Source organism: Fundulus heteroclitus, chromosome 13, assembly GCF_011125445.2.
Source record: "Fundulus heteroclitus isolate FHET01 chromosome 13, MU-UCD_Fhet_4.1, whole genome shotgun sequence".
Lineage (NCBI taxonomy): Eukaryota > Metazoa > Chordata > Actinopteri > Cyprinodontiformes > Fundulidae > Fundulus > Fundulus heteroclitus.
Window position 1 is genome coordinate 24,014,940 of NC_046373.1, and position 142,654 is coordinate 24,157,593.

Below are 142,654 nucleotides of genomic sequence, written 5' to 3' on the forward strand. Positions count from 1 at the left end.
GAAATATTGACATTTTGTTTATTGCTCCTTTAATTCATTCCTTGTGCTTCACATTAATATACTTTAAGTTTCTTTAATCTTGCTGACATAGAGCTCCACTCCTAAATTGAACTCCAGGGGCTGTATTCACAAAGATCCTCAGAGTCCTCTCAGAGCTCCTAACATAGCCTAAAACTTCCTATCTAGGAGTCTGAGCGATTCAGATAGTCGTTTAGAGCAACTCTGAGTAAGGGGACAACAGAAATGTTTCTTGGTGAGGAGGTCTGGTTGAGCCGTTTGCTAGGTGTGACGCTGCCCTTTAAGAGCTATGACTGGTTAATACAAGAAACTGACGAGCTACTACTAATCAATGGAGAGGAATTAACTGATTAGATTAAGAAATGTGTCATGATAATAAAACTTTGCTAAATTAAATCATTTTCACACAGCACCAAAATGTTTGGCCCTCGCCTTATTTACATCATTGTTTTGATTTGCTTATTGATATGTTTATTCGCCTTACCGGTCATATTCCTACTTCATCTACTTGATCTAATGCGCACTCACCTGTGAGCATTTTACTGTGATAACCTGCTTATTTAAAACGGCTGTATTTGGCTAAATGACTGCCATAAAATAGGAGAAAAGAGCTAAGATAACCGAACTGGACAGAGGCGCGGCATCTCTGTCAGCACAGCTCTGGGAGAATAGAGCAGTGTCGAAAGGTAAACTGGTCCCCAGATCATGGTGCGAAGAGCCAGACTTCTTTGCGCATTTCCGATCATATCAGTGCGTCTCATTCTCTGCTGTTACGCCCCAACTTGGAAAGTGAGAAGCGCTCAGTGCAGCAATCAAAAGCCAGACAGGAAATGACATCACACTAGGGATTTTCTAGCTGATCAGGGATACTGACATCACGTATAATATGGGAAATATGCTCTCAGCTTTTACATCTTCCCTGTATGTATATAGAGCGTATATTATTGTACTTTCTTGTCTAGAGTGTTATGTATAATTTTTTCTACAACTGTTTCCAATTGTTTGAAAATGTTTGTAAAAATGCTCTCATTAGGTCTTTAAATAATGACACTGAAATTTCTCCAGGGCGTGAGGCAACAGAACATGAAAAATGCCGATAAGGGTGAATGAATACTTTTGCAAGACACTAATCTGAATTTTCACAGCTTTATTGAACACTTCCAGTAACAATCGTATTCGCCATTACTTCCGTTAACAGGGCGCTGCTGCATGACGTTGTCTTGTATCGCCTTTCGTTTGTGTCTGAACCGTTCAGACACAAGTCTGAATTAGTAGCATGAATGACCCCCCCCAACAATTTATATATATATATATATCAGATTTCAGAAACAACAAAAAAAAAATCTGATTTGAGCATCAAGACCTGCAGAGTGAACGTAGCCTAAGAGCCACTTGTGGCCTTAGGATTCTTTGTTAATACGGACCCTGGTCTTCAGTACTGGTATCCTTCTCCTTTACAATCGCATGCTACCTCCAGTTGGTCTGTTCTGTGGAGTACATGGTGATTGTCACATGACAAAACAGAATTAAATAATTAGAAACATTTTTTCAAGGCACTATAGCAGTCACAATATACAAAAAAACAACAAAATCACAACCTTAAAAAATAATAAATAAATCAGACAATTCTGAAGTGACTGAAGCGAATATTTTTGGTTCACATCTCCATCCCTGACAGTTAATTTACTCATTCTGATTTATTGTAACAATCCAACCCATCATGATGGTAAATCAGAGCTTCATCGTCACAAAGATGAATTCAGACAAAATAATGAATGTATTGTAAAAAAAAAAAAAAATTAAGGATAATCCATGTAATTGCGCAGCGTTTTGCACAAACACTAAAATCTGTCTGCTAAAGGCGATATGATTCATTTTCAATTGTTTTATTTATGCTAAAAGATAAATAAACTCATACGTCTAAAATGTATTGATTTTTTTGCAGATTCCCGACGACAAAGAGTGAAATCTCCTTAATTGGGGGCTGCTGAGAAGATTTAAGGCAGAAATGTAATTAAAAACAGGCAAATTTTAGATTAACTTTAAATTAAAAGAAACACATTTTAAAAAAAAACAATCAGATAAAATTGTTGGAGGGCAGTCAGCAGGTCAGAACTTTACAGAAACTGCACTTGGTTTACAAAACCATGATTGGTGTATCTGTAAAGCCCCTAAAAAAAGCAAAAACAACGGCACCTAAACGGCTCATCCTGGCGTTGGATCATAAGCCGGAGCTCTGCAGGGACCGCTCTCTGGTGTGTCGCCGTATGTGCCGCTTGTAGTTGGAGTTGTCGCTGAAGCTGCGGCCGCACACGTGGCAGCTGTACGGCTTCTCGCCCGTGTGGACCCGCAGGTGCTTCTGGTAGCCATCGGACCGCGTCAGTCTCTTCCCGCAAATGTCGCACGTGAACGACTTGTCCGCCTTGCCGTCGACCTTTCGGTGGACGCGCATGTGTTTGGCCCACTGGCCACGCTCGTAGAACGCCTGGCCGCAGATGGCGCAGACGTAAGAGTCCAATGCAGCAGGAAGTCCCCCGCACTCGTCCCTGCTGTTTCCCGAAGCCGCCTCGCCATCTCCAGGCGCATCCTCGCCGAGCTCGGAGCCGGTCCGTCGCAGGGAGGTGCCCGGCTGCGAGTCCTCCGGGTCCTGGCTCTGGAGATTTGGGGCCGGGGACCCGGTGGAATCGTTGTCGTGCTGCGTTCCTGCGCTCCTGCTCTGGAACGACACAAAAGCGACGCGGCTCTGCTCCGGCCTCTCTGGCATCCCGCCTGGCTGGTCGCTCCACATGTCTTGCTCCTGATCCTCCTCCTTGATGTGTGCAGGAGACTCCTCTTCGTTGAGATCTGGACTGGGGCTCCAGTCCCGATGCTCAGAGATGGCTGTGGAGCACAAAACAGAACAGAGTCAGCGTGGAAAAGACCAGAAGTTTTCCTGCCTGTGCATTAAAAGCTGCCCTGCTCCATCATTGGCTGGAGTACCGACCAATCAAAATTAAATAAATAATAAAACCCCAATTTTCTGGGACTTTCCGAAGTAGCAGCACAGACTTTTTAGTTGTTTAAGTTACCATATTTTTCGGACTATAAGCCGCATCAGTCAAAAAAATGTGTTATGAAGAGGAAAAACAACATATATAAGTCGCATTAATTTAGAAATTACATACCAAAAACTGGGTAATGGTGCCACGTGCTAAGCTAACAGTACGACACGGATGTTTCAGAGCGACATAAAGCTCACGTGCATCAGCAACGTTGTAAAACACCCGGACAACAGAGCTGTAAGCTAGCGCTAGCTGTTGTTAGCTTCACGAACAGCCCAATAACAGGGTTCTGTCGCGGTCTGTTTTATTTGAGCAGCACCACGCAACGCTCCGCTGCATAAATGCAGACTGAAACAGGGAAACAACATACAAACGTGTGTTTCAGTCTTTTATGAATTAAAAGTTATTGTTTTAATTCACTTTTAAGAGCCGCAAGAGCAGCATATAGTTTTCACGGGCCTAGAGTGCCCTCTTGTGGCTACAGATGGTACTGTTTACTACTCGGTACATGCTGGTCAGTATGATTTACCATATACAATCGATATACAAGTTACCTGACTATAAGTCGCAGGATCGGCCAAACTATGAAAAAAAAAGTGTGACTTATAGTCCGAAAAATACGGTTTTCATGACAGCTAACTGTAAGTAAATACCATTTAAAGTTAGTTGGATTGAAATGACTGATGACTAAGTTCAGTTGTATTTAGTTAATGCATCATAGGGTATTGCATGTTAGCATGACAAATATTAAAGGAAGTTAATGTTGTGTTTATATAAAGTTGTCTATTTTGCATACAGATGTATAATATCTGCTTTATTCAAGATATTGAAGTTATCTTGCTGTCTAGGAAGTAGTTCACCATTTATTATCTATTTGGAAGTATTTCTAAGTTAATGACAAGGGTTTGATTAATAATTTGCACAGACTTTGTGACCAATATCCTAATTGGGGATTTTTATTTCTCTGTGTACTTTATAGAACCATACACAAAGGAATTGTGAGGTGGACTAAACTGAAAACAGCATCTGTTTTAGTCTGTGCGCCATAAAAAAGCCTGTCTCCATCCATCTCTGAAAAAAGCAGCTCAGTGAGACAGGAATATGTCAAGCTAACCAGACAGGACCGACAGTACAAAAAGAGTTTTAAAAACAGGAATGGTTTGTCCAAAGCCCGGCCTGTAAAAATCACGGGCGTCACTCCTGACTCGTCCAAAGACTGTGGTGGCGTGGAGGGTTATTTAAAACATAATAAAGCAAATTAATTAAAATCATGATATGAATGGAAACAAATTTGCAGATGAAGCAAGGTTTTTCCAAAACTACTGAATTTAATTTCTTTGAACTCAGATATTTCACCCATTCAGGTGCACAAAACAAGCTGAACATATGAACACAGAGTAAACCTATCAGCCAAGAGAACCCATCAGCCCCATAGCCTTTAGCCAGGGACCTGTACAACACATGAGGGGCAGAGTTTTACTGTGTGTTGCACATATACTTTTTGCACTTGATGCATATATATTGTGTTTTTCTGTCCATCTTCCACACTTTGCACTGCTTCTTCTTGTGGCTGGTGTTTACAACCCAGAATAATGAAAAGATCAGGACTTTTGCTAACACCCCTCTCTCTCGCAAGACACGAGTGCCAGACATGTAGTGCAACAGCATCACACACTTACTTCAGGCCCTGCAGATTCTGGTTGTGTAGGTTGGGTGGATAGGGCAGCAGCATTCTCCTCTTGAATCCTCCTCATTTGGCACATAGGGTACCAGGGTTGTGTCACCCGTGTATGCAAACTTGGTCCATTTCCTCCAAAAATACATCTTCATTCTAAATTGGTGCAGTCAAGAATAATTTTCCGGATGGAATCTGGGATGAAAAGCTCAAAAGAAGACTTCATGTCCTGTGTGTGAGTAACTGTAATTTGTGTTGGTCCTGGTTGCAGCCTTATCACATTGGCAGCCTTGCAGGGTGGCTCTTTTCTTGGACGAGACCGTTCAATTTCAACATTTTTGCCTTCCATATTTCATCACTTGCTCCACACTGACTGCCTTGTTCTTGTTCTGTTTGGTTCTTGGCCCTGTGACTGGCTGCTGACAGCCTGGTCTGGTGACTTGTCTTCGGTTTTGGAACTGGCGGATGCTCAATCCCATCATTCTTCAGAGTCACTGTCAGATTCTGAATTTTCAGAAATGGGATCCTCAAATTCTGAAACCTCTTCTTCTGAATCCTATCCCTCTAAGCTATCATCAAAAACTTCTCTCTCTTCCAAAATGAATTCCAGGGTCCTCTACGCATAGTACCTCCTGGCCGTCTTGATCGGTTGTTATGAGCAACCACACTTTATATTTATACTCTACTCCATTTGTAGCAGAAAGAGAGTGAGAAAAGAAAGATTACTGCAAAACAGAGAGTCAAATGTGCCCAGACAGGAGGAGGGGGGGTGGGGGGTACGGCGTGTAGTCATTAAAATCGTATTCTGATATATGTTCTTCACAGAGAATTTTGTGAATCTGAGTTTCAAAAATTAATTAATTGTATAATTTTTCTTTCAGTGCCCCTATGAATCCACGGTGCCAGAGAAAAAGAGTAACTTACCTACCAAGGTATTAAAGAGTTACCTAACAATCTGTATTTAAAGTCTTTTTATTGATCTTTTGTAATATAATTTCCTGAGGAAACCAAATTTGGGGATTTCATTGGCTGTAAGCCACCTACAGAAATACAAACAATAAATACAAATATAAAGCACTCTAGGTTATGACACTATATTATTTTGAATTAAATTACTAAAATGTATTTTTTTTTATTACACTACATGAATGACACTGAAGTTGATCATGACTTAGACTTAGACAACTTTATTTGTCATTCTGTATGCACAGAGTGCGTACAGAACGAAATTTCGTTTACATACAGCTTGAAAATTTCAGTGAATTGCAGTAGATTTCAGAATAAAGTAAATTACAGGATAAAATTACAGGATAAAGTGCAGCAGTGATTTCACAGTACAGCAATTGAAATGTAAACAATGCAGGACAAAGAGACAGCGTGCGATCACAGTGTACATATGAGTATATCTTATGTACACTGTATGTGCAGAAATGATTTGTGCAAGAATGGATTTTAAAGACTGAGAGTTCGGCAGCAGTTGTAATGCTGGATAAGGATGCAATGATGCAAATGTGCAGATATGCGAATGTGGAACAGAGTCCAGTTATAGCTTCAGCAGCTGTGAGGGGTCCCTGATGATGTTACGGGCTCGGGCCACGCAGCGCTGAGATGAAATGTCCTTAATAGAGGCAAGAGGAGCCCCGATGATCCCTTCTGCTGTCCTCACCACTCTCCTCACATTCTTCCAGTCGGAGGCACTGCAGCCTCCAGATCACATAGAGAGACAGCTGATCAGAATGCTCTCTATGGTGCTTCTGTAGAAGGTCTTGAGGATGGGCGGGGGCAGATGAGCTCTCCTCATCCTCCACAGGAAGTACAGTCGCTTCTGTGCCTTCTTCACCAGTGACGTGGTGTTCAAAGACCAGGTTAGGTTGTTCGTGATGTGCACCCCCAGGAACTTGGTGCTGCTGACCACCTCCACAGCTGAGCTGTTGATGAGCAGTGGAGCGTGGTGAGGCCGGTTCTTCCTGAAGTCGACGATGATCTTCTCCACGTTCAGGATCAGGCTGTTGTCTCTGCACCAGCCCACCAGCTGCTTCACCTCCTCTCTGTAGTCCTGGTCGTTGTCGTCTCTGATCAGGCCCACCGCCGTTGTGTCATCAGCAAACTTCACGATGTGATTGGTGGTGGATCATCAGTATTCAGCTAGGTTTTTATTTTATTATTATTTTATTTAGTTAAACGAAAAGCCATTTATTTATATGCCCCTGACTCTCAAAAAAAAAAAGTCTTCAGGCTCTTTACAAAACTTTTCTTTATCTGGTGATATACTGTCAATTTAATCTAATCATAGACACGTTCAAGGTAAATGCTATGCACTCAGATTCCATCTAGATAGAAAACAGAGCAAGTACGCAACTGAAGTACGAGAACTGACCATTAAAGCAGCGAAAAATGTATTTGGTTCTCAAAGGTAACAGATACAAAAACAAAACACATTTCTGAATAAGTAAAAGCTGAAGGAGCTTAATTATTATTGTCAGTAAAGGTGCATTTTCTGCTTGATTGTTTCTTTATGGTGAAAGAATGCCACCTGAATGACAGTCAAGCAAATAACCATAAAAAACAACTATTATGAAGTTTGAAAAATGAATAAGGGACGATTTTGTATGTATCACCTTTTTTTCTTTAAGATTAAAACCGACCCACACTTTCTTAGTGTTTCTGAGAAAGTGTGACCCCAGGGAATGGGGAAAGTTTTTTTAAAGGGATATAAATACTAAATATTTTCTTTAAAAACAGCTGAGGATGATTAAGATGAAGGGCTGAGTTGTAAGATTATCGTTTTAAAGAGAAATGCCCAAATTAAAATTATAAAAAAAAAGTAAACTATAATTTCAAATGTTTTTTGTGTTATTTTACATAGAAAGGTGGACCCCTCACACCCCCACCATAGACTATTCTCCCTGCTGCCCTCTGGAAAGAGGTTCCGCAGCATCCGCTGCAGGTCCACTAGGTTCTGCAAAAGCTTTTTCCCTGCTGCCATCAGACTGTTGAACTGCTGAACTGCTGAAGTATAAAAACGGACTGTGTACCACACTCGACTCGCTGATTTGCACATTTGCACATTTGTATCGTATCCTGCAAAATTGCTGCTGCACCTTACCCGGAAACGTACTGCAAAACTGTTTACAATGCAACTGTACCTTACTGCATATTTGTTTACATTTGTTTTACATTGTTTACATTTCAACTGCCTACTGTTCACTGCTGCACTTTATCCGGAAGTCAATTGAAACTTATCCTGTAAGTGACTGCGATTTATCACTGCACTTTATCCTGTACTGTAATTCACTGCAAGGTATCCTGTAGAGTTACTGCAATCTTTCTGAGCTGTGTGAAAACGAAATTTCGTTCTGTATGCACTCTGTGTATACAAAATGACAATAAAGAAAGTCTAAGTCTAAGTCTAACTGATAGGTGAAGTTGAAGTGATCACACTATCAGGGGTATCGTACCTAGGGATGTCGCCTGTGTCAGCGTTCACAGATGGAGCCGCTTTGTTTACCGGCAGAACCGCTGAAACCAGGGGAACCGAACCGTCTCCCTACCTGAGCTGTCGGCCTGCAGGGAGACCTGCGGCTTCCTGGAGAGCTCCAGCAGCCGGCGCTGACGGTCAATCTCCAGCTTGGAGCGGGAGATCTCCTCCTCGTATTCCGCTATGGCTCTCCCAAATACACCGAAAATCTCTTCTGCTGCCGCGGTGAGCCGCTGGTTGATCAGGAGCCGCAACATCTCGATTTTAGACATTTCGGCGGTGACTCGGGAGGCTGGTAGCCGACAGAAAGCTAATCTAACGCCAGATAAAAACTGTGGCGATCCGGTGACTTGTGCAGGAGCGTCAGTTCCAGGTTAACTTCTGCGAGAGGTGCGAAGAAATCTTAGGAAAGCCCTCCACCGCCCCCTGCTGGCCAGGAAGCATCGATACACCTTTCTCTTCTTCTTTTTTTAATGGCGGTTAGCAAACAACAGTTTGGTCCATTACTGCCACCAACCGGTAGGTTGTGTGACACCACACAAGCGAGCACAAAAAATATTTTAATACACATCTCTCTCTCTCTCTCTCTCTCTCTCTCTCTTCTTGTTCTTGTTCAATCACTGTCCTTTCTCTCTGAAATGTCCTAGTTATACATACATTGCTTCACTTTCTCCACATAATTCACATATTCCTGTTTCATGCTTATTCATTTTGTGTAATGTTAAAAGTAAAGTGTCCAAACATGTATTATTATTCTTTCCTGTATTGTTTTTTTCCTCCAAAACTTCTATTTTCTCATTTTTTTCCTTCAAATTGTATAAAACAATCTTACTTTAATTTTTTATTTGAACAACTTTTATTAGTTTGTTTCATAGTTCTATTGTTTTAGTCGTTGCTTACAGATTTATTGTATTTATGCCTCCTAGAACTGGTTTAGTTTTTAATCAGTGCACAGCCCTTCTGTCAACTTTTTAAAGTGTTTTATAAATGAGGTTGTATAAAGTTGTATTATAAATACACATTTTAGATCCCTCAGGATACAAAATATTCCTGTAACCTGCAATTATGTAGTCCAAAATAACATGTTTTTTTTATCGTATAACTTTATTTTATTAAAACATTTTAACACAAAAACGTCGGGGTTTTTTTTTGTTTACTTTTTTGTATTTACACTTATTTCTTACATATATCCATTCAATTGTTTAAAATTGTCTGTTTTCCATATTTTGTATAAAAATGTTCTCAAGTAAGTTAAAGATAAAGATTGTATTATTTACTTAATAGTTTTCTTTTTTGGTAAAATATATTTTCAGCTTTATGCTAGAGGTTGTAAAGCATTCTGTCTTTTTTATTTACTTTAAACTCACTTTTGAAAAATTCCTGGTTGAATTTTTAGCAATTTGTTTTATTTGCATATATAAACCTTACTTTTTCTTTTCACTTTTAAACAAGACGACCTGAAAAAATTTGGAGAAAAACTTTGACCCATTTTTTTTTTACGGCCTATAATTAGACGACAAAAGAGGACAAGTCTATTTATTTATTTATTTATTTTTTAGAAAATATTGGCTTTATTTCCACAAAAAAAAAGAAAAAAAAAAGAAAAGAATTGCATTTATTGTAGTTTGTAACTCAACAAAGGTATCAATAGCTTTTATCCAGAAAAACTGTGTTGATTTATTCATTGGTATAATAAAATGGGACAAAAGATGAAAAACCAGCATCTAAAAGAGGAAACATTTTAGTCATGGGAATTGCAAATGTCAATGTTTGTTACATTTCTTGCAGGCTGAAATTAAAGATGGAAATCTTGAGAAAAATTACATCATAAATTGAGGCTTGTACCAATTATTTTTACATGGTCCCATGTTTTCATAAAACCTTGCTCTCAGCTTCCTAAATTTACAAATAGTACATTTCAACCTTTAGAAAAAATAAACTGAGCAGTGACTACTAAACAGGTGTCGAAGCCCCTTAAAGGGCATACAAAACTCTGTAGAAATTACAGTATTTTAAGAGTTAAACCATTGAGACCATCAACGTTGTACAGATTTATGACATACATTCTGTACAACACAACTAAAAACACAAAAATCGATCAGGGGAAACAATATACACTCCTGATCAAAATCTGAAGACCATTTAAAACATTTATTTACATTTTCCACTGTTGGATCTTAAGATGTTTTAGGTAGACCTTTAAAAATGCCAAAAGAAGAAATAAGAATAAGAGACCAAAAGTTGTGAGCAGCCAATTTATTGAAAACAACAATTTAACTGAAGTAAGGCCGTTCATCAGCTGATCAAAAGTTTAAGACCACAGCTAAAAAACAAACAAACCCTAAAACAGAAATTAAAGCCTCAAAAATTGACTCAGTAATGAGTAGATCCACCATTATTTCAAAAATGTATTTTGGCATGCTCGACGCATTTCCAAAATGTTGCTCCAGGTGGTTTCATGAAGGGCATCCACTGTCTGGAACTCATGTTCTCAATTGGATTAAGATCAGAGGAACACACAGGATGATCCAAAAGACTGATGTTCTTCTCCTGGAAAAAAAGCCTTGGTCATATTGTAGTGTTGTCCTGCTGAAAATCCCAGTCATTAACACAGAGACGAGGGCCGGCGGTCATGAGGGACGCCCGCTGCAACATCTCCACAGAGCCACCAGCTTTTTGACGGCCCTGCACCACCTGGAGCTCCATTGTTCCATTGAAGGAAAAAGCACCCCAGACCACGATGGCGCCCCCTCCACTGTGCCGCGTTGAAAACATCTCAGGTGGCTTCTCCTTCTCGTGCCAGTAATGTTGGAAGCCATCAGGACCATCAGGGTTGAGTTTTTCTCTTCAGAGAATAAAACTTTTAATGTCCATGTTTGGTGCGCTCTTGCAAAGTCCAAACGGGCGATTTTGTGTGGCGTTTGAAGACGTTTCTTGTTTGTGAATTCCTTCCTTTGTAGATGCTGTCTGATTGTTATTGAGCTACAGTCAACACCAGTAATGGCCTTAATTTGAAACGAGGATCGTCCTGCGTCTTGACTCAGCCATACGAATCCACCGGCTCAGCGCAGGTGAGACTTGTTTGGGTGTACAACTTTATTTTTGTTCCACAACCCTGAGGATCTTTTAAGAAATGACTGTCTTACTGTGTCCAACCTCAGCAGCGATGCCACGTTGTCAGAGGCCTTGTTTATGCAGCTCAACAATCCTACCACCTTCAAAGACGGTTAGCTTTTTCTGCCTTTCCCATTAACAGATCTTCACAGTGTGATTGCTTGACAGGAAAAGACATGGAATCCACCTTTATGCACAGATTTTGGCTTTTAAAGGATGTGGTCTTAAACTTTTAATCAACTGATGAACAGCCCATTTGAGTTAAATTGTTGTTTTCAATAAATTGGCTGTTCACAACTGTTGGCCTCTTGTTCCCATTCCTTATTTTTTTTCCATTTTGAAGCTCTACCTAGAAACTTCTTAAGATCCAAAAGTGCAAAATCATGCAATTTCTTTAAACTGGTCTTCAGATTTTGATCAGGAGTGTATACAAAATGTAAAAAGGTGCAATAGCCCAGTTGCACAAGTTTTCAGACACGGAGGTCCTGCTTTTGAGAATCACCTTTTGATTTGATTGAAGCATTGGCTTCGCACCGGCCATTGACTGTGGGAACACCTGAAGGAGGATGTGGACAAGAGATGCACTCTCAATATGATAGATTTAAATTTTTTTTGCAAAGCAAAAACTCCAACATTCAACACTTATATAGGAAATTTTGGACCGATCTGTATAATATGATTGAATTTGACTTTTTAAAGTGCCTTGAGATGACATGTTTCCTGTATTGGTGCTATATAAATAAAATTGAATTGAATACGACCAAGCCATGGTTTGTTATGCAGATTAACTCCCAACAAAGAAAACTAAATGCTGTAATTAAATAAAAAGGTTGTTGAACAAAGTATTAGTTTAAGAGTGTGCAGAGGTAAACACATTGTGTATCAACCCTTAGGACAAATAGGCCGGGTTGGTAATATTTTCCGTAGTGAAAAACAGGCAAACTAAACTAAACTAAACTTAAAACTGTTGTGCAGCTGTAGTTGGTACGCAGCAGCCGACTGCAGGCTGGCTACCTGAGCAGATAGCCCAACTAATTAACATCAGTGTGTTTATTTTATGCTGCATTATGCTTATGCTGCTGTGGCAAAAAATGATAAGAGTAAACGAAAACACAGCAATACCATGAAGCCGTGTTTAGCGCCTTGACTAGCTTACCTTGTTGTGGTGTCTCATGACGTCTGCTGCTTACATTTTAATTTGATGCTGTGATTGGCTAAAACCAACCTTTGGTAGGCGGGCACTACGCATCGCTTGGCCCAAGCAGCTCTGCTGAATGTTCCTCCTTTGCCTAACAGATTCAATGGGAGCGGTCCCAGATTGATAATGTGCAAAACGGAGAATGTTATATATTATCAATCTGGCTGGCCCGGTTACCAGGTAATCAGTTGTTAGGAAACTCACTGAGCCTAGTCTACTTTCCAAAATAAGTTGTCTGTTACTGAAAAAAAGCAAAAAAAAAATGAAAGAAAATAAAATAAACCTGCTCTAGAAGTAAAACGGCGGAAGTCTTTTTGCTGAAACAGGAAAGAATAACAATTGTTCTAGTCAGCAATAAAAAGTAATACAATGTTACTTTGGAAAAAAAAAAAAAACAAGTGTACATCACAGGGAACCCTGTTCTCCAGCCACTCAAGTGCTGCAGCTGTCAGGTGGCGGTGATGGCGGCGCAGACCAGGCCTTTCTTCTGACACGGATGTTTGTAGAAGCTGGACAGCTGGCTGAAGCTGCGGGCGCACATGGAGCAGCTGTACGGCCTCTCGCCTGTGTGCGTCCGCAGGTGGACCGTCAGGTTGCCCTTCTCCGTGAAGCTGTGGCCGCAGTACACGCAGGCGAACGGCTTCTCGCCCGTGTGGCTGCGCACGTGGCGCACCAGCGACGCCCGCCTGCCGAAGCTCTTGCCGCAGATGCTGCAGCTGTGCGGCCGCTCGCCCGAGTGGATCCTCATGTGGATGCGGAGGTTCCCCCGCAGCGTGAAGCTCTGCCCGCAGACGCCGCAGCGGAACGACGTCTCTCTGTGGACCTTCAGGTGAAGCTTGAGGCTTTCGGTTTGTTCCAGGCGCTTTCCGCAAACCCCGCAGTTTTCCTGGTGCACGGAAGCGTGGGTGATCAGGTAACCCATCTTCTGGAAGGAAATGCCACAAACATGGCAGCTAAACTGGCACGGGTCAGCGGAGCCCTGTAGCTCGGAACTGGAACTCTGATCTTTGTTTTCAGCCATCTCCTCTGACTTCCAGAGGTTGCCGTCATCTCGCCAACCGTCTTCGCTGTTCTCTGTGTCAGAATCCTCACAGATGACTCGGTCATCACTCGCTGCCTCCAGATTGTGCGTTAAATTAAAGTGATCGGGTGTTTCCGGCTGTCCGCAGTCCTCGTCGACGCCTTCTGACTTAATTGGAGCAGCAGAGGCGTCGAGATCTTTCTCCAGAACACAGTCGGTCTGAAACAGCGGCACGTCAAGGCTTTGGTGCTCAGGACACTTTTTTATCCAGGATGAGTCCTGCAGAGGCTCTAAAACGAGAAAAAAACACAAAAACCTAACTTCCAGCCACATGGATCTGACTTCAGATCAATAACGATGAATGTATTCAGCCAGTGTCTAGATGTCAGATATGGCATTTCTCACAACACATTGTATTTTATATCTATACGAAAAATTTCTAGTACATTTGTCCTTGATTGAAGCATTGAAGTTTAAATGATCTGTCAATGGAATAGGATGTTTGCACTTAAAACTAGGAACAACTCATCTCCATCATCTTATTTCAAGTGCTGTATATTGAAGTATCCTATTTTAGGGGTATAAATACTCATTCCATTGTCAGATAATCTTGTTTATCTGCTCAAATCAAGGACAAATACACTTATTTCAAAACGATTTTACTTTACCCAGCCGATTGGTACACGATTGCCAGCGCCTGCTGGAGCTACGGCCATGTAGTACTTACTTTTAGTTCCCTTTTGCAGTGTATTTAGACAATATTACCTATTAACTTGTTAGTTTGGCTGCATCGAGTCCCAGGTAGCAGGTTTTTCATATTTTCACATTTTATTTCAACATTTTGCAAAGGTTTTTCTTTCATCCATCCTTCCTTTTTCTAACACGCCTATCCCTTGTGGGGTCGCGGAGGGTGCTGGTGCCTATCTCCAGCTGTCAATGGGCGAGAGGCGGGGTGTTTTTGTTTCAATGAACTTTAAAAGTATTGAACGCCTCTTTTTCCTATTTTGTCACATAACAATGTGTTTTATTCAGATTTTTTTAAGTTATATTTATGTTAATATATGACCAGTGGTGTCAAACTCAAGGCCTGCGAGCCAAATCCAGCCCGTCAAGGCAATTTATCCCACCCTCAAGAGCCAAAAAAAGGCATATCAGATCATAAAGTAGAAGCATATATCCTTTTAAATTATATAAAGTGAGAAAAACTGTGCCTCCTGTAGCGAATGTTGTTTTAACTGTGTAGTAGCAGAATCCTGCCACTAGATGTCATATATCCCACCGCACATTAAAACAACTGAGAAATGTCCAAAAAGAGAAAAAGTGATGCAGAATGGTGAGAGTTTAAAGGGTAACTGAGCCCAATATCCCATTTTTATCGAGATAAACTAAATAAACAGGGCCTAAGGGTGCAAATTTTATGTTGCCGTGTATGTTTTTAGACTTCTATGTGAACTGAAAATAAATTATGAAATCAAAAGTATCATCTATACAAGTGCAACTGGCCATTTCGATGACTTCATGATGCCAAAGTGGCCCAATATAGAAATGAGTTTGAGACCCCTGTGTTAGACATCTAAAGTAGTGGATAAATGAGAAGTGGAAGTGTTGTTATGTATAAAAATCTATGAGCTTTGAAATGCTTTTGTTTTCTATGCCGCTTAATTCTTTAACCTCTACATAAATGATAAGCAACTAATTGCATTGAAAAGCCACCTCAAAAATAAATCGAGTGCAGCTGTGTGTAATTTGACTTTACTACGAATACAGATGTTCTGCTCAGGTTTGTTAAAAAACATTAGCAAACAAACGGCATCATGAAGGCCATGGAACACACCAGACAGGTCAGCGATAAAGCCGTGGAGACATTTAAAGCAAAGTTTGGTTCCAAAATAACAAGCCTTGAAGATCTCAGAGAGCCTTGTTCAAAGCATCATTTGAAAATAGAAAGAGAACGTTGCAGCTTCTAAACAGGACATGACTGTCTGCCTAAAGTGACCGTGATAAAAGGAGCAAACAAGAGGCCTATGGTAACTCTGGAGGCGCTGCAGAGATCCTTATCTTAGAAGAGTAACTGTCAGCAGACTAACTATTAGATGTGTATTTAGATATGAAACCCTCTATGGTAGAGTGGCAGGAAGAAAACCAAAAAAAAAAGAGTAGATTTACTGAAAAAGAATGAATAAAATCTGTCATGCCATGTAACGGAAACAGCAAATATGCATTCAAAAGAGCAGCCGAGACTAAAATTGGACTTTTTGGCCTACATGCAGAATGCAGTGAGTGGTGAAAAACTAATCCTGCACATCTGTGGCTCTACGCTTCCCCAGGAGTGAATGCTGCTTGTCGGGACTTTGATGCAATCAACTGGTTTCCTTATATAGGACATTTTTGACCAATCTATATAATCTGACCCAATCTGTATAATATGATTGAACTTGACTTTGTAAAGTGCCTTGAGATGACATGTTTCATGATTTGGCGCTATATAAATAAAAATGAATTGAATTGAATTATCACCTCTGTGGTGAAACATGATGGCGGCATAATCACGCTGCAGGGATACTTTCAGCGGGGACAAGGAAGCGGGTCAAAGTTGGTGCGAAGATGAAGGGAACCATATAAGGCAATCAGAACCACAATGGAATGGTTCGGATTGAAAAATAACCTTGTGTTGGAATGGCCTAGTCAAAGTCCAGACCCCAGTCCAATAGAGTACATGTGGCGAGACTTGAAAATTGTTGATCACGGATGCTTTATGTCCAATCTGATGGAGCATGAGGTCATTTACAAAATAAATTGTCAACAATAAACAAAAACGAAGAAATAAATAAATCAGCTATTGCTTCCACTCCACAATTATGTCCTACTTTATGCTGGTCTAGCACACAAAACCACAATAGAAACATAAAGGTTTGTGGTTATAAGGTGATAGGATGGAAACAATTATACCATATAACACATCATGTTTGTTTTTTTTATTAATTTGTTGTTTATTAATCACATAACTTTCTTTATTTGTGGTGGCAGCAGCATAATGTCCACAAAATGAAACCAAAATATGCTCATTAAGCAAGAAGTATCTTTTTAATGCTGTTTAATGCTTTTTCTACTTTTAGACGCGATAAAAGCAGCGACTATTTGCTCAGGTGACACAAACCAACCTGTAGCACGGCTCCAGTCGCCCTCCCCGGACCGCAGGTTGTCCAGCTCCCGCTGCTGAAAGTCTATCTGCTCCTGGTACCGGGCCACTGTCTTCCCGAACACGCTCAGAATGTCCTCCACAGCTGCCGTCAGCCGCTCGTTCAGGAACACCCTGAACGTTTCCACGTCTGACACGGGTTTGCTCACCGGCTCCCCGGTTCCGGCGGCAGCGAAAGGCGGCGGAGAGTAAAGCGACGGCAACGTTGGTCTCTCGGTGGACATGACTTTCCGTTCTGTCTCCCGTCAGCGCTAGTTTGCTTAAAAAATAAAAATAAAAACAAATATTCGCAAGTAAACAGATGGACTTGAGTAAAAACAGAGCAAAGGAAGAAAAAAAAAAACAGCACAAACTGAGTGTTTTGAATTGTTTCTGATCAGAAATCTGGTGGTAGAGTTGAGGCTGTAAAATAAAAAGTAAACAAACCAGCACCCGGGTGCATCCACCAAATAGGTCCGGTGGAATCTGTGTGTAAACGTTGGCAAAAGTTCCGCTGTCCTGCGGAGATATATGCACGACGCCGCCCCCTTGTGTCGGGAGTGCAAACGTGTGTTTGAGTTAGTTGGAAACGGGTTTTCAATAAATTAGAGTGAAATCGTTATTTTATCAGTGAAACCAGATTTTTTTTTTTTAAATCATCAGCAAAGCTTCGCTTGGTTACTTGAGCATGTACATATTTCAACAGAGTTCTGCTAGAAGGGGAAAAAAAAAACCAAAACAACATCACCTGGGTCTGTTGCTTGAATACAAATGCTGCTGTATTATGTTATGGGAGCGTAAAGGATGACCACAGATTTAGAAATTATAAATGTAAAATACAGCCTTTACAGCAGGCCGGTTTACGCCATAAAGCCAATTTAATTTGGCTTACATTGCAGCACAGTTTGAAGCTGATTTGGACCTATGCTTTGTTAAACGTAACCTTTCATATGCACAGTGCAAATTCTCAGTTACCCTGGTCATGGCAACAGCAAACAGGGTTGAATCGGAGGCTTCCAGACATTCGCAAAGTTTTTCTGTAAACATTTTGACACATTTTGTTTGCTATAACTTTTCATACGGTCCAGATTATTCAAAAACACCCACAGAAGGCCAGATATGCGGCTTCTGACATTCCACAGATGTTGATGTGTGGAATGTCAGAAGATGTTGAAGGCAATTTTGCTAAGATGAAACAAAAAAGACTGATGTACAACCATTCTCTGCTCATGGACAATCTCAAACTTGTGAACAGAAAACAGCTGCTCCATATGTATAGCCAAGTAACAACATTAACCCATTTAAACAGCATGTTTTATCACATTTCAGTGCCAGAAAACCTGTAAGTCTTACTGGCATATGCTACAAAGTGCTTCTGTTACCGTAAAAAAAAAAAATCATACGTTGCTAGGATTTTTTTTATGATGTGGCTTTCTCCATGACGTACCACACCACAAGAGGGCACCATGAGTCAAAAAATGTGTGTTGCTCTCTAAACTTGTTTCTTTGCGTGCCCAGTCATTTGCTTAAGTAGGCACTCTCTCTTTAAAGATGAACCCAGTAAAAAATATTCTGTGAACCATGGGGTGCAGAAGCCACCGTAGTGACAGTAGATCAGTTAACAGATCAATATTTATTTTCTTCCTCTGCTACATGACAAAAAAGGTTTCTATGCAGAGCTGCAGAAGGTGTGAGCTTTGTCAGGGGAGTAAGATGTCTGGATTTATGTAAGCAGCAGAAGGAGCAGGATGCCAGACATGAAAAAAAGAAAACACATCTGTGTTGCCAGGTCCTTTCTACATCACTGAACACGAGTTATTGTCCATTGCATCTTAACACCTATGAAACTACCTGATCCAACCCACAATCTGTTCATAAGTCCTTATGACTAAGTGAAATGTCTACTGAAATATTGGGTTCATGAATTACTCTCTTACAATCTGATGGCACTCAGACCCTAACCCTAAAAACACGATATTCCGACATCGGGTGTTTCAATTTATACAACTTTCAATTAGTTTGTTCAATTTAATTTGTGTGTGTGTGTGTGTGTGTTACTGTACTTGCAGCAGAGTGAGAACCTTTTTGCTAATTTTACTCATAAAATGAGGACTTTGATGTGAAGTGAAGTCCTGCTTTTTGTCCTCACTTTTTTCGGGGCTATGGTGAGATTTAGGACTAAGGTGTCGCTTAGGTTTAGGTTAAGGTTATGTATATACTGAAGGTTAGGGTTATGGGTAGGTTCAGAATTAGGCCATAGAATGGCTTTAAAAGAAATGGATGTCTACGGTAATCAAGAAACGGTCTTCACTTTAAACTTTAAACAAGGATGTGTGTGTGTGTGAGTGAAAAAAAAAAAAAAAAAAAAAGCTGCACATGAAGTTGCTGGTTGAAAAATGCAGTGTTTCACTTCTTTCTTTGGACTTCTTGGCCATAGTAACAGACATGCATCACTAATGAACTGTACCAACAGACAGGTTAAAGGAAAGATAAAAGTTTCACACTTTGTGGCCTCACATAGCCCACCTTCCTAGGGTGCTGTTCCAGCTATAGAGTCCATCATTCTGCAGCACCCTTTGCCTTAAAGGCAAAAAAAAGTATTTTTTTGCCTTTAAGGCCACTAAATAATCCAAATTTATTCTCAAACTGAATCCATACAAGATGAAGAGATTATATTTTCTTAGACTGTACAGTTGTTTAGTTTTTATTCAATAAAATGTTTCAATAACATGCCGTTATGGAAATCCTTCTCACAGTCACACTTCAACACAACAAATAATCTTTAAAGGAATTTATTAATTTCAATTAGAGCATTTTTAAGGTATTTACAATGTTTTTTAGTGATAATAATTTAGGTTACATAGTGTTCTAGTTCTGTGAAAGGACTGAAAGTCTTATGTGCATTACAGTTAAGTTATTGACAGTCACCAGTTTAATGCACTGAAAAAAATAACAGCAAAGTTGATGTTGTACTATGTTTGCTTTCATAACTATAACTGACCTAAAAAAAAAAAAAAAGTTATATTTATCGTTCATTTTGTTCCTCCATTGGACATGTGATACAAACTTATTGAGTTATCATGCCAAATCCCCTACTGCATGCTGACAAAAAAAAAACATACTGTTTTAAATTACAATTGTTTTTTTTCTTAAATTAACTATTGTTTGTTTTTGCAAATATATATTTAGAATTATTATGGGGATAAGATTTTTTTTTTTTTTTTTATTATTATTTTTGTGAAACCCTCTTTTTTCAGAGGGGGTCACAAACAAGATGGAAAGAAATTCTGCTCAGTGAGGCCCAATAAGAGTCTTGTATGGTAGACATAGTTTTAGTAAACAGACAAGAAAAATATTTCTGGATTTCTTGATAAGCAGAATCCTGAGAATTATCCCACTTCCTGCTGCAGTCAGTCAGAGCATTTCCATAGAGAGGCACTTTGCATCAGCAGCACCATGCTCCAGTGCTCTGGGAGAGTTTATAGTCCTGAGAGTTGAACACTGGAGGACTGACAGCTGTCCTTCATCACAACAGAAGACACAGAAATCCTCCTCATCAAAAACATGACTTTGATCTGCGTCCTCATCTGGACTCTCCTCTGCTTCACTCAGGGTGAGGAAAATCATTTTTCTGTCAGGTGAAAATCATCTGGAGTGTAGCTGAGTTTCTCCTCACCATCTCATGTCCAGTGTTTCTTCTCTCTCCTCAGGGTCTGAGGGACAAAATGTTGTTGTGACTCAACCAGCAGCCAAATCAGTGCAGCTCAGTCAGACTGTTACTATTGACTGTAAGGCCAGTAGAACAGTACCTTGTAGCCCTCCCTGCCTGTCCTGGTACCATCAGAGACCTGGAGAAGCTCCTAAAGCTCTGATCTACTACACATCATCCAGATTCTCAGGAATCTCCTCCAGATTCAGTGGAAATGGAGCAGGGAATGGATTAGACTTCACTCTGACCATCAGTGGAGTCCAGGCTGAAGATGCTGGAGTTTATTACTGTCAGAGTGTTCACAGTGGCGTGTTCACACAGTGAAAAATCATCATACAAAAACCTCCCTCAGTCTGACTGAACAGAAACTGAACTTTGTTCTGCAGCTGGAATCTGCAGCAGAGACTGATACAGTTCACTGAACACACACATAGGAAACACGGCATTTCATTTTTTATTAGCCATTATTAAAAGTCAAACTCTATAAGAAAAAAAGTTAATATTTGATGAAGCTCTCATTTTCTTCAAAGCTAGAATATATTTTCCAGTTATCACATTTCTAAAAGTTACAACAGCTCTAACAAAACAATCAGTACCAGCAGTGAAGTATATTTAAGTCCATCCAAAACAAGTAACACAATTTAATTTCAAATAATAACAAAATAACAAAAATCTCCTAATTTTCAACTGAAGTCATTGAGTTTCTTTAACTTTTTTTTTAACACTAAGATAATGAATTCATCAATCTGCTAATTTTTTTTACACATTGTAAAAAATTCTATATCAAGATAGTTTTGTCTAAACTTCAATGACTTTTAGAGCTGGATAAATACCAACTTTTTTTTTGTTTTGTTATAAAATTAAAATTAGATATTCATAATAGAGAGAAATGTGAAGTCAATCTTGTGCCTCAGAGATGAAATAATGAAAGAAATGACTGACTAATTAGCAAAGAGAGTCTTGAACTTGATCAAATAAAGTTAGGAACCATTTTCTCTGAAATTATCAAATGACAGAAAGGAATCAGACTTAGACAGACTTTACTGTCATTCAGCTTCACATTAAACATTCATGATGTACATTTAAGTGAAATTTTGTTTGTAAGGCTCAGAGTTAAAACAGAAGACAAAAGAGAAACACTATAAATATTGGACATTTATTAGTAATGTAGCAGCAAACCAAAAAAGATATTTTATATGTATAGAAAGTTATTGTTAAGACAATACGAATGCAAGTATTTGTAGCAGCAGGATGTATTGCAACAATGAACAGACCATATGATGGAGCTGATAGAACATAAAGAAAAATAAACTAATAACAATATAATTGACCTTATTGAGGGCTTCCAGCTGAACAAACTCTCTCTGACAGCAGTATGTTTGGTTTCTTTGTCAATTTAAGGGAGAGACAGATTTTACAAACATCAGAGCTATAACCATTAATAATAAATGACAGAATGAAGAATGGGAGAAACAATACAGAACAAAACACAGAGAAAGAGCCTCAATAGGAGAGATGAGATTTTCCTGTCAAATATTTTTTCTGTGATTCTTTGTATGATAGAGTTTAACAAAAGTCTAAAAATACAGAATCTCAGAAATTGTTTCCAGTTTAATTTAAAGATAATCGAGAACTTTTTCAAAGTTCCTCTTTCAGACTTTCTCCTTAGACTGGTCTGTTTGAGGAGGAAAGCTGCTGCTAGCTGAGCTCCATGTGACTGACTCTGTGTGTTTGCATATGTGTCCTGCCTCTCTGCTCCCAGCTGTTAAGAGGTCAGTGTTGATCAGTGGCTGTCCAGGCCTTTCAGAGCCACTGACACACCAGCAGCACAATGATGATGTTACTGACTCTACTGCTGACCACCCTGGGGCTCCTGCTTCACGGTGAGACTCTCTGCTCAGAACTGCTTCTAGGAAGAAATCAGCTTCAGGACAATTAGAATTCTGCCATCATGGAGAAATACTGAAACAGGATGCTGATGCTTTCTTGAATCTGTTCACAGAGTAATAATCATTTACAATCAAACATAATTTGTCTCAATTGCTGTTTTTCATGTTTCCCAGGTTCATCAGGAGACATCATCCTGACTCAGAGTCCTGGATCTCAGTCTGTCGTTTTAGGTCAGACTGTCTCCATCAGATGTAAAACCAGTTCTTATGTTTCAACTGGCTACCTCCACTGGTACCTTCAGAAACCATCAGAAGCTCCTAAACTCCTGATTTATGAAGCTACAACTCGTCAGTCTGGAGTTCCAGCTCGTTTCAGTGGAAGTAGATCTGATTCTGACTTCACTCTGACCATCAGTGGAGTTCAGGCTGAAGATTCAGGAGTTTATTATTGTCAGCAGGGTAGCAGCAGACCGTTCACACAGTGATAGAACGTCGTACAAAAACCTCCCTCAGCTGGAGAGGAACTGATCTGACTCCACAGCTGCTCTGAAACTGAAACACTAAAGTTTCCCCAAAATGTTTGTTTACAAATACATTTTTATTAGTAATTAGGTATTTTATTGTTTTTTTCTGTTTAGGTAAAAAATAAAAAAAATATTTTTTTTTCCAATTGTCGAACCACTAATTATCCAAAAAAATGTTAAGTATTTCTTTGTTGAATTATCCATCTGCAATATTCAGTTTTTTTTTTCCTTTTTGTTAGATCGTATTATTTCAAAATTAGAAAGTATGATGTGTTAGGAACGATTTTAAAGAATTACAAATATGTAAAACAAAATCCATGTGGTAATTTGTTGCAGTCAACAAATGTTCAACTGTTCAGGCCTTTCAGTACTACTGACATATCAATAAGATTATTAAAACTGATTTATTTTGACTAATGCTTTCATTATTTAAATTAACCATGACCATTTATTTTTAACTTTTACTTCTATTGATAGCAGCATGGCCGCAATTCTATGTTGTGTTTTTACATCTATAAGTTACCAAAGTAATGTGATTGATTCAAGAAAGATAATTACTGAATAACCATGAGAAAGATGTCAATCCTAGTCTCTGGATGGATAATAAAATAATGATTTATGACATGAAAATAAAAACCAGTGACTTCAAACAAACTTTTAAGCTCATTAATAAAGGAGGTGGAGACCAGGAGTTGATGAGTAAATCTTTATTACTGAATAGTGACCAACACGACAAAGCAAAGATGACTGAGTGAAACTAGAGAATAATCAGGAGAGAAAAAGTGAGAGCAGTCACAGATTAAAGCCAATATCAGTGTCTCAGAGAGTGGGGTCAGGACTGGGAACACTGGTCTCTCCTCAGCGTCTGTGTGACTGCAGTCTGGGAGCCCTGGGTGGCCTCACAGGTCACAGAGCCCACCTTCCTCCACTGGTCTGCAGGGAGCCTCAGGGTGCTGCTCCAGCTGTAGAGGCCGTCCTTCTGCAGCACCCCGGGGCTCCTGCTCTGCTCCCAGCTGCTGCTGCTGCTGCTGCTGTCGTCCACCTTCCAGGACAGACTCCAGTCTGAGGGGAAGCCCTTGTTGGCCAGACACATGAGGGTGGCCTTCCCCTGCTGCAGCTCCTCACTGGAGGGGGGCAGCACCGTCAGGGTGGGACGGGCATCACCTAGGAAACACCAATCAGGTTAGAGGACAGGAACTAGAATCTAACAACAGTCATTTTCAACTTTTGTCTTGTTAGAGTTAATTTTCTCCATAAAGAAGTTTCTGACAGATGTCTTTCTGCTCTAACAGCCACTCAGCTCACGCTATGTTTCACTTCCCTTTCAAAATTGTTCATGCATATAAGCTCAGGAAGACTCAGAATACAGTTTGAACTAAAATGTATCAGTACTGACTCACAACCAGTAAATTGTGTTTTTACCTAATATTCAAAATAACTTTGGTTTTAATTTTCTTTAAAAATGGAATAAATATTTGTTTACAGTTCTATTTATCACTTAGTAAAACATCTTAGAAATTTAAACTGTTCAGAAGCTCTGATCAATATCAGAAGTTTTCTCATGTCTGTTATCAGTACTTTAAGATTATGCTTCAAATAACTCAGTAACAAAAATTTTATTCTTGGACAACTGATCCTTATTGTCATAATGATTACTCTTCAAATTGTTGACGTTTTACTTCCAGTGTTGCTTTAAACTTTAACCTCTGTTTTATGGTCGTATTTAAAACACAGTATAAGAAAATAACGAAAACAAAAATATAGTTTCTACTTTAAACAGGGCACAGAACTATAACTAAAAACATCCAAACATTCACAGAGGCTGATTCCACGACCCAAAGTCCTCCACAGACACACAAACTGATTGAGCTGCTGTACAGAAACCTTTGACTGCAGAAAGATACAGTTTTCATACATTTTCAGACTAAACTAAACCGTCAACCTCAGATTATCCACCAAAATTATCACAATTTAGTCTCACCCTTTATCAAAGTGAGATATAGTCAATTATTACTGAATAAAAGCTTTTATTGTGACTTACTTCCAAACTCCAGTCTGGTTCCTCCACCAAACGTGTACCACAGTGATACAAACTGATGGAGCCGCCGTACAAAAACCTCTGACTGTTAGAGACACGGCTCTCTGACTTTAGACTAAACTAAACCTACAATTTAGATAAAACATCTATAAATTCTGTCTTTGTTTCACCCTTAAGCAGAACCTAATTGTCTACAAATTTAGATTTCAGATTTTAGTTCACAGAATGACTTCTTTATTTTTCTGAATGTTCTGTTTGTTTGAAACAGAAAATATACATACTTTTTCCAGGTTTTATTTGAAAACAATATATCCAAAGCAAGAAAGTTGCTTATAAAAGAGTAGCTTTAAATTTGACTTACTTCCAAACTCCAGTCTGGTTCCTCCACCAAACGTGTACCACAGTGATACAAACTGATGGAGCCGTCGTACAAAAACCTCTGACTGTAGAGACACGGCTCTCTGACTCTGAATACAACAAACTCTACATGAAGTTTGTCTGCACACCTCAGCTGGTGGACACATTTTCATTGATTATATTTTTTTCCTGACATGAAGACCAACTCATTCTGTTTCTACTATTTAAACAGTTAAAACCTTGTTTTTTCCTAAAAAGTCATCAGTATAAAAGGAACTTAAAATAAAAGGTACATTTTTTAGAATGTACAAAAGAAAACAGTCATAGAGACAACATATTCCTTAGCAATACATAATCAATTTATTTAAAAAAATGTGTGAACAAATCATCAAATCCAAGTCCAGACAGAGGAGCGTGGCCTTCCCATCCTGCAGCTCCTCAAAGGAGGGGGGCAGCAGCATCAGGGGTGGGAGGACTGGACCCACTGAGGGAGGAGACAGGTGAGCATCATGAATGAACTTTGGTGACATCCAGGATTCAGAGCTGAGCTAAAGCTTTCAGTCTGATAAATATCACTTTAAACACATTCAAGAAGCTAGCTCCACACTGATGCATGTGTGCACGAAAGCAAACTAATGGAATAATTATAAAATATATTTTATCATTATCTTACTATCCACAGTTAATTTTTGTCGGATATCAATGGGAACTTTAAACAAGCAATAAGCAAAATTACATTATTTTAGATAGAAAGAACTCAAAATAGTTTTGTGAAGAACTAAAGGACTTCTAGATGGATCATGATGTGACGTGACACATCATCTCTGTGTTGTTCTACAGTCCCTTGTTTACATGGCTGGGCCGGCCACACATGCATGTACCAGCATAGAAGAGCTGCCACTCAGGGCTTAGCCCTTCCCTTCCCTTAAAACGCTACTGCCGCGTTCACCTGAAGAAGATCAGCACTAGTTATTACTAAAAAAGACAATGTTCTTTGGCAAAGAAGCTGTCAGATAAGGAAAGAGACAAAACAAGCATTAACATTGGCCTCACGCTTCCAAGGTGGAGATGTTTGAGAGCAGAAGAAGCTCCAGTTTAGCTTTTCTCCTCCGAACAGATACAGGTTGCAGGACGGATTTCACCTTGGTGCTGTGGCTCTGTGGAGGAGCAACGTTAAAGCCAGGAGCAGGCTGGAGCTTCACTTCCACAGAGAAACACAGAACAAGGAGGATTTTATGCAGTTGTGGAGTTTTAACATGATTTTATGTCATGTGTCGGACAAGGGAGAGTTGCAATATAAGGACCTCCGCATTTAAGTATTTTTAACTAAATGATGCTTGTTTTTAAATAAATTGCTTTTCTATGATTAGATTTTCTTGTAAATAAACTGTTGTTAAACAGGTGAGTAACAGCATGAAGTCAAATGTTGGTTTTTGCTAGTGTTACAGTCTTGTCAGACTTGTATGGCCATGTTGAATCGATTCAATGGAAGGCTACAATTGCATGATTTGGGTTAATTGTTATAGTTTCACCAGCGATAGACCAGGCTTTACTGTTGTGAGGCGAGTAGCCGGTAGCCCTGCTAACACAGATAGCATTGTTGAATGCAGCCCTGCAGGCTTGTGAGCTGCCCGCTGTGATCCTCGCGTACATTCAAGGTATTTTTTTATTGGCAAAATATGTAAAATTGAAGCTAACTGCTCTGTTGCTTAGATTGTGGAGGTAGAGAGAGTTGTGGCTTTACACACATTTTGTTTTAGTCTACAGACAGTGCTCAACAGCACACCTAGTGGTAAATCTTCGCCTATTGCTCCTATAAAATGAGTAAAGATTAATTTGAATACAGGGCATGTAGACACATTTAATAAATTGAAATATGTGATTTGATGAGGCTCACTGATGAGACTGAAAATACCTTTTGAAAATCCAATTTTTAAGCAGGTATCTAATCTCACTTTCTCTACTATTTTTACTGGTCTGATGTAAAATTATAATCTTAAAGACAGTGTCGTCATTACCTGTAAGTGGAAAATCATCATAATTACCAGAAATTAAAAAGGCTAGAAAACCCCATCTGTTTATAAGAATTTCATGTACTGAATAGACTAACTGAAATAAATTAACCTTATTATAATAATTTTGTAATTTATTGTGTACTACTGCATTTATTTCCACAATAATATTCAAATGCATGTGATCAGGGTTAACTGGGAACAAAGATGGCCCAAAGATCTTTCAATATGATCCTTGGTTTATGTGGAATATAATAAATTTCTCATTAGTGGGATTCATCAATCACTTTGGCTGCAGTGAAACAAGACGTTATTTGAAAATATTTCACAGCTATTGTCTTCAGTGGTATAAACAGTCAGCATTTTCTTTTTGAGTAAACTTTATTATTAATTAATTTATGTTTGTAGTCAATAATTAAAAAAATTTAGTTAATATCTGTTCTAAAGTTCACCAATTTGATACAAATTTAACAGTGTAACAAAAACTGTCATATTTTATGAAAATTAACTGTCTTGGATTACTTTTCTAAATTTAAGGATTTAAGAATACATAGTCATGACAAAATTGTGTTTTTGGTGATTACTACATTACATTAGAAATCTGTGCTTGCTGATAAATGTTCAGAAGCAAAAAGTCCAGAACAACAAAAAAAAACCAAAGTACCAAAGAAGTACCGAAAACACATTTGAAACATTCACTCTCTATTCCTGCAAAAAGATATTGATTCATAAATAAAACCTCCTCAGCACAAGTTATACAGACTTTACCGTCATTCACAATATACATTTAAGTAAAATTTTGTTTCAAAGATCCGAGTAAAAAGAGAAACGGGAAACGTTTATTTTCAGTTGTTCTTCATATTAAAACATTTTAAAGACCTAAAAGTACTAAAGCTACAGAACTTCTTCCAGTTTAATTTAAGATAATCGAGAACTTTTTCAAAGTTCCTCTTTCAAGCTTTCTCCTTAGACTGGTCTGTTTCAGGAGGAAAGCTGCTGCTAGCTGAGCTCCATGTGACTGACTCTGTGTGTTTGCATATGTGTCCTGCCTCTCTGCTCCCAGCTGTTAAGAGGTCAGTGTTGATCAGTGGCTGTCCAGGCCTTTCAGAGCCACTGACACACCAGCAGCACAATGATTATGTTACTGACTCTACTGCTGACCACCCTGGGGCTCCTGCTTCACGGTGAGACTCTCTGCTCAGAACTGCTTCTAGGAAGAAATCAGCTTCAGGACAATTAGAATTCTGCCATCATGGAGAAATACTGAAACCAGATGCTGATGCTTTCTTTCATCTGTTCATAGATTATCAATAATTTACAATCAAACATAATTTGTCTCAATATCTGTATTTCATGTTTTCCAGGTTCATCAGGAGACACCATCCTGACTCAGAGTCCTGGATCTCAGTCTGTTGCTTCAGGACAAACGGTCTCCATCAGATGTAAAACCAGTTCTAGTGTTTCAGGCTACCTCCACTGGTACCTTCAGAAACCATCAGAAGCTCCTAAACTCCTGATTTATTCAACTTCAAATCGTCAATCAGGAGTTCCAGCTCGTTTCAGTGGAAGTGGATCTGGTTCTGACTACACTCTGACCATCAGTGGAGTTCAGGCTGAAGATTCAGGAGTTTATTATTGTCAGCAGGGTTTGAGCACACCGTTCACACAGTGATAGAACGTCGTACAAAAACCTCCCTCAGCTGGAGAGGAACTGATCTGACTCCACAGCTGCTCTGAAACTGAAACACTAATAGTTTCCCTAAAAAGTATTTATTGTTTTACTTAGCACAAATTAGTCATTATTTGTTTTTGCTCTCTGATTAAAAATAAGAACTATAAATAGAACTTATTCCAGTTTTTAAATTGTTATTCTTTCTTTATTTCTATATTTCTTTATGCATTCATCCATTTTCTTTAATCACTGAAAAGTGTTTTTCTTTATCTTTCTTAATTCAGAGTGAGAGCGTGGTGAGGTAGGAACAATGAAAACACATTAAAAAGAAGTTAAACAATACTTTTATAATAATGTGAACACGTGTTTAACAGTGAGTGAGTAAATTACTTGAACTCTAAGTCATAAAAAAGTCAAACCTGCTCTTTAAAAAGCTGTTAAGAGGTTAAAAAAGATCAGTGGCTGTTCAGGCCTTTCAGTGCCACTGACACATTAACACATTTATTACCCAATTTATTTTGTATAAGGATTTCATTGTTGAAATTAGCCCTGATCATGTCTTTTTAATTGAACTTTTACTTCTGTAGATAACAGCATAGCAGTCGTTTGTTTATGTTGTTTTTAAATCTATGTTACCAAAATAATAAAGAAAATTAAGTAAATGTTTATGAACTGCAAAAATATTTTACATAAAAAAATGTCAATCCTAGTCTTTGGATGGATGATAAAATGACATGAAAATTAAAATCAGTAACTTCAAACTTACTTTTAAACTCATTAAGAAAGTAGATGGAGACCAGGAGTTGATGAGTAAATCTTTATTATTGAATAGTGACCATCATGACAAAGCAAAGATGACTGAGTGAAACTAGAGAATAATCAGGAGAGAAAAAGTGAGAGCAGTCACAGATTAAAGCCAATATCAGTGTCTCAGAGAGTGCGGTCAGGACTGGGAACACTGGTCTCTCCTCAGCGTCTGTGTGACTGCAGTCTGGGAGCCCTGGGTGGCCTCACAGGTCACAGAGCCCACCTTCCTCCACTGGTCTGCAGGGAGCCTCAGGGTGCTGCTCCAGCTGTAGAGGCCGTCCTTCTGCAGCACCCCGGGGCTCCTGCTCTGCTCCCAGCTGCTGCTGCTGCTGCTGCTGCTGTCGTCCACCTTCCAGGACAGACTCCAGTCTGAGGGGAAGCCCTTGTTGGCCAGACACATGAGGGTGGCCTTCCCCTGCTGCAGCTCCTCACTGGAGGGGGGCAGCACCGTCAGGGTGGGACGGGCATCACCTAGGAAACACCAATCAGGTTAGAGGACAGGAACTAGAATCTGACAACAGTCATTTTCAACTTTTGTCTTGTTAGAGTTGATTTTCTCCATAAAGAAGTTTCTGACAGATGTCTTTCTGCTCTAACAGCCACTCAGCTCACACTCTGTTTCACTTCCCTTTCAAACTTGTTCATGCATATCAGCTCAGGAAGACTCAGAATACAGTTTGAACTAAAATATATCTGTACTGACTCACAACCAGTATATTGCGTTTTTACCTAATATTCAAAATAACTTTGGTTTTAATTTTCTTTAAAAATGGAATAAATATTTGTTTACAGTTCTATTTATCAATTAGTAAAACATCTTAGAAATTTAAACTGTTCAGAAGCTCTGATCAATATCAGAAGTTTTCTCATGTCTGTTATCAGTACTTTAAGATTATGCTTCAAATAACTCAGTAACAAAAATTTTATTCTTGGACAACTGATCCTTATTGTCATAATGATTACTCTTCAAATTGTTGACGTTTTACTTTCAGTGATGCTTTAAACTTTAACCTCTGTTTTATTGGTCGTATTTAAAACACAGTATAAGAAAATAACGAAAACAAAAATATAGTTTCTACTTTAAACAGGGCACACAGCTATAATTAAAAACATCCAAACATTCACAGAGGCTGATTCCACGACCCAAAGTCCTCCACAGACATACAAACTGATTGAGCTGCTGTACAGAAACCTTTGACTGCAGAAAGACAAAGTTTCCATACATTTTTAGACTAAACTAAACCGTCAGCCTCAGATTATCTACCAAAATTATCACAATTTAGTCTCACCCTTTATCAAAGTAAGATATAGTCAATTATTACTGAATAAAAGCTTTTACTGTGACTTACTTCCAAGCTCCAGTCTGGTTCCTCCACCAAACGTGTACCACAGTGATACAAACTGATGGAGCCGCCGTACAAAAACCTCTGACTGTTAGAGACACGGCTCTCTGACTTTAGACTAAACTAAACCTACAATTTAGATAAAACACCTATAAAATCTGTCTTTGTTTCACCCTTAAGCAGAACCTAATTGTCTACTAATTTAGATTTAAGAGTTTAGTTCACAGAATGACTTTTTTATTTTTCTAAATGTTCTGTTTGTTTGAAACAGAAAATATACATACTTTTTCCAGGTTTTATTTGAAAACAATATATCCAAAGCAAGAAATTTGTTTATAAAAGAGTAGCTTTAAATTTGACTTACTTCCAACATCCAGTCTGGTTCCTCCACCAAAAGTCAACCACAGTGATACAAACTCATTGAGCCGTCGTACAAAAACCTCTGACTTTAGAGAGACACGGCTCACTGACTCTCAACACAACAAACTCTACATGAAGTTTGTCTGCAAAGCACAGCTGGTGGACACATTTTCATTTATTATATTTTTCCCTGACATGAAGACTATTTAATTCTGTTTCTACTATTTAAACAGTTAAAACCTTGTTTTTCCTAAAAAGTGATCAGTATAAAAGGAACTTAAAATAAAAAGGTACATTTTTTAGAATGTACAAAAGAAAACAGCCATAGAGACAACATATTCCTTAGCAATACATAATCAATTTATTTAACAAATGTGTGAACAAATCATCAGATCAAAGTCCAGACAGCGGAGCGTGGCCTTCCCATCCTGCAGCTCCTCAAAGGAGGGGGGCAGCAGCATCAGGGGTGGGAGGACTGGACCCACTGAGGGAGGAGACAGGTGAGCATCATTAATGAACTTTGGTGACATCCATGATTCAGAGCTGAGCTAAAGCTTTCAGTCTGATAAATATCACTTTAAACACATTCAAGAAGCTAGCTCCACACTGATCCATGTGTGCACGAAAGCAAACTAATGGAATAATTATAAAATATATTTTATCATTATCTTACTATCCACGGTTAATTTTTTCTCCTCCGAACAGATACAGGTTGCAGGACGGATTTCACCTTGGTGCTGTGGCTCTGTGGAGGAGCAACGTTAAAGCCAGGAGCAGGCTGGAGTTTCTCCACAGAGAAACACAGAACAAGGAGGATTTTATGCAGTTGTGGGGTTTTAACATGATTTTATGTCATGTGTGAAATTAAATGAAATGAAATTTATTCGAACATGATACAAATATAAAAATAAAATAGTGCACAGTAACAAGAAGTGCATAAGAAAGAAGAGAAAATACAGATTTTTTTTTGTTTCAGTTAACATATCATGCTCAAAATGGGGTAGGAAGAAGTGAGAACTTATAAACTCCTACCCCTAAACACTTGAGACTTTAGAGTCCTACTGTCATTAAAGAAAAAAAAAAATCAAAATCAAAGTGGCAGTTAGAAGTAACAGTTACTAATATTTCCCTATACATTTTCCCATTTTATGCTGGTTTATCTTTCTAAACCCTTACACCAAGTTATTATCTTCAATACACACCTTATTGCTTTCTGTCCCCATGTGTGTATCTATTGAAAATTACCTCTTTGTACTTTCTTTTGAATTGTGTTAAACTATTGCTTTGTTTTAAATCTTCATGTAACTTATTCCATAACTTTACACCTTTAATTGAAATACAGAAGCCTTTCCTTGTTGTTCTAAAATTGCGGATGTGTCGGACAAGGGAGAGTTGCAATATAAGGACCTCCGCATTTAGGATCATATTGAAAGATCTTTGGGCCATCTTTGTTCCCAGTTAACCCTGATCACATGCATTTGAATATTATTGTGGAAATAAATGCAGTAGTACACAATAAATTACAAAATTATTATAATAAGGTTAATTTATTTCAGTTAGTCTATTCACTACATGAAATTCTTATAAACAGAAGGGGTTTTCTAGCCTTTTTAATTTCTGGTAATTATGATGATTTTCCACTTACAGGTTATGACGACACTGTCTTTAAGATTATAATTTTACATTAGACCAGTAAAAATAGTAGAGAAAGTGAGATTAGATACCCGCTTAAAAATTGGATTTTCAAAAGGTATTTTCAATCTCATAAGTGAGCCTCATCAGATCACATATTTCAATTTATTAAATGTGTCTACATGCCCTGTATTCAAATTAATCTTTACTCATTTTATAGGAGCAATAGGCGAAGATTCACCACTAGGTGTGCTGTTGAGCACTGTCTGTAGACCAAAACAAGATGTGTGTAAAGCCACGACTCTCTCTACCTCCACAATCTAAGCAACAGAGCAGTTAGCTTCAATTTTACATATTTTGTCAATAAAAAAATACCTTGAATGTATGCGAGGATCATGGCGGGCAGCTCACAAGCCTGCAGGGCTGCATTCAACAATGCTATCTGTGTTAGCAGGGCTACCGGCTACTCGCCTCACAACAGTAATGCCTGGTCCATCACTGGTGAAACTAGAACAATTAACCCAAATCATGCAATTGTAGCCTTCCATTAAATCGATTCAACATGGCCATACAAGTCTGACAAGACTATCCAGGCCTTTCAGAGCCACTGACACACCAGCAGCACAATGATGATGTTACTGACTCTACTGCTGACCACCCTGGGGCTCCTGCTTCACAGTGAGACTCTCTGCTCAGAACTGCTTCTAGGAAGAAATCAGCTTCAGGACAATTAGAATTCTGCCATCATGGAGAAATACTGAAACAAGATGCTGAGGCTTTCTTTAATCTGTTCACAGGTTATCAATCATTTGTGATCAAACATAACTTGTCTCAATTGCTGTTTTTCATGTTTTCCAGGTTCATCAGCAGACATCATCCTTACTCAGAATCCTGGATCTCAGTCTGTTGCTTCAGGTCAGACCGTCTCCATCAGATGTAAAACCAGTTCTGGTGTTTACAGCCACCTCCACTGGTACCTTCAGAAACCATCAGAAGCTCCTAAACTCCTGATTTATTCAGCTACAACTCGTCAGTCTGGAGTTCCAGCTCGTTTCAGTGGAAGTAGATCTGGTTCTGACTTCACTCTGACCATCAGTGGAGTTCAGGCTGAAGATTCAGGAGTTTATTACTGTCAGCAGGGTAGCAGCTTCCCACTCACACAGTGATAGAACGTCGTACAAAAACCTCCCTCAGCTGGAGAGGAACTGATCTGACTCCACAGCTGCTCTGAAACTGAAACACTAATAGTTTCCACAAAATGTGTTTATTTCTTTTCTCATATTTTTATAACTAACTAGTTTTTGTTTAATTTATTTTTGTTGTGACTTCTAATTAAAAATGAGCAAACATATTAATTTACATCTTTTTAAATATAGAGTTCGAGAGAATGAGTTATGAAAGAAAGAAAAAAACAAAGAAGTAAAACAAAACATATGTGATCATTTTAATTTATTTCAGTGAATATGTGTTTAATGAGTCAGTTTATTACTCCAACTTTGCTTGATTTAAACAAGTCAATTTCAGAGATGATCAGTAGCTGTTCAGGCCTTTCAGAGCCACTGACAAAATAATCGGATTATTAAAACAAAAGACTTTTTATCAGATTATTGAACTATTAAAATGAGTCATGATCATTTTTTTGTAATTGAACTTTTATTTCTTCTAATAGCAACATCTCTTCAATTTATTGATATCATGTTTTTAAATTTATAAGTTTACAAAAAACATTTTATATGTCTCATAAAAAAACTATATCAGTAAACATTAATGGAATGCATAAGTACTTATTATAAAGCGAAGGCAAGTCAATCTTAGCCTTTGGAAAGATTATTAAAAATGGTTTAATACATAATAAAATCAGTGACTTCAAACAAACTTTGTAGCTCTTTAACAAAGCAGGTGGAGACCAGGAGTTGATGAGTAAATCTTTATTATTGAATAGTGACCAACACGACAAAGCAAAGATGACTGAGTGAAACTAGAGAATAATCAGGAGAGAAAAAGTGAGAGCAGTCACAGATTAAAGCCAATATCAGTGTCTCAGAGAGTGCGGTCAGGACTGGGAACACTGGTCTCTCCTCAGCGTCTGTGTGACTGCAGTCTGGGAGCCCTGGGTGGCCTCACAGGTCACAGAGCCCACCTTCCTCCACTGGTCTGCAGGGAGCCTCAGGGTGCTGCTCCAGCTGTAGAGGCCGTCCTTCTGCAGCACCCCGGGGCTCCTGCTCTGCTCCCAGCTGCTGCTGCTGCTGCTGCTGCTGCTGTCGTCCACCTTCCAGGACAGACTCCAGTCTGAGGGGAAGCCCTTGTTGGCCAGACACATGAGGGTGGCCTTCCCCTGCTGCAGCTCCTCACTGGAGGGGGGCAGCACTGTCAGGGTGGGACGGGCATCACCTAGGAGACACCAATCAGGTTAGAGGACAGGAACCACACACCTGGTAATCAAAGAGCAGATATGGGAGCAGCTTCACTGTGTTATAAATAGTATTAATATTGTATATTTCCAGTAAACATCTTTATCTGCTCCACCAGTCACTTCCTGTCACATTGTTTCACTTCCCTTAAAGGAACCTCTCATGCATATCAGCACAGACTCGTCAGGCATCGTGAAACTTCTTAAAATGGATTATAAAGAAAAATATGAACTCAGATGTAAATCCTCGTTGACCAGAAATGAACTAAATCTGAACTGAAATACTAAGTCACTTAAAAATGAAACAAAACATAATTTATTGCCCTTCATGCCAGACAGTCTCTAACTTATTTTACACTTTGCAACAAGGAGGAAATAACAAGGTAAAACTGACCCTCATAGTAAAAGTAAATAATCAGATACTCATGAGCATCATTTAAATTTGACATCACAAAATAATCAGAAATATAAACTTGTAGTGAAATTGCAAAATTAAACTTTTTTCTTTGTCCACCATCATTGATTAACTGAGGTGTCTTTTCAGCCTCATTGTCCAAAGCTTAAAACACAAAAAGCAGTTTTAAGAGAAAAAGGTTTCAAAAGTATTTTAGTGATTTTGAAATTAAATAAATTCATGAAAAAAATAAGTAAACAAGTACTTATGGACAGTTGGAAAAAAAATCTAAATAAATATTTTTCTGTATCCTAAAAATATCTATGTTATCATTTATTTCACAAAGATGTTAAAATGTGACCGATACTCAGAAACTTACTTCCAACATACAGTCTGGTTCCTCCACCAAAAGTCCTCCACAGTGATATAAACTGATGGAGTCGTACAAAAACCTCTGACTGTTAGAGACACGGCTCTCTGACTCTGAACACAACAAACTGATTCTGGCTGAAAACACTAAACAAGTCCTGGTGTATTTTTACCCATTTTAACCTGACTGAATTGTAAGATGTTATTTCTGGTACTTCATATTTCTGGCAAGAACTGGAAATTTTGTTGTTTACTCAAATAAAATAATAAAAGCTTAAAACGTTTTTTACAGCTCAAAATCTCCTAAGTTGAGAGACTAAAAACTATTCTGAATAAGCAAACTCATGTAGTCATGAAATATGTCAAATATTCAACTTACTTCCAAGATCCAGTCTGGTTCCTCCACCAAACGTGTACCACAGTGATACAAACTGATGGAGCCGTCGTACAAAAACCTCTGACTGTTAGAGACACGGCTCTCTGACTCTGAACACAACAAACTCTACATGAACAGTTTCTGCCTGAAAAACACAGCTGGTTGATTGCTTTTAACAATCAGATTTTTTTTCATAATTTTGTTATATACTTTATAAATACAGTATGTATACACATGTGTTTCATCAAAAGGGACAAGAACTTTAAAATGAAAGCCTCATTTTTGGGGAATATGTTTCTTCAGGAGAGAAAAGGACAAATAAAAAAGAAACATGGAAGAGACATATTCCTTATCAACACATCATTTTTTCACTGAAAGATTATTGTATCAAATCATCAGATCCAAGTCCAGACAGAGGAGCGTGGCCTTCCCATCCTGCAGCTCCTCAAAGGAGGGGGGCAGCAGCATCAGGGGTGGGAGGACTGGACCCACTGAGGGAGGAGACAGGTGAGCATCATTAATGAACTTTGGTGACATCCAGGATTCAGAGCTGAGCTAAAGCTTTCAGTCTGATAAATATCACTTTAAACACATTCTAAATGTTGACTTCATCGTAGTGACATAATTGTTCAGAAATATGACTCAGTGATTAAAAGATATTATGTTCATCAAAGTCCTCGCTTTACTAGTAAAATGGGAAAAGTAGAAATAAACACACATCCACAACAGAATCGGGCTTAACTGGACATGACTTAGAGCACAAGATCTTCCAAAAACATATTTGTATGAAATGTAATTCAAATACCTTTTTAATTTAAATGCAGTTATTGTACCTTTTTGTTGCCATTATTCAAAATAGTTAAAATCTCTCTACCTAAAGTCAATAAATGTGATGTGAATGTAGTTACCATATAAGAGCTTACGACAAACTGGAGATAAACAGTAAATTTCCAACCCATTCCTGCATAAACTGATTGATTCATAAATCAAACCTCCTCATCATCACCCTGATCCCAGTTCCTGCTGGAGTCAGTCAGAGCATTTCCATAGAGAGGCACTTTGCATCAGCAGCACCATGCTCCAGTGCTCTGGGAGAGTTTATAGTCCTGAGAGTTGAACACTGGAGGACTGACAGCTGTCCTTCATCACAACAGAAGACACAGAAATCCTCCTCATCAAAAACATGACTTTGATCTGCGTCCTCATCTGGACTCTCCTCTGCTTCACTCAGGGTGAGGAAAATCATTTTTCTGTCAGGTGAAAATCATCTGGAGTGTAGCTGAGTTTCTCCTCACCATCTCATGTCCAGTGTTTCTTCTCTCTCCTCAGGGTCTGAGGGACAAAATGTTGTTGTGACTCAACCAGCAGCCAAATCAGTGCAGCTCAGTCAGACAGTCACTATTGATTGTAAGGCCAGTAGACAACTACAAGATTGTAGCCCTCCCTGCCTGTCCTGGTACCATCAGAAACCTGGAGAAGCTCCTAAAGCTCTGATCTACCGAACATCATCCAGATTCTCAGGAATCTCCTCCAGATTCAGTGGAAGTGGAGCAGGGAATGGATTAGACTTCACTCTGACCATCAGTGGAGTCCAGGCTGAAGATGCTGGAGTTTATTACTGTCAGAGTTATCATTACATCAACAGTCAGTACGTGTTCACACAGTGAAAAATCATCGTACAAAAACCTCCCTCAGTCTGACTGAACAGAAACTGAACTTTGTTCTGCAGCTGGAATCTGCAGCAGAGACTGATACAGTTCACTGAACAAACACAATGAACCCACACATCATTTAAATTCATCAAGTGTTATTAACATTCAAACTATAAGAAATAAAAGGTGTGGTCCTTTCAATCTTTAGATGGTTGAGGAATCTCTTACTTTTAGAAAATATTGGAATATATTTTTCAGTCAACTCTTTTTCTTTAAATCGTGAGGACAAAAAAAACAAAACACCAGCAGTAAAGCTTGTTTAATCCTTTTGTTCCACCTTTCAAACCCAATGAACTTTTGCATTAAAATAGACATTTAAATGAGATAATCAGTTCTAATCCAACTGATATCTATGATCTTGCTAAGGTCTAGGAGTTCCTTTAATGTTTTGGTAATCATTTGGTAAGAAAGGGCATTTAATATTAACTCTGAAGAGAACATACGCACTGATGAGAGAAACGTGTTTCATTTCACAAGATTAAAGAAGGCTGATAAAACTAATATTATAGAGGTTTTGAGTCATTTAAAATCAAATAAGTTTTAGTCCAAAAAATAGCTGATTAAAGAAAAATTAAAACCAAAGACTACAAAATGTTGAAATAAGATAACCTGCTATAATTCTTCTAACATCCATATGAAGTTCAGCAGCTTTTTTTGTGGTCGCCCACAGTTAATGAATTGATGAAATTTTCTGATATTATAATAAATATCCAAATAATTTTATTACCTGCTCTTGGATTCTTTTAAAACCAGATTAGTACTCATGGCAAGTGTACAACACCAAAATATTTAAAGAGATTCATTAGGAAAGACAAGATGATCTGGTCAAAATATTATTTTTACATTATGTAAAAGGGAGCCCTGCAACAGACTGGCGACCTGTCCAAGGTGTACCCCACCCCTCGCCAAGTGAACGCTGGAGATAGGCACCAGCAACCCCGTGACCCCATGAGGGGTTAAGCGGGTCAGAAAATGGATGGATGTAAAAGGGAGAATAATAAATAGGGACGAAAACATGGAACTCTAAAAGAAACAGGATACAAACTATACACATATTAAAGGATAAATTACCAAAGACATGAAACACCAAATCATTTAACAAGAATAAAAGATATTGAATTGCTTCAAGTTTATTAATAATGGAGCTTTAATAAAACTTTTAATAGTTCCTCCTACAAACTTTCTGGTCTGTTTGAGGAGGAAAGCTGCTGCTAGCTGAGCTCCATGTGACTGACTCTGTGTGTTTGCATATGTGTCCTGCCTCTCTGCTCCCAGCTGTTAAGAGGTCAGTGTTGATCAGTGGCTGTCCAGGCCTTTCAGAGCCACTGACACACCAGCAGCACAATGATGATGTTACTGACTCTACTGCTGACCACCCTGGGGCTCCTGCTTCACGGTGAGACTCTCTGCTCAGAACTGCTTCTAGGAAGAAATCAGCTTCAGGACAATTAGAATTCTGCCATCATGGAGAAATACTGAAACAGGATGCTGATGCTTTCTTTCATCTGATCACAGATTACCAATCATTTACAATCAAACATAATTTGTCTCAATATCTGTCTTTCATGTTTTCCAGGTTCTTCAGCAGACATCATCCTGACTCAGAGTCCTGGATCTCAGTCTGTTGCTTCAGGACAAACGGTCTCCATCAGATGTAAAACCAGTTCTAGTGTTTCTACCAGCTACCTCCACTGGTACCTTCAGAAACCATCAGAAGCTCCTAAACTCCTGATTTATTCAGCTTCAGCTCGTCATTCTGGGGTTCCAGCTCGTTTCAGTGGAAGTGGATCTGGTTCTGACTTCACTCTGACCATCAGTGGAGTTCAGGCTGAAGATTCAGGAGTTTATTACTGTCAGCAGGGTAGCAGCTATCCGTTCACACAGTGATAGAACGTCGTACAAAAACGTCCCTCAGCTGGAGAGGAACTGATCTGACTCCAAAGCTGCTCTGAAACTGAAACACTAAAAGTTTCCCCAAAATGTGTTTATTTATTTTCTCATATATTTTTTAGCTCTAATCTTTTTTCATTTGTTTTTACTTTCTGACCAAAAATAAGAACTAGAAATAGAACTTTTCCAAGTTTTTAAACTGTTAGTCTTTCTTTATTTCTATATTTCTTTATTCATTCATCCATTTTCTTCAATAACTGAAGTGTTTTCTTTTTAGATCTTTCTTAATTCAGAGTGAGAGAGTGGTGAGCTAGAAACGATGAAAACACATTACAAAGAAGATAAACAATACTTATACATAACAAAACTAATATATTAGTTTAACAAATTAATATATATTAATGTGAATACGTGTTTAACAGCAAGTGAGTCAATTACTTGAACTGTAAGTCATAAAAAAGCCAAACCTGCTCTTTAAAAAGCTGTTAAGAGGTTAAAAAAGATCAGAGGCTGTTCAGGCCTTTCAGAGCCACTGACACATCAATAAAATTATTAAACCCAATTTAGTCAAATTTTTTTGTTGATTAAATTAGCCCTGATCATTTATTTTTAACTGACCTTTTACTTCTGGTGATAGCAGCATGGTAGTAAATTTGTATGTGGTGTTAAATCTATGTTACCAAGATAATAAACATAATTCAGTAAATGTTTATGACTTGCATAAATATTTTACAATAAAAAATGTCCATCCTAGTCTCTGGATGGATAATAAAATAATGATTTATGACATGAAAATTAAAATCAGTGACTTCAAACAAACTTTTAAGCTCATTAATAAAGTAGATGGAGACCAGGAGTTGATGAGTAAATCTTTATTATTGAATAGTGACCAACATGACAAAGCAAAGATGACTGAATGAAACTAGAGAATAATCAGGAGAGAAAAAGTGAGAGCAGTCACAGATTAAAGCCAATATCAGTGTCTCAGAGAGTGCGGTCAGGACTGGGAACACTGGTCTCTCCTCAGCGTCTGTGTGACTGCAGTCTGGGAGCCCTGGGTGGCCTCACAGGTCACAGAGCCCACCTTCCTCCACTGGTCTGCAGGGAGCCTCAGGGTGCTGCTCCAGCTGTAGAGGCCGTCCTTCTGCAGCACCCCGGGGCTCCTGCTCTGCTCCCAGCTGCTGCTGCTGCTGCTGCTGTCGTCCACCTTCCAGGACAGACTCCAGTCTGAGGGGAAGCCCTTGTTGGCCAGACACATGAGGGTGGCCTTCCCCTGCTGCAGCTCCTCACTGGAGGGGGGCAGCACTGTCAGGGTGGGACGGGCATCACCTAGGAGACACCAATCAGGTTAGAGGACAGGAACTAGAATCTAACAACATTCATTTTCAACTCTTGTCCTGTTAGAGTTGATGTTCTCCATAAAGAAGTTTCTGACAGATGTCTTTCTGCTCTAACAGCCACTCAGCTCACACTCTGTTTCACTTCCTTTTCAAAATTGTTCATGCATATAAGCTCAGGAAGACTCAGAATACAGTTTGAACTAAAATGTATCAGTACTGACTCACAACCAGTATATTGCGTTTTTACCTAATATTCAAAATAACTTTGGTTTTAATTTTCTTTTAAAATGGAATAAATATTTGTTTACAGTTCTATTTATCACTTAGTAAAACATCTGAGAAATTTAAACTGTTCAGAAGCTCTGATCAATATCAGAGGTTTTCTCATGTCTGTTATCAGTACTTTAAGATTATGCTTCAAATAACTTAGAAACAAAAGGTTCATTCTTGGACGACTGATCCTTATTGTCATAACGATTACTCTACAAATTGTTGACATTTTACTTCCAGTGTTGCTTTAAACTTTAACCTCTGTTTTATGGTCTTATTTAAAACACAGTATAATAAAATGATGAAAACAAAGATATAGTTTCTACTTTAAACAGGACACACAGCTATAACTAAAAACATCCAAACATTCACAGAGGCTGATTCCACGACCCAAAGTCCTCCACAGACATACAAACTGATTGTGCTGCTGTACAGAAACCTTTGACTGCAGAGAGACACAGTTTTCATACATTTTCAGACTAAACTAAACCGTCACCCTCAGATTATCCACCAAAATTATCACGATTTAGTCTCATCCTTTATCAAAGTGAGATATAGATAATTATTACTGAATAAAAGCTTTTACTGTGACTTACTTCCAAACTCCAGTCTGGTTCCTCCACCAAACGTGTACCACAGTGATACAAACTCATTGAGCCGCCGTACAAAAACCTCTGACTGTTAGAGACACGGCTCTCTGACTTTAGACTAAACTAAACCTACAATTTAGATAAAACACCTATAAATTCTGTCTTTGTTTCACCCTTAAGCAGAACCTAATTGTCTACAAATTTAGATTTCAGATTTTAGTTCACAGAATGACTTCTTTATTTTTCTAAATGTTCTGTTTGTTTGAAACAAAAAATATGCATAATTTTTCCTGGTTTTATTTGAAAATAATATATCCAAAACAAGAAATTTGTTTATAAAAGAGTAGCTTTAAATTTGACTTACTTCCAAACTCCAGTCTGGTTCCTCCACCAAACGTGTACCACAGTGATACAAACTGATGGAGCCGTCGTACAAAAACCTCTGACTGTTAGAGACACGGCTCTCTGACTCTGAACACAACAAACTCTACATGAAGTTTGTCTGCAAAGCACAGCCGGTGGACACATTTTCATTCATTATTTATTTTCCTGACATGAAGACTATCTCATTCTGTTTCTACTATTTAAATAGTCAAAACCTTGTTTTTTCCTAAAAAAGTGAACAGTCTACAAGGAACTTAAAATAAAAAGGTACATTTTTTAGAATGTACAAAAGAAAACAGCCATAGAGACAACATATTCCTTAGCAATACATAATCAATTTATTTAAAAAATGTGTGAACAAATCATCAGATCCAAGTCCAGACAGAGGAGCGTGGCCTTCCCATCCTGCAGCTCCTCAAAGGAGGGGGGCAGCAGCATCAGGGGTGGGAGGACTGGACCCACTGAGGGAGGAGACAGGTGAGCATCATTAATGAACTTTGGTGACATCCAGGATTCAGAGCTGAGCTAAAGCTTTCAGTCTGATAAATATCATTTTAAACACATTCAAGAAGCTAGCTCCACACTGATCCATGTGTGCACGAAAGCAAACTAATGGAATAATGATAAAATATATTTTATCATTATTTCACTATCCACAGTTAATTTTTTCTCCTCCGAACAGATACAGGTTGCAGGACGGATTTCACCTTGGTGCTGTGGCTCTGTGGAGGAGCAACGTTAAAGCCAGGATCAGGCTGGAGTTTCTCCACAGAGAAACACAGAACAAGGAGGATTTTATGCAGTTGTGGGGTTTTAACATGATTTTATGTCATGTGTCGGACAAGGGAGAGTTGCAATATAAGGACCTCCGCATTTAAGTATTTTTAACTAAATGATGCTTGTTTTTAAATAAATTGCTTTTCTATGATTAGATTTTCTTGTAAATAAAGTGTTGTTAAACAGGTGAGTAACAGCATGAAGTCAAATGTTGGTTTTTGCTGGTGTTACAGTCTTGTCAGACTTGTATGGCCATGTTGAATCGATTCAATGGAAGGCAACAATTGCATCATTTGGGTTAATTGTTCTATTTTGACCATTGATGGACCAGGCTTTACTGTTGTGAGGCGAGTAGCCGGTAGCCCTGCTAACACAGATAGCATTGTTGAATGCAGCCCTGCAGGCTTGTGAGCTGCCCGCCGTGATCCTCGCGTACATTCAAGGTATTTTTTTATTGACAACATATGTAAAATTGAAGCTAACTGCTCAGTTGCTTAGATTGTGGAGGTAGAGAGAGTCGTGGCTTTACACGCATTTTGCTTTGGTCTACAGACAGTGCTCAACAGCACACCTAGTGGTGAATCTTCGCCTATTGCTCCTATAAAATGAGTAAAGATTAATTTGAATACAGGGCATGTAGACACATTTAATAAATTGAAATATGTGATCTGATGAGGCTCACTGATGAGACTGAAAATATCTTTTGAAAATCCAATTATTAAACAGGTATCTAATCTCACTTTCTCTACTATTTTTACTGGTCTGATGTAAAATTATAATCTTAAAGGCAGTGTTGTCATAACCTGTAAGTGGAAAATCATCATAATTACCAGAAATTAAAAAGGCTAGAAAACCCCATCTGTTTGTAAGAATTTCGTGTAATGAATAGACTAACTGAAGTAAATTAACCTTATTATAATAATTTTGTAATTTATTGTGTACTACTGCATTTATTTACACAATAATATTCAAATGCGTGTGATCAGGGTTAACTGGGAACAAAGATGGCCCAAAGATCTTTCAATATGATCCTTGGTTTATGTGGAATATAAAAAATCACTCATTAGTGGGATTCATCAATCACTTTGGTTGTAGTAAAACAAGACGTTATTTGAAAATATTTCACAGCTATTGTCTTCAGTGGTATAAACAGTCAGCATTTTCTTTTTGAGTAGACTTTATTATTAATTAATTTATGTTTGTAGTCAATAATTTAAAAAATGTAGTTAATATCTGTTCTAAAGTTCACCAATTTGATAAAAATTTAACAGTCTAACAAAAACTGTCATATTTTATGAAAATTACCTGTCTTGGATTACTTTTCTAAACTTAAGGATTTAAAAATACATAGTCATGACAAAATTGTGTTTTTCGTGATTACTACATTACATTAGAAATCTGTGCTTGCTGATAAATGTTCACAAGCAAAAAGTCCAGAACAACAAAAAACAACCAAAGTACCAAAGAAGTACCGAAAACACATTTGAAACATTCACTCTCTATTCCTGCAAAAAGATATTGATTCATAAATAAAACCTCCTCAGCACAAGTTATACAGACTTTACTGTCATTCACAATATACAGTTAAGTAAAATTTTGTTTCAAGAGTCCGAGATGCGGCAAACATTTGTTTTCTGTTGTTCTTCGTATTAAAAGTCAAAAGACCTAAAAGTACTAAAGCTACAGAACTTCTTCCAGTTTAATTTAAAGATAATTGAGAACGTTTTAATAGTTCCTCTTTTAGACGTTCTCCTTAGACTGGTCTGTTTCAGGAGGAAAGCTGCTGCTAGCTGAGCTCCATGTGACTGACTCTGTGTGTTTGCATATGTGTCCTGCCTCTCTGCTCCCAGCTGTTAAGAGGTCAGTGTTGATCAGTGGCTGTCCAGGCCTTTCAGAGCCACTGACACACCAGCAGCACAATGATGATGTTACTGACTCTACTGCTGACCACCCTGGGGCTCCTGCTTCACGGTGAGACTCTCTGCTCAGAACTGCTTCTAGGAAGAAATCAGCTTCAGGACAATTAGAATTCTGCCATCATGGAGAAATACTAAAAAAATGCTGTTGAGGCTTTTTTTCATCTGTTAACAGATTATCAATAATTTACAATCAAACATAATTTGTCTCAATTGCTGTTTTTCATGTTTTCCAGGTTCATCAGGAGACATCATCCTTACTCAGAGTCCTGGATCTCAGTCTGTTGCTTCAGGACAAACGGTCTCAATAAAATGTAAGACCAGCTCAGGTGTAGGTAGCTGGCTTCACTGGTACCTTCAGAAACCATCAGAAGCTCCTAAACTCCTGATTTATAGAGCTACATCTCGTCAGTCTGGAGTTCCAGCTCGTTTCAGTGGAAGTGGATCTGGTTCTGACTACACTCTGACCATCAGTGGAGTTCAGGCTGAAGATTCAGGAGTTTATTACTGTCAGCAGAGTTACGATACATCGTACACACAGTGATAGAACGTCGTACAAAAACCTCCCTCAGCTGGAGAGGAACTGATCTGACTCCACAGCTGCTCTGAAACTGAAACACTAAAAGTTTCCCCAAAATGTGTTTATTTCTTTACTTATATATATACATTTTTTATCACTAAGTAGTTTTTATTTTTATTCCTGTCTGATTAAAAAGACAAATTAGAAATTACAGTTTTCACAGTTGTTAAACTGTTAATCATTAAATACTAACTTTAATACATTTCTTTATCCATTCATCTATTTTCTTAAATCACTGAATAGTTTTTAAATAATTTTCTTAATTCATAATGTGATGAGCTTGGTAAGATGATAAAAGATTGCAAAGAAGTTAAACAATACTTATATAAAAATGTGAACTTATTCTAGTGAACAAGTGTTTAACAGTGAATCAGTGAATAACTTCAACTGTAGTTCATAAAAAGTCAAACCAGCTCTTTAAAATGCTGTTAAGAGGTCAGAGTTGATCAGTGGCTGTTCAGGCCTTTCAGAGCCACTGAGACATCAATAAGATTATTAAATTTTGTCAAATGATTTAATTATACAAATTGACCATGAACATTTCTTATTTAATGGACTCTTAGTTCTATTGAAAGCAAACTGTATTTTTTAAAAATATATAACTTAAAAACATGGTTTTATGTGTATCATTTAAAAAATGTAGTAAATATTTATAAATTGCGTACATATTTTACATAAATCAAAACAAACTGTAAACCATTGCCTTTGGACAGATTTTTTACATGAAAAGAAATCAGTGACTTCAAACTAACTTTTAAACTCTTTAACAAAGCAGGTGGAGACCAGGAGTTGATGAGTAAATCTTTATTATTGAATAGTGACCAACACGACAAAGCAAAGATGACTGAGTGAAACTAGAGAATAATCAGGAGAGAAAAAGTGAGAGCAGTCACAGATTAAAGCCAATATCAGTGTCTCAGAGAGTGCGGTCAGGACTGGGAACACTGGTCTCTCCTCAGCGTCTGTGTGACTGCAGTCTGGGAGCCCTGGGTGGCCTCACAGGTCACAGAGCCCACCTTCCTCCACTGGTCTGCAGGGAGCCTCAGGGTGCTGCTCCAGCTGTAGAGGCCGTCCTTCTGCAGCACCCCGGGGCTCCTGCTCTGCTCCCAGCTGCTGCTGCTGCTGCTGCTGCTGTCGTCCACCTTCCAGGACAGACTCCAGTCTGAGGGGAAGCCCTTGTTGGCCAGACACATGAGGGTGGCCTTCCCCTGCTGCAGCTCCTCACTGGAGGGGGGCAGCACCGTCAGGGTGGGACGGGCATCACCTAGGAGACACCAATCAGGTTAGAGGACAGGAACCACACACCTGGTAATCAAAGAGCAGATATGGGAGCAGCTTTACTGTGTTAGAAATTACTATTTTATATATACAGTAAACATCTTTATCTGCTCCACCAGTCACTTCCTGTCACATTGTTTCACTTCCCTTGAAGGAACCTCTCATGCATATCAGCACAGACTCGTCAGGCATCCTGAAACTTCTTAAAATGGATTATAAAGAAAAATATGAACTGAGATGTAAATCTTCCTTGACCAGAAATGAACTTAATTTGAACTGAAATACTAAGTTACTTAAAAATGAAACAAAACATAATTTATTGCCCTTCATGCCAGACAGTCTCTAACTTATTTTACACTTTGCAACAAGGAGGAAATAACAAGGTAAAACTGACCCTCATAGTAAAAGTAAATAATCAGATACTCATGACCATCGTTTAAATTTGACATCACAAAAATAATCAGAAATATAAACTTGTAGTGAATTTGCAAAATGAAACGTTTTTCTTTGTCCACCATCATTGATTAACTGAGGTGTCTTTTCAGCCTCATTGTCCAAAGCTTAAAACACAAACAGCAGTTTTAAGAGAAAAAGGTTTAAAAATCTTTTAGTGATTTTGAAATTAAATAAATTCATAAAAAAATAAGTAAACAAGTACTTATGGACAGTTGGAAAAAAAATCAAAATAAATATTTTTCTGCATCCTAAAAATATCTATGTTATCATTTATTTCACAAAGATGTTAAAATTTGACAGATACTCAGAAACTTACTTCAACATCCAGTCTGGTTCCTCCACCAAAAATCCTCCACAGTGATACAAACTGATGGAGTCGTACAAAAACCTCTGACTGTTAGAGACACGGCTCTCTGACTCTGAACACAACAAACTGATTCTGGCTGAAAACACTAAACAAGTCCTGGTGTATTTTTACCCATTTTAACCTGACTGAATTGTAAGATGTTATTTCTTGTACTTCATGTTTCTGGTAAGAACTTGAGATTTTGTTGTTCACTCAATTAAAATAATATAAGCTTAAAAAGTTTTTAGAGCTCAAAACCTCCTAAGTTTAGAGACTAAAAACTATTTTGAATAAACAAACTCATGTAGTCATCAAATATATCAAATTTTCAACTTACTTCCAACATCCAGTCTGGTTCCTCCACCAAACGTGTACCACAGTGATACAAACTGATGGAGCCGTCGTACAAAAACCTCTGACTGTTAGAGACACGGCTCTCTGACTCTGAACACAACAAACTGATTCTGGCTGAAAACACTAAACAAGTCCTGGTGTATTTTTACCCATTTTAACCTGACTGAATTGTAAGATGTTATTTCTTGTACTTCATGTTTCTGGTAAGAACTTGAGATTTTGTTGTTCACTCAATTAAAATAATATAAGCTTAAAAAGTTTTTACAGCTCAAAACCTCCTAAGTTTAGAGACGAAAAACTATTTTGAATAAACAAACTCATGTAGTCATCAAATATATCAAATTTTCAACTTACTTCCAACATCCAGTCTGGTTCCTCCACCAAACGTGTACCACAGTGATACAAACTGATGGAGCCGTCGTACAAAAACCTCTGACTGTTAGAGACACGGCTCTCTGACTCTGAACACAACAAACTCTACATGAACAGTTTCTGCCTGGAAAACACAGCTGGCTGATTGCTTTTAACAATCAGATTTTTTTTCATAATTTTGTTATATACTTTATAAATACAGTATGTATACACATGTGTTTCATCAAAAATGAAAATGAAAGCCTAATTTTTGGGGAACATATTTCTTCAGGAGAGAAAGGTACAGATGAAACAGAACGGAAGAGACATATTCCTTATCAACACATAATTGTTTAACTGTATGATTATTTAAACAATTCATCAGATCCAATTCCAGACAGAGGAGCGTGGCCTTCCCATCCTGCAGCTCCTCAAAGGAGGGGGGCAGCAGCATCACGGGAGGGAGGACTGGACCCACTGAGGAGGAGACAGGTGAGCATCATTAATGAACTTTGGTGACATCCAGGATTCAGAGCTGAGCTAAAGCTTTCAGTCTGATAAATATCACTTTAAACACATTCTAAATGTTGACTTTATTGTAGTGACATAACTGTTCAGAAAACATGACTCAGTGATTAAAAGATGTTATGTTGATCAAAGTCCTCGCTTTACTAGTAAAATGGGAAAAGTAGAAATAAACACACATCCACAACAGAATCGGGCTTAACTGGACATGACTTAGAGCACAAGATCTTCCAAAACCATCTTTGTATGAAATGTAATTCAAATACCTTTTTAATTTAAATGCAGTTATTGTACCTTTTTGTTGCCATTATTCAAAATAGTTAAAATCTCTCTACCTAAAGTCAATAAATGTGATGTGAATGTAGTTACCATATAAGAGCTTACGACAAACTGGAGATAAACAGTAAATTTCCAACCCATTCCTGCATAAACTGATTGATTCATAAATAAAACCTCCTCATCATCACCCTGATCCCAGTCCCTGCTGGAGTCAGCCAGAGCATTTCCATAGAGAGCCACTTTGCATCAGCAGCACCATGCTCCAGTGCTCTGGGAGAGTTTATAGTCCTGAGAGTTGAACACTGGAGGACTGACAGCTGTCCTTCATCACAACAGAAGACACAGAAATCCTCCTCATCAAAAACATGACTTTGATCTGCGTCCTCATCTGGACTCTCCTCTGCTTCACTCAGGGTGAGGAAAATCATTTTTCTGTCAGGTGAAAATCATCTGGAGTGTAGCTGAGTTTCTCCTCACCATCTCATGTCCAGTGTTTCTTCTCTCTCCTCAGGGTCTGAGGGACAAAATGTTGTTGTGACTCAACCAGCAGCCAAATCAGTGCAGCTCAGTCAGACTGTTACTATTGATTGTAAGGCCAGTAGAGAACTACAAGATTGTAGCCCTCCCTGCCTGTCCTGGTACCATCAGAGACCTGGAGAAGCTCCTAAAGCTCTGATCTACCTAACATCATCCAGATGGTCAGGAATCTCCTCCAGATTCAGTGGAAGTGGAGCAGGGAATGGATTAGACTTCACTCTGACCATCAGTGGAGTCCAGGCTGAAGATGCTGGAGTTTATTACTGTCAGAGTTATCACAGTGGCAACGTGTTCACACAGTGAAAAATCATCGTACAAAAACCTCCCTCAGTCTGACTGAACAGAAACTGAACTTTGTTCTGCAGCTGGAATCTGCAGCAGAGACTGATACAGTTCACTGAACAAACACAATGAACCCACACATCATTTAAATTCATCAAGTGTTATTAACATTCAAACTATAAGAAATAAAAGGTGTGGTCCTTTCAATCTTTAGATGGTTGAGGAATCTCTTACTTTTAGAAAATATTGGAATATATTTTTCAGTCAACTCTTTTTCTTTAAATCGTGAGGACAAAAAAAACAAAACACCAGCACTAAAGCTTGTTTAATCCTTTTGTTCCACCTTTCAAACCCAATGAACTTTTGCATTAAAATAGACATTTAAATGAGATAATCAGTTCTAATCCAACTGATATCTATGATCTTGCTAAGGTCTAGGAGTTCCTTTAATGTTTTGGTAATCATTTGGTGAGAAAGGGCATTTAATATTAACTCTGAAGAGAACATAAGCACTGATGAGAGAAACGTGTTTCATTTCACAAGATTAAAGAAGGCTGATAAAACTAATATTATAGAGGTTTTGAGTCATTTAAAATCAAATAAGTTTTAGTCCAAAAAATAGCTGATTAAAGAAAAATTAAAACCAAAGACTACAAAATGTTGATATAAGATAACCTGCTATAATTCTTCTAACATCCATATGAAGTTCAGCAGCTTTTTTTGTGGTCGCCCACAGTTAATGAATTGATGAAGTTTTCTGATATTATAATAAATATCCAAATAATTTTATTACCTGCTCTTGGATTCTTTTAAAACCAGATTAGTACTCATGGCAAGTGTACAACACCAAAATATTTAAAGAGATTCATTAGGAAAGACAAGATGATCTGGTCAAAATATTATTTTTACAATATGTAAAAGGGAGCCCTGCAACAGACTGGCGACCTGTCCAAGGTGTCCCCGCCCCTCGCCAAGTGAACGCTGGAGATAGGCACCAGCAACCCCGTGACCCCATGAGGGATTAAGGGGGTCAGAAAATGGATGGATGTAAAAGGGAGAATAATAAATAGGGACGAAAACATGGAACTCTAAAAGAAACTGGATACGAACTATACACATATTAAAGGATAAATTACTAAAGACATGAAACACCAAATCATTTAACAAGAATAAAAGATATTGAATTGCTTCAAGTTTATTAATAATGGAGCTTTAATAAAACTTTTAATAGTTCCTCCTACAAACTTTCTGATCTGTTTGAGGAGGAAAGCTGCTGCTAGCTGAGCTCCATGTGACTGACTCTGTGTGTTTGCATATGTGTCCTGCCTCTCTGCTCCCAGCTGTTAAGAGGTCAGTGTTGATCAGTGGCTGTCCAGGCCTTTCAGAGCCACTGACACACCAGCAGCACAATGATGATGTTACTGACTCTACTGCTGACCACCCTGGGGCTCCTGCTTCACGGTGAGACTCTCTGCTCAGAACTGCTTCTAGGAAGAAATCAGCTTCAGAACAATTAGAATTCTGCCATCATGGAGAAATACTGAAACAGGATGCTGATGCTTTCTTTCATCTGTTCACAGATTATCAATAATTTACAATCAAACATAATTTGTCTCAATTGATGTTTTTCATGTTTCCCAGGTTCATCAGGAGACATCATCCTGACTCAGAGTCCTGGATCTCAGTCTGTTGCTTCAGGACAGACCGTCTCCATCAGATGTAAATCTAGTTATTCTACCAGCTACCTCCACTGGTACCTTCAGAAACCATCAGAAGCTCCTAAACTCTTGATTTATTTAGCTACAAATCGTCAGTCTGGAGTTCCAGCTCGTTTCAGTGGAAGTAGATCTGATTCTGACTACACTCTGACCATCAGTGGAGTTCAGGCTGAAGATTCAGGAGTTTATTACTGTCAGCAGGGTTACAGCACACCGTTCACACAGTGATAGAACGTCGTACAAAAACCTCCCTCAGCTGGAGAGGAACTGATCTGACTCCACAGCTGCTCTGAAACTGAAACACTAAAAGTTTCCCCAAAATGTGTTTATTTCTTTACTTATATATATATATCTATATATATATAGATATATATATCACAAAGTAGTTTTTATTTTTATTCCTGTCTGATTAAAAAGACAAATTAGAAATTACAGTTTTCACAGTTGTTAAACTGTTAATCATCAAATACTAACTTTAATACATTTCTTTATCCATTCATCTATTTTCTTAAATCACTGAATAGTTTTTAAATAACTTTCTTAATTCAGAATGTGATGAGCTTGGTAAGATGATAAAAGATTGCAAAGAAGTTAAACAATACTTATATAAAAATGTGAACTTATTCTAGTGAACAAGTGTTTAACAGTGAATCAGTGAATAACTTCAACTGTAGTTCATAAAAAGTCAAACCAGCTCTTTAAAATGCTGTTAAGAGGTCAGAGTTGATCAGTGGCTGTTCAGGCCTTTCAGAGCCACTGAGACATCAATAAGATTATTAAATTTTGTCAAATGATTTAATTTTTAATTAACAATGACCATTTATTTTTAACTGAACTTTTACTTCTGTTGATAGCAGCATGGCAGCAGTTCTATGTTGTGTTTTTAAATCTATAAGTTACCAAAGTAATGTGTCTGATTCAAGAAAGATAATTTCTGAATAACATAAAGATTTTACAATAAAAACGTCAATCCTAGTCTCTGGATGGATAATAAAATAATGATTTATGACATGAAAATAAAAATCAGTGACTTCAAACAAACTTTTAAACTCTTTAACAAAGTAGGTGTAGACCAGGAGTTGAAGAGTAAATCTTTATTATTGAATAGTGACCAACATGACAAAGCAAAGATGACTGAGTGAAACTAGAGAATAATCAGGAGAGAAAAAGTGAGAGCAGTCACAGATTAAAGCCAATATCAGTGTCTCAGAGAGTGCGGTCAGGACTGGGAACACTGGTCTCTCCTCAGCGTCTGTGTGACTGCAGTCTGGGAGCCCTGGGTGGCCTCACAGGTCACAGAGCCCACCTTCCTCCACTGGTCTGCAGGGAGCCTCAGGGTGCTGCTCCAGCTGTAGAGGCCGTCCTTCTGCAGCACCCCGGGGCTCCTGCTCTGCTCCCAGCTGCTGCTGCTGCTGCTGCTGCTGTCGTCCACCTTCCAGGACAGACTCCAGTCTGAGGGGAAGCCCTTGTTGGCCAGACACATGAGGGTGGCCTTCCCCTGCTGCAGCTCCTCACTGGAGGGGGGCAGCACCGTCAGGGTGGGACGGCGTTCACCCACTGCAGAGAGAAAGAAACACATTGCAAAGTCTAGATTAACGTCTTCAAAATTTGACTTCCTGATCTGGGTTTTGTAACCATGGCAACACACATGCATCACTGCTCAACCACAGCAACAGACAGGTTTCAGTACCATGAATAAAAACTGACATTTCTTCCCAAATGTCATTTTTTCTCATAAAATGTGTCACATTTTCCAGGTAGTGAATAATATTCTACAACCACTTAACATTGTTCTATTGCTTTTACAAAGTTTGTATTATTACCAGACTCACACACTAAATTCATTTCCACATAGAGAAATCTGTCATGTCCTACAAACATTTAATCAAGAAGAAGGGTTTGAGATATTTTCCTCTCCAAAACAATCAGCAACTCATTGTAGAAAATGTACATTACAAACATTAAATTACACAGAGTAACACTGATAATATGGCTCAGCCTATAATCCACACCGCTTGTTAACAAGAAATAAAATGAGAAAACTTTCAAGAGAAAAATGAAAACTTTGGCTGATGCTTGTTTTAAAAAACAGTCTATAAAAGATGACTGTGGAAATGTTAAAAAAATATGTACAGGAAATGTATACTGCTAATTAAAAAAAACATTTGATTTATCATGTAGTTTAATATTTTTTATATCAAGTAGAAGAACTTATTTTGTCTTTTCTAAGTAGGAGCTTTTACAGATATTAGGACTTATAATGCGTTCAACTTGCAAAGTTTCCATTAAATACAACATCTCAGAAAATTAAAAACTAACTAATTCCAAAAGTAACATTTTGTTCTGAGAATATTAATACATTTAAAGCTTGAGATTAAAGTGATAGATGATTTTATTAAAGTTACTTGTACTTACAATTAACATCCAGTCTGGTTCCTCCACCAAACGTGTACCACAGTGATACAAACTGATGGAGCCGTCGTACAAAAACCTCTGACTGTTAGAGACACGGCTCTCTGACTCTGAACACAACAAACTCTACATGAACAGTTTCTGCCTGGAAAACACAGCTGGCTGATTGCTTTTAACAATCATGGTTTTGTTTTTCACATGATTATCAACAAATTTTGCTATATATTTTATAAATACAGTATATAAAAACATGCTTTTCTTTAAAACGGACAACTCTACAAGAGATTTAAAATGAAAACATATTTTTTGGTGATCATATTTCTTCAGGAGAGAAAAGTACAGATGAAACAAAACAGAAGAAACATATTCCTTATAAACACATAATTGTTTCACTGAAAGATTATTGTATCAAATCATCAGATCCAAGGCCAGACAGAGGAGCGTGGCCTTCCCATCCTGCAGCTCCTCAAAGGAGGGGGGCAGCAGCATCAGGGGTGGGAGGACTGGACCCACTGAGGGAGGAGACAGGTGAGCATCATTAATGAACTTTGGTGACATCCAGGATTCAGAGCTGAGCTAAAGCTTTCAGTCTGATAAATATCACTTTAAAACACATTGTAAATGTTGACTTCATCGTATTGACATAATTGTTCATAAAATATGACTCAGTGATTAAAAGATATTATGTTCATCAAAGTCCTCACTTTACTAGTAAAATGGGCAAATTAGAAATAAACACACACACCTACAACAGAATCAGATTTAACTGAACATGACATAGAGCACAAGATCTTCCAAAACCATCTTTGTATGAAATTTAAATCAAATACTTTTTTACTTTAAATTCAGTTATTGTACTTTTTGTTGCCATTATTCAAAAGTAGTTAAAATCTCTCTACCTAAAGTCAATAAATGTGATGTGAATGTAGTCATCATATAAGAGCTTACAACAAACTGGAGATAAACAGTAAATTTCTCCAAAATGCTAAACATTTCCAACCCATTCCTACATAAACTAATTAATTAATAAATCAAACCTCCTCATCATCACCCTGATCCCAGTTCCTGCTGGAGTCAGTCAGAGCATTTCCATAGAGAGGCACTTTGCATCAGCAGCACCATGCTCCAGTGCTCTGGGAGAGTTTATAGTCCTGAGAGTTGAACACTGGAGGACTGACAGCTGTCCTTCGTCACAACAGAAGACACAGAAATCCTCCTCATCAAAAACATGACTTTGATCTGCGTCCTCATCTGGACTCTCCTCTGCTGCTGCTTCACAGGTAAAGTCCAGAGGATCAAACTCCTCTCCTCTATCAACATCTGTCCCTCTGAAATGAAGCCCACAAAACCATCAAGCTGCTTTATGTTTTTGTCTCTGTGTCCTCAGAGTCCAGAGGTCAGGTCGTTGTGACTCAACCTGCAGCTAAATCAGTGCAGCTCAGTCAGACTGTCACTATTGACTGTAAGGCCAGTCAGGCACTTTCAACATCAGATTGCTGGTCTGGGTCACAGGTCTGCCTGTCCTGGTACCACCAGAAACCTGGAGAAGCTCCTAAAGCTCTGATCTATGGAACATCAACCAGATTTTCAGGAATCTCCTCCAGATTCAGTGGAAGTGGAGCAGGGAATGGATTAGACTTCACTCTGACCATCAGTGGAGTCCAGGCTGAAGATGCTGGAGTTTAATACTGTCAGAGTTATCATTACATCAACAGTCAGCACGTGTTCACACAGTGAAAAATCATCGTACAAAAACCTCCCTCAGTCTGACTGAACAGAAACTGAACTTTGTTCTGCAGCTGGAATCTGCAGCAGAGACTGATACAGTTCACTGAACAAACACGTTAAAACCACACAGCATTTTTTAATCTCATTTATAAAAATGAAAACTATTTGAAATAAAATGTATGCTCATATAAGGAAGTTGAGGAAGCTCTAAATTTAAGAGAATTTACAAGATATTTTGCAGTGAGCTCTTTTATGAAAATGGTGAGGCCAAAAAACAAAACACCAGCAGCAAAGCTTGTTTAATTCTGTTGTTACACCTTTCAAACCTAACGAACATTAGCATGAAAATAAATGTTTAAATTAGATAATCAGTTCTAGTCCGAATTATATTCCTGTTGTCTTGCTAAGGTCTAGGAGTCTGCTCAGAAAAACTTCTGCACTCCTCCGATCTAAAAATAGGTGGATTTTAAAAATGTTTAATTATTGGCCAGTTGGCCATTGTCTTGGCCTGATATCCTAGCATGTGAGGTGTTCACCGAGGACAAACAAGCATGCAATGTGTTCAAAATGACGTTTAGCCAATCAAAAAGTGAGGCGAGGGTAAACACAGAGAGAGAAAAAAACATCTCAACTCTGTCATAGTGCAGTAAACAAAGAGCCCCTGTTAACAATGTCTCCACTCCTTTAACCAACACCTTTACTTTCTGTAATGTTTTCTCTGATGTAAGTAGTCCACAAAGTATCACCATTGCTCTTCCTTCATTTTTTTTGGCAGTAGAAAACCAACTTAAAGGAACATTACCATGTTCTAGATTATGTCTTTGTTCATCTTTATTTAACTTGAACTCAAGTTTGATTGCAAGAGGTTTACCATGATTTCCTGTCTGATATCTGAATACTCCTTAGTGAAATCTGTCCGGGTGTGGTGTGTTGTATGTGTCTCTTGACCAGACACAAACACACACACACACACACACACACACACAGTGTTCAAGCAAATCTGTCATATCTACACATTTTTTTTGGTCATTATGTGCGGTTTCTCTCATGTTATAAAAATCGGCAGGCAAGTTTAAGATCTTAACGTGGGAGCCAGGCATAAGCCATACACATACTGTCACTCTCTTCTAGAGTAAGAACCCAAGTGTAGATCGTAATAGAGCTCAAGTGAATATTAAATTGTATAAAACTGAACTTAGAGTGAAAATTACATGTAGGAAAACAAAAATTAAGTGAGAACGGGTAGGGAAACAACCGGAGGTATCGAATAGGAGGAACCAGTAATGAGAACATTAAACCAAACTGTTTAAATACAGGGAGGAGAGGGAGAGAGAAGGCATGAGGACCAGGTGGAGGAAATCAGCTGATAATGATCACTCAGGTGAGAGAGATGAAGGCAATTAGAGAGCTGAGGGAGGGGGAGAATGATAGACAGGGAGGAAACACAGAAATCTAAAAGAAACAGTTATATGGGAATGATACAGAAAGAGCACATCAATTTAAATAGTTGGGGATCTGGTTTGACAAAAAGCTTACATGTAAAATGCATGTAGACAAAATAGCGGAAAAGTGTAAAAGAATTCTAAATATAAATTTAAATTGAGAAGCTTGAGTGGCAGAGAATGGGGTTCTGTTGAAAAGCCTTAAAAACTGTGTACATTGGACTATGGAATATGATCAGTTCCTTATTATGGATGAATCATATACAATTAAGTTTCAAAAACTTTATCAGGAAAACTAGATATTATTTAATATCAGGCTTTGAGACTTTGTTGTGGAGCTATGAAAGCAACTCTAGTTTCTGCGGTGAAGGTTGAGATGGATGAAATGCCGCTAGACCTTAGAAGATCACAACTAGCAATAACTGACTTGGCAAATCTTAAAGGTCATACCCAAAACCATCGTCCACACAGTGTCCTCAGACATTGTCAAGAAAAACAAAAAGCAAATAAATGCTTTTGGATGGGTAATTCAGAATAAAATTACTGATAAAGGAATGGCTAACTCTGAGATAGGATGTAAAGAGGTGGACAAATACAGAAAATAAATATTCAGGATACATTTAAATCTTTACTGATGCTTGTAAAGTTATAAACAATATAGAAGGCGTATCTTTTGTTTTCTAGATTTGGATGTTTGGATAAAGGAATGGCACATAAATTAATAATGTACACAGGAGAAGTAACGGCAATTCTGACGGCATTAGGATGGGTTGAGGAAGTTAGAGAAAAGGAGGTCATAGTTTGCTCAGACTCAAGTAGCACACTAACAAGTATTCTACAAACACATTCAGATTAAAGACAATATATTACTGCAGATATAATTCAGTCAGCTTTCAGGATTAAAAATAATGGATCAGAAATCAGGCTAATGTGGGTTCCTGCAATTATTTTGACTGTAGAAATTGAGTTGGCTGACAGGTTTGCAAAAAGTGCAGCAAAGACCCTAACCCTAAGTATTGGAGACTTGAATGTGAATAAAAGCAAACAAGAGATTAAGAATAAAGTTAAGGTCTATGTTAAGAAGAAATGGCAAGAGCAGTGGGACAAATAAGATAAGGCTAGATAATTTTTTACAGGATCCAATAGAACGTGGGCGAATTCAGGACATGTAACAAAATAAAGAAAGACGAGAATATTCTATCAACGATGATATTTAGTCACACAGGACTAAATAGCACACTTTACAGTAACCAACAGGCATCATGCAGGCTTTAGTGCATATTGTTGGCAGCTGAAAACTGTAGAACATATTTTCTTGGAGTGCCATAAATATTTACCTGAGCGAGACGTTTTAGTCAGGAATCTTCTGCATGAAAATAAAACAAATTAAAAATAAATTAAATACTGTTAATTCATGTGGGGACATAGATTTTGATGATATTTTTTAGATTTTTAAAAAGAACAGGCACGTTGGATAGAATACAGTTGTGAGAGACAGCTGTGATCGATACTCCGGTGTAGAAGGTGACGGTAATGCATCTTAAAGTTATTTGCCAACGGCCATAAAACCACAAGAAGAAGAAGAAACTAATAGAAACAAGGTAAAAACTAAACACATATTAAAGAAAAAATAACTAAAGACATGAGACATAAACATCAATGGATAAAATAAGTATAAAAGCTATAGATTGCTTCAGTTTTAGTTAATAAAGGATTTTTCTTCAAATACAACTTTTTATAAATATATGTTTTAGGCTTTCTCATTAGACTGGTCTGTTTGAGGAGGAAAGCTGCTGCTAGCTGAGCTCCATGTGACTGACTCTGTGTGTTTGCATATGTGTCCTGCCTCTCTGCTCCCAGCTGTTAAGAGGTCAGTGTTGATCAGTGGCTGTCCAGGCCTTTCAGAGCCACTGACACACCAGCAGCACAATGATGATGTTACTGACTCTACTGCTGACCACCCTGGGGCTCCTGCTTCACGGTGAGACTCTCTGCTCAGAACTGCTTCTAGGAAGAAATCAGCTTCAGGACAATTAGAATTCTGCCATCATGGAGAAATACTGAAACAGGATGCTGATGCTTTCTTTCATCTGTTCACAGATTATCAATCATTTACAATCAAACATAATTTGTCTCAATTGCTGTTTTTCATGTTTTCCAGGTTCATCAGGAGACATCATCCTGACTCAGAGTCCTGGATCTCAGTCTGTTGCTTCAGGACAAACCGTCTCCATCAGATGTAAATCTAGTTATTCTACCAGCAACCTCCACTGGTACCTTCAGAAACCATCAGAAGCTCCTAAACTCTTGATTTATTTAGCTACAAATCGTCAGTCTGGAGTTCCAGCTCGTTTCAGTGGAAGTAGATCTGGTTCTGACTTCACTCTGACCATCAGTGGAGTTCAGGCTGAAGATTCAGGAGTTTATTACTGTCAGCAGGGTTACAGCACACCGTTCACACAGTGATAGAACGTCGTACAAAAACCTCCCTCAGCTGGAGAGGAACTGATCTGACTCCACAGCTGCTCTGAAACTGAAACACTAAAAGCTTCCACAAAATGTTTATTTGTTTACAAATATATTTTTATTACTAATTAGGTATTTTATTGTTTTTTTCTGTTTAGGTAAAAATAAAAAAATAAAATTGTTTCCAATTGTCGAACCATTAATTATCCAAGAAAATGATAAGTAATCCATTGTTGAATTATCCATCTGCTATATTCATTTTTTTTCCTTTTTGTTAGATCGTATTATTTCATGAAAGAAAGAAAAAAAACAAAGAAGTAAAACAAAACATATGTGATCATTTGAATTTATTTCAGTGAATATGTGTTTAATGAGTCAGTTTATTACTCCAACTTTGCTGATTTAAACAAGTCAATTTCAGAGATGATCAGTAGCTGTTCAGGCCTTTCAGAGCCACTGACAAAATAATCTGATTATTAAAACAAAAGACTTTTTATCAGATTATTGAACTATTAAAATGAGCCATGATCATTTCTTAGTAATTGAACTTTTACTTCTTCTAATAGCAACATCTCTTCAATTTATTGATATCATGTTTTTAAATTTATAAGTTTACAAAAAACATGTTATATGTCTCATAAAAAAACTATATCAGTAAACATTAATGGAATCCATAAATACTTAATATGAAGCAAAGGCAAGTCAATCTTAGCCTTTGGAAAGATTATTAAAAATGGTTTAATACATAATAAAATCAGTGACTTCAAACAAACTTTGTAGCTCTTTAACAAAGCAGGTGGAGACCAGGAGTTGATGAGTAAATCTTTATTATTGAATAGTGACCAACATGACAAAGCAAAGATGACTGAGTGAAACTAGAGAATAATCAGGAGAGAAAAAGTGAGAGCAGTCACAGATTAAAGCCAATATCAGTGTCTCAGAGAGTGCGGTCAGGACTGGGAACACTGGTCTCTCCTCAGCGTCTGTGTGACTGCAGTCTGGGAGCCCTGGGTGGCCTCACAGGTCACAGAGCCCACCTTCCTCCACTGGTCTGCAGGGAGCCTCAGGGTGCTGCTCCAGCTGTAGAGGCCGTCCTTCTGCAGCACCCCGGGGCTCCTGCTCTGCTCCCAGCTGCTGCTGCTGCTGCTGCTGTCGTCCACCTTCCAGGACAGACTCCAGTCTGAGGGGAAGCCCTTGTTGGCCAGACACATGAGGGTGGCCTTCCCCTGCTGCAGCTCCTCACTGGAGGGGGGCAGCACCGTCAGGGTGGGACGGGCATCACCTAGGAGACACCAGTAAGGTTAGAGGACAGGAACTAGAATCTAACAACAGTCATTTTCAACTCTTGTCCTGTTAGAGTTGATTTTCTCCATAAAGAAGTTTCTGACAGATGTCTTTCTGCTCTAACAGCCACTCAGCTCACGCTCTGTTTCACTTCCCTTTCAAAATTGTTCATGCATATCAGCTCAGAAAGACTCAGAATACAGTTTGAACTAAAATGTATCAGTACTGACTCACAACCAGTAAATTGCGTTTTTACCTAATATTCAAAATAACTTCGGTTTTAATTTTCTTTTAAAATGGAATAAATATTTGTTTACAGTTCTATTTATCACTTAGTAAAACATCTTAGAAATTTAAACTGTTCAGAAGCTCTGATCAATATCAGAAGTTTTCTCATGTCTGTTATCAGTACTTTAAGATTATGCTTCAAATAACTTAGTAACAAAAGGTTTATTCTTGGACGACTGATCCTTATTGTCATAATGATTACTCTTCAAATTGTTGACGTTTTACTTTCAGTGATGCTTTAAACTTTAACCTCTGTTTTATTGGTCGTATTTAAAACACAGTATAAGAAAATAACGAAAACAAAAATATAGTTTCTACTTTAAACAGGGCACACAGCTATAATTAAAAACATCCAAACATTCACAGAGGCTGATTCCACGACCCAAAGTCCTCCACAGACATACAAACTGATTGAGCTGCTGTACAGAAACCTTTGACTGCAGAGAGACACAGTTTTCATACATTTTTAGACTAAACTAAACCGTCAGCCTCAGATTATCTACCAAAATTATCACAATTTAGTCTCACCCTTTATCAAAGTAAGATATAGTCAATTATTACTGAATAAAAGCTTTTACTGTGACTTACTTCCAAACTCCAGTCTGGTTCCTCCACCAAACGTGTACCACAGTGATACAAACTCATTGAGCCGTCGTACAAAAACCTCTGACTGTTAGAGACACGGCTCTCTGACTTTAGACTAAACTAAACCTACAATTTAGATAAAACACCTATAAATTCTGTCTTTGTTTCACACTTAAGCAGAACCTAATTGTCTACAAATTTAGATTTCAGATTTTAGTTCACAGAATGACTTCTTTATTTTTCTAAATGTTCTGTTTGTTTGAAACAAAAAATATGCATAATTTTTCCTGGTTTTATTTGAAAACAATATATCCAAAACAAGAAATTTGTTTATAAAAGAGTAGCTTTAAATTTGACTTACTTCCAAACTCCAGTCTGGTTCCTCCACCAAACGTGTACCACAGTGATACAAACTCATTGAGCCGCCGTACAAAAACCTCTGACTGTAGAGAGACACGGCTCTCTGACTCAACACAACAAACTCTACATGAAGTTTGTCTGCAAAGCACAGCTGGTGGACACATTTTCATTCATTATTTATTTTCCTGACATGAAGACTATCTCATTCTGTTTCTACTATTTAAATAGTCAAAACCTTGTTTTTTCCTAAAAAGTGAACAGTCTACAAGGAACTTAAAATAAAAAGGTAATTTTTTTAGAATGTACAAAAGAAAACAGCCATAGAGACAACATATTCCTTAGCAATACATAATCAATTTATTTAACAAATGTGTGAACAAATCATCAGATCCAAGTCCAGACAGAGGAGCGTGGCCTTCCCATCCTGCAGCTCCTCAAAGGAGGGGGGCAGCAGCATCAGGGGTGGGAGGACTGGACCCACTGAGGGAGGAGACAGGTGAGCATCATTAATGAACTTTGGTGACATCCAGGATTCAGAGCTGAGCTAAAGCTTTCAGTCTGATAAATATCATTTTAAACACATTCAAGAAGCTAGCTCCACACTGATCCATGTGTGCACGAAAGCAAACTAATGGAATAATTATAAAATATATTTTATCATTATCTTACTATCCACAGTTAATTTTTTCTCCTCCGAACAGATACAGGTTGCAGGACGGATTTCACCTTGGTGCTGTGGCTCTGTGGAGGAGCAACGTTAAAGCCAGGATCAGGCTGGAGTTTCTCCACAGAGAAACACAGAACAAAGAGGATTTTATGCAGTTGTGGGGTTTTAACATGATTTTATGTCATGTGTCGGACAAGGGAGAGTTGCAATATAAGGACCTCCGCATTTAAGTATTTTTAACTAAATGATGCTTGTTTTTAAATAAATTGCTTTTCTATGATTAGATTTTCTTGTAAATAAAGTGTTGTTAAACAGGTGAGTAACAGCATGAAGTCAAATGTTGGTTTTTGCTGGTGTTACAGTCTTGTCAGACTTGTATGGCCATGTTGAATCGATTTAATGGAAGGCTACAATTGCATCATTTGGGTTAATTGTTCTAGTTTGACCATTGATGGACCAGGCATTACTGTTGTGAGGCGAGTAGCCGGTAGCCATGCTAACACATATAGCATTGTTGAATGCAGCCCTGCAGGCTTGTGAGCTGCCCGCCGTGATCCTTGCGTACATTCAAGGTATTTTTTTATTGACAAAATATGTAAAATTGAAGCTAACTGTTCTGTTGCTTAGATTGTGGAGGTAGACAGAGTCGTGGCTTTACACACATCTTGTTTTGGTCTACAGACAGTGCTCAACAGCACACCTAGTGGTGAATTTTTGCCTATTGCTCCTATAAAATGAGTAAAGATTAATTTGACTACAGGGCATGTAGACACATTTAATAAATTGAAATATATGATCTGATGAGGCTCATTGATGAGACAGAAAATACCTTTTGAAAATCCAATTTTTAAGCGGGTATCTAATCTCACTTTCTCTACTATTTTTACTGGTCTGATGTAAAATTATAATCTTAAAGACAGTGTAGTCATTACCTGTAAGTGGAAAATCATCATAATTACCAGAAATTGAAAAGGCTAGAAAACCCCATCTGTTTGTAAGAATTTCATGTAGTGAATAGACTTGTATATGTAGTCTATTCATGTAGTGAATAGACTGTCTGTAGACTAACTGAAATAAATTAACCTTATTATAATAATTTTGTAATTTATTGTGTACTACTGCATTTATTTCCACAATAATATTCAAATGCATGTGATCAGGGTTAACTGGGAACAACGATGGCCCAAAGATCTTTCAATATGATCCTTGGTTTATGTGGAATATAATAAATTTCTCATTAGTGGGATTCATCAATCACTTTGGCTGCAGTAAAACAAGACGTTATTTGAAAATATTTCACAGCTATTGTCTTCAGTGGTATAAACAGTCAGCATTTTCTTTTTGAGTAAACTTTATTATTAATTAATTTATGTTTGTAGTCAATAATTAAAAAAATGTAGTTAATATCTGTTCTAAAGTTCACCAATTTGATACAAATTTAACAGTGAAACAAAAACTGTCATATTTTATGAAAATTAACTGTCTTGGATTACTTTTCTAAACTTAAGGATTTAAGAATACATAGTCATGACAAAATTGTGTTTTTGGTGATTACTACATTACATTAGAAATCTGTGCTTGCTGATAAATGTTCAGAAGCAAAAAGTCCAGAACAACAAAAAACAACCAAAGTACCAAAGAAGTACCGAAAACACATTTGAAACATTCACTCTCTATTCCTGCAAAAACAGATTTATTCATAAATAAAACCTCCTCAGCATCAGTTATACAGACTTTACTGTCATTCACAATATACAGTTAAGTAAAATTTTGTTTCAAGAGTCCGAGATGCGGCAAACATTTTTTTTCTGTTGTTCTTCGTATTAAAAGTCAAAAGACCTAAAAGTACTAAAGCTACAGAACTTCTTCCAGTTTAATTTAAAGATAGTTGAGAACTTTTTAAAAGTTCCTCTTTTAGACATTCTTCTTAGACTGGTCTGTTTCAGGAGGAAAGCTGCTGCTAGCTGAGCTCCATGTGACTGACTCTGTGTGTTTGCATATGTGTCCTGCCTCTCTGCTCCCAGCTGTTAAGAGGTCAGTGTTGATCAGTGGCTGTCCAGGCCTTTCAGAGCCACTGACACACCAGCAGCACAATGATGATGTTACTGACTCTACTGCTGACCACCCTGGGGCTCCTGCTTCACGGTGAGACTATCTGCTCAGAACTGCTTCTAGGAAGAAATCAGCTTCAGGACAATTAGAATTCTGCCATCATGGAGAAATACTGAAACAAGATGCTGATGCTTTCTTTCATCTGTTCACAGATTATCAATCATTTACAATCAAACATAATTTGTCTCAATATCTGTCTTTCATGTTTTCCAGGTTCATCAGGAGACATCATCCTGACTCAGAGTCCTGGATCTCAGTCTGTTGCTTCAGGACAAACGGTCTCCATCAGATGTAAAACCAGTTCTAGTGTTTCAGGCTACCTCCACTGGTACCTTCAGAAACCATCAGAAGCTCCTAAACTCCTGATTTATTCAACTTCAAATCGTCAATCTGGAGTTCCAGCTCGTTTCAGTGGAAGTGGATCTGGTTCTGACTTCACTCTGACCATCAGTGGAGTTCAGGCTGAAGATTCAGGAGTTTATTACTGTCAGCAGGGTTACGATACACCGTTCACACAGTGATAGAACGTCGTACAAAAACCTCCCTCAGCTGGAGAGGAACCAATCTGACTCCACAGCTGCTCTGAAACTGAAACACTAAAGTATTTATTGTTTTACTTAGCACAAATTAGTCATTATTTGTTTTTGCTCTCTGATTAAAAATAAGAACTATAAATAGAACTTTTCCCAGTTTTTAAACTGTTATTCTTTCTTTATTTCTATATTTCTTTATGCATTCATCCATTTTCTTTAATCACTGAAAAGTGTTTTTCTTTATCTTAATTCAGAGTGAGAGCGTGGTGAGGTAGGAACAATGAAAACACATTAAAAAGAAGTTAAACAATACTTTTATAATAATGTGAACACGTGTTTAACAGTGAGTGAGTCAATTACTTGAACTCTAAGTCAAAAAAGTCAAACCTGCTCTTTAAAAAGCTGTTAAGAGGTTAAAAAAGATCAGTGGCTGTTCAGGCCTTTCAGTGCCACTGACACATTAACACATTTATTACCCAATTTATTTTGTATAAGGATTTCATTGTTGAAATTAGCCCTGATCATGTCTTTTTAATTGAACTTTTACTTCTGTAGATAACAGCATAGCAGTCATTTGTTTATGTTGTTTTTAAATCTATGTTACCAAAATAATAAAGAAAATTAAGTAAATGTTTATGAACTGCAAAAATATTTTACATAAAAAAATGTCAATCCTAGTCTTTGGATGGATAATAAAATGACATGAAAATTAAAAACAGTAACTTCAAACTTACTTTTAAACTCATTAAGAAAGTAGATGGAGACCAGGAGTTGATGAGTAAATCTTTATTATTGAATAGTGACCAACATGACAAATCAAAGATGACTGAGTGAAACTAGAGAATAATCAGGAGAGAAAAAGTGAGATCAGTCACAGATTAAAGCCAATATCAGTGTCTCAGAGAGTGCGGTCAGGACTGGGAACACTGGTCTCTCCTCAGCGTCTGTGTGACTGCAGTCTGGGAGCCCTGGGTGGCCTCACAGGTCACAGAGCCCACCTTCCTCCACTGGTCTGCAGGGAGCCTCAGGGTGCTGCTCCAGCTGTAGAGGCCGTCCTTCTGCAGCACCCCGGGGCTCCTGCTCTGCTCCCAGCTGCTGCTGCTGCTGCTGCTGCTGTCGTCCACCTTCCAGGACAGACTCCAGTCTGAGGGGAAGCCCTTGTTGGCCAGACACATGAGGGTGGCCTTCCCCTGCTGCAGCTCCTCACTGGAGGGGGGCAGCACTGTCAGGGTGGGACGGGCATCACCTAGGAGACACCAATCAGGTTAGAGGACAGGAACTAGAATCTAACAACGATCATTTCAACTCTTGTCTTGTTAGAGTTGATTTCCTCCATAAAGAAGTTTCTGACAGATGTCTTTCTGCTCTAACAGCCACTCAGCTCACACTCTGTTTCACTTCCCTTTCAAAATTGTTCATGCGTATCAGCTCAGGAAGACTCAGAATACAGTTTGAACTAAAATGTATCAGTACTGACTCACAACCAGTATATTGCGTTTTTACCTAATATTCAAAATAACTTCGGTTTTAATTTTCTTTTAAAATGGAATAAATATTTGTTTACAGTTCTATTTATCACTTAGTAAAACATCTTAGAAATTTAAACTGTTCAGAAGCTCTGATCAATATCAGAAGTTTTCTCATGTCTGTTATCAGTACTTTAAGATTATGCTTCAAATAACTCAGTAACAAAAGGTTTATTCTTGGACGACTGATCCTTATTGTCATAATGATTACTCTTCAAATTGTTGACGTTTTATTTCCAGTGTTGCTTTAAACTTTAACCCCTGTTTTATGGTCGTATTTAAAACACAGTATAAGAAAATAACGAAAACAAAAATATGATTTCTACTTTAAACAGGACACACAGCTATAACTAAAAAATATCCAAGCATTCACCGAGGCTGATTCCACGACCCAAAGTCCTCCACAGACATACAAACTGATTGAGCTGCTGTACAGAAACCTTTGACTGCAGAAAGACACAGATTTCATACATTTTTAGACTAAACTAAACCGTCAGCCTCAGATTATCCACCAAAATTATCACGATTTAGTCTCATCCTTTATCAAAGTGAGATACAGTAAATTATTACTGAATACAAGCTTTTACTGTGACTTACTTCCAAACTCCAGTCTGGTTCCTCCACCAAACGTGTACCACAGTGATACAAACTCATTGAGCCGCAGTACAAAAACCTCTGACTCTTAGAGACACGGCTCTCTGACTTTAGACTAAACTAAACCCACAATTTAGATAAAACACCTATAAATTCTGTCTTTGTTTCACCCTGAAGCAGCCCCTAATATCTACAAATTCAGATTTCAGATTTTAGTTCACAGAATGACTTCTTTATTTTTCTAAATGTTCTGTTTGTTTGAAACAAAAAATATGCATAATTTTTCCTGGTTTTATTTGAAAACAATATATCCAAAACAAGAAATTTGTTTATAAAAGAGTAGCTTTAAATTTGACTTACTTCCAAACTCCAGCCTGGTTCCTCCACCAAACGTGTACCACAGTGATACAAACTGATGGAGCCGTCGTACAAAAACCTCTGACTGTTAGAGACACGGCTCTCTGACTCTCAACACAACAAACTCTACATGAAGTTTGTCTGCAAAGCACAGCTGGTGGACACATTTTCATTCATTATTTATTTTCCTGACATGAATACTATCTCATTCTGTTTCTACTATTTAAACAGTTAAAACCTTGTTTTTTTTTTTCCTAAAAAGTGAACAGTCTACAAGCAACTTAAAATAGAAAGGTAATTTTTTTAGAATGTACAAAAGAAAACAGTCATAGAGACAACATATTCCTTCGCAATACATAATCAATTTATTTAAAAAAATGTGTGAACAAATAATCAGATCCAAGGCCAGACAGAGGAGCGTAGCCTTCCCATCCTGCAGCTCCTCAAAGGAGGGGGGCAGCAGCATCAGGGGTGGGAGGACTGGACCCACTGAGGGAGGAGACAGGTGAGCATCATTAATGAACTTTGGTGACATCCAGGATTCAGAGCTGAGCTAAAGCTTTCAGTCTGATAAATATCACTTTAAACACATTCAAGAAGCTAGCTCCACACTGATCCATGTGTGCACGAAAGCAAACTAATGGAATGATTATGAAATATATTTTCTCATTATTTTACTATCCACACCTAAATTTTTGTCGGATATCAATTGTAACTTTAAACAAGCAATAAGCAAAATTACATTATTTGAGATAAAAAGAACTCAAAATAGTTTTGTGAAGAACTAAAGGACTTCTAGATGGATCATGATGTGACGTGACACATCATCTCTGTGTTGTTCTCCAGTCCCTTGTTTACATGGCTGTGCCGGCCACACATGCATGTACCAGAGCTGCCACTCAGGGCTTAGCCCTTCCCTTCCCTTAAAACACTAATGCCGCGTTCACCTGAAGAAGATCAGCACTAGTTATTACTAAAAAAGACAACGTTCTTTGGCAAAGAAGCTGTCAGATAAGGAAAGAGACAAAACAAGCATTAACATTGGCCTCACGCTTCCAAGGTGGAGATGTTTGAGAGCAGAAGAAGCTCCAGTTTAGCTTTTCTCCTCCGAACAGATACAGGTTGCAGGACGGATTTCACCTTGGTGCAGTGGCTCTGTGGAGGAGCAACGTTAAAGCCAGGATCAGGCTGGAGTTTCTCCACAGAGAAACACAGAACAAGGAGGATTTTATGCAGTTGTGGGGTTTAAACATGATTTTATATCATGTGTCGGACAAGGGAGAGTTGCAATATAAGGACCTCCACATTTAAGTATTTTTATCTAAATGATGACTAAATGATGCATGTTTTTAACTAAACTGGTTTTCTGTTATTAGATTTTTTTGTAAATAAAGTGTTGTTAAACAGGTGAGTAACAGCATGAAGTCAAATGTTGGTTTTTGCTGGTGTTACAGTCTTGTCAGACTTGTATGGCCATGTTGAATCGATTCAATGGAAGGCTACAATTGCATCATTTGGGTTAATTGTTCTAGTTTGACCATTGATGGACCAGGCATTACTGTTGTGAGGCGAGTAGCCGGTAGCCCTGCTAACACAGATAGCATTGTTGAATGCAGCCCTGCAGGCTTGTGAGCTGCCCGCTGTGATCCTCGCGTACATTCAAGGTATTTTTTTATTGACAAAATATGTAAAATTGAAGCTAACTGTTCTGTTGCTTAGATTGTGGAGGTAGAGAGAGTCGTGGCTTTACACACATCTTGTTTTGGTCTACAGACAGTGCTCAACAGCACACCTAGTGGTGAATCTTCGCCTATTGCTCCTATAAAATGAGTAAAGATTAATTTGAATACAGGGCATGTAGACACATTTAATAAATTGAAATATGTGATCTGATGAGGCTCACTGATGAGACTGAAAATACCTTTTGAAAATCCAATTTTTAAGCAGGTATCTAATCTCACTTTCTCTACTATTTTTACTGGTCTGATGTAAAATTATAATCTTAAAGACAGTGTAGTCATTACCTGTAAGTGGAAAATCATCATAATTACCAGAAATTAAAAAGGCTAGAAAACCCCATCTGTTTATAAGAATTTCATGTAATGAATAGACTAACTGAAATAAATTAACCTTATTATAATAATTTTGTAATTTATTGTGTAATACTGCATTTATTTACACAATAATATTCAAATGCATGTGATCAGGGTTAACTGGGAACAAAGATGGCCCAAAGATCTTTCAATATGATCCTTGGTTTATGTGGAATATAATAAATTTCTCATTAGTGGGATTCATCAATCACTTTGGTCGTAGTAAAACAAGACGTTATTTGAAAATATTTCACAGCTATTGTCTTCAGTGGCATAAACAGTCAGCATTTTCTTTTTGAGTAGACTTTATTATTGTCAGGGTTTTGTTTACCGATGAACTCAGGACGCAAACACGGGACTAAAAGTTTGAGTCTTTATTGAAGGAAGTATGCTGGGTGGTGAGTGATGAAGACCGGAGGTTCAGGACTGCAGAAGGTCAGGGATGAATGTGATGGCAGGAGCTGACGGGCCGGAGTAAGAGAGAGTCACGACTTTCCAGGCAGCCGGGAATGCTCAGTTCTGCTCGGCTAGCAGCCCCGTAGCCACAGCAGTTTAGCAGTTCGTTTGCAGACACCAGGACACAGAGCTGAGCTTCTCCAGGGCGGCTAGTCAGGTTAGCAGAACTTGAGAGACACCAGGGCACAGAGCAGAACTTCTCCAGGGACAAACAGCAAAGTAAGAGTCTGTAGAAAAACTGGCAGGACTAACCTTAAACAAGAAAAACAACTCTTCCAAGGCAAAAACAGGGACTGGCATGGAGAGGTGTGGAATGATGACGGCCCAGTGCTGAACTGAAGGCAGAGGCAGGTTTAAATAGAACACTTCACAGGTGGAACCAGGGTCTGGCTAATTGACTGGTAAATGATATCAGGTGTGACTGACTGCTGAGGAGGTGAAGTGAAAATTGACAGAAAATAACTGATGACTGAAAACTAACAATAAATAAAGTCAAACCTAACCCAAAAGAGATGAAAAAATGAAAATAACAGAAAAACAAAGCCAAACCAAAACTCAACCATGACAATTATTAATTAATTTATGTTTGTAGTCAATAATTTAAAAAATGTAGTAAATATCTGTTCTAAAGTTCACCAATTTGATAAAAATTTAACAGTCTAACAAAAACCGTCATATTTTATGAAAATTACCTGTCTTGGATTACTTTTCTAAACTTAAGGATTTAAAAATACATAGTCATGACAAAATTGCATTTTTCGTGATTACTACATTACATTAGAAATCTGTGTTTGCTGATAAATGTTCAGAAGCAAAAAGTCCAGAACAACAAAACACAACCAAAGTACCAAAGAAGTACCGAAAACACATTTGAAACATTCACTCTCTATTCCTGCAAAAATATATTGATTCATAAATAAAACCTCCTCAGCACAAGTTATACAGACTTTACCGTCATTCACAATATACATTTAAGTAAAATTTTGTTTCAAGGATCCGAGTAAAAAGAGAAACGGGAAACGTTTATTTTCAGTTGTTCTTCATATTAAAACGTTTTAAAGACCTAAAAGTACTAAAGCTACAGAAATCTTCCAGTTTAATTTAAGATAATCAAGAACTTTTTAAAAGTTCCTCTTTCAGGCTTTCTCCTTAGACTGGTCTGTTTGAGGAGGAAAGCTGCTGCTAGCTGAGCTCCATGTGACTGACTCTGTGTGTTTGCATATGTGTCCTGCCTCTCTGCTCCCAGCTGTTAAGAGGTCAGTGTTGATCAGTGGCTGTCCAGGCCTTTCAGAGCCACTGACACACCAGCAGCACAATGATGATGTTACTGACTCTACTGCTGACCACCCTGGGGCTCCTGCTTCACGGTGAGACTCTCTGCTCAGAACTGCTTCTAGGAAGAAATCAGCTTCAGGACAATTAGAATTCTGCCATCATGGAGAGATACTGAAACAAGATGCTGATGCTTTCTTTTATCTGTTAACAGATTATCAGTCATTTACTATTAAACGCAATTTGTCTTAATTGTTATTTTCCATTTTTCCCAGGTTCATCAGGAGACATTATCCTGACTCAGGGTCCTGGATCTCAGTCTGTTGCTTCAGGACAGACGGTCTCCATCAGATGTAAAACCAGTTCTACTGTTTACAGCAACCTCAACTGGTACCTTCAGAAACCATCAGAAGCTCCTAAACTCCTGATTTATGGAGCTACAACTCATCAGTCTGGAGTTCCAGCTCGTTTCAGTGGAAGTGGATTTGGTTCTGACTTCACTCTGACCATCAGTGGAGTTCAGGCTGAAGATTCAGGAGTTTATTACTGTCAGCAGAGTAGCTTCCCGTTCACACAGTGATAGAACGTCGTACAAAAACCTCCCTCAGCTGGAGAGGAACTCATCTGACTCCACAGCTGCTCTGAAACTGAAACACTAAAAGTTTCACCAACATTTTTTTTTCCCTTTACTCATATATATTTTTTTATCACTAATTAATTTTCAGTTGTTTTTTCTATACTGAGATAAAAGACAATTTAAAAATTAAAGTTTTCATCAAAAACAAATTTTAATACATTTCTTTAGTCAGTCATCCATTTATTTAAATCACTGAGTAGTTTCTGTTAGTTTTTTAAGATCTTTCATAATTCAGAATGAGAGAGTGGTGAGCTTAGAAAGATGAAAAAGGATTAAAAAGAAGTTAAACAATACATTATTTAATGCAAATTAAATAATGTGAACTTATTCCAGTGAAGAAGTGTTCAACTCCTCATGGGAGGGGAGCACCATAAGGGTGGGATGGCGTTCACCCACTGCAGAGAGAAAAATGAAAACTTAACAGATGCTTGTTATATAAAATCTATAAAACATGACTGTGGAAATGCAAAAATATGTTTAGAGGAAATTTGAACTGATATATTTTTTTAAAGAAACAAAAAAAACATTATCAAATGGGTTAGTACTTTCTATATCAATAAATATTGAAAGATAAAAACACATCAATGTGAAAAAACAAAATTGAAACACAGAATATAAAACATTTTAATAGATACAAAGCCTGGGACAGGGAAATTGACATTAAAGAGGAAAGGCAATCTTAAACAGATGAGTTTTGAGTTGTGATTTAAGTAAGTAAAGTAAGTAAAATTTATTTATAAAGCACTTTTCTCAGATAAAAATCACAAAGTGCTTCATAGTAAAATACAAATACAAAAAAAAAAACTGTATACAGCAATACTAAACAGCATTTTAAAACAAAATGGAAAAACATACAAACGAAACCATAAAACCCACATGTCTAATCAAAAGCCTGCTTGATTAGCAGCATTTTAGTTGCTTTTTAAAAGAAGCAACAGAGTTCAAACAACGTAAAGAGAGAGGCAAAACATTCCACAGCCTCGGAGCCACTGCCTGGAATGAGCAATCCCCTCTAGTTTTAAAATAAGTGCGTGGGACCACTAACAATGATTGGCCCAGTGACCTCAGACTATGGGTCAGAGTATGGAGCTGTATCAGCTCAGAAATGGAGGGAGGAGCTAGACCATGCAGGGCTTTAAAAGTAAGGACAAGAATTTTGAACTGGATTCTATACTGGACCGGTAACCAGTGCAAAGCTGCCAATACTGGGGTAATGTGATCTTTTTTGTTTATGTGAGTTAAAAGCCTTGAAGCAGAGTTCTGGACAACTTGAAGACGGTTTAGCTCCTTCTTGCTCAAGACTGTTGAAATAGTCCAACCGTGAGGAGATAAAAGCATGAATAATCATTTCCAACTCACCCTTTGACACCAATGGTCTTAATTTGGAGATATTTCTTAGTTGGAAATAACAGTTTCTAACTAATTGTTTGGAATGGTTCTCCAAGGACATTGCTGTATCAAACACAACACCTAAGCTCCTAAGTTGGCAATATATTGCTTTATCTGAGGGATTTTACATTCAGGTGCGATAATTAGTGTTTCTGTTTTCTCTGAATTTAGAAGCAAGAAGTTGTCACTTAACCACTGTTTAATACTTAAAAGGGAGAAGTGAGTCCGTGTTTCTAAGTAGGGGTGTTAGAGAGTTCAGGAGGCGGGGGTCAGAGCGGCTGAATGCTCTGCTCCCCGTGGTGGTGAGACGGGCGGAAGGGACAGACAAGTGTAAAGTAGATGAGGATCTGAGAGCAGGGGAGAAGGTGGGGACATGCAGGAGGCCTGACAGATATGGGGGGGGAGGAAGGGGTGAAGGGCTTTGATCAAGTAGAACTTGATCTAAAAAGCCTTTTACAGGTATTGGGACTCATATGTGTTCAAATTACAGAGTTTTCATTAAACACAACATCTCAGAGAAATGAAAACTAACTAAATCCAAAAAGATATTCTTTTTCTGTGAGAAAACCAAACTCTACATGAACAATTTATGCCTGAAAAACATGGCTGGCTGATTGTTTTTATCAATCATATTTTTGGTTCACATCATTATCAACTAATATTGTTATATACTTTATAAATACAGTATGTATAAACACGTTTGTCTTTAAAAGGAACAACTCTACAGGACATTTAAATAAAAACATACTTTTTGGGGAACATATTTCTTTGAGAGAGAAAAGAACAAATGAAACAAAAAGGAAGAGATATATTCCTCATCAACACAATTGTTTCACGGAAGAATTATTGAACCAAATCATTAGATCCAAGTCCAGACAGAGGATCCAGGTTTCAGAGCTGAGCTAAAGCTTTCAGTCTGATAAATATCACTTTAAACACATTATTAACTTTAAAATGAAAAGCCTAATTTTTGCGGAACATATTTCTTCATGAGAGAAAAGGACAAATTTAAAAAAAAAACATGGAACCTTATCAACACAATTTTTTCACTGAAAGATTATTGAACCAAATCATCAGATCCAAGTCCAGACAGAGGAGCGTGGCCTTCCCATCCTGCAGCTCCTCAAAGGAGGGGGGCAGCAGCATCAGGGGTGGGAGGACTGGACCCACTGAGGGAGGAGACAGGTGAGCATCATTAATGAACTTTGGTGACATCCAGGATTCAGAGCTGAGCTAAAGCTTTCAGTCTGATAAATATCACTTTAAACACATTATTAATGTTGGCTTCATCGTAGTGACATAATTGTTCAGAAAATATGACTCAGTGATTAAAAGATATTATGTTGATCAAAGTCCTCGCTTTACTAGTAAAATGGGAAAAGTAGAGATAAACACACACAACCACAACAGAATCAGGTTGAACTGGCCATGACTTTGTTTGATTTTAAATTCAGTTATTGTACCTTTTTGTGGCCTTTATTTAAAAGCAATCAGTTAAAATCTCTCTACCCACCTAATAGGTGAGATTTTCCCACCTAATATCTCTCTAAAGTCAATAAATGTGATGTGAATTTAGTCATTATATAAAAGCTTATGACAAACTGGAGATAAACAGTCAATATATCTAAAATTCAGTGGTCCGACATTACTTTTAAAAACTGAATTTTGCATTTATAAAAACATCTATAATCATGAATAAGTTAGAACTTTTAAGATCTGAAAACGTTATTTTTCAAATTAAAATTAGTCAGATTACTCTTATTCCAAATGCTTATGTAGAGATTTTTATAAGCAAAACATAACAGCAAATACTAACAAATTTAAAAATAAAAGCACATTCTAAACATTTTCCATCCAATTTCTAAATAAGCTAATTAATTAATAAATCAAACCTCCTCATCATCACCCTGATCCCAGTTCCTGCTGGAGTCAGTCAGAGCATTTCCATAGAGAGGCACTTTGCATCAGCAGCACCATGCTCCAGTGCTCTGGGAGAGTTTATAGTCCTGAGAGTTGAACACTGGAGGACTGACAGCTGTCCTTCATCACAACAGAAGACACAGAAATCCTCCTCATCAAAAACATGACTTTAGTCTGCGTCCTCATCTGGACTCTCCTCTGCTGCTGCTTCACAGGTAAAGTCCAGAGGATCAAACTCCTCTCCTCTATCAACATCTGTCCCTCTGAAATGAAGCCCACAAAACCATCAAGCTGCTTCATGTTTTTGTCTCTGTGTGCTCAGAGTCCAGAGGTCAGGTCACAGTGACTCAGCCTGCAGCAGTGACAGCTGATCTGGGAGGATCTGCCACCATCAGCTGTAGGACCAGTCAGAATGTTCATAACAACGAATTAGACTGGTACCAACAGAAAGCTGGAAATCCTCCTAAGCTGCTCATTTATTATGCCAGCTCTCGAGCATCAGGGACTCCAAGTCGTTTTACAGGCAGTGGATCAAACTCTGACTTCACTCTGACCATCAGTGGAGTTCAGGCTGAAGATGCTGCAGGTTATTACTGTCAGGGTGTTAATTACATCAACGGTCAGTACCCACGCACACAGTGAAAAACAGTCGTACAAAAACCTCCCTCAGTCAGGCCGAAGAGAAACTGCAGCTGAATGTCACAGCAGACTCTGACACAGCTCACTAACCACAGACACACACAGAGCACAGAGTAGCAATCATTTTATGGAGAGATTTCCTCACAAATACATTCACAGGAACAGTTCACATTGAAATATATTGCTGATTTCACAGGAAACTTTAAAGTTAACTTACAGATTTGACTGTTTTAAAACACCTGGAAAAGCGTTGTTGTGGAAGATAAAATTTGACCTGAGATTTAAATAAAATGTCAAAATTTAGGTACGCATTATAGAAAACATTGTTACCAACCAGATGCAGATTTAGCTCTCTTGGCTGAACACATATCCTCAGGTTCTGGCTGGAGTTTCTTTAAACAGTGATACAATTGTTTTAGCCTCAGTTTCTCCTCAAGACACAACATGGCTTTAACAGAAACTAAAATTAAAAACTTTATCTGAGCCAGACATTGGACATTAAACAGCTTGGTGAGAACAGAAAGTGAATAAAACTCTAGCTGCTCATTAAAAACTCAGTTATAGGGTTAGTGACTGATGGACACTGAACATTTTACCATCAGTCCAACTGAGCAGAAACTGTTGCTGGCAGCTTCAGCAGTCAGGTGAAAGTGAACTTTTATTCATGAAAACATTTTTTTTTTTTGGTTCTTTACTGCATCCCAAGACATGTCTCTCTCTTACTCTTATTTCATCAAGATTAAGCTGTAATGCTGTTTTGTTCTTCCTGAATCTTTTCCAAAACAGTTGTTTGATCAATATCTTTTCGATATAAATACAAAGTATGGACAGAAATGTATCACATACATGTTGAGTACATTTTATTTTATTTTTACTTATTTTTTGTTTGTCTGTTTGAAACTTTCAAGTCATCAAGCAAAGCCTTTTATAAAAATACCTAAAAAAATTTGAGGCTCTCAGGTGTACTTTAATACTGAGGCAGTTTTCTTTCTGCGTACGCTTTAAAGCAGGGGTCAGCTACCTTTCTGATGAGCTGTGCCGTCTAAAAATTCCACAATGTGCCACATAGATGGTTCCATTAACATATTTATTAATGCTGTATCAAGTTATACAACACAGAAAACAACTATATCTATTGAAATGTGTTGGCAAAGGTCAGATCAACTATGTTTAAAATTATTATTATCCATATTAATTTCACTATAATAGTAAAAGAACCAGAAACAGTAAATACAAATGTTGTTGTTTTTTCTACGCTCTGCTCAAATAGTGATGAGAAAAAAACAAACTCTGTCAAAGTGTGAATGTAATCACTGCTGCAAAGATTGGTTTAAAAATAAGTGGAAACGTTTTGAGATAAATGTATTTGATCTTAATTTAGGTAGGTAAGCAAGAATATCTCCCAGTGGAATTAATATTTTGACCCCCTATTATAATATAATAGATAAACAGCACTTGAAATAAGATAACTGAGATAAGTTTTTTCAGTGCAGAAATCTTATTCCTTTGGCAGATCATTTTACCTACCTGCCTAAGGACAAATGCAATTATTTCAAGATAATAATATATACTCTTGTTTCCCTTATTTCCCTTTCCTTTGTGGCAGGAACTTACTTAATGAGATCTCTGTCCCTGCTTTGTGTTTACAAGTTCTGCTTCATGGGGATCACACTTAGTAACTTTAAGGAGCACACAGGTCTGTGAGTGTCCAGCAGTCAGACGACTACAGGAAGCACAGAGGACACTCCTCATGGGAGAGAAAATCTGCTCACACAGATATGTAGAGCCAAATATTGTTAGTAAAGCTGTGCTATTTTCTTGAAACAGTTAAACCTGCCAGACAGTTAAATGTGAGCTCCATGATCATGAACAGCCATGGAGTCCAGCTGCTGATGCTATTCCGTGAACTTTGTCACCCCACAGAGTCGAGCTCTTCATAAAAACTCCTAACAAATGTTTGTGCTTATTGTACACATCTTTTAAATAAAATATTGAATTGTCTTTAAAAAGTATCAAGATAATAACTTTAAAGAATATTAGACACATAAATTAACAAAAGACAACTCTCTTCAGTAATTTTCAAAGTAGCATCTTTCAGTGTTATTACTGAAGTCCTGAAATCATAAAACTAGACCCAAAACGATATTCTGAGCTGTTTAAATGCCCTCATTTGAAAATGTCCAGCACACAAGCTCTAGTAAAGCAATAAATGCATCAAAGTGATTAAGTAAAAGGGCTATTATTTATTTTTATTAGTTTTATTTAAATCATCAACAGATGAACACTTATGGAAGAAAAACTGAGCGAAACGTTGAAAGTTGAAGAGTAAATCTTTATTATTGAATAGTGACCAACAAGACAAAGCAAAGATGACTGAGTGAAACTAGAGAATAATCAGGAGAGAAAAAGTGAGAGCAGTCACAGATTAAAGCCAATATCAGTGTCTCAGAGAGTGCGGTCAGGACTGGGAACACTGGTCTCTCCTCAGCGTCTGTGTGACTGCAGTCTGGGAGCCCTGGGTGGCCTCACAGGTCACAGAGCCCACCTTCCTCCACTGGTCTGCAGGGAGCCTCAGGGTGCTGCTCCAGCTGTAGAGGCCGTCCTTCTGCAGCACCCCGGGGCTCTTGTTTTCTTCCCAGGTGAAGCTGCTGCTGCCGTCCAGCGTCCAGGACAGACTCCAGTCTGAGGGGAAGCCCTTGTTGGCCAGACACATGAGGGTGGCCTTCCCCTGCTGCAGCTCCTCACTGGAGGGGGGCAGCACTGTCAGGGTGGGACGGCGTTCACCCACTGCAGAGAGAAAGAAACACATTGCAAAGTCTAGATTAAAGTCCTCAAAATTTGACTTCCTGATCTGGATTATGTAACCATGGCAACGCACATGCATCGCTGATCAAGCACAGCAACAGACGAGTTTCAGTACCATGAATAAAAACTGAAATTTCTTCCCGAATGTCATGTTTTCTCATAAAATATGTTTTATTACCAGACTCACACACTAAATTGATTTCCACATACAGAAATCTACAAACATTTAATCAAGAAAAAAGATTTGACATATTTTCTTCTCCAAAACAATCAGCAAAACCTCGTAGAAAATATATGTTACAAACATTAAATCACACAGATAGACACTGATCATATGGCTCAGCCTATAATCCACACCGCTTGTTAACAAGAAATAAAATGAGAAAACTTTCAAGAGAAAAATCAAAACTTTGGCAGATGCTTATATATAAAACAGTCTATAAAACATGACTGTGGAAATGTTAAAAATGATGTATGTACCGAAAATTTATACTGCTAATTAAAAAACATTTGATTTATCATGTGGTTTAATACTTTTTATATCAAGTAGAAGAACTTATTTTGTCTTTTCTGAGTAGGAGCTTTTACAGATATTAGGACTTATAATGCGTTCAACTTGCAAAGTTTCCATTAAATACAACATCTCAGAGAAATAAAAACTAACTAATTCCAAAAATAAAGTTTTTTTCTTTCTGAGAATATTAAAACATTCAAAGCTTGAGATTAAAGGGATAGCTGATTTTATTTAAGTTAGTTGTACTTACAGTTAACATCCAGTCTGGTTCCTCCACCAAACGTGTACCACAGTGATACAAACTGATGGAGCCGTCGTACAAAAACCTCTGACTGTTAGAGACACGGCTCTCTGACTCTGAACACAACAAACTCTACATGAACAGTTTCTGCCTGAAAAACGCAGCTGGCTGATTTTTTTTTTTCAATCATATTTTTGTTGACATCATTAAATAATTGTATTATATGCTTAATAAATACAGAATGTATTAACATTTTTTGTCTTTAAAAAGGAACAACTCTACAAGACACTTAAAATACCAGATTCTTCAAGAGGAAAAAGAACAAATGAAACAAAAAAGGAAGAGATATTTCTTATCAACACATCATTTTTTTATCAAAAGATTATTTAATCAATTCAATCAAATCCAAGTCCAGACAGAGAAGCGTGGCCTTCCCATCCTGCAGCTCCTCAAAGGAGGGGGGCAGCAGCATCAGGGGTGGGAGGACTGGACCCACTGAGGGAGGAGACAGGTGAGCATCATTAATGAACTTTGGTGACATCCAGGATTCAGAGCTGAGCTAAAGCTTTCAGTCTGATAAATATCACTTTAAACACATTCTAAATGTTGGCTTCATCGTAGTGGCTCAGTGATTAAAATAAAATTCCAACCTCTTACAGCCAGAATTAGAGTTAATTTTTTTTTTTTTTTTTTTTTTTGCTATCAGGTAGATCCTTCCAATATTTCAGTGAAGATTCTTCATTAGAATGTAACACACACACACACAATAAACAAATTAACATAATCAAATCTATCTTGACATCACTTAAACCATAAGATCTTCCAAAACCATCTTTGTATGAAATGTAACGCAAAAAATGCAATATAAAATTATATAAAAGCTTATCACAAACTGGAGATAGTCAATATTTAATGATGACAGCAGAGATCTTGATATTCAAACTTGACATGGAGTTGTGTTTAAACAACAAAAAAAGAGAGTTTTTAATAAAAGATAGGTTAGTGACATGCAAACAAAGCAGCTGATAACTGGAGCGGCTGAAGGCAGGAGTGAAGAAGCACCATCTGATGCACATAGCGTCGGACTTTGACCAGCTTTTACAAAGAGAACCACACTTGACCAGCAGCTGCTGATAAGTTCCCAGTGAGGCAGAGCGAGACACAGAGGATCCAGGAGTAAACTTTACCAGGCGGTGCACAGAAGCAGCAGCTCAACAAACTAGAGAGGTCTGAGCGAGAGCAGGTCTGAGGGAAAAACAGATAGCACAACAGGAAGAACTGTGGGGACCATTATGTGCAGACAGTGGGACCAGACGAGAAGTTCCAGCTGGGAGCGGACCAGTGAGACAGGTATATGTAGCCAGAGCAACAGGTGGAATGACTTGAAGGTAATTAGTGGCAGCAGGTGGAAGTGATTATGGTGCTGAGTGGTGGCTGAGAGCTAACTGAGCTGAGTGCAGAATGCAGAGAATGGAGATGATCAGTTCCAAAACAAGTCCAAGCAAAAACCCAAATAATGACACAATTTCTATGTAATTCAGCTGTCTGACATTACTTTTATAAACCTAATTTTATCATTCATTTCATTTTACCATCAAGTCTAATTTTCCATTTCCAGAATCAACTATAGAATAAAACTGGTGTTTTGAGATCTGAAAATGAAATTTGTCAAACTAAATTACAATTTGTCAGATTAGTCTTATTTCAAATGCTTGCATGTTTATCTTTATAAGCAAACAGTCCAAAGCAGCAAAAAACAAACAAGTTTAAAAAATACAATAAAACATTTCCAGTCAGTTCCTAAATAAACAAATTAATTCATAAATAAAGCCTCCTCATCATCACCCTGATCCCATTTCCTGCTGGAGTCAGTCAGAGCATTTCCATAGAGAGACACTTTGCATCAGCAGCACCATGCTCCAGTGCTCTGGGAGAGTTTATAGTCCTGAGAGTTGAACACTGGAAGACTGACAGCTGTCCTTCATCACAACAGAAGACACAGAAATCCTCCTCATCAAAAACATGACTTTGATCTGCGTCCTCATCTGGACTCTCCTCTGCTTCACTCAGGGTGAGGAAAATCATTTTTCTGTCAGGTGAAAATCATCTGGAGTGTAGCTGAGTTTCTCCTCACCATCTCATGTCCAGTGTTTCTTCTCTCTCCTCAGGGTCTGAGGGACAAAATGTTGTTGTGACTCAACCAGCAGCCAAATCAGTGCAGCTCGGTCAGACTGTTACTATTGACTGTAAGGCCAGGAGAAAAGTGTCTCACTCTGGTTCACAGTACTACCTGGCCTGGTACCATCAGAAACCTGGAGAAGCTCCTAAAGCTCTGATCTACCTAACATCATCCAGATGGTCAGGAATCTCCTCCAGATTCAGTGGAAGTGGAGCAGGGAATGGATTAGACTTCACTCTGACCATCAGTGGAGTCCAGGCTGAAGATGCTGGAGTTTATTACTGTCAGAGTTATCATTATATCAACAGTCAGCACGTGTTCACACAGTGAAAAATCATCGTACAAAAACCTCCCTCAGTCTGACTGAACAGAAACTGAATTTTGGTCTGCAGCTGGAATCTGCAGCAGACACTGATACAGTTCACTGAACACACACATTAACAACACAAATCATTTAAATTTATCAAGCCTTATTCACATTCAAACTATAAGAAATAAAAGGTGTGGGCCTTTAAATCTTAGATAAAAGAGGAAGCTCTAACTTTAAGGAAATTAAGGATATTTTTTCATTTCCACTCTTTCATTAAATGGTGAGGACAAGTAGTAAAGCTTATTTAATCCCTTTGTTCCACCTTTCAAACCCAATGAACATTTACAGTAAAATAGACATTTAAATGAGATAATCAGTTCTAGGCCAACTGATATCTGTTATCTTGCTAAGGTCTAGGAGCTTCTTTAATGTTTTGGTAATCTTGTGGTAGGAATGTACATTTAATATTAACCCTTAGGAGAACATAAGCACTGATGAGAGAAACGCGTTTCATTTCTCAAGATTAAAGAAGGTGTCATGCTTTATATGAACCCGAACACAACCACACACAAGCAGAGCTAGTTTGGAGAGTTTATTGAAGGTGGTGGATAGTGGAGGATGAATAACCCAACAGTCTGTACAGGGCTGGAGCAGCAGGATGGTGATGGCAGGAACTGGCAAGCAGGATGGAGCCGGAGCACGGAGGTAGCAAGACCAGCAGCACGGCAGAGTGGACACTTGGAGCCAGAACCACAGCAGAATTAGCAGCACGACTGGATGAATACTTGCAGGACCGGGGTGAGAGCAGAACCAGAACCACAACAGGCGGGCGGAGATGAAGGGAACACAGGCTGGACGAGAACAGGATGCTGTCAGCAGCAATGAACAGAAGCAACAGGAGTAAACAGTAGTGATGTTACGTGATGTGCCGAGGCTTCGAGGCGTGTGTCGAGTAATGGAGGGGGCGTTTCCGTAAAGCACTTATCGAAGCTTGCTTCATTTAGGGGAGGAGCCGAAAACGATGACGTCCGAAGCCTCGCTGCCCGGCTGTACCACGTGACTGCTTCGGGAAGTGGCTCAGAGTTTGCCAGATGATGACCGGTTCATTCAGAACCAGTCATGGCTGCACGCTGGATCATAAAACAGTTCTGCTAATCAGATGCAGTTTAAAATGCCACTTGGTCTGTTTATAGGTTTTGTTTTTATTAATTCTGCATTTTTTAACTACATGCACCGTATTTCTGTGCCTCAGCGCTTGCTCCTCTCCTACTGATGTTCTCACATCAGTAGCAACGTGTGCCAGTTAAAGTCAATAGGAGAGTTACTAGCTGTGTTTCATGCTCTTTTTTTTTAACAACATAGAATCAGTGGCGCTTCGGTGGGCTGCTGCCTCACGCTTTAATTCAGGTGCACACTTTTAAGGGTCATTTTAAAGAACTTGTAACATCAGGGGCTTCATCTCAGACCTGTCAGTACCCCTGTTCCCTTTATAGGAGCCCTTTACAGTATTTAGTTATGCATTTTCCCCACTGTTTATTAGTTGCACGCAGCGCACCAACGGGGGTAAAATCCGCCCACTGCACCGCCGCACTGACGGTGTTTTTTACTTTGTTTTTTACTTTTTCTTGGAATGACGAGAGCAATAGAATTTGTCCGGTCAGCGCAGCGACTGAGAAAGCTGTCGCTGTGAAAAGTGATGAGAATGTTATAAACTGTAACAGTCTAGAAGTGCTTTGAGCTGAAAAGAGGGAGACATCAGCAGCTGGATCGTGCGTAAAGACGCAGCGTGAACCTCTGTGTGCTTCAGTGTTGCTGCTGAGGGGAAATTGTTGACCATAATCCCGCCCCCAAAATTAGCATAATCTCACTCTTAACTTTTGATCAAAGTTGAGAGGTCTGACTATTACACAACATGCCATATCACATGACACTACTATTTTGGGAATAATTACACACAGAGAATACATTCAAACAATATTTCATTATACACATATGTGTATACATAATTGATGTAGACAAATGATTTCACCCTACACATTTTGTGAAGTCATTCCCAAGAGCCATAATAGACAAAAAAATCAATGCATCACACATGTTAAGATACAGCTGGCCAGTAGGTGGTTTCGTGTGCACATGAAGCTCCAAGAAATGAACCCTTTCTCGAACAAGTTGGCTCAAGTGGTTCAATGCCTCATGAGGCTTCATCTCACCATCACTAGTAAACAGAACAAACCGACGAGGAAGGACTGAATGCAAGGAGCTTAAATAGAGAGGCAGACAGGTGTGCTGAGTGCTGGTTGATTAGTGACTGACAGGTGTAGGTGTTTAGTGGAGCACGGGATCTGGAGCTGTATGGGAGCCAGAGAGTGCCCTGAAATGTCCATGGTGCAGCAGGCAAAGCAGCACCATGGCAGAAGGTTTATAAAACTAATTCAATCTGAAAAACTCACACAGAAAGAAAAGGCAATTAGAAGAATTTTATTGATACAATATTTTAAGAGTTTGGCGCTCAGACCTCGGCAGGAAAAATTCACGCTGAATTATACTTCAATATGCATAAGCAGGCGTATGAGAATAGGGATATTTCCCCCCGGGTCTGAAACTGGTGGTGGAGTGGAGATAAACAAAGTTTGTTCAGTCCATATGATGATCTGTTTGAGCTTGATGTCCAACTTGATAAACACAGGTTTGCATGAACTGTCCATGATGAGCAAGCATGAAGCGACTGTGGAGAGGAAAAACTCCCCTTTGGGAAGAAACCTCTGGCAGAACCAGGCTCAGCATGGCGGTCTTCTGCCGGACCGTTTTAAGGAGTGACTGGGAATTCCATAAGAGTCCAGGAGGAATTACACTCTGATAGGGACGAGGTTGAAGGAGGACCATAGGAAAGCCAGGCGAAGCTTGCTATGATGGTGGAGAAGGGGATGGAGGTGGGTTGAAACCGGTCAACAGAGTCCAAACCGGACACGGCGCAGCCACCGCTTGCTCGCTGAGGAGAAGGTCGAGACGAGGATGTGGAGTTCTTTTTAAGATGAACCCAGGATGCTGATTGGCTTCGAGGAGGAGCAGTTCAAAGCTGATAAGCTTGTGTCGGAGGCGAATGAGTCCCTGATTGATGGAGGTAGGCAATAGAGTTTCTTCAGTCTGAATTTTTGCTTAAGCTGCATTTCAATCTGAAAAACTCACACAGAAAGAAAAGGCAATTAGAAGAATTTTATTGATACAATATTTTAAGAGTTTGGCGCTCAGACCTCGGCAGGAAAAATTCACGCTGAATTATACTTCAATATGCATAAGCAGGCGTATGAGAATAGGGATATTTCCCCCCAAAAATTGCCGAGGTCAAGGCCGGTGCGTCAAACAGGGCCGGTTGCCGCGAAGGCCTACCAAAGTTGAGTGAGATGAATGGGGAGATGAGGTGAGGTGTATGGTAAGGTGCATGAATAGAGATGGTCAGTCTCAGGATGATACTCGGAACTGAAAGGCTTGCAAAGGGGAATGTCTGAAGCAAAATACGACATTAGTGCAATGGTTCTTGCGCTTGCCAACAACCAGGCCGAGAGATGATTTGGAGTTGCTTTTTAAGGTGAACGCTGGATGATGATTGGGCTTCGAGGAGGTGTGGCTTTTAGCGATTGCTCCATTGGAGGCGAACAAGCCTCTGATTGAATGGAAGTAAGCAAGAGTTCTTCGGTTGTATTTCCGCCTTTAACATCATTCAAACTAAAGACTCAAAGAGAAAAGCGATTAGACAAATTTATTGATACAATAGTTTAAACTTTGGCGCTCGGACCTCGGCAGGAACATAAACAGTGATTTATACTTTAACGTAGATAAGCAGATGTATGAGAATAGGGAAATTATCCCCCAAAATTGCCGAGGTCCAGGACAGAGCGTCAGCAAGTTCAGAAGGCAGAGAGAAGGAGAAGGATGAGTAATGAAGGAGAAAAGATGTGAAAGCTTAGCAAAGAGGGCCATTGCCGCAAAGGCTTACCAAAATTTAAACAAGATGAATGGAAAGATAAGGTGAGGTTGATGGAGAGGTGGAAGGTGAGGTGAATGGTCAGTTTCGGGCTGATGCACGTGATGAATGAATGATCATGGCAGGGAGCAAGGCGGGCAGCATGCAGGGGACATGGCAGCGAACCACAGGGAGCATGTCATAGAGAACGCAGGGAACCACAGGGAGCATGGCAGAGAACACAGGGAGCATGACAGAGAACACAGGGAGCATGGCAGAGAACGCAGGGAGCATGGCAGAGAACGCAGGGGGCATGGCAGTGAACGCAGGGGGCATGGCAGAGAACACAGGGGGCATGGCAGGGAAAACACAGGGAGCATGGCAGGGAGCATGGCAGGGAAAACACAGGGAGCATGGCAGGGAGCATGGCAGGGAAGAGGGCGTTGCAGGGAGCATAGAAGGAAACACATGGCAAGGAGCATAGAAGGAAACATGTGGCAAGGAGCATAGAAGGAAACACGTGGCAAGGAGCATAGAAGGAAACACATGGCAAGGAGCATAGAAGGAAACACCTGGCAAGGAGCATAGAAGGAAACACCTGGCAAGGAGCATAGAAGGAAACACATGGCAAGGAGCATAGAAGGAAACACCTGGCAAGGAGCATAGAAGGAAACACATGGCAGGGCAGGCCGCATTGCAGGAAACACATGGCAGGGCAGGCCGCATGGCAGGGAGGAGGGCGTTGCAGGGAGCATAGAAGGAAACATGGCAAGGAGCATAGAAGGAAACACGGCAAGGAGCATAGAAGGAAACACATGGCAAGGAGCATAGAAGGAAACACGGCAAGGAGCATAGAAGGAAACACATGGCAAGGAGCATAGAAGGAAACACATGGCAAGGAGCATAGAAGGAAACACATGGCAAGGAGCATAGAAGGAAACACATGGCAAGGAGCATAGAAGGAAACACCTGGTAAGGAGCATAGAAGGAAACACATGGCAAGGAGCATAGAAGGAAACACATGGCAAGGAGCATAGAAGGAAACACATAGCAAGGAGCATAGAAGAAAACACATAGCAAGGAACATAGAAGGAAACATGGCAAGGAGTATGGCAGGGAAGGCCGCATGGCAGGGAGCATGGCAGGGAACACACAGGGAGCACACTGGGAGCATGCAGGAAGCATGCAAGGAGTATGCAGGGAACGTAGTGGGGAACATGGCAGGGAACATGAATAAATGAATGACCATGAAAGAATGAACAGACTAACAGGACAACTGCATGGCGGGCCGCCTGGATGACAGGATAAATAACAGAGGATGCTTAGGGATGATGCACATAAATGAATGAGTGACCAAGAGGGAATGAACAGGACAGGACGCGAGCTTAATGAGACTTGAATGAGATTTGAATCCACCACCAGTATTCTTAGTTAGATTACCTTTAAGATGAGCATTAGGCGGCTAAGATGAATGAAAAGTAAGAGCAGATATGTGAGGCATGCTGATGATAGCCATCGCCCAACTATTGGGCTCCACAAGCATCTGCTGTTGCGCAGCTCACATCCTGAATGCTGAAATAACTCTAGATGAAAGGCCACAAGATTAACAATTTCTTTGACAATTTCACGAATCTGCAAACCAACTGTTTTTAGAATCCTCCAAAACTTACGGATGCACATACGTAAAATTTAACGCATCTACAGACAAAAAGACATTATAGAAGGTGTATTTCAAATCTGGACGAGAAGCAAGCCAGACCAGAAGGAAAGTTCAGAACGGCAACTCTTAACCAGAGTATCCTGTTCAAGGAGGGAAGGAAACGAAATTAGTGAGCTCAAGCTGCCTGGAAATAGAAACGTGACTCTTAAAATGATGCACCTGCGAGATTGAGGTGACCGAGCGAGGAGAGCAGCCAACGCTCAGAAATAACTGATATGAAACTGATATCTCGGGAATTCGAGAGCTTGTCTGCAGGCAAAGCCATCATGGAACTAGGTTAAGATCAATACGTAGAACTCAATGCAGGCTGACAGGTTTAGTTTGAAACCGGTCAACAGAGTCCAAACCGGACACGGCGCAGCCACCGCTTGCTCGCTGAGGAGAAGGCCGAGACGAGGATGTGGAGTTCTTTTTAAGATGAACCCAGGATGCTGATTGGCTTCGAGGAGGAGCAGTTCAAAGCTGATTAGCTTGTGTCGGAGGCGGATGAGTCCCTGATTGATGGCGGTAGGCAATAGAGTTTCTTCAGTCTGAATTTTCGCTTAAGCTGCATTTTTGTTTTAAACATCCTATGAGTTTTATTCCAAAAAAATTGTTGATTAACGAAATATATAAACAAAAGTCTACAAAATGTTGATATAAGATAACCTGCTAAAATTCTTCTAACATCCATCTGAAGTTCAGCAGCTTTTTTTGTTGCAGCCCACAGTTAATGAATTGATAGTTTTCTGATATTATAAGAAATATTCAAATCATTTTAACATTTTAACTGCTCTTGGATTCTTTAAAAACCAGGTCAATACTCATGACAGATGAATAAAACCAACATATTTTAGGAGATTTAATAGGAGAGACGAGATGATCTGGTCAAAAGATGATTTATTTATATTATGTACGGTGTCGTCATCTTATGAAAATAGTCAATTTTAAAATGTTGCTGTGTGAACCATCGTAACATGTAAAAGTACTGTCATGACCGTCTAGAAGTGAATATTTAATTTTAAAGAGCTGAACTTAGAGCGAGAATCACAGGCAGGAAAACCCAGCTGAAGCATGAACAGGTAGGAAAACAACCAGAGGGATCGAATAAGAGGAACCAGTGATAAGAGAATTAAACAAAACGGGTCAGAAAATGGATGGATGGATGTTTAAATACTGGGAAGAGAGGGAGAGAGAAGGCATGAGGACCAGGTGGAGGAAATCAGCTGATAAGGATCACTCAGGTGAGAAAGATGAAGGCAATTAGAGAGCTGAGGAAGAATAATAAATAGGGACGAAAACATGGAAATCAAAAGAAACAGGATACAAAGTGAACACATATTAAAGGATAAATAACTAAAGACATAAAACACAAACATCAAAGGATATAACAAAAATACAATATATAGAATTTCTTCAAGTTTAATTAATAATGGATCTTTAAAAAAACTTTAATAGTTAATCTTTTTGACGTTCTCCTTAGACTGGTCTGTTTGAGGAGGAAAGCTGCTGCTAGCTGAGCTCCATGTGACTGACTCTGTGTGTTTGCATATGTGTCCTGCCTCTCTGCTCCCAGCTGTTAAGAGGTCAGTGTTGATCAGTGGCTGTCCAGGCCTTTCAGAGCCACTGACACACCAGCAGCACAATGATGATGTTACTGACTCTACTGCTGACCACCCTGGGGTTCCTGCTTCACGGTGAGACTCTCTGCTCAGAACTGCTTCTAGGAAGAAATCAGCTTCAGGACAATTAGAATTCTGCCATCATGGAGAAATACTGATGCTTCCTTTAATCTGTTATCAGATTATCAATCATTTACAATAAAACATATTTACTCTCAAGTGCTGTTTTTCATGTTTTCCAGGTTCATCATCCTGACTCAGAGTCCTGGATCTCAGTCTGTTGCTTCAGGACAAACGGTCTCCATCAGATGTAAAACCAGTTCTGGTGTTTCAAGCAACCTCCACTGGTACCTTCAGAAACCATCAGAAGCTCCTAAACTCCTGATTTATTTTGCTACAACTCGTCAGTCTGGAGTTCCAGCTCGTTTCAGTGGAAGTGGATATGGTTCTGACTTCACTCTGACCATCAGTGGAGTTCAGGCTGAAGATTCAGGAGTTTATTACTGTCAGCAGGGTTACAGCTCGTTCACACAGTGATAGAACGTCGTACAAAAACCTCCCTCAGCTGGAGAGGAACTGATCTGACTCCACAGCTGCTCTGAAACTGAAACACTAAAAGCTTCCACAAAATGTGTTTATTTCTTTTCTCATATTTTTATAACTAACTAGTTTTTGTTTAATTTATTTTTGTTGTGACTTAAATTAAATTAAAAATGAGCAAACATATTAATTTACATCTTTTTAAATATAGAGTTTGAGAGAATGAGTTATGAAAGAAAGAAAAAAACAAAGAAGTAAAACAAAACATATGTGATCATTTGAATTTATTTCAGTGAATATGTGTTTAATGAGTCAGTTTATTACTCCAACTTTGCTTGATTTAAACAAGTCAATTTCAGAGATGTTCAGTAGCTGTTCAGGCCTTTTAGAGCCTCTGACAAAATAATCGGATTATTAAAACAAAAGACTTTTTATCAGATTATTGAACTATTAAAATGAGTCATGATCATTTCTTTGTAATTGAACTTTTATTTCTTCTAATAGCAACATCTCTTCAATTTATTGATATCATGTTTTTAAATTTATAAGTTTACAAAAAACATGTTATATGTCTCATAAAAAAAACTATATCAGTAAACATTAATGGAATGCATAAAAACTTAATATAAAGCAAAGGCAAGTCAATCTTAGCCTTTGGAAAGATTATTAAAAATGGTTTAATACATAATAAAAATAAAATAAAAAGCCAGTGACTTCAAACAAACTTTGTAGCTCTTTAACAAATTAGGTGTAGACCAGGAGTTGATGAGTAAATCTTTATTGATGATTAGTGACCAACATGACAAAGCAAAGATGACTGAGTGAAACTAGAGAATAATCAGGAGAGAAAAAGTGAGAGCAGTCACAGATTAAAGCCAATATCAGTGTCTCAGAGAGTGCGGTCAGGACTGGGAACACTGGTCTCTCCTCAGCGTCTGTGTGACTGCAGTCTGGGAGCCCTGGGTGGCCTCACAGGTCACAGAGCCCACCTTCCTCCACTGGTCTGCAGGGAGCCTCAGGGTGCTGCTCCAGCTGTAGAGGCCGTCCTTCTGCAGCACCCCGGGGCTCCTGCTCTGCTCCCAGCTGCTGCTGCTGCTGCTGCTGTCGTCCACCTTCCAGGACAGACTCCAGTCTGAGGGGAAGCCCTTGTTGGCCAGACACATGAGGGTGGCCTTCCCCTGCTGCAGCTCCTCACTGGAGGGGGGCAGCACCGTCAGGGTGGGACGGGCATCACCTAGGAGACACCAATCAGGTTAGAGGACAGGAACTAGAATCTGACAACGATCATTTCAACTCTTGTGCTGTTAGAGTTGATTTTCTCCATAAAGAAGTTTCTGACAGATGTCTTTCTGCTCTAACAGCCACTCAGCTCACGCTCTGTTTCACTTCCCTTTCAACATTGTTCATGCATATCAGCTCAGGATGGCTCAGAATACAGTTTGAACTAAAATGTATCAGTACTGACTCACAACCAGTATATTGCGTCTTTACCTTATATTCAAAATAACTTTGGTTTAAATTTTTTTTTAAAAAGAAATTAATATTTGTATACAGTTCTGTTTATCACTTAGTAAAACATCTTAGAATTTTAACTGTTCAGAAGCTCTGATCAATATCAGAAGTTTTCTCATGTCTGTTACCAGTACTTTAAGATTATGCTTCAAATAACTTAGTAACAAAAGGTTCATTCTTGGACGACTGATCCTTATTGTCATAACGATTACTCTTCAAATTGTTGACATATTACTTCCAGTGTTGCTTTAAACTTTAACCCCTGTTTTATGGTCTTATTTAAAACACAGTATAAGAAAATAACGAAAACACAAATATGGTGTCTACTTTAAACAGGACACACAGCTATAACTAAAAACATCCAAACATTCACAGAGGCTGATTCCACGACCCAAAGTCCTCCACAGACATACAAACTGATTGAGGTGCTGTATAGAAACCTTTGATTACAGAAAGACAAAGTTTCCATAAATTTTCAGACTAAACTAAACCGTCAACCTCAGATTATCCACCAAAATTATCACGATTTAGTCTCATCCTTTATCAAAGTGAGATATAGTCAATTATTACTGAATAAAAGCTTTTATTGTGACTTACTTCCAAACTCCAGTCTGGTTCCTCCACCAAACGTGTACCACAGTGATACAAACTCATTGAGCCGCCGTACAAAAACCTCTGACTGTTAGAGACACGGCTCTCTGACTTTAGACTAAACTAAACCTACAATTTAGATAAAACACCTATAAAATCTGTCTTTGTTTCACCCTTAAGCAGAACCTAATTGTCTACAAATTTAGATTTCAGATTTTAGTTCACAGAATGACTTCTTTATTTTTTTTAAATGTTCTGTTTGTTTGAAACAGAAAATATACATAATTTTTCCAGGTTTTATTTGAAAACAATATATCCAAAGCAAGAAATTTGTTTATAAAGGAGCAGCTTTAAATTTGACTTACTTCCAAACTCCAGTCTGGTTCCTCCACCAAAAGTCCACCACAGTGATACAAACTCATTGAGCCGCCGTACAAAAACCTCTGACTTTAGAGAGACACGGCTCACTCGCTTTCATGAAAACAAACTTCATTAATAAAATCTGCTGCCTCTGTCATATTCAGATCTTCTAAACCTAGATGTAAGACAATCATAATTATATATTATGAATCATTATTATTAATTCATACTTTCATATACAGCACATAGAATTATAAATAATGTTAACATGTTTTATCTTCTCAAAAACTTTATTGTATATCAACAGTTGTTAGTCTAAGGAAAAGAGTTTAGATTAATAATTTAATAAATTACTACTATTAAACTACTTTTCAATGCAATGCAGCCTCACAGGGACACAGTGTCCTTTTCAGGGCTCTGTCATAAGCCTGGATAAATGCAGAGAATTGCATTAGGAAGGACATCCAGCATAAAACTTTTTCCACATTTACCATGTAAGACAATAACATGATCTTCATACCGGATTGATTGAGAACAGGGTGAACAACGACCACTATTGATGCTGGTGGAAACTGGCCTACTCTTGGTCAGTCTATGACTGAGAGTAGAGACTTTAAATGGAGTTCTCCTACATGTTGATATAATTAGGGATGATCAGAAAGTAGGTGGACAGTCATCCAATGGCATGGCTGCAGGCTTTTGGCATGCTGAGGTGAGTGATCCTTCATCAGGGCACACAGAGCGTCTGCATGCATGATTAACTGATTTACATTGGTGCAACAGTGGAATAGCGCTGGTGTCCAAACTTTTGCAGTTTCATATACAGTATATGCAGTTTACATAGCATCTCAGAACTAATTTTAATGGAATTGTAATGATCTCAGCACTGATGCCGGTCTAATTCAGCCTCTCCACACACCTGCCCAGTTTCCAATTCCCTCTGCAATCAGCGTTCACCAGTTCCACCTGTTCCCACCACTATATCAACGGCCCTCAGATCAGCCATCAGTGCCAAAGTATCCTCAAGCCAGTGTGGTAAGAATATTCCAGCTTTCACCTGATTGCCTGTCTGTTACCGACCAGTTTTGTTCTCTGTCTCCGAGCCTGCCCGACCCTGTCCTGTCTCTGCCTGACCGCCTGGAAACTAGACCCGACCCGCCTTCCGTCTCTGAACCTGCCTGACTCCTCTCTGGACAAATACCCTCTGACTGATTTCCTGTGAACCGGACCTTGACCCGCCTGTGAGTACCGAGCCTGACTAACCCTTTAACTTCTGAGCCCTGCCTGTTACTGAACCCAGACCGGACCCCGCTCCTGCTCCCTCTCACGTTTTGCCCTATTGGACTGCCCTCTGGATTCCGACCCCGGACTGTATTTTGGATAAGGACACTAAAAGCCCCAAGCTCCGTCAGCCTGTCAGCTCATTCCCTTCGGCTCAGTCAACTCTGCTCCTCCGAACTCGGACCCCATAAGGTTAGTGCTCCTCCAAACCGCAACACTCCTAGTCACAGGGTTTGTTCATTGATACTAACCTGCTGTCCTCACCCCCAGGAGTTCCAGGCTAGACGCTGCCTGCCATCCCTCTTGAGCTGTTTACCCATATAACAATAAACCAGACTCGAACGCCACTGACCTGTCTCAATGTCTTCTGGGTCCGCCTTTTCTGAGCATCACAGGAATATATTTACTCATTTATTCTTGGTTGCTTCCTTTAGCTAGTGGTCAAATTGCTTTAATTTAAAATCAAAGGTGTCGACAGACATTGCTGGGGCTTAGCCAGTGGATCTTTATATGCCACTAAAATAAAGGTATTACACACATGATTTAATTTTACGTGGTGTGTTTCATCCTCATAATTCATAAAAAATACCTAAATGTTGGTACAACAAAATTTAAACGCCTTCAAAGATATTGGAGGTTGCCAAAGAATGTTTTAATAAGTAAAGTCAAATCTATAATTGCAAAACTGTGGAGGACTTTGAATGAAGTTTCTTCTGATTAGAACAAAATCTAAAATGAACTTTAAAGGTTCCATCCAACCTGTTTCACTGCCAGAGAGCCTTTCACTGATTCATACTTACTGAAACACCACTGAAAAATGTTTTAACTTTAGGGTGATATATGCTCTTGAAATTATATAATTTATCTACCAAGTAAACTTATAGAGGAGTAAAGTAACATTACCACAAAAACTATATAGTGAAACAATTTGAAATATAAACAGTAAATGAAAAGATGTTAAAAGTGGAGATTGCTGAATCTCTTAAAGATCCCAGCTCCTACAGGAATCAGAACATTTCCATAGAGAGTCACTTTGCATCAGCAGCACCATGCTCCAGTGCTCTGGGAGAGTTTATAGTCCTGAGAGTTGAACACTGGAGGACTGACAGCTGTCCTTCATCACAACAGAAGACACAGAAATCCTCCTCATCAAAAACATGACTTTGATCTGCGTCCTCATCTGGACTCTCCTCTGCTTCACTCAGGGTGAGGAAAATCATTTTTCTGTCAGGTGAAAATCATCTGGAGTGTAGCTGAGTTTCTCCTCACCATCTCATGTCCAGTGTTTCTTCTCTCTCCTCAGGGTCTGAGGGACAAAATGTTGTTGTGACTCAACCAGCAGCTAAATCAGTGCAGCTCAGTCAGACTGTTACTATTGACTGTAAGGTCAGTAGACAACCAGCTCTCTATAGTTCGCCATCAGATTACTACCTGGCCTGGTACCATCAGAGACCTGGAGAAGCTACTAAAGCTCTGATCTACTACACATCATCCAGATTCTCAGGAATCTCCTCCAGATTCAGTGGAAGTGGAGCAGGGAATGGATTAGACTTCACTCTGACCATCAGTGGAGTCCAGGCTGAAGATGCTGGAGTTTATTACTGTCAGAGTTATCACAGTAGCTACGTGTTCACACAGTGAAAAATCATCGTACAAAAACCTCCCTCAGTCTGACTGAACAGAAACTGAACCTTGTTCTGCAGCTGGAATCTGCAGCAGAGACTGATACAGTTCACTGAACACACACATTAAAAACACAAAGCATTTTTTTATCACATTTATAAAAATGAAAACTATTTGAAATAAAATTTATGCTCATTTAAGGAAGTTGAGGAAGCTCTAAATTTAAGAGAATTTACAAGATATTTTGCAGTGAGCTCTTTTATAAAAAGGTTTGGGCCAGAAAACAAAACAACACCAGCAGCAAAGCTTGTTTAATTCTGTTGTTACACCTTTCACACCTAACGAACATTAGCATGAAAATAAATGTTTAAATTAGATAATCAGTTCTAGTCCAAATTATATTCCTGTTGTCTTGCTAAGGTCTAGGAGTCTGCTCAGAAGAACTTCTGCACTCCTCCGATCTAAAAATGGTGGATTTTAAAAATGTTTAATTATTGGCCAATTGGCCATTGTCTTGGCCTGATATCCTAGCATGTGAGGTGTTCACCGAGGACAAACAAGCATGCAATGTGTTCAAAATGACGTTTAGCCAATCAAAAAGTGAGGCGAGGGGAAACACAGAGAGAGAAAAAACATCTCAACTCTGTCATAGTGCAGTAAACAAAGAGCCCCTGTTAACAATGTCTCCACTCCTTTAACCAACACCTTTACTTTCTGTAATGTTTTCTCTGATGTAATTAGTCCACAAAGTATCACCATTGCTCTTCCTTCTTCATTTTTTTTGGCAGTAGAAAACCAACTTAAAGGAACATTACCATGTTCTAGATTATGTCTTTGTTCATCTTTATTTAACTTGAACTCAAGTTTGATTGCAAGAGGTTTACCATGATTTCCTGTCTGATATCTGAATACTCTTTAGTGAAATCTGTCCGGGTGTGGTGTGTTGTATGTGTCTCTTGACCGGACACACACACACACACACACAAACACACACACACACACACAGTGTTCGAGCAAATCTGTCATATCTACACATTTTTTTTGGTCATTATGTGCGGTTTCTCTCATGTTATAAAAATCGGCAGGCAAGTTTAAGATCTTAACGTGGGAGCCAGGCATAAGACATAAACATACTGTCACTCTCTTCTAGAGTAAGAACCCAAGCGCAGATCGTAATAGAGCTCAAGTGAATATTAAATTGTATAAAACTGAACATAGAGTGAAAATGACATGTAGTAAAACAAAAATTAAGCATGAACGGGTAGGGAAACAACCGGAGGTATCGAATAGGAGGAACCAGTAATGAGAACATTAAACCAAACTGTGTAAATACAGGGAGGGAGAAGGCATGAGGACCAGGTGGAGGAAATCAGCTGATAAGGATCACTCAGGTGAGGAAGATGAAGGCAATTAGAGAGTTGAGGGAGGGGGAGAATGATAGACAGGGAGGAAACACAGAAATCTAAAAGAAACAGTTATATGGGAATGATATAGAAAGATCACATCAATTTAAATAGTTGGGGATCTGGTTTGACAAAAAGCTTACATGTAAAATGCATGTAGACAAAATAGCGGAAAAGTGTAAAAGAATTCTAAATATAAATTTAAATTGAGAAGCTTGAGTGGCAGAGAATGGGGTTCTGTTGAAAAGCCTTAAAAACTGTGTACATTGGACTAATATGATCAGTTCCTTATTATGGATGAATCATATACAATTAAGTTTCAAAAACGTTATCAGGAAAACTAGATATTATTTAATATCAGGCTTTGAGACTTTGTTGTGAAGCTATGAAAGCAACTCTAGTTTCTGCGGTAAAGGTTGAGATGGATGAAATGCCGCTAGACCTTAGAAAATCACAACTAGCAATAACTGACTTGGCAAATCTTAAAGGTCATACCCAAAACCATCGTTCACACAGTGTCCTCAGACATTCTCAAGAAAGACAAAACAAAAAAGTACCCTAAGTATTGGAGAATTGAACGTGAAAAAAAGCAAACAAGAGATTAAGAATAAAGTTAAAGTCTATGTTAAGAAGAAATGACAAGAGCAGTGGGACAAATAAGATAAGGCTAGATTTTTTTTTTACAGTATCCAAAAGAATGTGGGTGAATTCAGGACATGTAACAGAATAAAGAAAGAAGAGAATATTCTATCAAGGATGATATTTGGTCACACAGGACTAAATGCCACACTTTACAGTAACCAACAGGCTTCATGCAGGCTTTAGTGCGTATTGTTGGCAGCTGAAAACTGTAGAACATATTTTCTTGGAGTGCCATAAATATTTACCTGAGCGAGACATTTTAGTCAGGAATCTTCTGCATGAAAATAAAACAAATTAATAATAAATTAATTACTGCAAATTCATGTGGGGACATAGATTTTGATGATATTATTTATATTTTTAAAAAGAACAGGCACGTTGGATAGAATACAGTTGTGAGAGAAAGCTGTGATCGATACTCCGGTGTAGAAGGTGACGGTAATGCATCTTAAAGTTGTTTGCCAACGGCCATAAAACCACAAGAAGAAGAAGACACTACTAGAAATAAGGTACAAACTAAACACATATTCCATCCATTCATCCATTTTCTGACCCGCTTTATCCCTCATGGGGTTGCGGGGGTAAACACATATTAAAGAATAATTAACTAAAGACATGAGACATAAACACCAATGGATATAATAAGTATAAAAGCTATAGATTTGCTTCAGTTTAAGTTAATAATGGATTTTTTTTTCAAATACAACTTTTTATAAATATATTTTTTAGGCTTTCTCATCAGACTGAAATGAGGATGAAAGCTGCTGCTAGCTGAGCTCCATGTGACTGACTCTGTGTGTTTGCATATGTGTCCTGCCTCTCTGCTCCCAGCTGTTAAGAGGTCAGTGTTGATCAGTGGCTGTCCAGGCCTTTCAGAGCCACTGACACACCAGCAGCACAATGATGATGTTACTGACTCTACTGCTGACCACCCTGGGGCTCCTGCTTCACGGTGAGACTCTCTGCTCAGAACTGCTTCTAGGAAGAAATCAGCTTCAGGACAATTAGAATTCTGCCATCATGGAGAAATACTGAAACAGGATGCTGATGCTTTCTTTTATCTGTTAACAGATTATCAGTCATTTACTATTAAACGCAATTTGTCTTAATTGTTATTTTCCATATTTCCCAGGTTCATCAGGAGACATCATCCTGACTCAGAGTCCTGGATCTCAGTCTGTTGCTTCAGGACAGACCGTCTCCATCAGATGTAAAACCAGTTCTACTGTTTACAACAACCTCAACTGGTACCTTCAGAAACCATCAGAAGCTCCTAAACTCCTGATTTATGGAGCTACAACTCATCAGTCTGGAGTTCCAGCTCGTTTCAGTGGAAGTGGATTTGGTTCTGACTTCACTCTGACCATCAGTGGAGTTCAGGCTGAAGATTCAGGAGTTTATTACTGTCAGCAGGGTGATAACACACCGTTCACACAGTGATAGAACGTCGTACAAAAACCTCCCTCAGCTGGAGAGGAACTCATCTGACTCCACAGCAGCTCTGAAACTGAAACACTAAAAGTTTCACCAACATTTTTTTTTTCCCTTTACTCATATATATATATATATTTTATCACTAATTAATTTTCAGTTGTTTTTTCTATACTGAGATAAAAGACAATTTAAAAATTAAAGTTTTCATCAAAAACAAATTTTAATACATTTCTTTAGTCAGTCATCCATTTATTTAAATCACTGAGTAGTTTCTGTTAGTTTTTTAAGATCTTTCATAATTCAGAATGAGAGAGTGATGAGCTTAGAAAGATGAAAAAGGATTAAAAAGAAGTTAAACAATACATTATTTAATGCAAATTAAATAATGTGAACTTATTCCAGTGAAGAAGTGTTCAACTCCTCATGGGAGGGGAGCACCATAAGGGTGGGATGGCGTTCACCCACTGCAGAGAGAAAAATGAAAACTTAACAGATGCTTGTTATATAAAATCTATAAAACATGACTGTGTAAATGCAAAAATATATTTAGAGGAAATTTGAACTGATATATTTTTTTAAAGAAACAAAAAAAACATTATCAAATGGGTTAGTACTTTCTATATCAATAAATATTGAAAGATAAAAACACATCAATGTGAAAAACAAAATTGAAACACAGAATATAAAACATTTTAATAGATACAAAGCCTGGGACAGGGAACATGACATTAAAGAGGAAAGGCAATCTTAAACAGATGAGTTTTGAGTTGTGATTTAAGTAAGTAAAGTAAGTATAAAGCACTTTTCTCAGATAAAAATCACAAAGTGCTTCACAGTAAAATACAAAAACAAAAAAAAAACTGTATACAGCAATACTAAACAGCATTTTAAAACAAAATGGAAAAACATACAAACTAATAAAACCCACATGTCTAATCAAAAGCCTGCTTGATTAGCAGCATTTTAGTTGCTTTTTAAAAGAAGCAACAGAGTTCAAACAACGTAAAGAAAGAGGCAAAACATTCCACAGCCTCGGAGCCACTGCCTGGAATGAGCAATCCCCTCTAGTTTTAAAATAAGTGCGTGGGACCACTAACAATGATTGGCCCAGTGACCTCAGACTATGGGTCGGAGTATGGAGCTGTATCAGCTCAGAAATGGAGGGAGGAGCTAGACCATGCAGGGCTTTAAAAGTAAGGACAAGAATTTTGAACTGGATTCTATACTGGACCGGTAACCAGTGCAGAGCTGCCAATTCTGGGGTAATGTGATCTCTTTTGTTTATGTGAGTTAAAAGCCTTGAAGCAGAGTTCTGGACAACTTGATGACGGTTTAGCTCCTCCTTGCTCAAGCATGTAAAAAGACTGTTGCAATAGTCCAACCGTGAGGAGATAAAAGCATGAATAATCATTTCCAACTCACCCTTTGACACCAATGGTCTTAATTTGGAGATATTTCTTAGTTGGAAATAACAGTTTCTAACTTATTGTTTGGAATGGTTCTCCAAGGACATTGCTGTATCGAACACAACACCTAAGCTCCTAAGTTGGCAATATATTGCTTTATCTGAGGGATTTTACATTCAGGTGCGATAATTAGTGTTTCTGTTTTCTCTGAATTTAGAAGCAAGAAGTTGTCACTTAACCACTGTTTAATACTTAAAAGGGAGAAGTGAGTCCGTGTTTCTAAGTAGGGGTGGTAGAGAGTTCCAGAGGCGGGGGTCAGAGCGGCTGAATGCTCTGCTCCCCGTGGTGGTGAGACGGGCGGAAGGGACAGACAAGTGTAAAGTAGATGAGGATCTGAGAGCAGGGGAGAAGGTGGTAACATGCAGGAGGCCTGACAGATATGGGGGGGAGGAAGGGGTGAAGGGCTTTGATCATGTAGAACTTGATCTAAAAAGCCTTTTACAGGTATTGGGACTCATATGTGTTCAAATTACAGAGTTTTCATTAAACACAACATCTCAGAGAAATGAAAACTAACTAAATCCAAAAAGATATTTTTTTCTGTGAGAAAACCAAACTCTACATGAACAATTTATGCCTAAAAAAACATGGCTGGCTAATTGTTTTTATCAATCATATTTTTGGTTCACATCATTATCAACTAATATTGTTATATACTTTATAAATACAGTATGTATAAACACGTTTGTCTTTAAAAGGAACAACTCTACAAGACATTTAAAATAAAAACATACTTTTTGGGGAACATATTTCTTTAGGAGAGAAAAGAACAAATGAAACAAAAAGGAAGAGACATATTCCTTATTAACACATAATTGTTTCACTGAAGAATTATTGAACCAAATCATCAGATCCAAGTCCAGACAGAGGATCCAGGTTTCAGAGCTGAGCTAAAGCTTTTAGTCTGATAAATATCACTTTAAACACATTCTCAATGTTGGTTTCATCATAGTGACATAATTGTTCAGAAAATATGACTCAGTGACACTTTGTTTGATTTTAAATTCAGTTATTGTACCTTAGTGTGGCCTTTAATTAAAAGCAATCAGTTAAAATCTCTCTACCTAAAGTACATAAATGTGATGTGAATTTAGTCATCATATAAAAGCTTATGACAAACTGGAGATAAACAGTTAATCTCTATAAAATTCAGCTGTCTGATATTATTTTTATAAACTGAATATTGCATTTATTAAAACATCTATAATCATGAATACGTTAGAACTTTTAAGATCTGAAAACATAATTTTTCTAATTAAAATTTGTCAGATTACTCTTATTCCAAAAACTAATTTAAAAAAACACACATTCTAAACAATTCCATCAAATTTCTACATAAACTAATTATTTCATAAATAAAACCTTCTCCTCATCACCCTGATCCCAGTTCCTGCTGGAGTCAGTCAGAGCATTTCCATAGAGAGGCACTTTGCATCAGCAGCACCATGCTCCAGTGCTCTGGGAGAGTTTATAGTCCTGAGAGTTGAACACTGGAGGACTGACAGCTGTCCTTCATCACAACAGAAGACACAGAAATCCTCCTCATCAAAAACATGACTTTGATCTGCGTCCTCATCTGGACTCTCCTCTGCTGCTGCTTCACAGGTAAAGTCCAGAGGATCAAACTCCTCTCCTCTATCAACATCTGTCCCTCTGAAATGAAGCCCACAAAACCATCAAGCTGCTTTATGTTTTTGTCTCTGTGTCCTCAGAGTCCAGAGGTCAGGTCACAGTGACTCAGCCTGCAGCAGTGACAGCTGATCTGGGAGGATCTGCCACCATCGGCTGTAGGACCAGTCAGAACGTTTATAACAACGAATTAGCCTGGTACCAACAGAAAGCTGGAAATCCTCCTAAGCGGCTTATTTATCGTACCAGCACTCGAGACTCAGGGACTCCAAGTCGTTTTACAGGCAGTGGATCAAACTCTGACTTCACTCTGACCATCAGTGGAGTTCAGGCTGAGGATGCTGCAGGTTATTACTGTCAGGGTGTTCATTACATCAACAGTCAGTACCCACGCACACAGTGAAAAACAGTCGTACAAAAACCTCCCTCAGTCAGGCTGAAGAGAAACTGCAGCTGAATGTCACAGCAGACTCTGACACAGCTCACTAAACACAGACACACACAGAGTAACAATCATTTTATGGAGAGATTTCCTCACAAATACATTCACAGGAACAGTTCACATTGAAATATATTGCTGATTTCACAGGAAACTTTAAAGTTAACTTACAGATTTGACTGTTTTAAAACATCTGGAAAAGCGTTGTTGTGGAAGATAAAATTTGACCTGAGATTTAAATAAAATGTCAAAATTTAGGTACGCATTATAGAAAACATTGTTACCAACCAGATGAAGATTTAGCTCTCTTGGCTGAACACATATCCTCAGGTTCTGGCTGGGGTTTCTTTAAACAGTGATACAATTGTTTTAGCCTCAGTTTCTCCTCAAGACACAACATGGCTTTAACATAAACTAAAATTAAAAACTTTATCTGAGGCAGACATTGGACATTAAACAGCTTGGTGAGAACAGAAAGTGAATAAAACTCTAGCTGTTCATTACAAACTAAGTTATGTGGTTAGGGTTATTGACTGATGGACACTGAACATTTTTACCATCAGTCCGAGCAGATCTCAGATGGTAAAGCCTCTGTCTGCCGTCACTTCATCACCAGGACAAAGGCACTCGAGAAGTCAGTGTTTTCCCTGCCACATGCACTGTTCTTCTCTTCTCCTAGGTGTGATCCTTCGGTGCCTGTAGTATTAGCATCTTTCTGCATAGGTGACTCTGATTATGGAGCGGTCCGGTCAGCCTCTGCATCACAGCGGCAGTTATCTGTCAAAAACAAGACCGCACAAGACCACAATCAGTTTAGCAAACAGCATAAAACATATCAAGACTACTTAAAACTATGTTAACACCAAGCTAATAGAGCACCACCTGCATCATAACTCATACTCATTCAAATATTCATATCACATATTCCTTCTAGTTTTTACAAACAGTCTATGCTGGGATACCATTGGTAAGGTTACACAGTCAAGATATAACAGCAATAGTTTGGGTTCTATAAGAGGAAAAAATGGGTTTTATACATTTTATAAATGTCACCGTTCCAAACTAAATATTTAATTACACAGCTAAATGTTTAGATTGTAAACTATATATTAAGATGCAAACCAAGCATTTAGTTTTCAAATGAAATATTGAACTCCAAATTAAATGTTTAGCTTACAAACTAGACGTTTATTTTGGAGCTAAATATTAAGCTTGTTATTTAAATATTAAACTGGGAACTGTGACTTATTTATAGATTTATGAATAACAAAAATATGAATAATGAACCCTGCCTTTTATGTCATATGACAGGCTAAATATTTTACTGTAAATCTCTCATTGTATAACTTTACAAACGGAACCCCAAAAACCTCGAGCAGAGATGAAAAATATTCAGATAATAATTGACAGACAGAACAAAGCTAAAACACGGCTGTCTTAATGTGAAAGCATATGTTTTATCAAGAGTGACACAAACGTAAACACTGTACACTTCCCAAGCTTACCTGTCTGCTGCCCTCTTGACGTCTCCACAGAGATTTTAATGGAACTTCGTAGCCCGGCCACTTTTCTGGCATCGTGTGGTCTTCTATCGGTATTTTGTCCAGGAAATTAAAAGAACAAACATATCATTGTTTCGGTGGTTTCTTCAAATTTACAACTTTTAGCCACAGGCGGAGGGATATCTCATTCTTCGGCTGGGGGTGAAGAAAGTAGGGCGCCTGGTATCTACAGCTCTTGTACGCGGTCGATAATTAAAACACTCCTGCTCCACATAAACCTTTCGTTTACACCCGTTATCATGACAGCCTCTAACCGGACAAACGATCCCGGCCTTCCATGAAATCATAAAGACGAGTAATTTGGTACGAATTAACTGCGCGAGTCGCTGTCCAGCTGACTCGCCAGTAACAGGAAGTGACGTATCGGACGTCTCGCACGGAAATCCGCCACTCACTGTCTCCGTATTTCCGTTGAAAATAAGGTGATACTAGCGAGCATAAAGTAAAACTTGATCCATTTCCATAAATTTGCCATTTTAGTTCTCGAGTAGATGACGCACATGCTTCTTCTTCGTCTTAAATGAGTCAGACTAAAAGCATACTAGCGCCACCATCTGGATAAGTTATCACGTTTTTACAAGATAATTTTCACGTTTATACAAGATAATTATCACGTTTATACAAGATAATTTTCACGTTTATACAAGATAATTATCATGTTTATACAAGATATTTATCACGTTTATACAAGATAATTATCACGTTTATACAAGATAATTATCACGTTTTTACAAGATAATTATCACGTTTATACAAGATAATTATCATGTTTATACAAGATAAGATCACGTTTATACAAGATAATTATCATGTTTATACAAGATAAGCAACAAAAAAAATATTTTGTCCAGTGGCAGCAATACGCTTCCGTAAGAAACAGTAAATACAAATGTTGTTGTTTTTTCTACGCTCTGCTTAAATAGTGATGAGAAAAAAACAAACTCTGTCAAAGTGTGAATGTAATCACTGCTGCAAAGATTGGTTTAAAAATAAGTGGAAACGTTTTGAGATAAATGTATTTGATCTTAATTTAGGTAGGTAAGCAAGAATATCTCCCAGTGGAATTAATATTTTGACCCCCTATTATAATATAATAGATAAACAGCACTTGAAATAAGATAACTGAGATAAGTTTTTTCAGTGCAGAAATCTTATTCCTTTGGCAGATCATTTTACCTACCTGCCTAAGGACAAATGCAATTATTTCAAGATAATAATATATACTCTTGTTTCCCTTATTTCCCTTTCCTTTGTGGCAGGAACTTACTTAATGAGATCTCTGTCCCTGCTTTGTGTTTACAAGTTCTGCTTCATGGGGATCACACTTAGTAACTTTAAGGAGCACACAGGTCTGTGAGTGTCCAGCAGTCAGACGACTGCATGAGGCACTGAGGACACTCCTCATGGGAGAGAAAATCTGCTCACACAGATATGTAGAGCCAAATATTGTTAGTAAAGCTGTGCTATTTTCTTGAAACAGTTAAACCTGCCAGACAGTTAAATGTGAGCTCCATGATCATGAACAGCCATGGAATCCAGCTGCTGATGCTATTCCGTGAACTTTGTCACCCCACAGAGTCGAGCTCTTCATAAAAACTCCTAACAAATGTTTGTGCTTATTGTACACATCTTTTAAATAAAATATTGAATTGTCTTTAAAAAGTATCAAGATAATAACTTTAAAGAATATTAGACACATAAATTAACAAAAGACAACTCTCTTCAGTAATTTTCAAAGTAGCATCTTTCAGTGTTATTACTGAAGTCCTGAAATCATAAAACTAGACCCAAAACGATATTCTGAGCTGTTTAAATGCCCTCATTTGAAAATGTCCAGCACACAAGCTCTGGTAAAGCAATAAATGCATCAAAGTGATTAAGTAAAAGGGCTATTATTTATTTTTATTAGTTTTATTTAAATCATCAACAGATGAACACTTATGGAAGAAAAACTGAGCGAAACGTTGAAAGTTGAAGAGTAAATCTTTATTATTGAATAGTGACCAACAAGACAAAGCAAAGATGACTGAGTGAAACTAGAGAATAATCAGGAGAGAAAAAGTGAGAGCAGTCACAGATTAAAGCCAATATCAGTGTCTCAGAGAGTGCGGTCAGGACTGGGAACACTGGTCTCTCCTCAGCGTCTGTGTGACTGCAGTCTGGGAGCCCTGGGTGGCCTCACAGGTCACAGAGCCCACCTTCCTCCACTGGTCTGCAGGGAGCCTCAGGGTGCTGCTCCAGCTGTAGAGGCCGTCCTTCTGCAGCACCCCGGGGCTCTTGTTTTCTTCCCAGGTGAAGCTGCTGCTGCCGTCCAGCGTCCAGGACAGACTCCAGTCTGAGGGGAAGCCCTTGTTGGCCAGACACATGAGGGTGGCCTTCCCCTGCTGCAGCTCCTCACTGGAGGGGGGCAGCACCGTAAGGGTGGGACGGCGTTCACCCACTGCAGAGAGAAAGAAACACATTGCAAAGTCTAGATTAAAGTCCTCAAAATTTGACTTCCTGATCTGGGTTATGTAACCATGGCAACGCACATGCATCGCTGCTCAAGCACAGCAACAGACGGGTTTCAGTACCATGAATAAAAACTGACATTTCTTCCCAAATGTCATGTTTTCTCATAAAATATGTTTTATTACCTGACTCACACACTAAATTGATTTACACATACAGAAATCTACAAACATTTAATCAAGAAAAAAGATTTGAGATATTTTCTTCTCCAAAACAATCAGCAAAACCTCGTAGAAAATATATGTTACAAACATTAAATCACACAGATAGACACTGATCATATGGCTCAGCCTATAATCCATACCGCTTGTTAACAAGAAATTAAATGAGAAAACTTTCAAGAGAAAATGAAAACTTTGGCAGATGCTTATATATGCTTATATATAAAACAGTCTATAAAACATGACTGTGGAAATGTTAAAAATGATGTATGTACCGAAAATGTATACTGCTAATTAAAAAACATTTGATTTATCATGTAGTTTAATACTTTTTATATCAAGTAGAACTTGTTTTGTCTTTTCTAAATAGGAGCTTTTTTACATATATTAGCACTTATAATGTGTTCAACTTGCAGAGTTTCCATTAAATACAACATCTCAGAGAATTAAAAACTAACTAATTCCAAAAATAAAGTTTTTTTTCTTTCTGAGAATATTAAAACATTTAAAGCTTGAGATTAAAGGGATAGATGATTTTATTAAAGTTACTTGTACTTACAGTTAACATCCAGTCTGGTTCCTCCACCAAACGTGTACCAGAGTGATACAAACTGATGGAGCCGTCGTACAAAAACCTCTGACTGTTAGAGACACGGCTCTCTGACTCTGAACACAACAAACTCTACATTAACAGTTTCTGCCTGGAAAACACAGCTGGCTGATTGCTTTTAACAATCAGATTTTTTTTCATAATTTTGTTATATACTTTATAAATACAGTATGTATACACATGTGTTTCATCAAAAGGGACAACTGTACAAGAACTTTAAAATGAAAGCCTAATTTTTGGGGAACATATTTCTTCAGGAGAGAAAAGTACAGATGAAGCAGAACGGAAGAGACATATTCCTTAAAAACACATCATTTTTTCACTGAAAGATTATTGTAACAAATCATCAGATCCAAGGCCAGACAGAGGAGCGTGGCCTTCCCATCCTGCAGCTCCTCAAAGGAGGGGGGCAGCAGCATCAGGGGTGGGAGGACTGGACCCACTGAGGGAGGAGACAGGTGAGCATCATTAATGAACTTTGGTGACATCCAGGATTCAGAGCTGAGCTAAAGCTTTCAGTCTGATAAATATCACTTTAAACACATTCTAAATGTTGACTTCATCGTAGTGACATAATTGTTCAGAAAATATGACTCAGTGATTAAAAGATGTTATGTTCATCAAATGGGAAAATTAGAAATAAACACACAGCCACAACATAATCAGATTTAACTAAACATAACTTAGAGCACAAGGTCTTCCAAAACCATCTTTGTATAAAATGTAATTCAAATACATTTTTACTTTAAATTCAGTTATTCTTTTTGTTGCAATTATTCGAAATTAGTTAAAATTTATCTACCTAAAGTCAATAAATGTGATGTGAATGTAGTCATCATATAAGAGCTTATGACAAACTGGAGATAAACAGTAAATTTCTCCAAAATTCTAAACATTTCCAACCCATTCCTGCATAAACTTCCTCCTCATCATCATCATCATCACCCTGATCCCAGTTCCTGCTGGAGTCAGTCAGAGCATTTTCATAGAGAGCCACTTTGCATCAGCAGCACCATGCTCCAGTGCTCTGGGAGAGTTTATAGTCCTGAGAGTTGAACACTGGAGGACTGACAGCTGTCCTTCATCACAACAGAAGACACAGAAATCCTCCTCATCAAAAACATGACTTTGATCTGCGTCCTCATCTGGACTCTCCTCTGCTTCACTCAGGGTGAGGAAAATCATTTTTCTGTCAGGTGAAAATCATCTGGAGTGTAGCTGAGTTTCTCCTCACCATATCATGTCCAGTGTTTCTTCTCTCTCCTCAGGGTCTGAGGGACAAAATGTTGTTGTGACTCAACCAGCAGCCAAGTCAGTGCAGCTCGGTCAGACTGTTACTATTGATTGTAAGGCCAGTAGGGCACTTTCAACATCACATTGCCGTTACTCATCACGGGTCTGCCTGTCCTGGTATCATCAGAAACCTGGAGAAGCTCCTAAAGCTCTGATCTATGGAACATCAACCAGATTTTCAGGAATCTCCTCCAGATTTAGTGGAAGTGGAGCAGGGAATGGATTAGACTTCACTCTGACCATCAGTGGAGTCCAGGCTGAAGATGCTGGAGTTTATTACTGTCAGAGTTATCCCAGTAGCAACGTGTTCACACAGTGAAAAATCATCGTACAAAAACCTCCCTCAGTCTGACTGAACAGAAACTGAACTTTATTCTGCAGCTGGAATCTGCAGCAGACACTGATACAGTTCACTGAACACACACATTAAAAACACAAAGCATTTAAATGTATCAAGCGTAATTAACATTCAAACTATAAGAAATAAAAGGTATGGTCCTTTAAATCTTTAGATAGTTGAGGAATCTCTAACTTTTAGGAAATTGAGAATATTTTTTTCAGTTCCACTCTTTCATTAAATGGGGAGGACAAAAAACCAAACAACACCAGCAGTAAAGCTTATTTAATCCCTTTGTTCCACCTTTCAGAACAAATAAACATTTACATTAAAATAGACATTTAAATGAGATAATCAGTTCTAGCCCAACTGATATCTGTTATCATGCTAAGATCTAGGAGTTTATTTATTGTTTTGGAAACCATGTGGTAGAAATGGACATTTAATATTAACCCTGAAGAGAATAGTAATAAGTAATAGTAATATCATCTTTATTGTCATTGAAACATACATTACAATGAAATTTGTTCTTTGCTTTTAACCCATCACCCTTGGGGAGCAGTGGGCTGCCACTGTGCGGCGCCCAGGGAGCAATCAGGGGTTAAGGGTCTTGCTCAGGGACCCAGAGTGCAAGCACTGGGGATCGAACGTGGTACTTGCATCCTTCTCTGAGTGCAAGCACGCTGCTCTAACCACCAGGCCAACACTCCCCACATAAGCACTGATGAGAGAAACGTCTTTCATTTCTCAAGATTAAAGAAAAATGCTTATAAAACTAATTTTGTTTATAAACATCCTATTAGTTTTATTCCAAAAAATGTTGATTAAAGAACATTGTAAACCAAAGACTACAAAATGTTGATAGAAAATAACCTGCTATAATTCTTCTGACATCCATCTGAAGTTCAGGTTTTTTTTTTTGTTGCAGCCCACAGTTAATTAATTGATAGTTTTCTGATATTATAAGAAATATTTAAATCATTTTAACATCTGCTCTTGGATTCTTTTAAAACCAGGTCAATACTCATGACAGATGAATGAAACCAACATATTTTAAGAGATTTAATGGGAGAGACGAGATGATCTGGTCAAAAGTTTATTTATTTATATTATGTACGGTGTCGTCAGCTTATGAAAATCAGATATTTTAAAACCTTGCGGTGTGAACAATCATAAGATATAAAAGTACTGTCATGACCGCCTAGAAGTGAACAGCCAGACACAGACTAACAGAGGTGAAGTAAATATTTAATTTTAGAGAGCTGAACTTAGAGTGAGAATCATTGGCAGGAAAACCCAGCTGAAGCATGAACGGGTAGGGAAACAACCGGAGGGATCGAATAGGAAGAACCAGTGATAAGAGAATTAAACAAAACAGGTCAGAAAATGGATGGATGCATGGTGGATGGATGGATGGATGGATGGCTGGATGTTTAAATACTGGGAAGAGAGGGAGAGAGAAGGCATGAAGACCAGGTGGAGGAAATCAGCTGATAAGGATGACTCAGGTGAGAGAGCTGAGGGAGAAAAATAAAAAGGGACAAAAACATGGAAATCTAAAAGAAACGTGATAGAAGTTTAATTAATAATGGAGTTTAAAAAAAACATTTAAAAGTTCCTCTTTTAGACTTTTTCCTTAGACTGGTCTGTTCGAGGAGGAAAGCTGCTGCTAGCTGAGCTCCATGTGACTGACTCTGTGTGTTTGCATATGTGTCCTGCCTCTCTGCTCCCAGCTGTTAAGAGGTCAGTGTTGATCAGTGGCTGTCCAGGCCTTTCAGAGCCACTGACACACCAGCAGCACAATGATGATGTTACTGACTCTACTGCTGACCACCCTGGGGCTCCTGCTTCACGGTGAGACTCTCTGCTCAGAACTGCTTCTAGGAAGAAATCAGCTTCAGGACAATTAGAATTCTGCCATCATGGAGAAATACTGAAACAAGATCCTGATGCTTTCTTTCATCTGTTCACAGATTATCAATCATTTACAATCAAACATAATTTGTCTCAATTGCTGTTTTTCATGTTTTCCAGGTTCATCAGGAGACATCATCCTGACTCAGAGTCCTGGATCTCAGTCTGTTGCTTCAGGACAAACGGTCTCAATAAAATGTAAGACCAGCACGAGTGTAGGTGGCTGGCTTCACTGGTACCTTCAGAAACCATCAGAAGCTCCTAAACTCCTGATTTATGGAGCTTCAAATCGTCAGTCTGGAGTTCCAGCTCGTTTCAGTGGAAGTGGATCTGATTCTGACTTCACTCTGACCATCAGTGGAGTTCAGGCTGAAGATTCAGGAGTTTATTACTGTCAGCAGGGTTACGATACACCGTTCACACAGTGATAGAACGTCGTACAAAAACCTCCCTCAGCTGGAGAGGAACTGATCTGACTCCACAGCTGCTCTGAAACTGAAACACTAAAAGTTTCCCCAAAATGTGTTTATTTCTTTACTTATATATATATATATATATATATATATATATATATATATATATATATATATATATATATATATATTATCACTAAGTGGTTTTTATTTTTATTCCTGTCTGATTAAAAAGACAAATTAGAAATTACAGTTTTCACAGTTGTTAAACTGTTAATCATTAAATACTAACTTTAATACATTTCTTTATCCATTCATCTATTTTCTTAAATCACTGAATAGTTTTTAAATAACTTTCTTAATTCAGAATGTGATGAGCTTGGTAAGATGATAAAAGATTGCAAAGAAGTTAAACAATCCTTATATAAAAATGTGAACTTATTCCAGTGAACAAGTGTTTAACAGTGAATCAGTGAATAACTTCAACTGTAGTTCATAAAAAGTCAAACCAGCTCTTTAAAATGCTGTTAAGAGGTCAGAGTTGTTTAGTGGCTGTTCAGGGCTTTCAGAGACACTGAGACATCAATAAGATTATTAAAATATATATATTTTGTCAAAGGATTTAATTATACAAATTGACCATGAAAATTTCTTATTAAATGGACTCTTAGTTCTATTGAAAGCAAACTGTATTTTTTTTAAATATATAACTTAAAAACATGGTTTTATGTGTTTCATTTAAAAAATGTAGTAAATATTTATAAATTGCGTACATATTTTACATAAATCAAAACAAACTGTAAACCATTGCCTTTGAAAAGATTTTTTACATGAAAAGAAATCAGTGACCTCAAACTAACTTTTAAACTCAATAACAAAGTAGGTGGAGACCAGGAGTTGATGAGTAAATCTTTTATATTGAATAGTGACCAACATGACAAAGCAAAGATGACTGAGTGAAACTAGAGAATAATCAGGAGAGAAAAAGTGAGAGCAGTCACAGATTAAAGCCAATATCAGTGTCTCAGAGAGTGCGGTCAGGACTGGGAACACTGGTCTCTCCTGAGCGTCTGTGTGACTGCAGTCTGGGAGCCCTGGGTGGCCTCACAGGTCACAGAGCCCACCTTCCTCCACTGGTCTGCAGGGAGCCTCAGGGTGCTGCTCCAGCTGTAGAGGCCGTCCTTCTGCAGCACCCCGGGGCTCCTGCTCTGCTCCCAGCTGCTGCTGCTGCTGCTGCTGTCGTCCACCTTCCAGGACAGACTCCAGTCTGAGGGGAAGCCCTTGTTGGCCAGACACATGAGGGTGGCCTTCCCCTGCTGCAGCTCCTCACTGGAGGGGGGCAGCACTGTCAGGGTGGGACGGGCATCACCTAGGAGACACCAATCAGGTTAGAGGACAGGAACCACACACCTGGTAATCAAAGAGCAGATATGGGAGCAGCTTCACTGTGTTAGAAATTACTATTTTATATTTCCAGTAAACATCTTTATCTGCTCCACCAGTCACTTCCTGTCACATTGTTTCACTTCCCTTGAAGGAACCTCTCATGCATATCAGCACAGACTCGTCAGGCATCGTGAAACTTCTTAAAATGGATTATAAAGAAAAATATGAACTGAGATGTAAATCTTCATTGACTAGAAATAAACAAAATTTGAACTAAAATACTAAGTTACTTAAAAATGAAACAGAACATAATTTCTTGCCCTTCATGCCAAACAGTGTCTAACTTATTTTACACTTTGCAACAAGGAGGAAATAACAAGGTAAAACTGACCCTCATGGTAAAAGTAAATAATCAGATACTTGAGCATCATTTAAATTTGACATCATAGAAATAATCAGAAATATAAACCTGTAGTGAAATTGCAAAATTAAACTTTTTTCTTTGTCCACCATCATTGATTAACTGAGGTGTCTTTTCAGCCTCATTGTCCAAAGCTTAAAACACAAGCAGCAGTTTTAAGAGAAAAAGGTTTCAAAAATAGTTTAGTGGTTTTGAAATTAAATACATTCATAAAAAATTAAGTAAAGAATTACTTATAGACAGTTGAAAGAAATTTTCAAAATAAATATTTTTCTGTAGCCTAAAATATCTATGTTATCATTTATTTCACAAAGATGTTAAAATTTGACAGATACTCAGAAACTTACTTCCAACATCAAGTCTGGTTCCTCCACCAAAAATCCTCCACAGTGATACAAACTGATGGAGTCGTACAAAAACCTCTGACTGTTAGAGACACGGCTCTCTGACTCTGAACACAACAAACTGATTCTGGCTGAAAACACTAAACAAGTCCTGTTGTATTTTTACCCATTTTAACCTGACTGAATTGTAAGATGTTATTTCTGGTACTTCATGTTTCTGGTAAGAACTGGAGATTTTGTTGTTCACTCAAATAAAATAATAAAAGCTTAAAAGTTTTTACAGCTCAAAATCTCCTAAGTTTAGAGACTAAAAACTATTTTGAATAAACAGACTCATATATTCATCTAATATATTAAATATTCAACTTACTTCCAACATCCAGCCTGGTTCCTCCACCAAACGTGTACCACAGTGATACAAACTGATGGAGCCGTCGTACAAAAACCTCTGACTGTTAGAGACACGGCTCTCTGACTCTGAACACAACAAACTCTACATGAACAGTTTCTGCCTGGAAAACACAGCTGGCTGATTGCTTTTACCAAACATATTTGTTTTTTCATAATTTTGTTATATACTTTATAAATACAGTATATATACACATGTGTTTCATCAAAAATGAAAATGAAAGCCTAATTTTTGGGGAACATATTTCTTCAGGAGAGAAAAGCACAGATGAAACAGAACGGAAGAGACATATTCCTTATCAACACATAATTGTTTAACTGTATGATTATTTAAACAATTCATCAGATCCAAGGCCAGACAGAGGAGCGTGGCCTTCCCATCCTGCAGCTCCTCAAAGGAGGGGGGCAGCAGCATCAGGGGTGGGAGGACTGGACCCACTGAGGGAGGAGACAGGTGAGCATCATTAATGAACTTTGGTGACATCCAGGATTCAGAGCTGAGCTAAAGCTTTCAGTCTGATAAATATCACTTTAAACACATTCTAAATGTTGACTTCATCGTAGTGACATAATTGTTCAGAAAATATAACTCAGTGATTAAAAGATGTTATGTTCATCAAATGGGAAAATTAGAAATAAACACACAGCCACAACATAATCAGATTTAACTAAACATGACTTAGAGCACAAGGTCTTCCAAAACCATCTTTGTATAAAATGTAATTCAAATACTTTTTTACTTTAAATTCAGTTATTCTTTTTGTTGCAATTATTCGAAATTAGTTAAAATTTCTCTACCTAAAGTCAATAAATGTGATGTGAATGTAGTCATCATATAAGAGCTTATGACAAACTGGAGATAAACAGTACATTTCTCCAAAATTCTAAACATTTCCAACCCATTCCTGCATTAACCTCATCATCATCATCATCATCATCATCATCATCATCATCATCATCATCATCATCATCATCATCACCCTGATCCCGGTTCCTGCTGGAGTCAGTCAGAGCATTTCCATAGAGAGCCACTTTGCATCAGCAGCACCATGCTCCAGTGCTCTGGGAGAGTTTATAGTCCTGAGAGTTGAACACTGGAGGACTGACAGCTGTCCTTCATCACAACAGAAGACACAGAAATCCTCCTCATCAAAAACATGACTTTGATCTGCATCCTCATCTGGACTCTCCTCTGCTGCTGCTTCACAGGTAAAGTCCAGAGGATCAAACTCCTCTCCTCTATCAACATCTGTCCCTCTGAAATGAAGCCCACAAAACCATCAAGCTGCTTTATGTTTTTGTCTCTGTGTCCTCAGAGTCCAGAGGTCAGGTCACAGTGACTCAGCCCGCAGCAGTGAGAGCTGATCTGGGAGGTTCTGCCACCATCAGCTGTACAAGTAGTCATGAGTTTTGGGGCTGCAGCAGTGCTTATTGTTTAGCTTGGTACCAACAAAAAGATGGAGAAACTCCAAAACCGCTGATCTACTACACCAATCAACTCATGTCAGGGGTTCCAGGTCGCTTTTCAGGCAGTGGATCTAGGAGTGACTTCACTCTGACCATCAGTGGAGTTCAGGCTGAAGATGCTGCAGTTTATTACTGTCAGGGTGTTAACACAGTCAACAGCCAGACCGTGTTCACACAGTGAAAAAGACCAATACAAAAACCTCCTGAACAGAAACTGAACTGAATGCAGCTGGACTGTGGATGCTCTGATATGTTGAGTCAGGCATCATTTCTGAGCAACACGAAAACATCAGACATCAGTTTATGATGCACACAACATCCTAACTTTGAGTGAGAATCTATCAAGACCCTGAAAGGATTTGAAGACTCAAAGTTATTTCAACCTCAAACGCTTCAGAAAGAAAACTCAGCATGAAACTGAGTAAGATGTTTATAATCTGAAATTTATAACTTAGATTGTAACAGCTGCTACATATGGCTACAGTAAGACATTATGAACTGCAGTCCAACGGTTAGTTGAATATTCTACTTAGCATTAGGTACATATTTATCTAAATACCATGGAAAACCTGATGTAGACCAAAACTAACAACTCTTACAGATTTTTAACCATAAAGATTCAACTGGCTAAATAAAAAAAAATAACTTTGATTTAACCAGGTGAGGTGACTGATAACTATAGGTCTCATTTTCACTGCCGACCAACACCATCTTTTAGAAAAAACAATGCAGTTCTGCTGCAGCTGAAGGCCACTAACTTTATACTCTAACCTTGATCAAATATTACAACAGTTACATTTTTACTAAGCTGCTCCGTTTGCAGACATTAACTTAAAACTTTCTTCCAGTTTCTGTCAGCTGTGAGCTGCAAACAAACTTTGACCTTTGAATAGAAGCTTTCTGAATATTTTTTGTATCTTCAGAGAAATTCTTCTCTCATAACAAAAGTGAGATTATTCTCCAAAAGGTTTAGTGTAATTTAAGATCAAATGTTCTAAAATACGCACTGTAAAGAGATGACCACCTAATGTGGCCACATATGGGATACATTTATTTTTTGCTGTGAGCTCATGGAGGGTGATTAGAATGTGATTTTCAGCATTTTTCCTTTTCTAACAGAGATAGTGAAGAAGGTTTTATTTCAATATAATGATGATGGTATTAATGATTTGACTGATTTATTCATATATCTCTGTATACAGGTTTTATCACTTTATTTCTTTTGGAAAGTGCCCTAAGACAAACAAAAATTTGAATTGGATTGTCTACTTCAAATTTATTGCAATGCAGACCACTAGTAGAGATCTTTCCTGCCAACAGCCATCACTATCTACACTAACTCTAAAGAATTTGGATCATGAGGAGTTACAACAAGACTTAATTTCACTTTAGGATCAATAAAGTATATTTGAATTTGAATACCTGAACTGAAACAACTGAATTGAATTTGATGGTTTAACTGTTCTAGCAGTGAGGAGGAAAGCTGCTGCTAGCTGAGCTCCATGTGACTGACTCTGTGTGTTTGCATATGTGTCCTGCCTCTCTGCTCCCAGCTGATAAGAGGTCAGTGTTGCTCAGTGGCTGTCCAGGCCTTTCAGAGCCACTGACACACCAGCAGCACAATGATGATGTTACTGACTCTACTGCTGACCACCCTGGGGCTCCTGCTTCACGGTGAGACTCTCTGCTCAGAACTGCTTCTAGGAAGAAATCAGCTTCAGGACAATTAGAATTCTGCCATCATGGAGAAATACTGAAACAAGATGCTGATGCTTTCATATGTTTACAGATTATCATTAATTTACAATCAAACATAATTTGTCTCAATTGCTGTTTTTCATGTTTTCCAGGTTCATCAGGAGACATCATCCTGACTCAGAGTCCTGGATCTCAGTCTGTTGCTTCAGGACAAACGGTCTCAATAAAATGTAAGACCAGCACGAGTGTAGGTAGCTGGCTTCACTGGTACCTTCAGAAACCATCAGAAGCTCCTAAATTCCTGATTTATTTAGCTACAAATCGTCAGTCTGGAGCTCCAGCTCGTTTCAGTGGAAGTGGATCTGGTTCTGACTTCACTCTGACCATCAGTGGAGTTCAAGCTGAAGATTCAGGAGTTTATTACTGTCAGCAGGGTGGTTACACACCGTTCACACAGTGATAGAACGTCGTACAAAAACCTCCCTCAGCTGGAGAGGAACTGATCTGACTCCACAGTTTCTCTGAAACTGAAACACTAAAAGCTTCCCCAAAATGTTTTTTTTTTCTTTACTCATATATTTTTTTATCACCAAGTAGTTTTTCTATTACTTTTTGTTATGACTTCTGTTTAAAAACAAAAATAAACAAACATCTTCTTTTCAAATCTCTTTTAAAATAGAGTTCGAGAGAATGAGGTAGGAAAGCTAAGAAAATACAAAGTAGTAAATCAAAACTTATGTGATCATTTGAACTTATGCCAATGAATCTGTGTTTAACCGTGAGTCAGTGAATTACTCCAACTCTGCTTCATTTAAAAAAAGTCAAACTCGGAGGTGATCAGTGGCTGTTCAGGCCTTTCAGAGCCACTGACACACTAAATGAATTATTAAAACAAAATACTTTATCAGATTATTGAATTATTAAAATTAGCCACGGTCATTTCTTGTTTATTAAACTTTTGCGTTTGTTAATAGCAACATCTCTTCAATTTATTGATGTCATGTTTTCAAATGTATAAGTTACAAAATTAATTTTATGTTTCTCATAAATAAATATGTTTGTAAACGTTTATGGAATACATAAATATTTAATATGAAGTAAAGGCAAGTCAATCCTAGCCTTTGGATAGAGAGTTAAAACATTATTTATGACATAATAAAATCAGTGACTTCAAACTAACTTTTAAACTCATTAAGAAAGCAGGTGGAGACCAGGAGTTGAAGAGTAAATCTTTATTATTGAATAGTGACCAACATGACAAATCAAAGATGACTGAGTGAAACTAGAGAATAATCAGGAGAGAAAAAGTGAGAGCAGTCACAGATTAAAGCCAATATCAGTGTCTCAGAGAGTGCGGTCAGGACTGGGAACACTGGTCTCTCCTCAGCGTCTCTGTGACTGCAGTCTGGGAGCCCTGGGTGGCCTCACAGGTCACAGAGCCCACCTTCCTCCACTGGTCTGCAGGGAGCCTCAGGGTGCTGCTCCAGCTGTAGAGGCCGTCCTTCTGCAGCACCCCGGGGCTCCTGCTCTGCTCCCAGCTGCTGCTGCTGCTGCTGCTGCTGTCGTCCACCTTCCAGGACAGACTCCAGTCTGAGGGGAAGCCCTTGTTGGCCAGACACATGAGGGTGGCCTTCCCCTGCTGCAGCTCCTCACTGGAGGGGGGCAGCACCGTCAGGGTGGGACGGGCATCACCTAGGAGACACCAATCTGTTTAGAGGACAGGAACTAGAATCTAACAACAGTCATTTCAACTCTTGTCTTGTTAGAGTTGATTTTCTCCATAAAGAAGTTTCTGACAGATGTCTTTCTGCTCTAACAGCCACTCAGCTCACGCTCTGTTTCACTTCCCTTTCAACATTGTTCATGCATATCAGCTCAGGAAGACTCAGAATACAGTTTGAACTAAAATATATCAGTACTGACATGTAGAACCAGCATATTAAGTTTTTTACCTGATATTCAAAATAACATAGGTTGTCATTGTCTTTAAAAATGGAATAAATGTTAATAAACAGTTCTATTTATCAATTAGTAAAACATCTTTTAAATCTAAACTGTTCAGAAGCTCTGATCAGTATCGGAGGTGTTCTCATGTCTTTTATCAGTACTTTGAAATTTTGCTTTAAATAACTCAGTAACAAAATTATCCTTATTAGCATGACAATTACTCTTAAATTGTTGACATTTTACTTCCAGTGTTAATTTACACTTAAAAGCGTTTTATTGTCTTATTTAAAACACAGCATAAGAAAAAAATAAAAACAAAGATAGAGTTTCTGCTTTCAACAGGACACAAAACTATAACAAGAAAACATCCAAACATTCACAGAGGCTGATTCCACGACCCAAAGTCCTCCACAGACATACAAACTGATTGTGCTGCTTTACAGAAACCTTTGATTACAGAAAGACACAGTTTCCATAAATTTTCAGACTAAACTAAACAGTCAGCCTCAGATTATCCAATAAAATTATCACAATTTAGTCTCATCCATCATATGAAAGTGAAATACTCTAATTAGACAATTATTACTGAATAAAAGCTTTTACTGTGACTTACTTCCAACATCCAGTCTGGTTCCTCCACCAAAAGTCCACCACAGTGATACAAACTCATTGAGCCGCCGTACAAAAACCTCTGACTGTAGAGAGACACGGCTCACTGACTTTAGACTAAACTAAACCTACTATTTAGATAAAAACTGTCTTTGTGTCACCCTAAAGCAGATCCCAATTATCTACAAATTCAGAATTGTGTTCACAAAATGACTTCTTTATTTTTTTTTATTTATTTATTTTTTTTCCCCAGTGTCCTGTCTAGCAATATGGCAATAGGAATTGATATCTCAATGCCAGATAGAGCTCGACAGATTTTGCTTTTACAAGTGGAGCAAACAGCTTTCGCCATAGTGCTCCACATGATTTATGCTTGTAAATAGCTTTATTATGATTCCTGCAAGGAGAATTTCAAATTATATGGACATGACAATGGGAGAGTAAAGGAAGAACAAAAAGTGAAAGAAAAGAAAAAAAAGAGTAGAGGTGAAAGAAAGAGGAGATAAAAGGAAGAGAATGATAAAACGTCCTCTGTCTGCTCCATCACCTGGAAAGAGACACAAAAAGAACAGCACAACCAACAGACATAAAGCAACAGATACACTGGAATAACACCTAGATGTCATTGCTAAATCATATATATTATTATGTAAGCTGACATGTGTAATGTGATATTTGAAAAAAGAAAGTGAAAAAACATAAATAAATAAGTTATAAAATTACTGTATATAAGTGAACACTTAATACCTGGGACCCAGCACCTGTGGGAGATGTGAAAGTGCACTAGTTTAGGTGAAGATTATCCAGAAATAGCTTGATAGTGATTGTGGAGAACCGAAGACCCACCTTCCCCGAGCACAGAGGCAGGCGTCAGGGGACCCGTAACCCCGGACTCCCAAAGGGGTCCCTAAAGCAGGTCGCCCAGGAGGGGCCGACACAGGATATCTGCAACCCCCCCCCAAGGAAGGGGCAGAGACGACCCCGAGGAAATCCCCCAGCCACCGCAATGCTGACGCCCCCAAGAGCCGCGGAGACGAGCCCGTGGGCTCCGCCGGCAGCTAGCCCCGCTGAAGTGGTCCCGGCCATGGGCCCTGAGGGCCAGAGGCCCCAGGGGTGCCCCGCCCCCGCGACGAGGGCCCCGGCCGCCCCCCGGGGGGCCAGGCCCCGCGAAGAGGCCGCCGGGAGTGGGCCGGCGCACGCCCGGGAACCCGCCCCAAACCCGAAGCCAACCAATGCACCAGGGGGCCAAGGCGCCCGCCAACGAACTGGAGGAGGGCAGGACATGGGGGGATGGGCTCCGCACCTATCGGAGACTGGAGATGTTCTTGGGAGAGGGAGCGGACCACACCCATACCTGGGAAAAAAAAAAACTCATTCACCCCATCCCTCCCTTGTGCCCCACTCACCACACACAGAGGAAAAAAAAAAAAAAAAAAAAAAAAAGATGCTGTACACACATTCCCACATAACACTCACATCCAACACTGACCAAAGGGGGGGGGGGGGGGGGGGGGGGGGGGGGGTCACCCCAAATCGACTATACGACTGCTTGTGCCCGACCCCCGGCCCCGGCCCCAGACCAGACGCCCCCCGGACCGGGCCCCCCCAAGAGGGCGAGCCAACACGACCTGCACGAGCCACCCGGCCAGAGCCCCCCCTCCCCCTAAATACCTAATAAACCCCCTCCCTCCCCCCACCTTACCCTTGCCATCCCTGCCCCCCGCCCCCTGGGGGGAGCAGAGGCATCAGCCCCAGACCTGGCAAGCCGCTGACTGCACACCGCAGCCCCCCGCCAAGACCCCGGACACAGTGGCCCGCACCTCCTCCAGGCCCCAGACTCCTTGCCGCCATCGGAGAACGGGGGTGTGCAGAAGACCCCGACCCTCCCTACACCTGCTCAAATGTTGTGTTGTTGCATGTTGTTCTCAAGTGCGTTTAAAAACTGGGAGCGCCGAAGGGGATGCACGGCACAGCCCACCCCCCATCCGGAAGGTAGCTGTTGCCAGCGCACCCCCTCCGTGTGACTGCCCAGAACCCTCAATGTCTAAGTGGGAGAGGAGGTGAAGGGAGCCGTCCGAGGTGAGGCCCACACAACGTAAGCCCCCCCCCAGACGTCTTCCTCCCACCCCCCCCTACCATGGCCTATATGAGTGTGCGATGTGAAAAATGTTTGAAGTGAAAGTGTCTAAGATGCATGATAAAATTGGGGAGAGGGGCGTCACCAGAAAGTGGCAACCTCCAGTAACGCCCCCTCCCTCATGACCTACATGTGTGGCGGCGTGATGGAGCAGGCAGAGGGAGGAGTCCGGGGATGGGGAGCAAATGACTGGGAAGCCAACCCAGGGAGCCAGCTCCCCTACTGACTCCAATAGGCACCCCCGCTCCCCGAAAGCCCCACCCAGAGAAGGGGGCCTCGCCAGCGGCACCACCGTAGCCCAGGGGGCCAGGGAGAGGCCGCAGGGCCCGCCAGCCAACCACCCACCAGGACCAACACCTCAGCCCCCCCCAGCCCACCCACCAAGCCTACTTAAACTAAATAAATAATAAATAATAATAAATAATAATAATAATAATAATAATAATAATAATAATAATAATAGCCATCCCAAACCCCACCCCCCAGGTGAAACCCGCACCGGAAGACGACACGGACCAGGACCGGGACAGGGGGCCGGACACAAGCCCACCAGAACCGGAACCCCCGAGGCCCCGCCGGGGCCCGCGCCCGAGGGCGGCGCGCCCCAGGGACCCCAGACCCCCAGACCCACCCCGGCCCCACCCAGCGGCAGCACAGCTACCAGGTCAGTAACCCACGTCCGTCAACACGCAGCTCCCAAAGAGCGCTGCAAGCGGCTGCTGTAGGCCACCCGTAGGCCTCCCAAACTCCTCCCAGATGGGGGCAACAGACCCCGGAGCCGGATCCACCAGGCGCCCTACTCCAAGTGCCCCCAGGGCCCCAGGAACCCCTCCATCCAGCCACTGCGCCCTGCAGGAAGCAACCCACCGCCCCCTATTCCACTAAGTGATGGTGTTGATCAGAGGAGCCCAAAGAGACCAATCAGATGTGGAAGCAGATGCTGTCTCTAGATTAATATGATCCAACAAAAGATCTCTATACTGATTGATACTGAGATTTTGTTTACTTTTCCAATTCATGAGGATAGTTTTCTTTGCGATGCATAAAGCAGTAAAAACCATGTAAACTATTTCTTTTTTCAGAGGACTTTCCTCAAAATTATCGAGCAGGCAAACTGATGGGGATGGTGTAATTTTACAGCTCAAGCACCTTGATAAGTCCTTACATATATGTGTCCAGAACCTCTGGACTGGTGTGCATAACCATAACGCATGAAAATAATTATCAGGATGATTGCCTATGCAGTGTGGGCAGATATTAGATTGTGCCAGACCCATCTTGAATAATCTTTGTCCTGTGTAGTGTACTCTGTGAAGGATTTTGTATTGTATTAGTTGTAAGTTGGTGTTTCTAGTCAATTTGAAAGTTCTTAGACATGTCTGAGCCCAGAAATTTGGTTCAAAGGTGCTTGATAAATCTTTTTCCCACTTCATTATAGGAAGAGATATCGAATCATCTATTTTAGTCAGTGTCCTGCATGATTTAGACAGTAGTTTGGGGGGGGGTTAAATCTAAGAACTCTATTATATTAGTTGGGACTTGTAAACCACCATTAATATGCTTATATTTATTTTTAATTATAGATTTAAGTTGTTCATATTCCAAGAATTTATTTTTACTAATGCCATATTGCATATTTAGTTTAGCAAAATTGATGAACTCGGTTCCGTCAAGTAGATGTTCCAGATATTTAATACCTTTATTCTTCCAGTATGTAAAGTTTATCATTTTATTATTTTGTAGGATATCAGGGTTATTCCAGATAGGTGTACGACTGCATGGGATAAGGGATGACTTTGTCATTTTGAGGAACTCCCACCATGCTGTCAGAGTAGAACTAATGTTGATATTTTTGAAGCATGTATGCCGTTTTATATTTGAGCTTATAAACGGCAGATCTGAAATCATGATATTATTGCACATTTCCTGTTCTATATCTAACCAAGGCTCATCTAAAAGACTATTTTTTATCCATTTAGAGATGTATTGTAGCCTATTTGCTAAGTAATAGTTATGGAAGTTAGGCAGATCTAATCCTCCCCTGTCTTTAGTCTTCTGTATTGTCTTTAAGCTAATACGTGGGGGTTTATCTTTCCAAAGAAATTTAGAAATGGCAGAGTCTAGAGATTTAAACCAGTCAGATGATGGTTTATTGGGGACCATTGAAAATAAATAATTAATTCTAGGTAGGACCATCATTTTTATTGAAGCTACCCTACCCATAAGTGTGATTGGAAGCGATTTCCATCTTTCAAGGTCCTCTTCTATCCTGTTTAAAAGTGGGGCATGGTTAAGTTTGAGTAAATCTGTTAATTTATTCGACACAGTAATACCTAAATATTTAATATTTCCTGATTGCATTTGTAAATTTAGGGAGTTTTCGAGAGAGCAATTAATTGACAGTACCGTAGATTTAGACCAGTTTAACGAGTAATCTGATACTTTAGAGAAAGATTCTAGTATTCTAATTACTTGTAAAAGAGAATTATTTGAATGCTGGAGATAAAGTAATACATCATCCGCGTACAGACTAATCTTGTGCTCTATTTTCATGCATTTTATACCTTTTTCAGACTTCTTTATTTTTTTAAATGTTCTCTTTGTTTGAAACATAAATATATACATAATTTTTCCAGGTTTTATTTGAAAAAAAAAAAACATTGACTAAACAAAAATATTGTTTATAAAAAAGAGTAGCTTTAAATTTGACTTACTTCCAACATCCAGTCTGGTTCCTCCACCAAACGTGTACCATAGTGATACAAACTCATTGAGCCGCCGTACAAAAACCTCTGACTGTAGAGAGACACGGCTCACTAGCTTTCAGGAAAACAAACTTCATAAATAAAATCTGCTTCCTGTGCCATATTCAGAACTTCTAAACCTAGTTGTAAACCAATCATATTTATATATCATGAATTTTTATTATTAATTTATACTTTCATTGGGACAGTGATGCAGTGGGTAGCGCTGTGGCCTTGCAGCAAGAAGTTTCTGGGTTTGAGTCCAACCCTGGGTCTTTCTGCATGGAGTGTGTATGTTCTCCCGGTGTATGCGTGGGTTCTCTCCGGATACTCCGGCTTCCTCCCACAGTCCAAAAACATGACTGTTAGGTTAATTGGTCTCTCTAAAATTGTCCTTAGGTTTGTGTGTAAATGATTGTTTGTCCTGTCTGCCTCTGTCTTGCCCTGTGACAGACTGGCAACCTGTCCAGGGTGTACCCCTTGAATCCTGGAGATAGGCACCAGCACCTCTCGCGACCTCATGAGGAATCAGTGAGTTAGAAAATGGATGGATAGATACTTTCATTTACAGCACATATAATTTTAAATAATGTTAACAGGTCTTATCTCCCCCAAAAAAAGTTATTGTAAATAAACTGTTGTTAGGCTAAGAGTTTAGATTAATAATTTAAAAAAAATAACTCTGATAATCTACTAGTCTGTGCAATGCAGCCTCACAGGGGCACAGTGCCCTGTGTCCTATTCAGGGCTTGGTCTAAAGCCTGGATAAATGCAGAGTTGCATCAGGAAGGACATCCAGTGTAAAACCTTTTGCCACATTTTACCATGTAAGACAATAATAGCTGAGAAAAATAAACAAAGCTGTTTCAGTATTCTTTCACTTCATTGTCAGGTTGCGCAGAAGTCAGACTGCAGACTTAGCTTGGATCCAGTCGGCAGATGCTTGAGTCTTTGAGCCCCATGTGGGCTGCTTTGCTGGCTGTTCTTCCCAGCGCGGACCCTCTCCTCAAGAGTCCACAGGCAAGAAGAAAGAAAGTGAGGTGTAGCCTCATAGCAGGGCACCCTGCTGTGAGAGGCTCTGTCTGCATGGATGTGTGAAATTCCTTTGTTTGCAATCCATTTTGATTTCTCCCTCATGGCCTGATGCCACAACATGTGTTTTGGCTCAATTACCGGGTCATTCACTGGACTTTTTACACTTGCACCATTCATATTGTCTTACACAAAACTTTTCTGTACAAAGAAATGTGTTTTTCTTTTGCTGCTACATTCCTGACAAATGACTTATGCTTCTATTTATGTTTCTCTCTTCTGTTTTTACATCTCTATAATTAGAATAACATGAAAATGTAAGGAAGATATCAGTTATTCCATTCAAAAAGGAAAACTTTTATATTATGGTCATTGGTCAGAGTGATATATTTCAAATGGTTTTCCTTTTAATTTTGATCACTATAACTGACAACTAATAAAAAACAAAAAACAAATTCAGTAGATCAGAAAGTTAGAATATTGGGAAAAGGTCCAATATTGAAGACACCTGGTGCCACACTCTAATCAGCTAATTAACCTAAAACACCTGCTAAGGCCTTTAAATGGTCTTTCAGTCTAGTTCTGAAGGGGACATAATCATGGAAAAGACTGCTGATTTGACAGTTGTCCAGAAGATGACACACTTTGCACAAAGAGGGCCGAACACAAAAGGTCATTGCTAAAGAGGCTGGCTGTTCACAGAACTCTGTGTCCAAGCACATTAACAGAAAAGTAAAGGGGAGGAAAAGATGTGGTAAAAAAAAAAGTGTACAAGCAATGGGGATGACCGCACCCTGGAGAGGATTGAAAACAAAACCCGTTCAAAAATGTGGGAGAGCTTCACAAAGAGTGGACTGCAGCTGGAATCAGCGCTTCAAGAACCACCACACAAGCTGCTCTTGAACAAGAGAAAGCCTCAGAGGGGAACAGAATCCACGTTGCTCAAGGGCCAGTGTAACGTTTCCACAGTCAGTGATGGTTTGGGCTACCATTCCATTTGCTGGTGTTGGTCTGCTGTGTTTCCTGAGGTCCAAGGTCAATGCAGCTGTCTATCAGGAAGTTTTAGAGCACTTCATGCTCCCTGCTGCTGACCAACTTTATGGAGATGCAGATTTCATTTTCTAAGAGGACTTGGCATCTGTGCATAGTGCCAAAGCTAGCAGTACCTGGTTTAAGGACAATGGTATCCCTGTTCTTAATTGACCATCAAATTAACCTGACCTATAACCCCATAGAACATTTATGGATTATTGTGAGGAGGATGATCCAATCTTTTCCAAGATGGCGCTGCGCGGACAGCTGCCAGTCACCTCGGCTGTGTCTTTTATTTTCCTACTTTCTCGTCTTTATAGTGTTTTTTGGAGTGTTTTTAAATTAGTGAAAACCGTACCTAGTATTCCCAAATTATGTGCACTGAAGAGGCAAACTTTTGGGACTCTGCGTTTTTTGCAACTTTCGGCAGTTTTTGATGCTGCAAGGGGAGACCCCTTTGTCCGCGACTCCGGACGGGCCATTGTTTACTCGCGGAACCAACTTCTCAGACTACGGGACTCGTTGCGCTGCGGCCCGGCTCCCCACCACGCTGAGTAACCAGACGTCCCCGCAGACATACAGAGAAGACGGAGAGGCTGCAGGGGTGGCAGGACGAAGCGGAGGAAGAGTTATTTACCATCGGTTGTCATGGGAAACGTAAGATCTCTCCACAACAAGACCGAGGAGCTCGCAGCACTAGCCCGTTTCCAAAGGAGGTACAGAGACGCTAGTATCATGTGGTTCACGGAGACGTGGTTAGATGGATCTGTCCCGGACTCTGTGGTCTCCCTGGACGGGTTTAAACGCGGACAGAACTTTGGCGGAGAGAGGAAAAAAGAGAGGAGGGGGGCTGGCGGTGTTAGTGAGAGATGGTGTAACACGGCTCATGTTCACGTGAAGCAGCAGATTTGCTGCTCAGATGTTGAATTTCTCGCAGTAACTTTAAGACCTTATTACTTGCCGCGAGAGTTCGGTCATGTGATCATGCTCTGTGTTTACATCCCACCCGCCGCGGATGGCGCCGCTGCGTGTGAGCGGATCCACGGCGCATATCCCACTCCGACCATGTCAGTCGTCGTGTCCTTGGGCAAGACACTTCACCGAAATTGTCTGCTGGCAGTGGTCAGAGGGTCCGGTGGTGCTGATGTATGGCCACTGTCAGCCTGCCCCAGGGCAGCTGTGGCTACTAACATAGCTCACCACCGTCAGGGTGAATGACTGAATAAAGCAATTTGGGGTCGTCGGACTAGTTAAAGTGCTGTACAAGTACTGATTACCATTTTACCCAACTAGAATTTGCTGATGGAAAAAATATATATTTTTAGCACATTACAGTTTCTAGCCTTGTATTATGAATAAATATTTTTTTGTCTTAATGAATTTGTTTTATTGTTGGGAGATGACATGGTGATCCAGAAACATCAAAATAGCAGTGAGGATAATCTGAAACTATGAATGTTCAAATGAACCTGACCTGAATTACATTGAAAATTGTTTATATGAAAACACAACCAGTCAATATAAGCACAAACAAGAACCAATCCTAACCCTCATAAGAAGGTCTATAATCTGGATTTTTTATGTAGATGTTGAAATGTGTGTATTGTTTATTATTTGTAAATTAGTATATACAATAGTGAGAGCAATACATACAGTACAACACTGAAATATCTGGTTAGTATCCTATGAAACTTTACATGCATTCATAAAGTAATTTTTGTCCAAAGTACCTGCTGGAGTCAGCCAGAGCATTTCCATAGAGAGGCACTTTGCATCAGCAGCACCATGCTCCAGTGCTCTGGGAGAGTTTATAGTCCTGAGAGTTGAACACTGGAGGACTGACAGCTGTCCTTCATCACAACAGAAGACACAGAAATCCTCCTCATCAAAAACATGACTTTGATCTGCGTCCTCATCTGGACTCTCCTCTGCTTCACTCAGGGTGAGGAAAATCATTTTTCTGTCAGGTGAAAATCATCTGGAGTGTAGCTGAGTTTCTCCTCACCATCTCATGTCCAGTGTTTCTTCTCTCTCCTCAGGGTCTGAGGGACAAAATGTTGTTGTGACTCAACCGGCAGCCAAATCAGTGCAGCTCAGTCAGACTGTTACTATTGACTGTAAGGTCAGTCTGGCACTTTCAACATCACAATGCAGTCACTCATCACAGCTCTGCCTGTCCTGGTACCATCAGAAACCTGGAGAAGCTCCTAAAGCTCTGATCTATGGAACATCAACCAGATTTTCAGGAATCTCCTCAAAATTCAGTGGAAGTGGAGCAGGGAATGGATTAGACTTCACTCTGACCATCAGTGGAGTCCAGGCTGAAGATGCTGGAGTTTATTACTGTCAGAGTTATCACTGGATCAACAGTAAGAGCGTGTTCACACAGTGAAAAATCATCATACAAAAACCTCCCTCAGTCTGACTGAACAGAAACTGAACTTTGTTCTGCAGCTGGAATCTGCAGCAGACACTGATACAGTTCACTGAACACACACGTTAAAAACACACAGCATTTAAATTTATCAAGCGTAATTAACATTAAAACTATAAGAAAAAAAGGTGTGGTCCTTTAAATCTTTAGATAGTTGAGGAAGCTCTAACTTTAAGAAAATATTGGAATATATTTTTCAGTCAACTCTTGTTATGTAAATCGTGAGGACAAAAAAACAAAACAACACCAGCAGTAAAGCTTGTTTAATCCTTTTGTTCCACTTTTCAAACCCAATGAACTTTTGCATTAAAATAGACATTTAAATGAGAAAATTTGTTCTAGCCCAACTGATATCTATTATCTTGCTGAGGTCTGGGCGTTTCTTTAATGTTTTGGTAATCATGTGGTAGGAATGGACATTTAATATTAACCCTGAAGAGAACATAAGCACTGATGATTAAAAAAGGCTGATAAAACTAATTTTATACAGGTTTTTAGTCATTTTTAAAAATCTGATGTTTTATTTCAAATATATTGCTGATTAAAGAAAAATTAAAACCAAAGATTACAAAATGTTGATATAAGATAACCTGCTATAATCCTTCTAACAGCCATATGAAGTCTAGCAGCTTATTTTGTTGTAGCCCACAGTTAATGAATTATACAGTTTTCTGATATTATAATTAATATCCAAATCATTTTAATACCTGCTCTTGGATTCTTTTAAAACCAGGTCAATACTCATGGCAGATGAACAAAACCAATTTTTTTAAGAGATTTATTAGGAAAGACAAGATGATCTGGTCAAAAGATGATTTTTACATTGTGTGTGTCATCAGGTTACGAAAATCACCAATTTTAGAATCTTGCTGTGTGAACCATCATAAAGTATAAAAATACTGTCATGACCGTCTAGAGTGAGCACCCAGAAACAGACCGTAACAGAGATGAAGTGAATATTTCATTTTGGAGAGCTGGACTCAGAGTGAAAATGACATGTAGAAAAACAAAAATGAAGCATGAACGGATAGGGAAACAACCAGAGGGATCGAATAGGAGGAACCACTGATAAAAACATTATCTATCCCTCTCCTCCCTGGAGGGGAGGAGAGGGATAGAGAAGGCATGAGGACCAGGTGGAGGAAATCAGCTGATAAGGATCACTCAGGTGAGGAAGATGAAGGCAATTAGAGAGCTGAGGGAGGGGGAGAATGATAGACAGGGAGGAAACACAGAAATCTAAAAGAAACAGTTATATGGGAATGATATAGAAAGAGCACATCAATTTAAATAGTTGGGGATCTGGTTTGATAAAAAGCTTACATGGAAAATAAATGTAGACCAAATAGCGGAAAAGTGTAAAAGAATTCTAAATATAAATTGTGATGCTTGTGTGGCAGAGAATAGGGTTCTGTTGAAAAGCCTTAAAAACTGTGTACATTGGACTAATATGATCAGTTCCTTATTATAGATGCATAATATAAAATCCAGCTTTAAAAACTTTATCAAGAAAACAAGATATTATTTAATATCAGGCTTTGAGACTTTGTTGTGGAGCTATGAAAGCAACTCTAGTTTCTGCAGTAAAGGTTGAGATGGATGAAATGCCGCTAGACCTTAGAAGATCACAACTAGCAATAACTGACTTGGCAAATCTTAAAGGTCATACCAAAAACTATTGTCCACACAGTGTCCTCAGACATTGTCAATTGTTTTGGATGGGTAATTCAGAATAAAATTACTAATAAAGGAATGGCTAACTCTGAGATAGGATGTAAAGAGGTGGACAAATACAGAAAATAAATATTCAGGATACATTTAAATCTTTACTGATGCTTCTAAAGTGATAAACAATAAATAAGGCGTATCTTTTGTTTTCTAGATTTGGATGTTTGGATAAAAGAATGTCACATAAATGAACAATGTACACAAGAGAACTAACGGCAATTCTGACGGCGTTAGGATGGGTTGAGGAAGTAAGAGAAAAGGAGGTCATAGTTTGCTCAGACTCAAGTAGCACACTAACAAGTATTCTACAAACACATTCAGATTAAAGACAATATATTACTGCAGATATAATTCAGTCAGTTTTCAGGATTAAAAATAACAGAACAGAAATCAGGCTAATGTGGGGAATGAGTTGGCTGACAGGTTTGCAAAAAGTGCAGTATTGGAGACTTGAATGTGAAAATAAGAAAACATGAGATTAAGAATAAAATTAGGGTCTATGTTAAGAAGAAATAGCAAGAGCAGTGGGACAAATAAGATAAGGCTATCTTTTTTTTACAGTATCCAATAGAACGTGGGTGAATTCAGGACATGTAACAAAATAGAGAAAGAAGAGAATATTCTATCAACGATGATATTTGGTCACACAGGACTAAATGCCACACTTTACAGTAACCAACAGGCATCATGCAGGCTTTAGTGCGTATTGTTGGAAGCTGAAAACTGTAGAACATAGTTTCTTGGAGTGCCATAAATATTTACCTGAGCGAGACGTTTAAGTCAGGAATCTTCTGCATGAAAATAAAACAAATTAATAATAAATGAATTACTGTAAATTCATGTAGGGACATAGATTTTGATGATATTTTTTAGATTTTTAAAAAGAACAGGCACGTTGGATAGAATACAGTTGTGAGAGACAGCTGTGATCGATACTCCGGTGTAGAAGGAGACGGTAATGCATCTTGAAGTTGTTTGCCAACGGCCATAAAACCACAAGAAGAAGAAGAAACTAATATAAACAAGGTACAAACTAAACACATATTATAGAATAAATAACTAAAGACATGAGACATAAACACCAATTGATATAAGAAGTATAAAAGCTATAGATTTGCTTCAGTTTTAGTTAATAAAGGATTTTTTTTTTCAAATACAACTTTTTCTAAATATTTTTTTTAGGCTTTCTCATTAGACTGAAATGAGGAGGAAAGCTGCTGCTAGCTGAGCTCCATGTGACTGACTCTGTGTGTTTGCATATGTGTCCTGCCTCTCTGCTCCCAGCTGTTAAGAGGTCAGTGTTGATCAGTGGCTGTCCAGGCCTTTCAGAGCCACTGACACACCAGCAGCACAATGATGATGTTACTGACTCTACTGCTGACCACCCTGGGGCTCCTGCTTCACGGTGAGACTCTCTGCTCAGAACTGCTTCTAGGAAGAAATCAGCTTCAGGACAATTAGAATTCTGCCATCATGGAGAGATACTGAAACAAGATGCTGATGCTTTCTTTCATCTGTTCACAGATTATCAATAATTTACAATCAAATATAATTTGTCTCAATTGCTGTTTTTCATGTTTTCCAGGTTCATCAGCAGACATCATCCTGACTCAGAGTCCTGGAGCTCAGTCTGTTGCTTCAGGACAGACCGTCTCCATCAGATGTAAATCTAGTTATTCTACCAGCTACCTCCACTGGTACCTTCAGAAACCATCAGAAGCTCCTAAACTCCTGATTTATGAAGCTACAACTCGTCAGTCTGGAGTTCCAGCTCGTTTTAGTGGAAGTAGATCTGATTCTGACTACACTCTGACCATCAGTGGAGTTCAGGCTGAAGATTCAGGAGTTTATTACTGTCAGCAGAGTAGCAGCAGACCGTACACACAGTGATAGAACGTCGTACAAAAACCTCCCTCAGCTGGAGAGGAACTGATCTGACTCCACAGCTGCTCTGAAACTGAAACACTAAAAGCTTCCACAAAATGTTTATTTACAAATATATTTTTATTACTAATTAGGTATTTTATTGTTTTTTTCTGTTTAGGTAAGAATAAAAAATAAAGTCGAATTATTAATTATCAAAAAAATGTCATGTAATCCTTTGTTGAATTATCCATCTGCTATATTGAATTTTTTTTTGTTGTTGTTGTTGTTGTTAGATTGTATTATTTAAAAATTAAGAAAGTATGATGTGTTGGGAAGGATTTTAAAGGAATTACAATGTGGTAATTTCTTGCAGTCAAAAAATTCAAGCCTGGTCTTTAAAAAACTGTTAAGAGTTCAAAGTTGATCAGTGGCTGTTCAGGCCTTTCAGAACTACTGACATATCAATAAGATTGTTTAAACTGATTTATTTTGTCTAATGCTTTCATTATTTAAATTAACCATGACCATTTATTTTTAACTGAACTTTTACTTCAGTTTATAGCAGCATGGAAGCAATTCTATGTTGTGTTTTTAAATCTATAAGTTACCAAAGTAATGTGTCTGATTCAAGAAAGATAATTTCTGAATAACATAAATATTTTACAATAAAAACGTCAATCCTAGTCTCTGGATGGATAATAAAATAATGATTTATGACATGAAAATTAAAATCAGTGACTTCAAACAAACTTTTAAGCTCTTTAATAAAGTAGATGGAGACCAGGAGTTGATGAGTAAATCTTTATTATTGAATAGTGACCAACACGACAAAGCAAAGATGACTGAGTGAAACTAGAGAATAATCAGGAGAGAAAAAGTGAGAGCAGTCACAGATTAAAGCCAATATCAGTGTCTCAGAGAGTGCGGTCAGGACTGGGAACACTGGTCTCTCCTCAGCGTCTGTGTGACTGCAGTCTGGGAGCCCTGGGTGGCCTCACAGGTCACAGAGCCCACCTTCCTCCACTGGTCTGCAGGGAGCCTCAGGGTGCTGCTCCAGCTGTAGAGGCCGTCCTTCTGCAGCACCCCGGGGCTCCTGCTCTGCTCCCAGCTGCTGCTGCTGCTGCTGCTGTCGTCCACCTTCCAGGACAGACTCCAGTCTGAGGGGAAGCCCTTGTTGGCCAGACACATGAGGGTGGCCTTCCCCTGCTGCAGCTCCTCACTGGAGGGGGGCAGCACCGTCAGGGTGGGACGGGCATCACCTAGGAGACACCAATCAGGTTAGAGGACAGGAACCACACACCTGGTAATCAAAGAGCAGATATGGGAGCAGCTTCACTGTGTTAGAAATTACTATTTTATATTTCCAGTAAACATCTTTATCTGCTCCACCAGTCACTTCCTGACACATTGTTTCACTTCCCTTGAAGGAACCTCTCATGCATATCAGCACAGACTCGTCAGGCATCGTGAAACTTCTTAAAATGGATTATAAAGAAAAATATGAACTGAGATGTAAATCGACGTTGACTAGAAATAAACAAAATTTGAACTGAAATACTAAGTTAATTAAAAATGAAACAAAACATAATTTCTTGCCCTTCATGCCAAACAGTCTCTAACTTATTTTACACTTTGCAACAAGGAGGGAATAACAAGGTAAAACTGACCCTCATAGTAAAAGTAAATAATCAGATACTCATGAGCATCATTTAAATTTGACATCATCGAAATAATCAGAAATATAAACCTGTGGTGAAATTGCAAAACCAAACTTTTTTTCTTTGTCCACCATCATTGATTAACTGAGGTGTCTTTTCAGCCTCATTGTCCAAAGCTTAAAACACAAGCAGCAGTTTTAAGAGAAAAAGGTTTCAAAAATATTTTAGTGATTTTGAAATTAAATAAATTCATGAAAAAATAAGTAAACACTTACTTATGGACAGTTGGAAAAAAAACCTAAATAAATATTTTTCTGTATCCTAAAAATATCTATGTTATCATTTATTTCACAAAGATGTTAAAATTTGACAGATACTCAGAAACTTACTTCCAACATCCAGTCTGGTTCCTCCACCAAAAATCCTCCACAGTGATATAAACTGATGGAGTCGTACAAAAACCTATGACTGTTAGAGACACGGCTCTCTGACTCTGAACACAACAAACTGATTCTGGCTGAAAACACTAAACAAGTCATGTTGTATTTTTACCCATTGTAACCTGACTGAATTGTAAGATGTTATTTCTGGTCATGTTTCTGGTAAGAACTGGAGATTTTGTTGTTTACTCAATTAAAATAATAAAAGCTTAAAAAGTTTTTACAGCTCAAAACCTCCTAAGTTTAGAGACTAAAAACTATTTTGAATAAACAAACTCATGTAGTCATCAAATATATGAAATATTCAACTTACTTCCAACATCCAGTCTGGTTCCTCCACCAAACGTGTACCACAGTGATACAAACTGATGGAGCCGTCGTACAAAAACCTCTGACTGTTAGAGACACGGCTCTCTGACTCTGAACACAACAAACTCTACATGAACAGTTTCTGCCTGAAAAACACAGCTGGCTGATTGCTTTAACAATCAGATTTTTTTTTCATAATTTTGTTATATACCTTATAAATACAGTATGTATACACATGTGTTTCATCAAAAGAGACAACTGTACAAGAACTTTAAAATGAAAGCCTAATTTTTGGGGAACATATTTCTTCAGGAGAGAAAAGGACAAATAAAAAAAAAAAAAAAACATGGAACCTTATCAACACATTTTTTTCACTGAAAGATTATTGAACCAAATCATCAGATCCAAGGCCAGACAGAGGAGCGTGGCCTTCCCATCCTGCAGCTCCTCAAAGGAGGGGGGCAGCAGCATCAGGGGTGGGAGGACTGGACCCACTGAGGGAGGAGACAGGTGAGCATCATTAATGAACTTTGGTGACATCCAGGATTCAGAGCTGAGCTAAAGCTTTCAGTCTGATAAATATCACTTTAAACACATTCTAAATGTTGGCTTCATCGTAGTGACATAACTATTCAGAAAATATGACTCAGTGATTAAAAGATTTTATGTTCATCAAAGTCCTCACTTTACTAGTAAAATTGGAAAAGTAGAAATAAACACACACAGCCACAACGGAATCAGATTTAACTGAAAATGACTTGGAGCACAAGGTCTTCTAACACCATCTTTGAATGACAAGTTTCTTTACTTTAAATTTAGTTATTGTACCTTTTTGTGGTCTTTATTTAAAGCAAACAGTTAAAATCTCTCTACCTGAAGTCAATAAATTTAATGTGAATTTAGTCATCATATATAAGCTTATGACAAACTGGATATTTCTCTAAAATTCAGTTGTCTGGCATTATCTTTTATAAGTTGTATTTTTTTTCTAAACACATCACTAAGCATGAATAGGTTAGAACTTTTCATATGTAAAAATTATATTTATCAAATTTAAATTTGTCAGAATACTCTTATTCCAAATGGTTGTGTAGATTTTTTTTATCAGTAAATAGTCCATAACAGCAAAAACTAACAAATTAAGAAAACACATTCTAAACATTTCCATCCAATTTCTACATAAACTGATAGATTCATAAATAAAACCTCCTCATCATCACCCTGATCCCAGTTCCTGCTGGAGTCAGTCAGAGCATTTCCATAGAGAGGCACTTTGCATCAGCAGCACCATGCTCCAGTGCTCTGGGAGAGTTTATAGTCCTGAGAGTTGAACACTGGAGGACTGACAGCTGTCCTTCATCACAACAGAAGACACAGAAATCCTCCTCATCAAAAACATGACTTTGATCTGCGTCCTCATCTGGACTCTCCTCTGCTTCACTCAGGGTGAGGAAAATCATTTTTCTGTCAGGTGAAAATCATCTGGAGTGTAGCTGAGTTTCTCCTCACCATCTCATGTCCAGTGTTTCTTCTCTCTCCTCAGGGTCTGAGGGACAAAATGTTGTTGTGACTCAACCAGCAGCCAAATCAGTGCAGCTCAGTCAGACTGTTACTATTGACTGTAAGGCCAGTCAGGCACTTTCAGCATCTCATTGTGGCTCTGGGTCACGGGTCTGCCTGTCCTGGTACCATCAGAAACCTGGAGAAGCTCCTAAAGCTCTGATCTATGTGACATCATCCAGATTGTCAGGAATCTCCTCCAGATTCAGTGGAAGTGGAGCAGGGAATAGATTAGACTTCACTCTGACCATCAGTGGAGTCCAGGCTGAAGATGCTGGAGTTTATTACTGTCAGAGTTATCATTACATCAACAGTCAGTGGTTGTTCACACAGTGAAAATTTATTTTACAAAAACCTCCCTCAGTCTGACTGAACAGAAACTGAACTTTGTTCTGCAGCTGGAATCTGCAGCAGACACTGATACAGTTCACTGAACAAACACAATGAACCCACACATCATTTAAATTCATCAAGTGTTATTAACATTCAAACTATAAGAAATAAAAGGTGTGGTCCTTTCAATCTTTAGATAGTCCAGGAAGCTCTTACTTTTAGAAAATATTGGAATATGTTTTTCAGTCAACTCTTTTTCTTTAAATCGTCCATCCGTCCGTCCGTCTTCTTCCGCTTATCCGGGGTTGGGTCGCGGGGGCAGCAGCTTCAGTAGGGAGGCCCAGACATCCCTCTCCCCGGCCACTTGGGCCAGCTCCTCAGGAGGAATCCCAAGGCGCTCCCAGGCCAGCCGGGAGACATAGTCCCTCCAGCGTGTCCTGGGTCTTCCCCTGGGCCTCCTCCCGGTGGGACGTGCCCGGAACACCTCTCCAGGGAGGCGTCCAGGAGGCATCCTGACTAGATGCCCGAGCCACCTCAACTGGCTCCTCTCGACGTGGAGGAGCAGCGGCTCTACTCTGAGTCCTCCCCGGATGACTGAGCTCCTCACCCTATCTCTAAGGGAGAGCCCAGACACACTACGGAGAAAACTCATTTCAGCCGCTTGTATCCGGGATCTCGTTCTTTCGGTCATGACCCAAAGCTTGTGACCATATCTGAGGGTAGGAACGTAGATCGACCGGTAAATCGAGAGCTTCGCCTTTTGGCTCAGCTCTCTCTTCACCACAACGGATCGGTACAGCGCCCGCTTCACAGCAGACGCTGCACCAATCCGCCTGTCGATCTCCCGTTCCATCCTCACCTCATTCGTGAACAAGACCCCAAGATACTTGAACTCCTCCACTAGGGGCAGAACATCCTCCCCAACCCGGAGAAGGCACTCTACCCTTTTCCGGTTCAAGACCATGGTCTCGGATTTGGAGGCACTGATTTTCATCCCGGCCGCTTCGCACTCGGCTGCGAACCGCTCCAGTGAGAGCTGTAGATCACGTCCTGATGAAGCCAATAGGACCACGTCATCCGCGAATAGCAGAGACGCAATCCTAAGGCCACCAAAACGGATCCCCTCAACACCTTGGCTGCGCCTAGAAATTCTGTCCATAAAAGTTATGAACAGAATCTGTGACAAAGGGCAGCCTTGGCGGAGTCCAATTCTCACCGGAAACGAGTCCGACTTACTGCCGGCAATGCGGACCAGACTCTGACACCGGTCGTACAGAGACCTGACAGCCCTTATTAAAGGGCCCGGTACTCCATACTCCCGGAGTACCCCTCACAGGATCCCTCGGGGGACACGGTCGAATGCCTTCTCCAGATCCACAAAGCACATGTAGACTGGTTGGGCAAACTCCCATGCCCCCTCCAGAATCCTGCTGAGGGTATAGAGCTGGTCCAGTGTTCCACGGCCAGGACGAAAACCACACTGCTCTTCCTGAATCTGAGATTCGACTATCCGATGGACCCTCCTTTCCAGAACCCCTGACTAGACCTTACCAGGGAGGCTTAAGAGTGTGATTCCCCTGTAGTTGGAACACACTCTCCGGTCCCCCTTTTTAAATAGGGGGACCACCAACCCAGTCTGCCAATCCAGGGGAACTGCCCCCGATGTCCACGCAATGTTGCAGAGCCGCGTTAACCAACATAGCCCCACAACATCCAGAGCCTTAAGGTACTCCGGGCGAATCTCATCCACCCCCGGAGCCTTGCCACCGAGGAGCTTTTTAACAACCTCGGCAACCTCAGCCCCAGAGATGGTAGAGCCTGACCCAGAGTCCTCAGGCTTTGCTTCCGCAATGGAAGACGTGTTGGTGGGATTAAGGAGGTCTTCGAAGTATTCCGCCCACTGAAACACAACGTCCCGAGTCTTTAAATCGTGAGGACAAAAAAACAAAACACCAGCAGTAAAGCTTGTTTAATCCTTTTGTTCCACCTTTCAAACCCAATGAACTTTTGCATTAAAATAGACATTTAAATGAGATAATCAGTTCTAATCCAACTGATATCTATGATCTTGCTAAGGTCTAGGAGTTTCTTTAATGTTTTGGTAATCATTTGGTAAGAAAGGGCATTTAATATTAACTCTAATTTAATATTAACTCTAAGGCTGATAAAACTAATATTATAGAGGTTTTGAGTCATTTAAAATCCAATAAGTTTTAGTCCAAAAAATTGCTGATTAAAGAAAAATTAAAACCAAAGACAACAAAATGTTGATATAAGATAACCTGCTATAATTCTTCTAACATCCATAAGAAGTTCAGCAGCTTTTTTTATGGTCGCCCACAGTTAATGAATTGATGAAATTTTCTGATATTATAATAAATATCCAAATAATTTTATTACCTGCTCTTGGATTCTTTTAAAACCAGATTAGTACTCATGGCAAGTGTACAACACCAAAATATTTAAAGAGATTCATTAGGAAAGACAAGATGATCTGGTCAAAATATTATTTTTACATTATGTAAAAGGGAGCCCTGCGACAGACTGGCGACCTGTCCAAGGTGTACCCCGCCCCTCGCCATGTGAACGCTGGAGATAGGCACCAGCAACCCCCGTGACCCCATGAGGGATTAAGGGGGTCAGAAAATGGATGGATGTAAAAGGGAGAATAATACATAGGGACAAAAACATGGAACTCTAAAAGAAACAGGATACAAACTATACACATATTAAAGGATATATTACTAAAGACATGAAACACCAAATCATTTTACAAGAATAAAAGATATTGAATTGCTTCAAGTTTATTAATAATGGAGCTTTAATAAAACTTTTAATAGTTCCTCCTACAAACTTTGTGATCTGTTTGAGGAGGAAAGCTGCTGCTAGCTGAGCTCCATGTGACTGACTCTGTGTGTTTGCATATGTGTCCTGCCTCTCTGCTCCCAGCTGTTAAGAGGTCAGTGTTGATCAGTGGCTGTCCAGGCCTTTCAGAGCCACTGACACACCAGCAGCACAATGATGATGTTACTGACTCTACTGCTGACCACCCTGGGGCTCCTGCTTCACGGTGAGACTCTCTGCTCAGAATTGCTTCTAGGAAGAAATCAGCTTCAGGACAATTAGAATTCTGCCATCATGGAGAAATACTGAAACAGGATGCTGATGCTTTCTTTCATCTGTTCACAGATTATCAATCATTTACAATCAAACATAATTTGTCTCAATTGCTGTTTTTCATGTTTTCCAGGTTCATCAGGAGACATCATCCTGACTCAGAGTCCTGGATCTCAGTCTGTTGCTTCAGGACAGACAGTCTCAATAAAATGTAAGACCAGCACGAGTGTACGTAGCTACCTCTACTGGTACCTTCAGAAACCATCAGAAGCTCCTAAACTCCTGATTTATTTAGCTTCATCTCGTCAGTCTGGAGTTCCAGCTCGTTTCAGTGGAAGTGGATATGGTTCTGACTTCACTCTGACCATCAGTGGAGTTCAGGCTGAAGATTCAGGAGTTTATTACTGTCAGCAGGGTGATAACACACCGTTCACACAGTGATAGAACGTCGTACAAAAACCTCCCTCAGCTGGAGAGGAACTGATCTGACTCCACAGCTGCTCTGAAACTGAAACACTAAATGTTTACACAAAATGTGTTTATTTCTTTACTCGGATAGTTTTTGTCACTAAGTAGTTTTTATTTTTATTCTCTGTCTAATTAAAAAGACAAATTAGAAATGAAAGTTTTCACAGTTGTTAAACTTTTAATCATCAAAAACTAATTTTAATAAATTTCTTTTTTCATTCATCCATTTTCTATTCACTGAATAGTTTAAGATCTTTCTTAAGTCAGAGTGAGAAAGTTTTGAGCTTGGAAAGGTGATAAAAAAAAGAAGCTAAATGATACTTATATAATAATGTGAACTTTTTCTAGTAAAGTTTAACAGTGAATCAATGAAAAACTTCAACTCTAGTTCATAAAAAAAAAAAAAAAAAAAATCAAACCTGCTCTTTAAAAAGCTTTTAAGATGTTAGATTTGTTCAGTGGCTGTTCAGGCCTTTCAGAGCCACTGACACATCAATATGATTATCAAAATATATAAAGTTTTATCAAATTATTTAATTATACAAATTGACCCTAATAATTGATTATTGAATGAACTCTAAGTTCTTTTGAGAGCAAACTCTCAGCAATTTTAATGTCATGTTTTTAAATATATAACTTAAAACATGGTATTATGTGTTTCACTTAAAAGAAATAGTAAATATTTATACATTGCGTACATATTCTACATGAAGCAAAACATATGGTAAACCATAGCCATTGGACAGTTTTTTTAAAATGGAAAGAAATCAGTGGCTTCAAACTAACTTTTAAACTCATTAATAAAGTAGGTGTAGACCAGGAGTTGAAGAGTAAATCTTTATTATTGAATAGTGACCAACATGACAAAGCAAAGATGACTGAGTGAAACTAGAGAATAATCAGGAGAGAAAAAGTGAGAGCAGTCACAGATTAAAGCCAATATCAGTGTCTCAGAGAGTGCGGTCAGGACTGGGAACACTGGTCTCTCCTCAGCGTCTGTGTGACTGCAGTCTGGGAGCCCTGGGTGGCCTCACAGGTCTGGGAACGCCTTGGGATTCCCCCGGAGGAGCTGGCCCTAGTGGCTGAGAAGAGGGACGTCTGGGCCTCCCTACTGATGCTGCTACCCCCGCGACCCGACCCCGGATAAGTGGAAGACGATAGATGGATGGACGTTACCAAAATAATAAAGAAAATTCAATAAATGTTTATGAATTGCATAAATATTTTATGTTAAAAAATGTCAATCCTAGTGTCTGGATGGATAATAAAATAGTTATTTATGACATGAAAATTAAAATTAGTGTCTTTAAGCAAACTTTTTAACTCATTAAGAAAGTAGATGGAGACCAGGAGTTGATAAGTAAATCTTTATTACTGAATAGTGACCAACATGACAAAGCAAAGATGATTGAGTGAAACTAGAGAATAATCAGGAGAGAAAAAGTGAGAGCAGTCACAGATTAAAGCCAATATCAGTGTCTCAGAGAGTGCGGTCAGGACTGGG

General features: G+C 38.9%; 2 protein-coding genes, 1 long non-coding RNA gene and 37 gene segments (V, D, J or C); 22 read left to right on the forward strand and 18 right to left on the reverse strand.

The window, feature by feature from the left end:
• Nucleotides 1–1,147: 1,147 nt before the first annotated feature.
• Nucleotides 1,148–8,620, reverse strand: LOC105918471 (zinc finger protein 629). Of its 2 annotated transcripts, XM_021311133.2 has the most exons (3): nt 8,286–8,620; nt 2,215–2,898; nt 1,148–1,505 (listed from the first exon to the last, which is right to left on the reverse strand). In XM_021311133.2, the coding sequence occupies exons 1-2, from the start codon at nt 8,482–8,484 to the stop codon at nt 2,240–2,242; spliced, it is 858 nt and encodes a 285-aa protein (XP_021166808.2). In that variant the 5' UTR covers nt 8,485–8,620; the 3' UTR covers nt 1,148–1,505; nt 2,215–2,239. The 2 variants fall into 2 exon arrangements, with proteins under 2 accessions (XP_021166808.2, XP_012709007.2); XM_012853553.3 differs by lacking the exon at nt 1,148–1,505 and having other exon boundaries at nt 1,811–2,898.
• Nucleotides 8,621–12,819: 4,199 nt separating this feature from the next.
• Nucleotides 12,820–17,230, reverse strand: LOC110366998 (zinc finger protein 32). 2 transcript variants are annotated; one of them, XM_036145469.1, is made up of 3 exons: nt 17,171–17,230; nt 16,707–17,003; nt 12,820–13,835 (listed from the first exon to the last, which is right to left on the reverse strand). In XM_036145469.1, exons 2-3 carry the CDS (start codon nt 16,966–16,968, stop codon nt 12,973–12,975), a joined length of 1,125 nt encoding a protein of 374 aa, XP_036001362.1. In that variant the 5' UTR covers nt 16,969–17,003; nt 17,171–17,230; the 3' UTR covers nt 12,820–12,972. The 2 variants fall into 2 exon arrangements, with proteins under 2 accessions (XP_036001362.1, XP_036001361.1); XM_036145468.1 differs by having other exon boundaries at nt 16,707–17,196.
• Nucleotides 17,231–20,249: 3,019 nt separating this feature from the next.
• On the forward strand, nt 20,250–20,756 carry LOC118565433. The segment is given in 2 exon segments: nt 20,250–20,336; nt 20,434–20,756. Coding segments are annotated over 2 exon segments (372 nt in total).
• A 1,369-nt stretch (nt 20,757–22,125) lies between these two features.
• On the forward strand, nt 22,126–22,806 carry LOC118565253. The segment is given in 2 exon segments: nt 22,126–22,315; nt 22,496–22,806. Coding segments are annotated over 2 exon segments (363 nt in total).
• A 730-nt stretch (nt 22,807–23,536) lies between these two features.
• LOC118565434 lies at nt 23,537–25,407 on the reverse strand. The segment is given in 2 exon segments: nt 23,537–24,009; nt 25,245–25,407. Coding segments are annotated over 2 exon segments (495 nt in total).
• Nucleotides 25,408–28,384: 2,977 nt separating this feature from the next.
• On the forward strand, nt 28,385–28,994 carry LOC118565254. The segment is given in 2 exon segments: nt 28,385–28,436; nt 28,617–28,994. Coding segments are annotated over 2 exon segments (360 nt in total).
• Nucleotides 28,995–29,727: 733 nt separating this feature from the next.
• LOC118565435 lies at nt 29,728–31,447 on the reverse strand. The segment is given in 3 exon segments: nt 29,728–30,202; nt 31,081–31,132; nt 31,439–31,447. Coding segments are annotated over 3 exon segments (396 nt in total).
• A 3,532-nt stretch (nt 31,448–34,979) lies between these two features.
• Nucleotides 34,980–35,485, reverse strand: LOC118565255. The segment is given in 1 exon segment: nt 34,980–35,485. A coding segment is annotated over 1 exon segment (267 nt).
• A 2,275-nt stretch (nt 35,486–37,760) lies between these two features.
• LOC118565538 lies at nt 37,761–38,315 on the forward strand. The segment is given in 2 exon segments: nt 37,761–37,847; nt 37,945–38,315. Coding segments are annotated over 2 exon segments (387 nt in total).
• Nucleotides 38,316–39,533: 1,218 nt separating this feature from the next.
• Nucleotides 39,534–40,214, forward strand: LOC118565486. The segment is given in 2 exon segments: nt 39,534–39,723; nt 39,904–40,214. Coding segments are annotated over 2 exon segments (363 nt in total).
• An 899-nt stretch (nt 40,215–41,113) lies between these two features.
• LOC118565504 lies at nt 41,114–42,840 on the reverse strand. The segment is given in 2 exon segments: nt 41,114–41,546; nt 42,782–42,840. A coding segment is annotated over 1 exon segment (261 nt).
• A 2,525-nt stretch (nt 42,841–45,365) lies between these two features.
• On the forward strand, nt 45,366–46,038 carry LOC118565495. The segment is given in 2 exon segments: nt 45,366–45,549; nt 45,731–46,038. Coding segments are annotated over 2 exon segments (360 nt in total).
• An 825-nt stretch (nt 46,039–46,863) lies between these two features.
• Nucleotides 46,864–48,918, reverse strand: LOC118565502. The segment is given in 2 exon segments: nt 46,864–47,338; nt 48,863–48,918. A coding segment is annotated over 1 exon segment (264 nt).
• A 1,072-nt stretch (nt 48,919–49,990) lies between these two features.
• On the forward strand, nt 49,991–50,535 carry LOC118565485. The segment is given in 2 exon segments: nt 49,991–50,077; nt 50,175–50,535. Coding segments are annotated over 2 exon segments (378 nt in total).
• Nucleotides 50,536–51,759: 1,224 nt separating this feature from the next.
• Nucleotides 51,760–52,494, forward strand: LOC118565497. The segment is given in 2 exon segments: nt 51,760–51,943; nt 52,124–52,494. Coding segments are annotated over 2 exon segments (357 nt in total).
• A 785-nt stretch (nt 52,495–53,279) lies between these two features.
• Nucleotides 53,280–54,670, reverse strand: LOC118565503. The segment is given in 2 exon segments: nt 53,280–53,757; nt 54,616–54,670. A coding segment is annotated over 1 exon segment (264 nt).
• A 4,903-nt stretch (nt 54,671–59,573) lies between these two features.
• LOC118565496 lies at nt 59,574–60,283 on the forward strand. The segment is given in 2 exon segments: nt 59,574–59,763; nt 59,944–60,283. Coding segments are annotated over 2 exon segments (357 nt in total).
• Nucleotides 60,284–61,057: 774 nt separating this feature from the next.
• LOC118565436 lies at nt 61,058–63,817 on the reverse strand. The segment is given in 3 exon segments: nt 61,058–61,530; nt 62,767–62,818; nt 63,806–63,817. Coding segments are annotated over 3 exon segments (396 nt in total).
• A 1,576-nt stretch (nt 63,818–65,393) lies between these two features.
• Nucleotides 65,394–66,065, forward strand: LOC118565491. The segment is given in 2 exon segments: nt 65,394–65,577; nt 65,758–66,065. Coding segments are annotated over 2 exon segments (360 nt in total).
• Nucleotides 66,066–66,848: 783 nt separating this feature from the next.
• Nucleotides 66,849–68,721, reverse strand: LOC118565437. The segment is given in 3 exon segments: nt 66,849–67,323; nt 68,558–68,609; nt 68,707–68,721. Coding segments are annotated over 3 exon segments (402 nt in total).
• A 232-nt stretch (nt 68,722–68,953) lies between these two features.
• On the reverse strand, nt 68,954–71,410 carry LOC118565510. Its single transcript, XR_004932390.1, has 3 exons — nt 71,356–71,410; nt 69,606–69,709; nt 68,954–69,043 (listed from the first exon to the last, which is right to left on the reverse strand). It is a non-coding gene; the product is annotated as an uncharacterized LOC118565510 (long non-coding RNA).
• An 870-nt stretch (nt 71,411–72,280) lies between these two features.
• LOC118565500 lies at nt 72,281–72,955 on the forward strand. The segment is given in 2 exon segments: nt 72,281–72,470; nt 72,651–72,955. Coding segments are annotated over 2 exon segments (357 nt in total).
• A 3,529-nt stretch (nt 72,956–76,484) lies between these two features.
• Nucleotides 76,485–76,963, forward strand: LOC118565438. The segment is given in 2 exon segments: nt 76,485–76,536; nt 76,644–76,963. Coding segments are annotated over 2 exon segments (372 nt in total).
• Nucleotides 76,964–79,271: 2,308 nt separating this feature from the next.
• LOC118565507 lies at nt 79,272–80,601 on the reverse strand. The segment is given in 2 exon segments: nt 79,272–79,747; nt 80,530–80,601. A coding segment is annotated over 1 exon segment (255 nt).
• A 1,891-nt stretch (nt 80,602–82,492) lies between these two features.
• On the forward strand, nt 82,493–83,029 carry LOC118565484. The segment is given in 2 exon segments: nt 82,493–82,591; nt 82,689–83,029. Coding segments are annotated over 2 exon segments (390 nt in total).
• An 8,575-nt stretch (nt 83,030–91,604) lies between these two features.
• Nucleotides 91,605–93,339, reverse strand: LOC118565509 (the record flags this gene model as incomplete). The annotated part of the segment is given in 2 exon segments: nt 91,605–92,065; nt 93,300–93,339. Coding segments are annotated over 2 exon segments (372 nt in total), but the record flags the coding sequence as incomplete, so codon positions are not given.
• Nucleotides 93,340–95,719: 2,380 nt separating this feature from the next.
• LOC118565439 lies at nt 95,720–103,175 on the forward strand. The segment is given in 3 exon segments: nt 95,720–95,761; nt 102,726–102,748; nt 102,856–103,175. Coding segments are annotated over 3 exon segments (372 nt in total).
• Nucleotides 99,012–99,683, forward strand: LOC118565493. The segment is given in 2 exon segments: nt 99,012–99,195; nt 99,376–99,683. Coding segments are annotated over 2 exon segments (360 nt in total).
• Nucleotides 103,176–106,737: 3,562 nt separating the features above from the next.
• LOC118565440 lies at nt 106,738–108,543 on the reverse strand. The segment is given in 3 exon segments: nt 106,738–107,213; nt 108,005–108,056; nt 108,379–108,543. Coding segments are annotated over 3 exon segments (546 nt in total).
• A 2,812-nt stretch (nt 108,544–111,355) lies between these two features.
• Nucleotides 111,356–112,057, forward strand: LOC118565488. The segment is given in 2 exon segments: nt 111,356–111,539; nt 111,720–112,057. Coding segments are annotated over 2 exon segments (360 nt in total).
• An 877-nt stretch (nt 112,058–112,934) lies between these two features.
• On the reverse strand, nt 112,935–114,585 carry LOC118565506. The segment is given in 2 exon segments: nt 112,935–113,381; nt 114,534–114,585. A coding segment is annotated over 1 exon segment (261 nt).
• Nucleotides 114,586–115,728: 1,143 nt separating this feature from the next.
• On the forward strand, nt 115,729–116,219 carry LOC118565441. The segment is given in 2 exon segments: nt 115,729–115,780; nt 115,888–116,219. Coding segments are annotated over 2 exon segments (384 nt in total).
• Nucleotides 116,220–117,621: 1,402 nt separating this feature from the next.
• Nucleotides 117,622–118,196, forward strand: LOC118565487. The segment is given in 2 exon segments: nt 117,622–117,712; nt 117,889–118,196. Coding segments are annotated over 2 exon segments (360 nt in total).
• A 765-nt stretch (nt 118,197–118,961) lies between these two features.
• LOC118565442 lies at nt 118,962–127,877 on the reverse strand. The segment is given in 3 exon segments: nt 118,962–119,428; nt 120,297–120,348; nt 127,818–127,877. Coding segments are annotated over 3 exon segments (447 nt in total).
• Nucleotides 127,878–129,092: 1,215 nt separating this feature from the next.
• LOC105925097 lies at nt 129,093–129,629 on the forward strand. The segment is given in 2 exon segments: nt 129,093–129,179; nt 129,277–129,629. Coding segments are annotated over 2 exon segments (402 nt in total).
• Nucleotides 129,630–132,620: 2,991 nt separating this feature from the next.
• Nucleotides 132,621–133,289, forward strand: LOC118565499. The segment is given in 2 exon segments: nt 132,621–132,804; nt 132,985–133,289. Coding segments are annotated over 2 exon segments (357 nt in total).
• Nucleotides 133,290–134,052: 763 nt separating this feature from the next.
• Nucleotides 134,053–136,212, reverse strand: LOC118565443. The segment is given in 3 exon segments: nt 134,053–134,524; nt 135,677–135,728; nt 136,048–136,212. Coding segments are annotated over 3 exon segments (549 nt in total).
• An 819-nt stretch (nt 136,213–137,031) lies between these two features.
• LOC118565444 lies at nt 137,032–137,568 on the forward strand. The segment is given in 2 exon segments: nt 137,032–137,118; nt 137,216–137,568. Coding segments are annotated over 2 exon segments (402 nt in total).
• A 2,877-nt stretch (nt 137,569–140,445) lies between these two features.
• LOC118565492 lies at nt 140,446–141,138 on the forward strand. The segment is given in 2 exon segments: nt 140,446–140,635; nt 140,816–141,138. Coding segments are annotated over 2 exon segments (360 nt in total).
• A 1,371-nt stretch (nt 141,139–142,509) lies between these two features.
• The window catches only part of LOC118565445, a 2,215-nt gene continuing 2,070 nt past the window's right edge, over nt 142,510–142,654 (reverse strand). The window contains 1 exon segment of the C gene segment in view: nt 142,510–142,654. This exon segment is cut by the window's right edge and continues 321 nt beyond it. Coding sequence covers nt 142,644–142,654 — 11 coding nt within the window.

What these genes read in the sequence shown, in the direction of transcription:
- LOC105918471 (XM_021311133.2), bottom strand. Translation starts at nt 8,484, where the DNA reads ATGTCTAAAATCGAGATGTTGCGGCTCCTGATCAACCAGCGGCTCACC. An exon ending in CCTGCAGGCCGACAGCTCAG is followed by an intron (nt 2,899 to 8,285) that starts GTAGGGAGACGG and finishes TGTGCTCCACAG; the next exon opens with CCATCTCTGAGCATCGGGAC.
- LOC110366998 (XM_036145469.1), bottom strand. Translation starts at nt 16,968, where the DNA reads ATGTCCACCGAGAGACCAACGTTGCCGTCGCTTTACTCTCCGCCGCCT. An exon ending in CGACTGGAGCCGTGCTACAG is followed by an intron (nt 13,836 to 16,706) that starts GTTGGTTTGTGT and finishes TTCTCGTTTTAG; the next exon opens with AGCCTCTGCAGGACTCATCC.